General features: G+C 46.7%; 6 protein-coding genes and 3 long non-coding RNA genes across 27 annotated transcripts in view; all 9 read right to left on the reverse strand.

Moving 5' to 3' along the window:
- The window catches only part of gpha2 (glycoprotein hormone subunit alpha 2), a 2,366-nt gene extending 445 nt beyond the window's left edge, over positions 1–1,921 (reverse strand). Inside the window, exons 1-3 of the mRNA XM_060076864.1 lie at positions 1,615–1,921; positions 1,106–1,290; positions 1–468 (exon numbers count right to left, since the gene is read on the reverse strand). The exon at positions 1–468 is cut by the window's left edge and continues 445 nt beyond it. Of these exons, the coding sequence (XP_059932847.1) occupies positions 364–468; positions 1,106–1,290; positions 1,615–1,735 (411 nt within the window). The 5' untranslated portion in view covers positions 1,736–1,921 and the 3' untranslated portion in view covers positions 1–363. The remainder of the gene's footprint in view (positions 469–1,105; positions 1,291–1,614) is intronic.
- Positions 1,922–9,244: 7,323 nt separating this feature from the next.
- LOC132475609 (membrane-anchored junction protein) lies at positions 9,245–19,542 on the reverse strand. Its single transcript, XM_060076838.1, has 10 exons — positions 19,430–19,542; positions 18,102–18,233; positions 16,875–16,923; positions 16,437–16,512; positions 16,090–16,200; positions 13,615–13,637; positions 13,278–13,414; positions 11,354–11,420; positions 9,854–10,006; positions 9,245–9,612 (listed from the first exon to the last, which is right to left on the reverse strand). The coding sequence occupies exons 2-10, from the start codon at positions 18,209–18,211 to the stop codon at positions 9,580–9,582; spliced, it is 759 nt and encodes a 252-aa protein (XP_059932821.1). The 5' UTR covers positions 18,212–18,233; positions 19,430–19,542; the 3' UTR covers positions 9,245–9,579.
- Positions 19,543–27,218: 7,676 nt separating this feature from the next.
- Positions 27,219–29,335, reverse strand: LOC132475641 (uncharacterized). Its single transcript, XR_009529942.1, has 6 exons — positions 29,180–29,335; positions 28,826–29,017; positions 28,637–28,732; positions 28,383–28,521; positions 28,035–28,166; positions 27,219–27,549 (listed from the first exon to the last, which is right to left on the reverse strand). It is a non-coding gene; the product is annotated as an uncharacterized LOC132475641 (long non-coding RNA).
- An 11,383-nt stretch (positions 29,336–40,718) lies between these two features.
- LOC132475646 (uncharacterized) lies at positions 40,719–41,990 on the reverse strand. Its single transcript, XR_009529947.1, has 2 exons — positions 41,771–41,990; positions 40,719–41,336 (listed from the first exon to the last, which is right to left on the reverse strand). It is a non-coding gene; the product is annotated as an uncharacterized LOC132475646 (long non-coding RNA).
- Positions 41,991–50,596: 8,606 nt separating this feature from the next.
- On the reverse strand, positions 50,597–55,853 carry LOC132475645 (uncharacterized). Its single transcript, XR_009529946.1, has 2 exons — positions 55,547–55,853; positions 50,597–51,804 (listed from the first exon to the last, which is right to left on the reverse strand). It is a non-coding gene; the product is annotated as an uncharacterized LOC132475645 (long non-coding RNA).
- An 11,079-nt stretch (positions 55,854–66,932) lies between these two features.
- LOC132445730 (GATA zinc finger domain-containing protein 14-like) lies at positions 66,933–72,047 on the reverse strand. The gene is made up of 7 exons (XM_060035845.1): positions 72,042–72,047; positions 68,697–69,447; positions 68,343–68,534; positions 68,154–68,249; positions 67,904–68,042; positions 67,612–67,743; positions 66,933–67,182 (listed from the first exon to the last, which is right to left on the reverse strand). Exons 1-3 carry the CDS (start codon positions 72,045–72,047, stop codon positions 68,506–68,508), a joined length of 786 nt encoding a protein of 261 aa, XP_059891828.1. The 3' UTR covers positions 66,933–67,182; positions 67,612–67,743; positions 67,904–68,042; positions 68,154–68,249; positions 68,343–68,505.
- On the reverse strand, positions 71,771–87,883 carry si:cabz01007794.1 (ice-structuring glycoprotein). 6 transcript variants are annotated; one of them, XM_060076708.1, is made up of 12 exons: positions 87,704–87,862; positions 87,280–87,344; positions 76,624–78,263; positions 76,256–76,444; positions 76,054–76,149; positions 75,802–75,937; positions 74,064–75,661; positions 73,696–73,884; positions 73,492–73,587; positions 73,240–73,375; positions 72,919–73,098; positions 71,771–72,291 (listed from the first exon to the last, which is right to left on the reverse strand). In XM_060076708.1, the coding sequence occupies exons 3-12, from the start codon at positions 78,259–78,261 to the stop codon at positions 72,248–72,250; spliced, it is 4,302 nt and encodes a 1,433-aa protein (XP_059932691.1). In that variant the 5' UTR covers positions 78,262–78,263; positions 87,280–87,344; positions 87,704–87,862; the 3' UTR covers positions 71,771–72,247. The 6 variants fall into 6 exon arrangements, with proteins under 6 accessions (XP_059932691.1, XP_059932692.1, XP_059932693.1 ...); XM_060076709.1 differs by lacking the exon at positions 87,280–87,344; XM_060076710.1 differs by lacking the exons at positions 75,802–75,937; positions 76,054–76,149; positions 76,256–76,444 and having other exon boundaries at positions 74,064–75,579; positions 76,667–78,263; positions 87,704–87,883.
- A 3,918-nt stretch (positions 87,884–91,801) lies between these two features.
- On the reverse strand, positions 91,802–105,454 carry LOC132475549 (uncharacterized). Of its 13 annotated transcripts, none has more exons than XM_060076740.1 (22): positions 104,364–105,454; positions 103,961–104,033; positions 103,475–103,513; positions 102,849–102,905; positions 102,567–102,638; positions 100,850–100,909; positions 100,662–100,733; positions 100,161–100,220; positions 99,998–100,069; positions 99,709–99,774; positions 99,318–99,386; positions 99,177–99,224; positions 98,982–99,050; positions 98,471–98,569; positions 97,878–97,955; positions 97,547–97,600; positions 97,408–97,449; positions 96,973–97,065; positions 96,753–96,792; positions 96,551–96,596; positions 94,649–95,066; positions 91,802–92,702 (listed from the first exon to the last, which is right to left on the reverse strand). In XM_060076740.1, exons 2-22 carry the CDS (start codon positions 104,030–104,032, stop codon positions 92,208–92,210), a joined length of 2,121 nt encoding a protein of 706 aa, XP_059932723.1. In that variant the 5' UTR covers position 104,033; positions 104,364–105,454; the 3' UTR covers positions 91,802–92,207. The 13 variants fall into 13 exon arrangements, with proteins under 13 accessions (XP_059932723.1, XP_059932720.1, XP_059932719.1 ...); XM_060076737.1 differs by having other exon boundaries at positions 100,832–100,909; XM_060076736.1 differs by having other exon boundaries at positions 97,541–97,600; positions 100,832–100,909; positions 104,481–104,614.
- si:cabz01007807.1 (uncharacterized) lies at positions 104,711–121,332 on the reverse strand. 2 transcript variants are annotated; one of them, XM_060076715.1, is made up of 32 exons: positions 119,923–121,332; positions 119,563–119,631; positions 119,048–119,092; positions 117,733–118,878; positions 117,161–117,250; positions 116,559–117,032; positions 115,331–115,384; positions 115,169–115,228; positions 114,834–114,869; positions 114,654–114,707; positions 114,216–114,266; positions 114,019–114,078; positions 113,864–113,920; positions 113,718–113,780; positions 113,453–113,584; positions 113,016–113,078; positions 112,621–112,680; positions 111,946–112,011; positions 111,796–111,849; positions 111,500–111,559; positions 111,075–111,167; positions 110,909–110,956; positions 110,647–110,742; positions 109,972–110,043; positions 109,751–109,855; positions 109,601–109,648; positions 109,378–109,446; positions 108,622–108,690; positions 108,083–108,122; positions 107,674–107,731; positions 106,980–107,325; positions 104,711–106,090 (listed from the first exon to the last, which is right to left on the reverse strand). In XM_060076715.1, the coding sequence occupies exons 1-32, from the start codon at positions 119,923–119,925 to the stop codon at positions 105,686–105,688; spliced, it is 4,146 nt and encodes a 1,381-aa protein (XP_059932698.1). In that variant the 5' UTR covers positions 119,926–121,332; the 3' UTR covers positions 104,711–105,685. The 2 variants fall into 2 exon arrangements, with proteins under 2 accessions (XP_059932698.1, XP_059932697.1); XM_060076714.1 differs by having other exon boundaries at positions 113,453–113,587; positions 119,923–121,331.
- Between the last annotated feature and the right edge of the window lie 9,555 nt (positions 121,333–130,887).

Below are 130,887 nucleotides of genomic sequence, written 5' to 3' on the forward strand. Positions count from 1 at the left end.
CACGGTGTTGATATGTAACATTTGGGCCCTTAAAGTGGAATCTTTAAAGTTAAATTTATGGGACATCAGAAATGGACGACACACGAACGGAGCGCCTGAGAGCAGGTTGATGTTACAGATAACGAAGCAACGCAGATCTTGTGTTAATCAAGTTTGTTTTAACGGTCTCATGCATTCATACATACATTCATACGTTCACACAGACACACAAAGTACCTGTCTCTCTGTTTCTACCTTCCCCTTCTTTCCATTTAAATAACTTTACAACAGCAACAGACACGTCCCCTGTTATCCAATAGCCTGGTCTCTCTTAGTGAGCGGGCGGGGTTACCACGGGAGGGCTCTGATTGGTCAGCTGGCCCGTCAGTAACGAGACTTGCGGCACATGTCACAGCGACACTCGGTCGCCGTCAGGATTTCGATGTCGTCATGGCGACGACCTCGCGGGCAATCCAGGCGAACTTTGACCTAAAGGGAAGACATATACATCTATAAATACATACATACACTAAAATACCTGCATACCCCCCCCCCCCCCCCCCACACTCGCTCTCTCTCCCCCTCTCCTCTCTCCTTTTCCCTTCCGCCCGTTCTGGCCACCCCTCGCCCTCCCCCCTGACCCCCCTGACCCTCCCCTGTCTCTTTCTCTCCCCCTTCCCTCCCCCCTTCTCTCCTATCACCCCCTCTCCCCCATTCCTTTCCCTCTTCCCCTCTCTCCTGTTCTGCCCACCTCTCTCTCCTCCCCACTCTCCCCTTCCCTTCCTCCTTCACTCCCCTCTCCCCATCCCTCCCCCTCGTTCCACCCACCCCTCTCCTCTCAGACCCCTCTCCTCTAAACACCCCTCTCCCCCATCCCTCTCTCTGCATCCCTCCCCATCCCTCCTTCCCTCTCCCCCATCCCTCCCTCCCTCTTTCCTCACTCCTCTCACCCCCTCTCCGCACCCCTCACCCCTTTTCCCCCTGTCTCTCTCTCTGCATCTCTCCCCCCTCTCCCCCCCCCGTCTCTCTCTCTGCATCCCTCCCTCCCTCTCTCCCCTTGCTCGCCATCTCCTCTCACCCCGCCCTCTCCCCATCTCTCCCTCCCTCTCTCCCCCGCCCCCCTCACCTTGGCCTCCTTGCTGATGGTGCAGCAGCGCGAGGTGGAGGTGATGTTGTGGGTGAAGTTGGACGCCGCCAGCACCGAGTAGCGGGAGGGGAAGGCGCTGGACTCGCAGTAGCCCACGCAGGCGTGCACCAGGTGGGTCCCGCGGCACGTACCGCGCCGGTCGCTGCGGATCGTCACGTTGAAGGCTGCAGGGAGGGGTGGGAGGGGAGGGAGGGAGACCGAGAGAGTGAGGGAGGGAGGGAGTAAGAGTGAGACAGAGAGAGACAGAGTGAGGGAGAGGGGGTTAGAGAGGAAGAGAGTGAGGTAAAGAGATCGTGAGAGAGAGCAAGAGAGAGTGGGGGAGAGAGTGAGAGCGAGAGAAAGTGAAGAGAGAGACCATAGAGCATTCCATACAACCAAACATTCATCCTCTTGTATTGATACGAGATGTGTGTCTGTGTTGTGTGTGTGTGTGTGTGTGTGTGCGTGTGTTTATGTGTGTGTGTTTGTACACGACTTGGTGGACTTACGATAAAGATGGCAGCCGGGGACGGGGCCGTCGTAGCTCCAGCCAATAGGAGAGAGGAAGAGCAGCACTGACATCACTGGCAGCACCAGTAAGCAGAGGTGAGAGGTCACGCAGGGAGACATGGGTGAGGCGGCCTGTCGACACACACACACAGACACACACACACACACACACACAGATCAACAGCTTGATTAATGATGGTAATTTGCTTCAAGAGTCAAACAAGCCAACAGTTAATCCAATACAAAATAAGTATTGCTGTCAAGCGATTAAAATATTTAATCGCGATTAATCCCATTAATGTCATAGTTAACTCACGATTAATCGCACATTTTTATATGCTAAATATCCCTTGATTTCTTTGTCCCATAATTTTTCTCATTTTAATGCTCTTATCAACATGGAGAAGTGAAAAAATTAACGCCGTTAAAATTGGTTTGCGTTAACGCCGTTAATAACACGTTTAACTGACAGCACTAAAAAAATAACAAAAAAATAACTACTGAAAATATATCAATGGGAGGGAGAGAGATAGCGGTTGAGTGAGTTGATTGATTGTAAAAAATCAAGTTTAGAGTTCGGAGCTCAATGAAATGATGAAAACACTCTTATCTATAGGTGCTTCCCCGTTCGTAGCGTGTGTCAGCCAGGTGAGATGGAGCTCTGAGCTACCGTGATTCAGAACAATCAGCTCCTTATTCCAGCTGATCACGTCCGCTGCATCAACCATCCGCTGACATCAGCAGGCGTTCATGCGCGCACGCACGCTCGCACACAAACACACTTTCATATGCCCACTAAGTTACTTACAGATACACACTATCCCATGCCCCCACACACACACACACGCACACACACCATCATATGGCCCATACGCACACACACACAATCACATACCCACACTCTCAATATCACACAACCACACACACACACACACACACACACACACACACACACACACACACACACACACACACACACACACACACACACACACACACACACACACACACACACACACACACACATCAGTGGACACATTTCCAGCGTATTTAAGCCCCATTGTATAACTTAGAGAGGATTTAATCTTCCTTGTGTGTGTCATGCCCTTTACTGAATGTTAGTGTCATAGCTTAGGACAAGTTGAAGCTTTTCAGCTTCACCTACACCACACACACGTGCACAAACAATAAAGTCATGTTTTCCTGGGAATAGTCTGGTGCTGACCTCCTTCCCCCAGCATGCCAGCGCTTTCCAGCTTCCCTGTTTTTGGAATTTTGGGAATCGCCAAAGCGACGGCAGAATGCCTCTGGGACCAAATTATCTGGACGGTTAGAAGTGTGTGTTTGTGTGCGCGTTTGTGTGTGTGTGAGAGTTTTTTTCGTACAGATGCCTTTGTGTGTGCGCGCTTCAAGTGTGTTTGATTGAGCATGTGGGTTCACGTGTGTCCCGTAAATGCAGGTGACTGCATTTACGTGTGTGTGCATGTGCGTTGAATATGTGTACGCATGTTTCATGTGCATGCGTGGACAGTGCGTGTTTTTCCTGTGCACATGTGCAAGCCTATGTGTGTGTGTGTGCGCGCGTGTGCACGTGTATGCATGTATGCGTGCAGACGCACGTGCGCGGTTGTGCGTTTAAGGCCAAATGAACCCGGAGTCAACCTGAAGGGGAAATGCCTTGCTTTTTCCCTCTCTAATGTGCGAGCTTTCCACGCCTGCAGCTCGGCTCCGTCATCGCTGGAGCAAATTGGGGGGCTCCAGCCCACCCCCCACCCCCGGACCCCCCAACCCCCCACCCCCCCACCCCCACGGGGGAGCCCGGAGCCCCCTAGCCTGCGACTTGTGGCTGGTTTGAGCCGCAGGCAGAGCGTGTGGTGGGGTCTCCCTCTGTGGGCTGGGGTGAGCGCTGACTGACTCCAGATTTTGCTTGATCGTTTTTTTTATGAATGAGTCTAAGCATGAATGGATTTTGTGTGATGGCGGAAGTCAAATAAAAGCTGAGGGATGGGAGGCAGCGGGAATCCCCATGACTACCTCAGGGGGTGCGTTCATTAAGACTAAAAAAAGTGTAAATTTGGACTTCCTATGAAGGCAAATGTGTTGAAAAGAATCTAGCAATAATCAAGCGCACAAAAATAACCGCAGATAATATTGCGGTTAACCTTCGTTCCCTTTTATAAATTCTGCACTTTTCAAAATAAATTATCTACTTAACAGAAAAATAAATAATAGAAGAAATAAAAAATACATATAGTCTTTATCTTAACCCTAAGTTAAAAGATAGCGGCCCTGAATGGTGCAAACAGTTAAATACTAGTAGCGCTAATAATCTACTTCATGAGCTAATGCATCTTAGCACGCTGTTACTTTGAAAAACTATTTCAGGCATGATAAATTACCATCCCTCTCCAATAATAATGTCCTCACTATGTGAGGGGGGGTCGGAGGGGTCCATCAGATGAAGGATGCGGTTCCCGCCCAGCTTAATAGTTAAGAATTAAACCACTTTAGGTATGACACCAATGGCAGTCATCTCTCAGCTCTCTGATAACTCCACCTGAACATTTACAAGCTTTTCATTCTCAATTAATCAATGATCATCAATAGAATCTCTATAAAACTAAAAGATTTTGAAGAATTCGTTCACGTACGAATATTATAACCGGCTCCCTTCTATTTTTTTTAATCTTTCTCTATCTTTTCCTCACATGTCTAAGGACAACGTTAGCGAGAGAAGACGCCATTTAACACTAATTTAGAATCAAATCCCTTTCTATCGTAATCAATAGCTGGGCAGTTGTCATGTCATCGCCGGATATTGAGACACATGCAGATGCAAATGTGTCACAAAACAGAACATCTACGCGCCATCACCCAAACCCAAATATCTGAACAAAAACATAAAACATAACATTTTGACAGAAAGAAAAAACCTTAGTATTCTGAATACAACAAGAAAATACATGGACAATTGTTAAAATTGTTTAAACAATTGTTGGCACTGGGAAAAAACAAGCCTTTCTACAGAAAACAAGGGAATGTGCCTTACCTGCAGTGCTGTGATGGAGAGCGGAGGATGGCTGAGTGCGGCCGGCAGCAGGCAGGTGTGCGGGCTTCCTCAGGTGCTGTACCTAAGGTGTGTGTGTGTGAGTGACTCCAAAGAGTGTGTAAGGGCTCTTTCCCCGCACACAGAGATATAAGCGCAGCACAAGCACTTACAGCTCGAGTCACACCCACAATTAGGGTTTAATCTGTGTCTCTCTCTCTCACTCTCTCTCTCCTACAGGTAACACCTTTACAGCCAAGGTCTCTCTCCCTCTCAACAACAACCCCCTCCTCCTATGTGACTCTCTCCTACGAACCCTTCTTGCCAGGGAGCATAAGCACTTGTTTGTAGTTGATAGAAGGTCAGGATGTCCTGTTTTTGTTTAGTTTTCTACCTGTCTTAGATCAATGTTGCTGCAATGTCTCTCTCTCTGTCTCTTTATCGGTCTCTCTCACCGTCGCTCTCTCTCTCTCTGCTCGTCCGATGAATTGTTGAACGCACACAACGTGAGCAAAGCTTTTAAACTCCTCCGCTCACGTTTGAAGGTCCTTTCTCTGTCCTTAAAAAAAAAGGGTTTGTGTGTGTTTAAACTGCTGTCCCTCCACCCCAGCCCTTGTCTCTCTCTCTCTGTGTTTTAAACCTTGGGAGGGTGTGGGGGGGGAGAGGGTGAGTGGGGGGTGGCAGGGTGGGTGACACAAAGGAAAACTAGATAGGTTTTCCATCTCTGGGCCACCGCGACACTGAGAACACACTAAAGAGCAGGCACGGCCTCACCTTGCGCACTTAAACACACACACACACACACACATACACTTGGGTGTGTGCACTCATGGGCACATACACACATATTTAAACACAAATGACACACGTGCACACACTCATGCACACCAAACACACATACACACACATGTACACACATGTACACACATGTACACACACACACTTGTGTGTGTGCACTCATGGGCACATACACACACATAATTAAACACAAATGACACACACGTGCAAACACTCATGCACACCACACACACACAGAGACACATGCATCATGTGCACATAGATGCCATGTATGCATTTGAGAGAAGGGGGACCCAAAGACCCCCCTCACACACACACACACTCACAGATGTTTAAGATTGAATTAAAAATAGCAACGTAATGCCGTCAGATTGCAGAGATTGCAGATTGATGACAAAGTTCACAAAAAATTGAATGTGATTGGTTACGCACTAGGGCAGACTTACTGTCACACACACACACACACACACACACACACACACACACACACACACACACACACACACACACACACACACACACACACACACACACACACACACACACACACACTCAAACTGCTTTACAATTGTCTGGCTTTTGCATTTGCGGTGGTAGAGAGAAGGGCAGGGTTGGGTCATCTGTGGGGTCAAGCAGTGTGTGTGTGCGCGTGCGTGTGTGGGCCAGCGAGTGCATGTGTGTGTGGAGAGAGGGACATCATTGCTCACTGCTCCGGTTTCAGATGGCTAGCGGACATACTTTTAATAGTGTCTATGTCATTCTGGGGACCCTAATTCCTCTAGCATGTCTCTCTGCCATGAATGAACCAATGGGCCGTACCGACGTGCCAACCGACTGTACCAAGTCAGACAGTAAGGGGGCGAAGGCTGACACCGAGGAAGAGGGACGCCCTGGCCTCAGTGTTGATGTGACGGTATAGGGATTCTTACAAACATTTGATGGGAATAAAATCAAATTCATTCATAACTTAATTAATTTCCAGTGTGTTACCACCTCAAGAATAATAAGCAATAACCATAATATCAAAGTTTGTATAAAATGCCGCGAAAAATCGAATTGACAAAAACACACCTTGACGGAAAAAACTAGCCGAATGTGTACACAGGTACCAACCCCCTACGCCCGCTCCAAGGAAACTCTTTTAAGTGCTCCTAAGGATCACAAAAACGAGCGTGCAACAAGACGTTTAGTCACATCTGTCCGGCTACACATCTGGTGCTGGCAGGCGTTTGGTGGCTTTCGGGTAAGGTTGAGCGACCCTCGAAGCAGGTTCCCTTTTGTACATCGCAACGACACCTCGAAACGACCGCCTCTTTTGTGGAATTAAAGCAGTGTTGGAGTGTTAGTTATTGTGTGGTCATTGTTTGGTAATCAATTTGTCATGAGGGGAAAGTGTTGTTTGAAGCTGCCCCTAGGTACGTTGATTTAGGATTGAAAATTCCTACATTTCTCTTCAGTCCACGAAAACATACCATGATGCATTTTGATGTAAAACAAAAATCGTATAAATGTTCTTTGGGTTGTCATGTCTGCTGGGTTATAATAAGTATTGTAACACACCTATTTTAAACTGTGACAAAATAATTAAACTTTGAACAATGTCAAAATGTCTCCCAATGCAATGGTAGCCAATGTTTTGGCTGCCATTGCCATTTGATTTCCCCCAATGAACCAAAAGGGCAATGACACCTTCACTTGAGTTGAATGCTACCTGGCTGCACTTTTAAAATATTTGTATACAACCTTTTACCCCAGAGCATTTCAAAGTATGGATACAAGGAGCAGAATGTGAAGCACTACTTGATTATTTGATATGTCTCATTGTTCGAACATAGTGCACTTTGGCTACCGTTGGCCTATAAAGAACCCACTTCTGTTACACACACCTCGGATGTGTTAGTTGCGTGTATTGGAGCAGTATTTAAGAGGAAGCTGTTGTGGTGCAGTGCCATTACTGACGGAACATGCGCCTTAATCTAATCTCGTGAAAGAAATATCGGAATCGTATCTCTCGTAAAATTATCACGAGTGTATGATTAAACGGTGCGAGCTCTCACACACACACACCCACACACACACACACATACACACAATCACCCAGGCACAGAGCGACACAACACAACACTCACTTTCAAAGAAAAACACAATTATCGTCTTATGGCCCCTCTGCCCCAAACATTCTCCATCCAGTTATGTCAACGGAAAACGGAATGTGTGACATCATACCCCAAACCCCCCCCCCCCCCCCCCCCCCCCCCAACTGCCGCCACCACCGCCGCTAACACACGCACACACAAAGACACACACACTCCAAGTTGTTAGCAAGTTGACTGCAAACTGCATGACCACAGTGTGTGTTTCGTCTGATTCCATGCCAACCACAGAAGGCGGGAGAGAGAGAGCGAGAGAGACAGAGCGAGAGAGAGAGAGAGACAGAAAAAGCGAGTGAGAGAGTGAGCGGGAGAAAGCGAATAAGAGAGAGAGAGACAGAGAGAGAACGAGAGATAGAGAGAGAAAAAGTGAGTGAGAGAGTGAGCGGGAGAAAGCGAATGAGAGAGTGAGCGAGAGAGAGTGAGCAAGAGAGAGAGCGAGACAGAGAGAGAGAGAGAGGGAGAGAGAGTGAGCGAGAGAGAGAGCGAGACAGGGAGAGAGAGAGATGATAGATCTGGATTGCCCTCATCACCTCATCAGAGAGGAATAAAAGAAAAGAGAGGGAAAACGAGACTAAAGCTATACTGCACTGGAAATTGAAGTGGCATGAACACAAAAGCATGCATGGGCACGCACGCACACGCACACACACACACGCACACACCCACGGCGGGTGACTCAGCGGGGGTGACCGATGTTTGTATCGCTCAGTGGCCTAGTCGCTCCAGGTTGCCGCGGCGACCGTGGCGACTTGGACTATAATATCATTAATACGTCCGCTTCCACTTCTGCCCTGTTATTTTAAGAGCTTTGTGTGTGTGTGTGTGTGTGTGTCATTACGTTGGTGACTATAATGTGCGTTCATGTTTCAGTGGGCTTATCCTAGTCGCGCGCGCACATGTGTGTGTGTGTGTGTGTGTGTCAGTATTCCAATGGCGGCATGCAGCAAGTACTATGTAAACACTATGTTATGCACAAGCCCATGTGGTCCAACGAGAGGTGCTAGGCTGCCTTGCCCATGTTGTTGTGTGTTGTGCGAGTGTGTGAGTGTGTGTGTGTGTGTGTGTCATCTCAGGTTTTTGTACATATTCGTGTTGGCTTCAGTGACAAGATGAGTGGGTTAAGCAATGTTTTCCTGCTTGAAAGACTGTCGTTTAGGTCACCCACGATCAGACGCACACGTGTGCGGCCACACACACACACACACACACACACACACACACACACACACACACACACACACACACACACACACACACACACACACACACACACACACACTATCTTGATTTCTTACAGAGAACAATGACTAATTCCACACTGAAAGAGTATTTGTATCAATGTGTGTGAGAGTGTGTGTGGTGAACGCACGCGAGGGCCCGATATGTTTAGGGGCCCCTCGTCTGTATCGGTGTGTGACCCGTTGATTTGAAAGTGTTCACTTGAAAGCGTCAGACGGGAGACAAAGACAGGGTGAACCGTTAGATTATAATTTAGACTGACAGCAGGAAAATTGAGTTTCCACGCGGTACTTAAGACGAGAGCTTAGCCGCCGTTCTCACACACACACACACACACACACACACACACACACAAACAAGTACGCACGCGCAGAGACGTTTTAAATCGTACATAAACACTGACTGTAAAACATTTTTAACCATTGTGTAATTTATGGTGGAAAAAGAGTTAACAATAGATTCACACCAGAAACAATTACTTATTTTGCTTTCCCATTTGAAATCATGAACATGTTAGCAATATCGCCCTTTCATTAGTCTCCAAAAAAACGCGAACAGAACGGAGGAATCAAATATATAAAACACTTGACACCTTTATAACATCCCCTACTCTGACCATCAGTATCTATGATGGAAGACCCTGGAACATTAGGATCACGAAAGAAAGGAAAAAAATGCAAATGCTGTATTTCTGGAGACCTGTCTGGAACAGACGGACGGTTGATCCCTCATTGAAGAACACAGCGAAGGGGGAAATACGGCTGGGGAGAGAGAGCGAGAGAGAGAGAGAGAGAGAGAGAGAGAGCGAGAGAGAGAGAGAGAGAGAGAGAGAGAGAGAGAGAGAGAGAGAGAGAGAGAGAGAGAGAGAGAGAGAGAGAGAGAGAGATTGAGCATTGGATTGAACAGTAGCTAAACCATTGGATGTACAATGTAATAACATTAAACAGTGTTACACTAAACAGTGTAACATGATGTGTGTGTGTTCTTGGTGCCACGACCAACCTTGCCTTTGGGGTCGGCCCCGGTCGAACCCGCGTCGGGTCTAGAGCCTCGCCCGCCGGATTCATCCCCCCTTCCCTCCGCTCCCCCAGAATGCACCTGGCTCGGAGCCGGGGGATCCTGGCTGTCCACACGGGACCCCTCCTGACTAGCCCCCTGTGAGGGAGGGAGGGAGAGAGAGAGAGAGAGAGAGAGAGAGAGAGAGAGAGAGAGAGAGAGAGAGAGAGAGAGAGAGAGAGAGAGAGAGAGAGAGAGAGAGAGAGAGAGAGAGAGAGAGAGAGAGAGAGAGAGAGAGAGAGAGAGAGAGAGAGAGAGAACAGGGAACATTTGGTATTATTCAAGGGGTTTGATCATTTCTTCGTCCCGAAGTATTTTCGCAAACCCTGAATGAAAAACGAAATGATTGAAAAAGTATAAACAATGAGCAGTGTAGAAGATACTGTCCATCTGGATCGTTTATGCTACAGGCCCTAGAAAAACAGCATCCAGCTCATGCTAGTATCTAGCTCATCATCAGCTGTCCTATTAGTAAAGCTTTTGGTTTTTACAATCAATAACATCCATGCATGGGCATTTGTATACACTTTATGTAACTTTTAGGGCCATTTATGAGCACTTTCAGGATGTTGGTGGTGGTGGTCTTTCTGGTGGTCGTGGTGCTGGGTGGTGATAGGAACGGTGTTGGTGGTGCGCTGGTGGTGGGGGTGGGTGAGGGTGGAAGGGGAACTCTCCCCCGTAGCCTGCAGGAGGGAGAGTTCTGCCTGCAGGGAGAGGGGGGCAATGGAGGAGAAAGGAGGAAGTAGCTGGGGGAGGAGGCGGAGAGGTAATTACAGGATTCTGCTGTGAATCAAAAAACCGAGCATAGCCCAGGAACTACGAGCACACACACACACACACACACACACACACACACACACACACACACACACACACACACACACACACACACACACACACACACACACACACACACACACACACACACACACAGATGTACTTCTATTATTAACCTTAATCTCACACTCGTTATCCCACCTGTCTGCGCTAATGTTGGCCCCGGGCGCTAATAAAGTTAGAGACGCCACCAGTGTGTGTGTGTGTGTGTGTGTGTGTGTGTGTGTGCTTTTGTATGTGTGTGTCTGTGTGTGTGTACGTGTGCTTTTGTGTGTGTGCTTTTGTGTGTGTGTGCTTTGGTGTGTGTGCGTGTGCGTGTGCTTCGGTGCGCGTCTGCTTTTTTAGTGTGCGTGCCTGTGTGTGCGTGTGCGCACGTGTGCGCGCGTGGGGAATGAAGACACAAAGAGACACAGGGAGCTGATTATCAGAGGGATGGACGACGGAGTGCAGACGTCGGTGAACTGCAGCATTCGGATGCGTCCTCTCTGGGGAGTGGAAGTGTGACGGGGCAAGAGAAGGGCTGCCGACGCCAGAACAAACACACCGAACAGACGGACGGACGGAAGAGACGGACGGATGGGTGAGCAGGGAGAATAGAGACGGCCTCACCTTGTCGATTGGCTCTCCCGACTCCCGTAGCTCTTCCGGCGGAGGGTTAGTCACCGCTCTGCTGGCACTTTGTTGGACAAATAAATGAAATGAAAACAATGCAGCCGTTAAAACCTTTTCACGGTCGACTGCCCCAGCCCTGACAGCGTTTCCCTTTGGCTCTCTGATCATATTTCGGTTGAAACATTCGCTTGACCGGGACTGGTTGACGCCTGTAGGTTCTCAATAAGCAACGCAAACAGAGGGCTTCATTGAAGAGCCAGCGAACCCGAAACCAAAACCATTTGTCCTATATGATTATCGACGCAGCAATCAAGCGGTAAAATCCGATGATTTCGCAATTTTCCCTAAACCACTCGTTCCCCACATGATCCCCTCTGCTGCGAACGCAGGTTGTGTTTCTGTCCGTGAAGTCTGAGTGCCTTTTCCCAAGGCATCCGTCACTTCGCGCCTGATGAACAATAACGTTTACCCGCACCTTAAAACCCATCAGCCGCGATGCAAATATTCGACGCGAATATTGCTATAATCCTCGCGCTGGTGAAAAGACTCAACCTTTAACCTAGTGAAGACAAGCTTATGCTCCGCCTGTCATCAAAACATCCTATGGATGTGAAAAAAATCACAACGTACAATCGCGTTCAATGTCAAAGAACCGTACAACGCGAATCACGGGCCTGAGCTTGTGTGCACGTGTGCACAGGTAGGGAGGACGGTGAACTCTGCTGTTAAGGTCAGAGGTCGTTCGGGCCATCGCTGGACTACCAAAAGGTGGATGGGGGAAGCGCCCGTGTGTTGCCAGTGTGTGCCTGCGAGGGGGGGAGCAAAGAAAGAGGCCGGTGTGTGAGAGTGCACACTCCTGGGGGGCCTTCACCCACTTCACCCGTGTGACTCTATCATCACTTTCGCCAGAGTGAACCGGCTGTCAACCCCCCTCTTTCATAAGAGGTAGAATCAGTGGAGTGTGTGTGAGGAAAATGGGAGCGGACAGGTTGTGGATCGATACATGGTCTTCATCCGATCCCCCCGGGTTGTAAGGAGTTGAGCATGGCCTCTGAGGATCACTGCCGACAGCCAGGAAACCCCAGTGACTACTGTCTACTGTTCCCTCAGTCAGAGTTAAGAACAGGAGGCGCAGGGGAATAACCTCTTCACTCGAGAGTCCTGGTTCTTATCTTCTGTGGTTCTGAATCCACTCACAAAATCTTTTCTTGATTTTTTCTTAGGTTTGTGTGCTGCAATCGATCGGTGCGACTTTTACGAATGTAAAAAAATACATAATCTTATAGAAACTTGACTCTGCCATCGTTGGCCACACCGCCTTCCCCAGCCCAAGGCGAACTGGAGTGGATCCTGAAATAAGCAAACCTATGTACCGAAGAGAAAAATCTAAATGAATTAGGAATCGATTAAAAATCCAAATGTGACATGAACCTAGATGGAACCGAATCGTGAGATACCGAAGGATTCTCCCTCCTAGTTAGGGCGCTTTTATCCAAAGCAACTCACAGTCAATTCAGACACAGGTCATTTATGAGCAGGTCAGGGCTAGAGGGAGAGGGCTTCTGGCTCATGGGTGCCAGCAGGTCATGCGGTGGACACAGGGGACAGAACAAAGCCCCTTTCAGCTGGGAGTGACTCAAACAGCCTAGCCACTACACTACCACCACCCAGGGCCTCTGGTGTTACAGAACATGGGGAGAACCTGCAGCATCCACACATGACACACTTCCCATGCCGTCCCTCGAGCGTCGATCAAGGAGGACCACTGACACACACCTGGCAAATTATATTTCCATAGTTATCCCACAATCTCCTCAGAACAACTTTAAACGTTCACATACGAATCACGCACTTTGACATCAATACCTAATTCACTCATTTAATTCATTCACAAAAAGACCCATACGCAAACGCTACTCACCTGGTCACATGACACCGGATCACCTGATATGGTACCCTGGCCTCAGCGGCCAGTAATTTCTGTAAAATGCTGTCCTCTAGTGGCGTGTCTGTCTTACTGCGCTTGGGCTTTGGCTCCTGGCAGAGGCGAGCCATGAACCGACAGAAAACACACACACACACACACACACACACACACACACACACACACACACACACACACACACACACGGTTTAGTGCTTCTTTAATGTGTTATAAATCGTCATAATGTATATCATTGATGATACTATATCTTACATTTGCCCGCATATATTTACTACGTTGAAATGTATAAATGAGGAAAAAACAACCAACTCACAGGTGTAAAGTCGGTTTGATACCCTAAAAGAGTAAAGCATAACACTTGGTGAGGATACTTCCTTATATTATATACTATATTACAATATTAAATATATTTGATATACTAAAGGTACGGCCACACCAAACGCGTTACCCGCGTACCACGCGTATAAAATCGGCAATTTTTCCATAGGGAACCATGGGTTTACGCGCGTATGAGGTGCGTACACGCGTATCATGCGTACCAAGCAACATTTTACTCGCGTTAGGGGCGTATGAGGCGCGTATACGCGCATATATATACGCGCGTACATATACGTGCGTATATATACGCGCGTACATATACGTGCGTACCCGAGGAGTTAAAAAAATTGAACTTTTTACGCTCATACGCGTGATACTTAGCCAATCAGCGTGGAGCTTGACCCGACGTCACTGGCAGAGAGTAGTGAGCTTGGACAGAAGCATACGGCCGACATTTCTTTATTCTGTGTGGAAATAGTAACATAGTTACGCCATTAAATGCGTTTATGGAAACATTTTTAGCGAGAAATGTGCATTTTACTTTCATAATGTTCACTCGGTGAATGTGAAGGATGTTTGGTTTGATAGTTATGACGAAGAGTGAACGCTCCGTTCACTTGCATGGACAGAGTCTCTGATTGCTAAGCAACCTCAACGTCTTGGCGGACTATTTCTCTGCTGATCAACACTACGAATGCTGGAAACACACCAGACACACCATGTGAAGTTATTTAACCCGATTATTGTTATTTATATCCGAGATTATTTAATCTAACCCGATCCAAGCTCTATCATGCACCCGGCGGCGTTTGGGTTTCCTTCCTCGGACTCCACAGGCGCGTAGCTGCGTACGTAGGACCATTTTTGACACAAAATGGTCAAGCAACATTTTAGCTGCGTTAGGGGCGTATGAGCTGCGTATGGTACGCGTTTGGTGTGTTCGTACCATAAGTCCATCTTTCGGCGTGTGTGACAAGAGTGAATGTGAATCTACAACGGACAGCGTATGGAGCATGACCCCAACAAAGCCATGCAAACATGCTTACTGTACGTCCACACCAGGAGCGACCAAAGCGTCAAAGACGCTTTGGTTGCTCACAAAGTTTCGCTGCGAATTTTTCTGTTCGCTTTGGTCGCTCAAGTCGCTCATGACGTACAATTCAATTATGCAGACGCATTTAAAGGAGCCGTATGCGTTTAGTAGGCCCTACAGACAGCCATATCAAATAGTGAACTCTCCCATACACCTTGGCCATATTGCCGAGACGGTTTTGCTTGTTCGATAAAGTGCTTCGACAACAAGTAGGACAGGGATTCCCCCCAATATAAAAAAAATCCTAAAATGTAGGCTAATTACAACCGAGAACAAAAAACCCTGCGTGCTGTAGTCGTTGAAATATGTTTCACTGATCTGGATCTGCAAATCATGATCTGCACTCATTCGTCGCATTCAAAACAAATAGACATTCGCGCACATGGCTAATTTGCATACGTGCACAGGACTGGTTGGCTCCGCAAGGCAAATAATGGAACATATCTATATATCTAGGCCTTTCTGTCTATCTATCTATCAACGCGTGTCTAGTTTTAATGTGATGTATTGTGTGTATGTCCAGTCAGACTTGTTCTGTGTGGTCTTGTAGGCTACTGTCCTGTGTGGGCCGAACCACCTAAATGGATTCCCGACGATTTGTGTCGTTTGGTATTAATAAAGACTTGACTAGGCTATCTATCTATCTAGACTATTTAATTAACAATTATTCACCTCAGGCTCCGTGAATAGTGGGGAATAGAGGGATAAAAGACAAGAGATATATCCCTTGTCATTTATCCCTCGTCTTGTCGATTAGTTTGTTTATGTGACGATTTCAATTTTTTTTTGGTTTTGTTTAAAGCATGCTACACGCGATTGGTTGGTTAGATTGGTGGCATGTAGAGCAAATTAAAATGATTCCCGCTTAAATACGAACGTTCTAGATGTAGCCTATAAATACTCCCGCTTATCATCACTTGATATCCAAACCACTATGGCGTTTCGATCTCTGAACTGAAAAAGGGTGGGTTCGTACAACACCGGGTGCCCAGTTACAGCCGCGATTAATACTTCAGCCGACATTTTGTTCAGTGAGTGAATAAAGGTAGGTAGGAACCAAAGTGCCTGCCGATGTTCCCTGGGATCCACGCAAGCGAAGAGCGTCTACATTCCGATTGGCTGTCAGTGTTTGGCCGCTGAAGCGAATAATAGTAATTTGCATAAAGTTAAAAAGTTTTCAACTTCTTTTTGACGCTCTGGTCGCTCAACTTTGGCCGCTGGTAGCGTTGGTCGCTTTGGTCGCTTTGGTCGCTCTTGCCCATAGAAAGTGAATGACTTCCGGCGATTTGGTCGCTCAATTCGCTTCTGGTGTGGACGTACAGTTAGTGTAGGTTTCACAGTGCGTGTAGTAGAGAGTGTGTGTCGCGTTCAGCCCACCACTGTGTGTGTTTGACTCCAGCAGGACGGTGACAACATACGGATAGGCGGGCACAGGGTCCCCGCCGTGGGTGAAGGTCAGCGTGGGAGCCTCCTTCCACTGCTTCTTGTCTGGCGGCCACATCGAGTGTCAAAGCTTCCACCACCGTGAACATGGACCTATGACAGCTTGTGAGAGTCCAACCCCTTTTGTGACTGTTGAAAATCAACTCAATATGAATCCCACGACCTATCGACAACCTGAAAGACTGACTTTCATCAGCTTACTGTTTTGTTTTAATAGGTAATGTTGACTTAACCACACCACTCATTGGTCTGTTTTCTGCAACCATATGGGGGAAGGATACGGGGGAAGACGTCGAAGTGGATGCTGGAGAAGGGAAGGAGGTCCTCCAGGTTCTCCAGGGTGACCTTGATGATGTCCTAGGAGGGATGAGGTCACGGGGTCAGTGTTGCGAGGACGACCGGGGCGATCGCTCGTCAAAAGATTAACAAATGAACGGATTTCAGGTGAAACGTCACTCTCGGCCAACGCTCGTCTTCGGCCCAAAATTCCCGCAACATTTTCAACGGAAACTGAGTTCATGTTGGGATTTTTTTACCAACATGGATTTGAAGCAGCACTAGCTTACAAAGCAAATAGCAAAAGTGTGACGTCTCCCTTTAAAATAATGAACACATCAAAATGCATGAATCAATTGACAATTGAATGAATGGGCTAATGTGTTCACATTAATTTATGATATGGTGAATGAATGAATGAATGAATGACTGAATGACGTTACCTCCAGTTCCTGCTGTATGAGGAGTCCGACTGACATTTCCTCCTCATTACTGAAATGTACGTTGGACATTACAACACAGGCTTACTGTATTTCACAGACAAGTTCATGTCACATCCATCGTAGATAGATAGAGTAGACGATAGTTTGTTTGGCAACTGCTCAAACCATTAGTACTTAATGGATGGCTTATCTTAGATTAGATGGGAAACAGTTTGAACTTCAGGCGCATGATATATATAAATACATTTAAGAGTTCCAGGTCAGAAAGAGCCGAAAAGGTAAAAAACAACAACAAAGAAAAACATGTCAAAGACAACATTTGTTGCAAAAGATAAATGCATTACGCCGATCCTCTCAGGAAGAACAGGTGTAAAGGAAAGAAAATACATTGTAAATGTAATCAATAAATAGCTTAAAGGGGACCTATTATGCTTTTTCGACTTTTATGACCTATAAACGTTGTTATTATGATTGATAGTCATGTTTAACCATACACAAAACGATGTTGATTTTCGGGAAACTCTTCCTCTCATCTGGCCGCTTTCAGCATTCTCTGTCAATGCTCGGTTTCGTCCATCTCCGCCCCCTCGCCCCCCTCCTGCCAACCCAACTCCGTTGTGATTGGCTACCTTCCTTGAAGCGCGCGCGGGCAGATTTGGCATATGGGGGCGCGGCAGGAGTGCCTCTACGTAGATGATTTTCCGGAAATGTGAACAAGTGAATCGCAAACGTTGTCCCGAGTGTTTAGCGCTCTGCACAGCCACCTCAGACTGTCAGCAGGGAATACGTCGAAATGCATGTACGTCATTATTTGACACTTTATAGGTCATAAAAGTCGAAAAAGCATAATAGGTCCCCTTTAAGAAAAATAACTGACAATCTACGAATGTGGAATCGACATCACACTGTGATGTCTAGCTGAGCGATATGACGATATATATATCGCGTGGACCTCGTTACTATCGTTATTTTACTTTACAGCAGTATATTATGTCTTTCTGACCCTGCTTTACATTCACTACACATTTGTGACGAATACAGAAACAAACATTGAGGAGCGTGAAACAGAACGACAACAGTCTGAGGCAATAAAAAGTGTCAAAAGATGCAATCTTTTGAAAGAAAAGGAAATCTCAAAAGAGTTGAACGACTATTTTGTGTGTGGATATGTGAAGCTCTTGACAGCCATTCCTTTAGATGATTGTAACGCGAGGGTCTCGGTTTTGCCTGTATCTGCTGCGTGCTCTGATCCTGAATTTGTAGACGAGTCGGCCAGCTTTGAAGAACCGCGTCTCTGGGCGAGGAAACGAGAAGTCCCGTATCGACATGGTGGACATCAGGTCGTGTGCTCCAAATCACCTGATAAGGGAGAGATGTTAAACAATTGATGAGCCCAATGCAATGCAGTGGTGATGATGGACTGATCTTTGTCTGATCTTTAGTGACCTCACATGGCAATGACCCCCACCATTTTGGGATAGAAGCATTTAATGTTAGTTATTGCGTGGGTGAATAGTAACGTTTTTTGGTCCATTTATTTTACTTATGAATCGTGAAATGACTTGTCATAGTGGGAGTGTTTAAAACTGCCACAGCGTTTATTATACGAGATGTGGCAAAAAAAGATGGAATTTACATTTAGCAAACGCTTTTACCCAAAGCGACTTACAATGAGTGAATTTCTCAAAAGAGAAACAATATATTGCTGTCGGTAAAGTAATGATATTGATGCTAAGCACTATACACTATACCCTTTTTCGTAGGATGGTAGTAGGGGCAAGTACCGCCTTTTACGTCTGTGATACGCCTATGATTGATTTTCGTTAGGGTTAGGGTTAAACCGAACCCTACCCTAAACTCGCCCAAACAGCTATGACTAATCGAAACACGATCTAAAGGAGCGCCCTTCTGACCAATCAGAGGCGAAAAAGGCGGTACTTGCCCCTACCATACTACGAAAAAAATATTCGCTCCCCGTATACAACAAAGTTAGCGAGGATAAGATGCTACACAATGCTAACTACTATTTTTAAGTGCCAGGACGTACAACATACAATAGGTGCGTACACGTGAATTTGCCCACTTTAAGGTATATTTACGTTAATTTAGGATTTAGCTTTACTACTGTACTCTTCAGTCCTCTCCATATGTCGAAGGCCTACTATTTCCCAAAAAATAAACCCCATGACGCATTCGATCCTAGCTAGTCTTTAGTGTAGGACATCATGTTATTTGAAACGACGATGTTCACTTTTTAATACATTTAAAATTCAATGTAAAATTTAAACGGGTTTGATTATAGCCGTGTCCCGAATGGTATCCTAAATGGGAAAGTTGAAACGTCGTTAAGTTATCGTTTGACAGTAACGGTCCGACATTTCTCTCACTTTTGGATTCACTCAGAAAGGGACCTACACAAACTGTGTAAAGACGAACAAAGCCAATAGTTTGAAACCTCAAATTAAAATCAGTTACTTTAACGTCGTAACTCAAGCCATGATGACGTTAGGAAATATCCATAAAACCACTTAAAAACCACTCACACTCTCACCTACCGTTATACACCGAGAATCAAAACTACGAGCAGAAAATAATGGAGTGGATAAATGCAATCAAATGACGTCGCCCCAGCCTAAACAAGGGCTACTACGGTGCAGCTGCGCCATCTACTGTCCAGTGTGGATTATAACATCTGTCAAGCTGGAGTCGAAAAACACTGCGTTGTAACGACAGCATTAATTAATTATTTAATAAATTAGCTTTGATCATATAAATAATAAAACACTTCTTCCAAGTTCATCGAAGCTTTAAGAGCTTGACTATTTTCACTTTTAAGCAATATTGTAATGGAATAATTCGGAGGCCCCCTTGGGTCAGATCGTAGAAAAAAACAACGTGATGTGTAAATCTGTGAGGGGTACAATTTACTAACTTTCCACAGGTTGTGCAGTCAATACATTAGTTTAGTTAATATTACTTGGTGCTATGGTTAAAATGTACACATTAAAAAAATCATGATTAAAGTTACCGACAAACACCAAGTAACACGTTAAGTAAAAGCTGTTATTTTGTGTAAAAGCGTCTTATTAGCAATTTCTTGTAGAATGCTTGCTATGCGTCGCGGCCTTTAATAGGTCCATGGTCGCGGCGCATGCTTTCCCAGCATGCTCCGCGGCGGAGTTTGCGTAATTATAATTGGATAAATAAAGAATAATTTAATAATTTAATCGGTTATGATCATCAAATGATCATACTGCATATTACTCATTTTAGTTTACTGTAAACGAAGTTGTTGTTGAATTTAAATATTATATTTGTTTTGTGAGGATCGCGGTCGCGAAACCGTTTTTATATAGCGCTTAATATGGTACTCTAAGACGCTTTTCATATTGCCTTATCAAAACTATGTAACAGACATATAATAAAACAGACTAGGATTAAAAGAAAAACAGAGGTTAAACATGAAGAATAAGGTGGGAGTTAGGTGGGGAAGGCTAGTGTAAAAGGGTATGTTTTGAGTGCAGATTTGAAAGAAGATAGGGTTGGAGAGACTTTGATGTGGGAGGGGAGTGAATTCCAAAGGGTGGGGGCAGCAACTGAGAAGGCCCGATCACCCCAAGTCCGGCGCTCAGTCCGGGGGACTTGTTGCAGGTTGGCAGAGATGCACCTGAGGAATCGGGAGGGGGCGTGGTGATGGAGGAGGTCGGCAAGGTAGGGGGGGGGGGGCTAGGCTGTTGAGGGCCTTGTAGGTGATGAGTAAGATTTTGAAGTTGATTCTGTGTTTAATTGGAAGCCAATGGAGTTCACGGAGGACAGGTGTGATGTGTTCTCTGGAGCGGGTACCAGTGAGGAGGCGCGCAGCTGAGTTCTGGACATATTGAAGTTTATTGAGGACTTTGGTGGCGGTGCCGTATAGAAGACCATTGCAGTAGTCGAGCCTGGATGAAATGAAAGCGTGGATGAGTGTCGCAGCAGCGGTAGTTGACAGGTTGGGGCGGAGGCGGGCGATGTTTCGGAGGTGGAAAAAGGCAGTTTTGGTAATATGGTTAACATGGGGGAGGAAGGAGAGAGTGGGGTCCAGGATAACTCCAAGGTTACGGATTTTGGTGGAGGGGGTGATGGTGGAGCCGTCAATGTTATATATACCTACCTATATATCACAGCCACAATATCAGCAAGACTTACGGTCTCGCAAAGCCAGTGATCTAACAGTTTGCTTGCGAACCGATTTCACTGTATTATGTCGTTACATTTTGATTGTAAATGCTTTCCGGTAACAGGCATTCCGTGGAATGGACCGGATCGCTTGACCTGTGCCTGGGGCGGGAGCGTGGAAGAAAAGAGCCCCTGGGCCGGGTCCTCCATGGATTACCGGGGTGCATGTATGTGACGGTGCACACGTCACCGTACATTCGTATCCCGTCTTTCAGGTGAGCTGCTAACCCGCGCCAATCTCCCAACCATCCCTCGAAGCGAACCCTTTTTTACGTAGGATTGTAGGGGTAAGTACCGCCTTTTCGCCTCTGATTGGTTAAAAGGGCTCTCCTCCGATTGGTCAGGGTTGCTGTAGGGTTAGGGGTCAGGGTTAGGGATAGCTAAAACAGCCAGGACTAATCAAAACACGATCTAAGGCTGAGCCCCTCTAACCAATCAGAGGTAAAAAAAATAAAAAGGTGGTACTTGCCCTACCATCCTAGGAAAAAATGTTCGCTCCCTGGAAAGCGGAATTCCTATTCTGCGGTCCTCTTCAAGGATTCCTCCCTCAAACTCCCAACAATCCCTGGAAGGAGGGATACCTCTTCTGCGTTCCTTCTCAAGGTTTCGCCCCACTTTGGGGAGTTTTTCCTTGCCCTGAAGAGGACTTTGTATTGGAAGGTTTTGTTTTTGTTTTGTTCCTTTATTTTATCAATAAACTTTTGAAGATTGACTTCTGGTTGATTTTTTATTTATTAAAATAAGAATTAGAACATGCTTATATAAACCCCTAGGCTAGCCTACCATACCTCATCTCAATCTACGTTGAGAAGAGGTCTGGGAGCACACATTCATTTTCTCGTATTTGAGGCGTGGTTTACGATTGTCCGGAGCCGTTTATTGGGCACTACGAATGTCTATCATATGAGTCTGTACGTAGCTCATAGCCAATCATATTAATTATACCAGATGACATATGTAGAGCGACAGGAATTAGATGAGGAAGAAGACGATGGGTGTGTCGCATAGACGTCGTCATCGTCTTGCCGTCCCTCCCCGTTCTGTGATTGGTTCCCTATCTCAGGCCAAAATTGGATCCATGGAATCCAGGCTGCCTAGCAGCGCGAAAGGAAATCGCACGCAATGCAACATGGGTATACCCAGGCTAATAAACCCCCATGGGGTGGCTGGAAAACAAATGGACAATAAATGGATAGTTAGATAATAATAATAATAATAATACATTTAATTTAAAGGGCGCCTTTCAAGACACCCAAGGTCACCTTACAGAGCATAAAGTTATCATAAATCGTTTAAAAACAAGACATTGTGGAAAAATAATAATAATAAATAAATAAATAAATAAAACAAAAACAAGACAAAACAAACAAACAATCAAGACAGTGATCAGTTAGACGTTGTGTGCGAGTTTGAATAGGTGAGTTTTGAGTTGTGACTTGAATGTTGTAATGGTGTCTGACTGTTTTATGTGTGGGGGGAGGGAGTTCCAAAGCCTGGGTGCTGAACAGCTGAATGACCGGGCACCCATTGTAATGAGTCGTGATGTGGGGATACATAGTAGTCCAGCAGAGGTTGAGCGGAGGGAGCGGGAGGGAGTGTATTCTTGGAGGAGGTCGCAGAGGTAACTGGGGGCTAGGTTGTGGAGAGCTTTGTAGGTGAGGAGTAGGGTTTTGTATTGGATACGGTAGTGTACTGGGAGCCAGTGAAGTTGGATGAGGACAGGGGTGATGTGGTCAGATGATTTGGTGCGGGTGATGATCCGGGCGGCTGAGTTCTGAATGATCTGCAGTCTGTTGATGAGTTTGGTGGGGAGTCCGGTGAGGAGGGCGTTGCAGTAGTCTATGCGTGATGTGACAAATGAGTGAACTAGGATTTCAGTGCTGGATTGGGTCAGTGATGGGCGGAGTCTGGCGATGTTGCGGAGGTGGAAGAATGCAGTCCGGGTGATGTTGTGAATATGGGGTGCGAATGAGAGGGTGTTGTCCAGGATGACGCCGAGGCTCTTGACTTTGGAGGAGAAGGGTACTGGGAATCCATCAATGATTATGAGTGGAGCTGGGGTGTGTTGTGATTTGGTGAGGGTGGATTTGGAGCCGATGAGCAGGGCCTCGGTCTTGTTTCCATTGAGTTCCAGGAAGTTCCTGCTCAACCAGCTCCGGATCTCTTCCAGGCACGTGATGAGGGAGGTGGGGGGGTTGGCAGCGGTGGGTTTGGTGGAGATGTAGACCTGTGTGTCGTCAGCGTAGCAGTGAAAATGGACCCCATGGTGACGGAGGAGTGTGCCCAGCGGGAGGAGGTAAGTGGTGAACAGGATTGGACCCAAGACTGACCCCTGGGGGACTCCCAGTGAGACACCTGAACACCCAGACTTGTGGTTGCTTAGTTGAACAAATTGTTGACGGCCGGTGAAGTAGGATGTAAACCAGGAGAGTGCAGCACCAGTGATCCCAATGCCAGCTAGGCGGTCCAGGAGCAGAGGGTGGGAGATGGTGTCGAATGCTGCGCTGAGATCGAGGAGGATGAGAATGGTGAGTAATCCAGAGTCGGCTGCACGGAGGAGGTCGTTGGTGATTTTGACTAGGGCTGTTTCAGTGCTGTGTTTTGGAGGGAAGCCAGATTGGAACGGTTCGTGGAGATTGTTTGTGTCAAGGTGGGACTGTAGTTGTGCGGCAACCACCCTTTCAAGTGTTTTGGAGATGAAAGGGAGATTGGAGATGGGCCGGTAATGGTTAAGGTCAGTTGGGTCAGCACCAGGTTTTTCCAGGATGGGAGTGATGGCAGCCAGCTTGAGAGTGGGGGGTACGGTACCAGTAGTGAGGGAGGAGTTAATTATGTTGGTGATCATGGGGGAGATGGACGGTAGACATGCTTTGACAAGGGAGGTGGGAAGAGGATCGAGCTGACAGGTGGTGGTTTTGGCTTTGCGGATGAGTTCTGAAACGGTCTGTTCTGTTGCTTAGATAGATGGTTGAATAACATCCATCGTATATCCTGATGTTGTCAGTAGCTACGCCAAATAATTATGATTGCGGGAGCTACGGGGGGGCTAGATTGTTTAGAGCAGGGGACGCAACAAATAATACTAAACATCTCAATATGATACGAATCAACCAATAAAATTACCCAAGCAGCAACGGTCATAGACCTCACAGAAGAATAAGTCCCGCCGCCGGTTCCCTCGGTCAAATATCTATGGGAAATAACATGGCATTTTTTAATGATCGTACTGTCATTGGTACTACATGAGAAACTCTGTATGTGGCGAAGAAGTAAAAGCTGTGTCACGTTTTGAACTGCACACTTTATCAATCTAGTTTCCACTGGTGTTTTGGATTGTGCTTTGGCTATTTCCTGTTTTGAGTACAGTACAGCGTTATGACACAATCCTGATGGCTAATAATAATCCTCCAACGGAAAAGATTATTTAGCAAATAGTTTTTCAAAATTAGTGGAAATATTGCCCCCGAACAACTCGTGAAATAATATTTCTTGAATTGAAATTTGAAACAGCTATAGGGGAGAGCCGGGTCGATTGAAACACTTTTCAGTTTAACGTCTTTTTCAAAGATGATGTTACGTATACAAATAATTTCATCATGTGATCAACAATTCACAAGTGTTGGCTGATCGCGCTGTTTTTTACTTTGAACGTAAGTTGACATTTGTTTGAAACACATATGCGGGACGAATGAAACAGTATATTTTAACTATTGACTTTAATCTTGTTTTTATGCAACATACCGGACAACATACTACGTACTCGTACTCGTCATTGCTAGAATTTCACATAATTTCTCATAATATAAATAGGTAAAAAAATATTTCTGTCCTGTGCGTAATTATCAAGATGCACATTTCTTCTTTTATACCAGTTGGACGACTACATTTTCATTTAATTTACTTATTTCCCTGTCCTAAGACATGTTTAGGGATACACAGTTGAACATCCTGTTATTTATTTTAAACAAACTGTTGACGTACGGGACGTTTGAAACAAGTGTTTCAATCGTCCCGACAGCGACTACTGGCACTTAAACCTTTTTTTTTCTCTGCCTCTTAACTTCAGAACTCTGACATTGCACACTTTAGGACAGGTTTAAGTACTAATTCATCTGTTGTATTGTCATATTATTATACCATGAAACAAAAAACACAACTGTTTATTACAAAAAAACGACCTCACAGATTTTACCTGCCACACTCAAAAACAGGTTCGCGAGGATAACATTTGAACGGTATGACGTCATTACACAAAATTTCCCAGGGTTGGTCAGTCTTGAGTGCTGAACTTAGTGACAAAATCTGACGTGAATGACTTGCGTGGTTTTCGAGGAAATCGCTGTGTTTCAATCGTCCCGTGTTTCAATTAACCCGATTCTCCCCTACCAATAAACAGTAGGCCTACGACAGCATCTTTAACGATGGCCGTTTATTAAATGGTATTCATTAAACAGGGACTTGATATCGCCCCTCAAATCCCATCCAGTCATGACATGATTCCCGGTATAAATACATCTCCACTGATATATACGACAATATAATTACCTGAAACAAGGAAAAGCATATTCATTCATTCATTCATACTGGATGAATTTGAGTTAACTCATAAGCTAACGGTTTGAATTGCTGTCCATTTTTTTGAATGGAATTAAATTGTGGAATGATTAGAAATCCCAAATTGCTTGTTTATTATGCATTCAAATCCCAACTGAAGGCGTAATCATTAAAAAATATCGGTTAGTTCAAATTTAGAATTATGAAAGTTGAACTGAACTAGTTCATTAAAAAAATGATTTGACAAAGTAGGCAAGAACAGAATCAAGTGGACAAACAAAACAAACAAATATTAGTCGGTGCAACAAAGTGCATTAACAAACGGATCGTACCACCTGGAGCATTTCTAGGTTTAATAAAAAGGGAAAAGGAAAATGCAAAAATGTTTTATGCTTTAATGTGCAGGCAATTTTTTTCATAATGCTTTACCTAAATAAACAAAACAGGCACAATGGGATCCATTGGACCCTGTTTACACAACTTGATGACCTAGACTTCGCAGATGATGTTGCATTACTGTCCCAAAACCACCAAAAAATGCAAGAGAAATCGAGAGAGGTAGAACAGAAGGCAGCTGAGACAGGTAGTAGAGACATTAGCATATAGAAGACCAAAGTGCTCAAGGCCAATACAAAGACGCTGGCCAGCTTGACGGTTAACCACCAACCACTGGAGGAAGTCAACTCCTTAATTTACCGTGGTTTAGCAAAAATAATAATCCAATGTAAGCCATACCATAATGTAATGACCAGAAATGAGGAAAAGCATGTTTGCATTACAGTTTCCGACCATATTTCTCCAAAGGCTTTATTTTACTATGTAGGCAAGAAGAGAATCAAGTTGACTGGTATAGATATATTTTATTTAACAAACAAAACATATTAGTTGGTGCAACAAAGTGCATTAACAAACGGATCTCACCACCGGGAGCGTTTCTAGGTTTCATAAAAATCCGGCGCTTAGCACAGAGGGAAAAGGAAAATGCTAGAATGTTTGATGCTTTATTATGCATGCAAATATTTTCATAATGCTTTACCTAAACAAACAAAATACGCAGCTTATTATAGCTTTAAATAGCTACCTGACTGCTGTGCTGCTTATCCCCAAAAATCTGAAGTTCCATTCAAGTTAAATAAATACATAAATACAGGCACGTGGGGGGGGGGGGGGGGGGGGGAGGGGGGGCTATGGGTGCCTGAGCCCCTTTGCCTTTGCCTCTGAATGTCAAAAGTGCCCTCTTGAGTCAAAAGTGCCCTCTTATATACATATATATATACATATATATACATATATATACATATATATACATATATATATATATATATATATATATATATATATATATATATATATATATATATATATATATATATATATATATATATATATGGATGTATATGGATATATATGGATCTGACTGGTGATAGGATAAGTTAATTCACTTGAGCTGGTAAACAGTCTGGTTATGTTTTAAACTGTTTATTCTCTTGCCAGAAGGACTATCTAAAAGGACTAGGCTACTTTATTTTGAGATGTCCCTGGAATGTTTCTTTTTAAATAACTAACTACCATTAGTGACTAGAATCATTTCATCACTTCTAGACTGAATTAATGCATTCCATAATTACCAGTAAATATTCCAATAAATATTGGTGTTTAATAAATAATTATATAATAATTATTTTCACCCAAAAATTATATTCAGGGCTAATTAAATATAATCTTTGTTTCTGCCATCCAGCGGCATCATTCAACGAAGAGAGAGGATTGAAAAGTATTTTACAAATTATACATATTTTTTTTATGTAGTTAATTATATGTAATGTAGGTTTTTGCCACTTTTGGACCTTCTGAAAGCTGCTTTATAGCAAGGTCAGGCTCACGGTCCCTAGGATGATGAGCAGAGCTGAAAATAGAGAGAAAGAGATTAAGTTATTTCATAATCCCACTAACGTTGCTTTTACGATACAATATTAAAGTGAGTAAAAAAAAAAAAGAATACAAAAAAAGAATAAAAAAAGGATATGCAGATAAACGCTGAAGCAGATATAGCCTTGCTAGCAGTTAAGCGGGGCGTCAGCTAGTGGATTAGTGGGCAGCCTAGCTATTGGTTAACTGAGTAGTCTAGCTAGAGGTTAACTGGGCAGCCTAGCTAGAGGTAAACTGGGTAGCCTAGCTAGAAGTCTAGCCAGCAGCGTACTGGAGTGGGCAACTTTACTTGAGGTTCAGCTGGTAGCCTGGCTAGCACTAAAGTGGCTAGCCTAGCTAGAGGTTGAGCGGGCAGCCTAGCTAGCACATAAGCGGACGGCCTGGACAGAGATTAAGCGGGCAGCTTGTTCATGGATTAGCATGCAGATACCGGATTAGCGAGAGCTTTGCTAGTCCGCCTACCTTGTGACAGTGCCTGGTAGGTTGGCCTGCCGCCGGCGGAGGTGATGACGTTGGTGCTATTGGAGTTGGGATTGCCCAGCTCCAACATTTCTGTCTGGACTCTGGCCTCGGGAGCTCCCAGAACATCGGTGGCTGGTTAAGAACATGTACAGTTAAGGATAAGCGATTGAAGATCCTGTGATCATATGATCCTGTTTCTTGTGTGTGTGTGTGTGTGTGTGTGTGTGTGTGTGTGTGTGTGTGTGTGTGTGTGTGTGTGTGTGTGTGTGTGTGTGTGTGTGTGTGTGTGTGTGTGTGTGGGGGAGGGTTGGTGTGAAACTTTCTTGGGCTTTTACTCGATTGGCTTACCGGGGTTGAATGCTCCGGTGACAAGAGCTAACGAAAAGGTAGACGGCGTCATTCTGACTGTCGCATCGGGGATAGTGGCTGCGAACGTACACTGGATTCTGTTTCCGTCGATGCGTCCCCTCACCGAGTTTGCATTCAGCTAAGAAGGCAGAGTCGAAGCCAGTCAATGTTTTGATATCAGCACGTCCATTGATAGTTAGTTAAGAGGTTACTGTTAAGTGGAACTTTCAGGTGCCGAATGAACTTAAACTTACAGTTCGTCGAATCAATCGACCGTTTTGCAAGATCGTTCCGATGAATTCGACCCTTCCATTGTTGTTGGCGCAAACGTAAGTAGTATCTCCTCCTCCCTGTGATGAGAACCAGCAAACAGACAGCACATTAGCAATGTTGCAGATATAAGTCGATTTTAATTGACCTGTGCGATTGTCAGGGTTATTTACCAAAGCATTGTCTGCTGACAACGTGCAGCCTATGTAGCCATCGGACTGTCCAGAGAGTCCAAACTCAAAGTTCTGTCCGGCAGTCCGTCTGGCACCCACAAAGAAACAGGATCCAGCCACCGATGGGTCACAGCTCTGTGGCTGTGAGGCACAGAGCTGGGAACTACTGCAGCCTTGGTTGGAGATGGGGCTCTGTGATTGATGACGGCGGGAAAAAGGATTTAATAAGTGCAGGTAATTATTATTATTATTATGTGTCCGATTTTTCTATTTTTCCTAATTTATTGTTATTTAGGCTACATGACATAATACAATTTCTGTCATTGTAGTGTATTATTTAGGTGAAACACTTACCGATAGACTTTCTACGATACTGTTGGGTATCAGTACTGGTGGAATCGTTGTGGCTGCGGCGGCTGTTGTTGTTGCGCCTGCTGTTGTGGTTGCGGCAGCTGTGGTTGCAGCTACTGTTGTGGTTGCGGGGGCTGTGGTTGTTGCTGCTGTTGTGGTTGCGCCTGCTGTTGTGGTTGCGCCTGCTGCTGTGGTTGCGGCTGCCGTGGTTGCGGCGGCCGTTGTGGTTGCGGCGGCTGTGTTTGTTGCGGGGGCTGTTGTGGTTGCGGCGGCTGTTGTGCTTGCGGCGACTGTTGTGGTTGCGGCGGCTGTGGTTGTTGCGGCGGCTGTTGTGGTTGCGGCGGCTGTGGTTGCGGCTGCTGTTGTGGTTGCGGCTGCTGTTGTGGTTGCGGCGGCTGTTGTGGTTGCGGCGGCTGTTGTGGTTGCGGCTGCAGTGGTTGCGGCTGCTGTTGTGGTTGCGGCGGCTGTGGTTGTTGCTGCTGCTGTTGTGGTTGCGGCGGCTGTCGTTGTTGCGGCGGCTGTTGTGGTTGCGGCGGCTGTGGTTGCGGCTGCTGTTGTGGTTGCGGCTGCTGTTGTGGTTGCGGCTGCTGTTGTGGTTGCGGCGGCTGTTGTGGTTGCGGCTGCAGTGGTTGCGGCTGCTGTTGTGGTTGCGGCGGCTGTGGATGCGGCTGCTGTTGTAGTTGCGGCTGCTGTTGTGGTTGCGGCGGCTGCTGTTGTGGTTGCGGCGGCTGTTGTGGTTGTGGCGGCTGTTGTGGTTGCGGCTGCAGTGGTTGCAGCTGCTGTTGTGGTTGCGGCTGCTGTTGTGGTTGCGGCGCCTGTGGTTGTTGCTGCTGCTGTTGTGGTTGCGGCGGCTGTCGTTGTTGCGGCGGCTGTTGTGGTTGCGGCGGCTGTGGTTGCGGCTGCTGTTGTGGTTGCGGCTGCTGTTGTGGTTGCGGCGGCTGTTGTGGTTGCGGCTGCTGTTGTGGTTGCGGCTGCTGTTGTGGTTGCGGCGGCTGTGGTTGTTGCTGCTGCTGTTGTGGTTGCGGCGGCTGTTGTGGTTGCGGCTGCAGTGGTTGCGGCGGCTGTTGTGGTTGCGGCGGCTGTGGTTGTTGCGGCTGCTGTGGTTGTTGCTCCTGCTGTGGTGGTTGCGGCTGCTGTTGTTGTTGCGCCGGCTGTTGTGGTTGCGGCTGCTGTTGTGGTTGCTCCTACTGTTGTGCTTGCGGCCACTGTTGTGGTTGCAGCAGCTGTTGTTGTTGCGCCGGCTGTTGTGGTTGCGGCGGCTGTGGTTGTTGCTGCTGTTGTGGTTGCGGCGGCTGTGGTTGTTGCTGCTGCTGTGGTTGCGGCTGCGGTGGTTGTTGCTGCTTCCGTGGTTGCTGCGGCTGTTGTGGTTGCGGCGGCTGTTGTGGTTGCGGCGGCTGTTGTGGTTGCGGCGGCTGTGGTTGTTGCGGCAGCTGTGGTTGTTGCGGCTGCTGTTGTGGTTGCTCCTGCTGTTGTGGTTGCGGCTGCTGTGGTTGTTGCTGCTGCTGTGGTTGCGCCAGCTGTTGTGGTCGCAGCTGCCGTGGTTGTGGCTGCTGTCATTGTTGCGGCGGCTGTTGTGGTTGAGGCAGTTGTGGTTGCGGCTGCTGTCGTGGTTGCGGCGGCTGTTGTGGTTGCGGCTGCTGTGGTTGCGGCGGCTGTTGTCGTTGCAGCTGCTGTGGTTGTTGCTGCTGCTGTGGTTGCGGCTGCTGTTGTTGTTGCGCCGGCTGTTGTGGTTGCGGCGGCTGTTGTTGTTGCGGCGGCTGTTGTGGTTGCGCCGGCTGTTGATGTTGCGGCTGCTGTTGTGGTTGGGGCGGCTGTTGTGGTTGCGGCGGCTGTGGTGGTTGCGGCGGCTGTCGTCGTAGCGGCGGCTGTCGTGGTTGCGGCCGCTGTCGTGGTTACGGCGGCTGTCGTTGTTGCGGCGGCTGTTGTGGTTGCGGCGGCTGTTGTGGTTGCGGCGGCTGTTGTGGTTGCGGCGGCTGTTGTGGTTGCGGCTGCTGTTGTGGTTGCGGCCGCTGTCGTCGTTGCGGCGGCTGTCGTGGTTGCGGCCGCTGTCGTGGTTGCGGTGGCTGTTGTGGTTGCGGCGGCTGTTGTTGTTGCGGCCGCTGTTGTGGTTGGGGCGGCTGTTGTTGTTGCGGCGGCTGTCGTGGTTGCGGCGGCTGTCGTGGTTGCGGCCGCTGTCGTGGTTGCGGCGGCTGTCGTGGTTGTGGTTGCGGCTGCTGTGGTTGCGGCGGCTGTTGTCGTTGCGGCTGCTGTGGTTGTTGCTGCTGCTGTGGTTGCGGCTGCTGTTGTTGTTGCGCCGGCTGTTGTGGTTGCGGCTGCCGTGGTTGCGGCTGCTGTTGTGGTTGCGGCGGCTGTTGTTGTTGCGGCCGCTGTTGTGGTTGGGGCGGCTGTTGTTGTTGCGGCGGCTGTTGTGGTTGCGGTTGCTGTTGTGGTTGCGGCGGCTGTCGTCGTAGCGGCGGCTGTTGTGGTTGCGGCCACTGTCGTGGTTACGGCGGCTGTCGTTGTTGCGGCGGCTGTTGTGGTTGCGGCGGCTGTTGTGGTTGCGGCGGCTGTTGTGGTTGCGGCTGCTGTTGTGGTTGCGGCCGCTGTCGTGGTTGCGGCCGCTGTCGTTGTTGCGGCCGCTGTTGTGGTTGGGGCGGCTGTTGTGGTTGCGGCGGCTGTTGTGGTTGCGGCGGCTGTCGTCGTAGCGGCGGCTGTCGTGGTTGCGGCCGCTGTCGTGGTTGCGGCGGCTGTTGTGGCGGCTGTCGTCGTTGTGGTTGCGGCTGCTGTGGTTGCGGCGGCTGTTGTCGTTGTGGCTGCTGTGGTTGTTGCTGCTGCTGTGGTTGCGGCTGCTGTTGTTGTTGCGCCGGCTGTTGTGGTTGCGGCTGCCGTGGTTGCGGCTGCTGTTGTGGTTGCGGCGGCTGTTGTTGTTGCGGCCGCTGTTGTGGTTGGGGCGGCTGTTGTTGTTGCGGCGGCTGTTGTGGTTGCGGTTGCTGTTGTGGTTGCGGCGGCTGTCGTCGTAGCGGCGGCTGTTGTGGTTGCGGCCACTGTCGTGGTTACGGCGGCTGTCGTTGTTGCGGCGGCTGTTGTGGTTGCGGCGGCTGTTGTGGTTGCGGCGGCTGTTGTGGTTGCGGCTGCTGTTGTGGTTGCGGCCGCTGTCGTCGTTGCGGCGGCTGTCGTGGTTGCGGCCGCTGTCGTTGTTGCGGCCGCTGTTGTGGTTGGGGCGGCTGTTGTGGTTGCGGCGGCTGTTGTGGTTGCGGCGGCTGTCGTCGTAGCGGCGGCTGTCGTGGTTGTGGCCGCTGTCGTGGTTGCGGCGGCTGTTGTGGTTGCGGCCGCTGTTGTGGTTGGGGCGGCTGTTGTGGTTGCGGCGGCTGTTGTGGTTGCGGCTGCTGTTGTGGTTGCGGCCGCTGTCGTGGTTGCGGCGGCTGTCGTGGTTGCGGCCGCTGTCGTTGTTGCGGCCGCTGTTGTGGTTGGGGCGGCTGTTGTGGTTGCGGCGGCTGTTGTGGTTGCGGCGGCTGTCGTCGTAGCGGCGGCTGTCGTGGTTGCGGCCGCTGTCGTGGTTGCGGCGGCTGTTGTTGTTGCGGCCGCTGTTGTGGTTGGGGCGGCTGTTGTTGTTGCGGCGGCTGTTGTTGTTGCGGCGGCTGTCGTGGTTGCGGCGGCTGTCGTGGTTGCGGCCGCTGTCGTGGTTGCGGCGGCTGTTGTGGTTGCGGCGGCTGTCGTCGTAGCGGCGGCTGTTGTTGTTGCGGCCGCTGTTGTGGTTGGGGCGGCTGTTGTTGTTGCGGCGGCTGTTGTTGTTGCGGCGGCTGTCGTGGTTGCGGCGGCTGTCGTGGTTGCGGCGGCTGTCGTGGTTGCGGCGGCTGTCGTGGTTGCGGCGGCTGTCGTCGTTGCGGCCGCTGTCGTCGTTGCGGCCGCTGTCGTCGTTGCGGCGGCTGTCGTGGTTGCGGCCGCTGTCGTGGTTGCGGCGGCTGTTGTTGTTGCGGCTGCTGTTGTGGTTGGGGCGGCTGTTGTGGTTGTGGCGGCTGTTATGGTTGCGGCCGCTGTCGTGGTTGCTGCGGCTGTCGTGGTTGCGGCGGCTGTCGTGGTTGCGGCGGCTGTCGTGGTTGCGGCGGCTGTCGTGGTTGCGGCGGCTGTCGTGGTTGCGGCCGCTGTCGTTGTTGCGCCTGCTGTCGTTGTTGCGGCCACTGTCGTTGTTGCGACCGCTGTCGTGGTTGCGGCCGCTGTCGTGGTTGCGGCCGCTGTCGTGGTTGCGGCCGCTGTCGTGGTTGCGGCCGCTGTCGTGGTTGCGGCCGCTGTGGTTGTTGCGGGGGCTGCGGTGGTTGCGGGGGCTGCGGTGGTTGCGGGGGCTGTTGTGGTTGCGGCTACTGTTGTGCCCTCGCTAGAGGCTCCAGCCAGAATTGTCAGTGCCAAAAGCAGGGAGAAGAGCATTCTTCGGGCCATGTCTAGCAATGATAAAGATAAAGTTAGTCAAGAGGTCTCTGCATAGCCTGCACTCCGTTTCAGTATATTTTTGAAGTGTGAGACATTGCCCCAGTGCTGCCATTTTTTTGTGTTTTCTTTGCATTTCAAATAATTAGCTTCATATTGTTCTCGTATCGCCTAGAATCGATTGTTCTCAAACTATTTTAATTCAAAGGTTGATAGTTTGGTTGCAACAAAGAATCTCCCCCTCTTGAAAATTTTGAAATTTGAAATTATCAACAGATTGATCCCATATTTATGCATTTAAAATTACATAAATGTTCACATTTGGCCTTGCTCAAAGTATACTTAACTATTAATGATTAATGTGAAGATTATTATTCTATAATAATTTACTATTCTATATTGTAGGCTGTTTTAGTTATACCACATGTAGTATTATAATTGCGTGCAGGTGAATCCAACATGAGCCTACTTTTTTAGGAATAAACAAATTTATATTAAGAGATATCACTGGATTTAGCCCCTCACATTCGTAGGCCTATTGTTTTTACATTTGCATTAAGCAAATAAAACCGCTGGACACATTATCTTTGGTATAGGATTCAGAACACAAGTTGAACACAATAGTTAGTACAACTCACTTAGTAGCCTCAATAAAGTGGGTTTACTTACCAGTTTCCTTTTTCACAAGTACAAATCAATTCAGAGTAAAAGTGGGGTTAAGGTAGTCCGGCTCAGCTGGATAGGTTTCTTTCCTCTTCTAAAGTCTCTCTTGCAGATGTAGAAGTCTGAAGTCTGTGAATTGATGGACAGGGGATCTTTGTTCGGTATATAAAGGAAGAAGGAGGAACTTCATCGTGTTGGTAATACCTGATCTTGCGTGCATAAGACGTGGTGGAAACAATTCAGGGTGTGTCACCTACGTCGAACCTTTTGTCATCCTCCAGACGGTAAACCTCCCAAGACTCTTGCTAATGACAGACACATTTTTGTCTAATGATCCCCGTCATTGGCAAAATATGTGATGACCTGCTTTCAGTTTCAGATTCAGACAATTGTATTCATCCCATTTGATTTGCAGCACTATAAACACAACTTAAAATATAGCTGCATGCAGCAATGTGGGTGTCAAGCATAATGGGACTCGATAAACTAATTCTGCCGGACGGACGTAATCGGCTGGGTGGCTACATGACGACCGTCTCAGTAATCAGTTATGACGACAGCTGGTGGAATGAATTACAGCATTATGCGCGTATGGCACGCGGACGTAATCGGCTAGGTGGCAACATGACGACTGTATCGGCTAGGTGGCTACATGACGACTGTCTCGGTAATCGGTAATAACAACGGCTGGTGGAATGAACTCCAGCGTTATGCAAGTATGCGGCAAGAATTGCAGTTTATATTGTAAGTGGGCGGAATGGTAAATAAAGTCATTGTTGTTTGACGCCCCCCTGAGGTGAAAGGTCACCAAATTGTTTGACTGTCGAACAGGCTTTGTTGCTGAGAACAGGCTTACTTCCTGTTAGGCGGCTTTGCCGTCAAGTTTGATTAGCTGTCACGGCCAAACGGTTTTGAATTAGAAAATGCTGTTTGGCACGTTTGTTCGGCTTGGTCTGAAGATCATATAGGGCATGTTTCCACAGTTTCATGATGATTGGACATAATCTGTGGCCTGTGGATATGTAATGTTGATTTTGATAACTTTCACCATGGCGGCCAATTTCTGATGTTCCAATGGGAAATATTTATGTGCTATATGGGGCGGTTTGATAGTATCACCAGACATAGAGAATTTGTTCGAAATATACTTATGTGACGAGAGAGGAGTTAAAACACGTCTTTGTTAATTATAGCGCCCCCTAGAGGTCTATCACCAAATTCATTGAGTGTCCCCGCGATGACGTCATGGGTCTATGTACCAAGTATGGTTATGATATGTCAAAGTGCTGCTGAGATATTGGCGTATTTCCGGTTTGGTGGCTTCGCGGTCGAATTTGATTGGCTGTTGCGTATGTTTCCGTGAGAAATCATATACTAGCTATAACGGGAGGCAGGGGCGTATGGTGTATAGGGGCGATTTGGGCGACGCACTACCAACTGGGAGAAAGAGGATTTTTTTTCCAACAAATTCTATCACAGCAAAAGTAGTTTTCAGTGTTCTAGACATATTATCTGTCATTGTCCAATCAGAATCGTCAGATTCAAGTCGCGTTTAAAATGGTCCTGCCTCTATGGGCGAATTCATTGACGTGGAAAATCGCCCAAGCATTCTCCCATTGACTTTCATGTTAAAACTTTTTTCGGAAATTGAGCCTTCAATGCATTTTCAATGGGGATTTGGGACTCGCCCTAACGTGCTTGCGTCGTACGTAACTGAGGGAAGAGCGTGAAGGGATATCTTCGATCAAGTCACTTGCTAATTTCAACATGGCTGCTAATGTGTGCAATTCCGTTGAGTCTCTGAAAAAAGTTCCTTTTAGTCGACTATCCACTTCAGACAAAGTTAAGCTTAATTTGATCATGCAGCAAGCTCCCTCCCGCATCAAAAAAGTAAACGTTTTCTTTTCCGATCTGAGCGGTATTGCGTCATTCTTTTCCCGGTCACCGAAACGGTGCAGCGTTCTGGACAAGATTGTTTCACGAAGACTGCCCAGAGCTTCATCTACACAAGGTGGAATTTTAACAGCAGGATTGTCAACACTGTGTACGAGAGCCGAGATGTACCACTGTACCACGTTATCATGATCTACAACCTCCAGGAGACATTCTCTGAAACTGTGAGTTTGTTGAACATTCTCATAACTACTCCTATGACAACAGCTGAAGCTGAGAGATGTTTCTCAACTTTGAAAAGAATAAGACATTCCTGCGTAATTCAATGGGCCAGGAACGTCTGAATGCACTGGCCATGCTCTCCATGGAGAGGGAACTAGTCCTCAACATGCGTGATTTCAATGAAAAAGTCATTGACCGCTTTGCTGCACTGAAAGAGACGAGCAAAGGATCAGTACAAGTAATGTTCTCTCTCTCTCTCTCTCTCTCTCTCTCTCTCTCTCTCTCTCTCTCTCTCTCTCTCTCTCTCTCTCCCCCACCCCCCCTTCTCGTGAGGATGGACACTGGGTTATAGCGGCCCTCACAACCCACCCCCCCCCACCCTTTCCCCTGAGGATGGACACTGGGTTACAGTGGCCCTCACAACCCCACACCACCACCCCACCACTTTCTAGTGTTTATTATAGTTCTCTGCAAACCTATGGTGGCATCATGCCTTCAGTGTGCATATTGTGTGTCTCTGCAAACCTATGGTGGCATCATGCCTTCAGTGTGCATATTGTGTGTCTCTGCAAACCTATGGTGGCATCATGCCTTCAGTGTGTATATTGTATCTAGTTCTCTGCAAACCTATGGTGGCATCATGCCTTCAGTGTGCATATTGTATCTAGTTCTCTGCAAACCTATGGTGGCATCATGACTTCAGTGTGCATATTGTGTGTCTCTGCAAACCTATGGTGGCATCATGCCTTCAGTGTGCATATTGTGTGTCTCTGCAAACCTATGGTGGCATCATGCCTTCAGTGTGCATATTGTGTGTCTCTGCAAACCTATGGTGGCATCATGCCTTCAGTGTGCATATTGTGTGTCTCTGCAAACCTATGGTGGCATCATGCCTTCAGTGTGTATATTGTATCTAGTTCTCTGCAAACCTATGGTGGCATCATGCCTTCAGTGTGTATATTGTATATAGTTCTCTGCAAACCTATGGTGGTGGCATCATGCCTTCAGTGTGTATATTGTATCTAGTTCTCTGCAAACCTATGGTGGCATCATGACTTAAGTGTGCATATTGTGTATAGCTCTCTGCAAACCTATGGCGGCATCATGCCTTCAGTGTGTATATTGTATACAGTTCTCTGCAAACCTATGGTGGTGGCATCATGCCTTCAGTGTGTATATTGTATCTAGTTCTCTGCAAACCTATGGTGGCATCATGCCTTCAGTATGTACAGTATATTGTATATAGTTCTCTGCAAACCTATGGTGCCATCATGCCTTCAATGTGTATATTGTATACAGTTCTCTGCAAACCTATGGTGGCATCATGCCTTCAGTGTGCATATTGTATGTAGTTCTCTGCAAACCTATGGTGGCATCATGCCTTCAGTGTTTGTATATAGTTCTCTGCAAACCTATGGTGGCAGGAGCAGGTAGTGTCTGATATTAACCGGGGTATGGATTAGTTACCTTAACTCTTAACTTTAAGCCTACAGAATATGCATTCTAAAACCACAGACGAGGAGCCATAGGGGTCTCAGTAAGAGGCCATTTACATGGGGCGTCAGGGGTTCATCGAAATGCAAGCATTTGTTTTGAAACAGGAAGGCCAAGTAAAATCAATAGTGTTTAACATTTGGCTCCATTGTGCGTATATTTACATTATATTCTTATATAATTTATACTTAAAGGTAACCTGACTTATAATTATTATCTAAGTGAACTGAGAAATAGACTGGCGTCATTGACTACAGAGGGATGTCTTATCTGAGTCTTATCTGTTTGTCGGTCAACTCCGGACAGTCTGGGGTGTTGAATAACAATAGAACACGGTCTGGAGCCTGCCCCTCTTCCCTCTTTGGTACATTCCTCTCCACTATTATATTCTAACATTTGGCAAATATCCTTTTAAACCTTCATTATTTTCTACCACAGCTGCAAGCCAGGAAATAACATCACATTCTCTGGCGAGAATGTGACAGACATACCGGCGTACCATACGGACGTACCATATCGTACCATACAAATGGATCGCAGCATTATACATAACTTATAGACTTTTATACAATTCAAGGGTCGCTACAATATAATGGAATACGCTTACTATGTCCCTCTAGCCAACCCGAACCCTTCAATCTGTGTACAAAAAACACGATTTGTGCGTAGCCTATGCTAGAGTCCAGTTGTGCATTAGATCAGGGGTCCCCAACCTTTTCAGCACCAAGGACCGCTTTGATTCTCCAAAAAAATTCACGGACCGGTGGGGCGGGCCGGGGGGGGGGGGGGGGGGTTGGGTTATGTTGCGCAGAGGTTGCCAATTTGTTGATATTTTCATATAGTGTTGTGCATGCATTCATTTAAAATAACTAGTTCCAGTTATTTATGAACAGTGAAGGTAACAAACTCTTAAAAAAGAACGTGAACTTGAACAAGTGAAAAATGAACAACTATGAACTATTGAACTAAACTTGAAGTAACATCTATCAAGTGTAAACATGCACAACACTAAATGTCAGTAAGGGAACTTAAAGGACAATTCCGGTATTTTGAACATTGAGCCCCCTTTCTGGTTTGTTTAGGATGAAATAGAGTGTGTGACACCGAAATTTGAACTATTAGTCCTTTCTCGGGTATTTGGCTCATTTTGAATCGCTCCTGCCTGCTTCACAATGGTTGTCTGTGTGCATACACAAACCTGTCAACCCAGCAACCCTAAACGTTCGTTTTCAAAAATGTGCAAGTAACCGAGTGGTTAGTGGCATTCGTGAAGTTTAAAAAAAATATATCGGCGCAATATATGTTTTACACCCGTGTTAGTTGCTAAATTGAACTATTTTTTCAGATACCTCACAACCGCATATAAACTTCCGCACAAGGTCCCACTCCGTGCAGCACCTACTTTCGACTTCCGTCGGCATCTGCCTGCACTTCCCACAGGCACACCACCCGCCCGTGATCCTGGGGGGACCGCTTCAGCCGGAGCTTCAGGCGCCTCCGTAGCCCTAGCCTCCATCTCACGTAGCTCCTCTTGGGTGAATTCTGGTTCAAAACGATATCCTCTGCCGTCGAAATCGAGTGCGTCCTCCAGAAGCCACCTTTCATAATCCATTTTCAGTGATTTTCTATGTGATTTTCCCTAATCCGAAGTGCTCACGGTACAAGACTTCAAACCAACGTAAACAGCCCACCTTTCCGGTTCGGCGGAGTAATATCATCGTGCAGTAATGAGTCTTCCAACTGAAATCAACTGGCGATAAATGTGCAATAAAACACGACAGAAACCATATATTGCGCCGATATATTTTTTTTTAAACTTCACGAATGCCACTAACCACTCGGTTACTTGCAAATTTTTTAAAACGAACGTTTAGGGTTGCTGGGTTGACAGGTTTGTGTATGCACACAGACAACCATTGTGAAGCAGGCAGGAGCGATTCAAAATGAGCCAAATACCCGAGAAAGGACTAATAGTTCAAATTTCGGTGTCACCCACTCTATTTCATCCTAAACAAACCAGAAAGGGGGCTCAATGTTCAAAATACCGGAATTGTCCTTTAACGCACGTTTTTTTTTTTGAGGCCACAGAATAGGCTACAATTCATTTTAATCGGTGGGAGCGCTGTGCTTGTTTCCCTGCAACAAGAAGGTTCCATCTGGGGGTGATGGAAGACAGTGACACCCTTAGCGTGTTTCAAATGTCCAATCGATTGCGCAATTTTGTTTTGGTTGCAGTCATTGCCGAAAACCCGGCATCGCATAGGTACGTGGTGGGAAATGGAAGCATTGTTTTCAGCGCTTTTACGGATATCTCGGGATACTCAGCTTTGGTTTTGATCCAAAAGCCCGCCAGAGAGGTTTGCTGAAACACACTTTTAAGACCACCATCATTAGCTATTTCGATCATTTGATCTTCCTCCTGCACTGACAAGTGATTCGGGAAATTGACAAATGGGTTGCGGATCCACTCATTCATATAGACTTATGGCATGTAAAAGAGTGACAGTATTGCAAAGTAAATTGAGTTTATTAAGTGTGCATGCATTTTGCATGATTTTTTTTAATTTATTTTTTCTATTCTTGTCGTAGCCTACTAACCTACGGCCCGGTTAGAAATGTCCCGCGGCCGGTACGGGCCACAGGTTGGGGACCGCTGCATTAGATGACAGATGATAAGCCCATCTTTCCAATTAGCTTGTGTGGAGCGCAGATGCATACCACCTATCACCTTGAATGGTCATGACCTTGATTGAAGAGATCGGGTTGCTCTAGTCTAGCATGTAAAATAATCCAATATAGGCCATTCCATCATGTAATGACCAGAAATTAGGTAAAGCATGGTTGCGTTACAAAGTAGGCAAGAACAGAATCAAGTTGACTGGTATATTTTATTTAACAAACAAATAAAACATACTAGTTGTTGCAACAAAGTGCATAACAATCGGATCATACCACCACTGTTTGAATGCATGTTTTTTCTGTGAGCAGAATTTACTTAATTTAATACTGCTCTTAATTTTCGTGCTTAGATAATCACAAATCGCAAGTTTATTTAACATACAAGCCAGTATCGTTTCTGCCATCCAGTGGCATCATTCAACGAAGAGAGAGGGGACGAACATTGGTTCAGTGCCTGATAACCTGTCGGTCTGAGACTTACACAATAAATACATGACACATACAATGGAATGCGTGGAAATATACACAAAACTCATAACTCACCCAAAGGCAAACAAAAGGACAAAATTGTTAGAAAAATAAATAGCTCCTTCTTTAAGGCTAATTTCTAGGCATCGTCATGGGCCTTTAATTAACAATATCCTTCCATTAATGAACTGAGGATTGAAAAATACAAAGTATTTTACGAATTGTTCATATATTTTTGATGTAGTTAATATATGTAATGTAGGTTTTTGCCACTTTTGGACCTTCTTAAAGCTGCTTTATAGCAAGGTCAGACCCATGGTCCCTAGGATGATGAGCAGAGCTGAAAATAGAGAGAAAGAGATTAAGTTATTTCATAATTGCATTAAACGTTGCTTTTACGATTAACAGACAACTAGTGGCTACTTTAAAGTGAGGCCTAGACAACTATTTCTGCTGAAGCAGATATTGCCTTGCTAGCAGTTAAGATAGTGGATTAGTGGACAGCCTAGCTATAGGTTAACAGGGTAGCCTAGCTAGAGGTTAACAGGGTAGCCTAGCTAGAGGTTAACTGGGCATCCTAGCTAGAGGTTAAGTGGGCAGCCTAGCTAGAAGTCTAGCCTGCAGCATACTGGAGCGGGCAACTTTACTTGAGGTTTAGCTGGTAGCCTAGCAAGCACTTAAGTGGCAGGCCTAGCTAGAGATTAAGCGGGCAGCCTAGCTCATGGATTAGCATGCAGATACCGGTTTAGCAGGGAGCCTTGCTAGTCCGCCTACCTTGTGACAGTGCCTGGTAGGTTGGCCTGCCGCCGGCGGAGGAGGCGGAGGCTGCTGTTGTTGTTGCGCCTGCTGCTGTTGTTGTTGCGCCTGCTGTGGTTGTTGCGCCTTCTGCTGTTGTGGTGGCGCCTGCTGCTGTTGTTGTTGCGCCTGCTGTTGTTGTGGTTGCGCCTGCTGCTGTTGTGGTTGCGCCTGCTGCTGATGTGGTTGCGCCTGCTGCTGTTGTGGTTGCGCCTGCTGCTGTTGTGGTTGCGCCTGCTGCTGTTGTGGTTGCGCCTGCTGCTGTTGTTGCGCCTGCTGTGGTTGTTGTTGCGCCTGCTGCTGTTGTTGTTGCGCCTACTGCTGTTGTTGCGCCTGCTGCTGTTGTGGTTGCATCTGCTGTGGTTGTTGCGCCTGCTGCTGTTGTGGTTGCGCCTGCAGTTGTTGTTGTTGCGCCTGCAGTTGTTGTGGTTGCGCCTGCTGTGGTTGTTGCGCCTGCTGCTGTGGTTGTTGCGCCTGCTGCTGTTGTGGTTGCGCCTGCTGCTGTTGTGGTTGCGCCTGCTGCTGTTGTGGTTGCGCCTGCTGCTGTTGTGGTTGCGTCTGCTGTGGTTGTTGCGCCTACTGCTGTTGTTGTTGCGCCTGCTGCTGTTGTGGTTGCGTCTGCTGTGGTTGTTGCGCCTGCTGCTGTTGTGGTTGCGCCTGCAGTTCTTGTGGTTGCGCCTGCAGTTGTTGTTGTTGCGCCTGCTGCTGCTGGGGTTGTGGCGGCTGTCGTGGTTGCAGCTGCTGTGGTTGTTGCGCCTGCTGCTGTTGTTGTTGCGCCTTCTGCTGTTGTTATTGCGCCTGCTGTGGTTGTTGCGCCTGCTGCTGTTGTGGTTGCGCCCGCTGCTGTTGTGGTTGCGCCTGCTGCTGTTGTGGTTGCGCCTGCTGCTGTTGTTGTTGCGCCTGCTGCTGTTGTGGTTGCGCCTGCTGCTGTTGTGGTTGCGTCTGCTGTGGTTGTTGCGCCTACTGCTGTTGTTGTTGCGCCTGCTGCTGTTGTGGTTGCGTCTGCTGTGGTTGTTGCGCCTGCTGCTGTTGTGGTTGCGCCTGCAGATGTTGTTGTTGCGCCTGCAGTTGTTGTGGTTGCGCCTGCTGTGGTTGTTGCGCCTGCTGCTGTTGTGGTTGCGTCTGCAGTTGTTGTGGTTGCGCCTGCAGTTGTTGTTGCGCCTGCTGCTGCTGGGGTTGTGGCGGCTGTCGTGGTTGCAGCTGCTGTGGTTGTTGCGCCTGCTGCTGCTGTTGTTGTTGCGCCTACTGTGGTTGTTGTGCCTGCTGCTGTTGTTGCGCCTGCTGCTGTTGTTATTGCGCCTGCTGTGGTTGTTGTGCCTGCTGCTGCTGGGGTTGTGGCGGCTGTCGTGGTTGCAGCTGCTGTGGTTGTTGCGCCTGCTGCTGCTGTTGTTGTTGCGCCTACTGTGGTTGTTGTGCCTGCTGCTGTTGTTGCGCCTGCTGCTGTTGTTATTGCGCCTGCTGTGGTTGTTGTGCCTGCTGCTGTTGTGGTTGCGCCTGCTGCTGTTGTGGTTGCGCCTGCAGTTGTTGTTGCGCCTGCTGCTGCTGGGGTTGTGGCGGCTGTCGTGGTTGCAGCTGCTGTGGTTGTTGTGCCTGCTGCTGTTGTTGCGCCTGCTGCTGTTGTTATTGCGCCTGCTGTGGTTGTTGTGCCTGCTGCTGTTGTGGTTGCGCCTGCTGCTGTTGTGGTTGCGCCTGCAGTTGTTGTTGCGCCTGCTGCTGCTGGGGTTGTGGCGGCTGTCGTGGTTGCAGCTGCTGTGGTTGTTGCGCCTGCTGCTGTTGTTGTTGCGCCTGCTGCTGTTGTTGTTGCGCCTACTGTGGTTGTTGTGCCTGCTGCTGTTGTTGCGCCTGCTGCTGTTGTTATTGCGCCTGCTGTGGTTGTTGTGCCTGCTGCTGTTGTGGTTGCGCCTGCTGCTGTTGTGGTTGCACCTGCTTCTGTTGTGATTGCGCCTGCTGCTGTTGTGGTTGCGCCTGCTGCTGTTGTGGTTGCGCCTGCTGCTGTTGTTGTTGCGCCTGCTGCTGTTGTGGTTGCGCCTGCTGCTGTTGTGGTTGCGCCTGAGGTTGTTGTGGTTGCGCCTGCTGCTGTTGATGTTGCGCCTGCTGCTGTTGTGGTCGCACCTGCTGTGGTTGTTGTTGCGCCTGCTGCTGTTGTGGTTGCGCCTGCAGTTGTTGTGGTTGCGCCTGCTGCTGTTGTGGTTGCGCCTGCTGTGGTTGTTGCGCCTGCTGCTGTTGTTGCGCCTGCTGTTGTTGTTGCGCCTGCTGTTGTGATTGTGGCCGCTGTTGTGGTTGTGCCTGCTGCTGGTGTTGTTGCAGCTGCTGTGGTTGCACCTGCTTTTGTTGTAGTGCCTGCTGTTGTGGTTGCGGCCGCTGTTGTGGCTGCGACCGCTGTATTTGCTGCTGCGGTGGTGGTTGCGGCTGCGGTGGTAGTTGCAGGGGCTGCAGTGGTTGCGGCTGCCGTGGTGGCTGCGGCTGCGGTGGTAGTTGCAGGGGCTGCGGTGGTTGCGGCTGCTGTGGTGGTTGCGGCTGCCGTGGTGGTTGCGTCTGCCGTGTTGGTTGCGGCTGCTGTGGTGGTTGCGGCTGCCGTGGTGGTTGCGGCTGCCGTGGTGGTTGCGGCCGCCGTGGTGGTTGCGGCTGCTTCTGTTGTGATTGCGCCTGCTGCTGTTGTGGTTGCGCCTGCTGCTGTTTTTGTTGCGCCTGCTGCTGTTGTGGTTGCGCCTGCTGCTGTTGCGGTGGTTGCGGCTGCCGTGGTGGTTGCGTCTGCCGTGTTGGTTGCGGCTGCTGTGGTGGTTGCGGCTGCCGTGGTGGTTGCGGCTGCCGTGGTGGTTGCGGCCGCCGTGGTGGTTGCGGCTGCTTCTGTTGTGGTTGCGGCTGCTTCTGTTGTGATTGCGCCTGCTGCTGTTGTGGTTGCGCCTGCTGCTGTTTTTGTTGCGCCTGCTGCTGTTGTTGTTGCGCCTGCTGCTGTTGTGGTTGCGCCTGCTGCTGTTGCGGTGGTTGCGGCTGCCGTGGTGGCTGCGGCTGCGGTGGTAGTTGCAGGGGCTGCGGTGGTTGCGGCTGCTGTGGTGGTTGCGGCTGCCGTGGTGGTTGCGTCTGCCGTGTTGATTGCGGCTGCCGTGGTGGTTGCGGCCGCCGTGGTGGTTGCGGCTGCCGTGGTGGTTGCGGCCGCCGTGGTGGTTGCGGCCGCTTTGGTGGTTTCGGCCGCCGTGGTGGTTGCGGCTGCGGTGGTGGTTGCGGCTGCGGTGGTAGTTGCAGGGGCTGCAGTGGTTGCGGCTGCCGTGGTGGCTGCGGCTGCGGTGGTAGTTGCAGGGGCTGCGGTGGTTGCGGCTGCTGTGGTGGTTGCGGCTGCCGTGGTGGTTGCGTCTGCCGTGTTGGTAGTTGCAGGGGCTGCGGTGGTTGCGGCTGCCGTGGTGGCTGCGGCTGCGGTGGTAGTTGCAGGGGCTGCGGTGGTTGCGGCTGCCGTGGTGGCTGCGGCTGCGGTGGTGGTTGCGGCCGCCGTGGTGGTTGCGGCTGCGGTGGTGGTTGCGGTGGTAGTTGCAGGGGCTGCAGTGGTTGCGGCTGCCGTGGTGGCTGCGGCTGCGGTGGTAGTTGCAGGGGCTGCGGTGGTTGCGGCTGCCGTGGTGGCTGCGGCTGCGGTGGTAGTTGCAGGGGCTGCGGTGGTTGCGGCTGCTGTGGTGGTTGCGGCTGCCGTGGTGGTTGCGTCTGCCGTGTTGGTTGCGGCTGCTGTGGTGGTTGCGGCTGCCGTGGTGGTTGCGGCTGCCGTGGTGGTTGCGGCCGCCGTGGTGGTTGCGGCTGCTTCTGTTGTGGTTGCGGCTGCTTCTGTTGTGATTGCGCCTGCTGCTGTTGTGGTTGCGCCTGCTGCTGTTTTTGTTGCGCCTGCTGCTGTTGTTGTTGCGCCTGCTGCTGTTGTGGTTGCGCCTGCTGCTGTTGCGGTGGTTGCGGCTGCCGTGGTGGCTGCGGCTGCGGTGGTAGTTGCAGGGGCTGCGGTGGTTGCGGCTGCTGTGGTGGTTGCGGCTGCCGTGGTGGTTGCGTCTGCCGTGTTGATTGCGGCTGCCGTGGTGGTTGCGGCCGCCGTGGTGGTTGCGGCCGCCGTGGTGGTTGCGGCCGCTTTGGTGGTTGCGGCCGCCGTGGTGGTTGCGGCTGCGGTGGTGGTTGCGGTGGTAGTTGCAGGGGCTGCAGTGGTTGCGGCTGCCGTGGTGGCTGCGGCTGCGGTGGTAGTTGCAGGGGCTGCGGTGGTTGCGGCTGCCGTGGTGGCTGCGGCTGCGGTGGTAGTTGCAGGGGCTGCGGTGGTTGCGGCTGCTGTGGTGGTTGCGGCTGCCGTGGTGGTTGCGTCTGCCGTGTTGATTGCGGCTGCCGTGGTGGTTGCGGCCGCCGTGGTGGTGGCGGCCGCCGTGGTGGTTGCGGCCGCTTTGGTGGTTGCGGCCGCCGTGGTGGTTGCGGCTGCGGTGGTGGTTGCGGTGGTAGTTGCAGGGGCTGCAGTGGTTGCGGCTGCCGTGGTGGCTGCGGCTGCGGTGGTAGTTGCAGGGGCTGCGGTGGTTGCGGCTGCCGTGGTGGCTGCGGCTGCGGTGGTAGTTGCAGGGGCTGCGGTGGTTGCGGCTGCTGTGGTGGTTGCGGCTGCCGTGGTGGTTGCGTCTGCCGTGTTGGTTGCGGCTGCCGTGGTGGTTGCGGCTGCCGTGGTGGTTGCGGCCGCCGTGGTGGTTGCGGCCGCTTTGGTGGTTTCGGCCGCCGTGGTGGTTGCGGCTGCGGTGGTGGTTGCGGCTGCGGTGGTAGTTGCAGGGGCTGCAGTGGTTGCGGCTGCCGTGGTGGCTGCGGCTGCGGTGGTAGTTGCAGGGGCTGCGGTGGTTGCGGCTGCTGTGGTGGTTGCGGCTGCCGTGGTGGTTGCGTCTGCCGTGTTGGTTGCGGCTGCTGTGGTGGTTGCGGCTGCCGTGGTGGTTGCGGCTGCCGTGGTGGTTGCGGCTGCCGTGGCGGTTGCAGCCGCCGTGGTGGTTGCGGCCGCCGTGGTGGTTGCGGCTGCTTCTGTTGTGGTTGCGCCTGCTGCTGTTGTGGTTGCGCCTGCTGCTGTTGTTGTTGCGCCTGCTGCTGTTGTGGTTGCGCCTGCTGCTGTTGTGGTTGCGCCTGCTGCTGTTGTGGTTGCGCCTGCTGCTGTGGTGGTTGCGGCCGCCGTGGTGGTTGCGGCCGCTTTGGTGGTTGCGGCCGCCGTGGTGGTTGCGGCTGCGGTGGTGGTTGCGGTGGTAGTTGCAGGGGCTGCAGTGGTTGCGGCTGCCGTGGTGGCTGCGGCTGCGGTGGTAGTTGCAGGGGCTGCGGTGGTTGCGGCTGCCGTGGTGGCTGCGGCTGCGGTGGTAGTTGCAGGGGCTGCGGTGGTTGCGGCTGCTGTGGTGGTTGCGGCTGCCGTGGTGGTTGCGTCTGCCGTGTTGGTTGCGGCTGCCGTGGTGGTTGCGGCTGCCGTGGTGGTTGCGGCCGCCGTGGTGGTTGCGGCCGCTTTGGTGGTTTCGGCCGCCGTGGTGGTTGCGGCTGCGGTGGTGGTTGCGGCTGCGGTGGTAGTTGCAGGGGCTGCAGTGGTTGCGGCTGCCGTGGTGGCTGCGGCTGCGGTGGTAGTTGCAGGGGCTGCGGTGGTTGCGGCTGCTGTGGTGGTTGCGGCTGCCGTGGTGGTTGCGTCTGCCGTGTTGGTTGCGGCTGCTGTGGTGGTTGCGGCTGCCGTGGTGGTTGCGGCTGCCGTGGTGGTTGCGGCTGCCGTGGCGGTTGCGGCCGCCGTGGTGGTTGCGGCCGCCGTGGTGGTTGCGGCTGCTTCTGTTGTGGTTGCGCCTGCTGCTGTTGTGGTTGCGCCTGCTGCTGTTGTTGTTGCGCCTGCTGCTGTTGTGGTTGCGCCTGCTGCTGTTGTGGTTGCGCCTGCTGCTGTTGTGGTTGTGCCTGCTGCTGTTGTGGTTGCGCCTGAGGTTGTTGTGGTTGCGCCTGCTGCTGTTGTTGTTGCTCCTGCTGCTGTTGTGGTCGCACCTGCTGTGGTTGTTGTTGCGCCTGCTGCTGTTGTGGTTGCGCCTGCAGTTGTTGTGGTTGCGCCTGCTGCTGTTGTGGTTGCACCTGCTGTGGTTGTTGCGCCTGCTGCTGTTGTTGCGCCTGCTGTTGTGATTGTGGCCGCTGTTGTGGTTGTGCCTGCTGCTGGTGTTGTTGCAGCTGCTGTGGTTGCACCTGCTTTTGTTGTAGTGCCTGCTGTTGTGGTTGCGGCCGCTGTTGTGGTTGCGGCCGCTGTTGTTGCTGCTGCGGTGGTGGTTGCGGCTGCGGTGGTAGTTGCAGGGGCTGCGGTGGTTGCGGCTGCCGTGGTGGCTGCGGCTGCGGTGGTAGTTGCAGGGGCTGCGGTGGTTGCGGCTGCCGTGGTGGTTGCGTCTGCCGTGTTGGTTGCGGCTGCCGTGGTGGTTGCGGCTGCCGTGGTGGTTGCGGCTGCCGTGGTGGTTGCGGCCGCCGTGGTGGTTGCGGCTGCTTCTGTTGTGGTTGCGGCTGCTTCGGTTGTGATTGCGCCTGCTGCTGTTGTGGTTGCCCCTGCTGCTGTTTTTGTTGCGCCTGCTGCTGTTGTTGTTGCGCCTGCTGCTGTTGTGGTTGCGCCTGCTGCTGTTGTGGTTGCGCCTGAGGTTGTTGTGGTTGCGCCTGCTGCTGTTGTTGTTGCTCCTGCTGCTGTTGTGGTCGCACCTGCTGTGGTTGTTGTTGCGCCTGCTGCTGTTGTGGTTGCGCCTGCAGTTGTTGTGGTTGCGCCTGCTGCTGTTGTGGTTGCGCCTGCTGTGGTTGTTGCGCCTGCTGCTGTTGTTGCGCCTGCTGTTGTGATTGTGGCCGCTGTTGTGGTTGTGCCTGCTGCTGGTGTTGTTGCAGCTGCTGTGGTTGCACCTGCTTTTGTTGTAGTGCCTGCTGTTGTGGTTGCGGCCGCTGTTGTGGTTGCGGCCGCTGTTGTTGCTGCTGCGGTGGTGGTTGCGGCTGCGGTGGTAGTTGCAGGGGCTGCGGTGGTTGCGGCTGCCGTGGTGGCTGCGGCTGCGGTGGTAGTTGCAGGGGCTGCGGTGGTTGCGGCTGCCGTGGTGGTTGCGTCTGCCGTGTTGGTTGCGGCTGCCGTGGTGGTTGCGGCTGCCGTGGTGGTTGCGGCTGCCGTGGTGGTTGCGGCCGCCGTGGTGGTTGCGGCTGCTTCTGTTGTGGTTGCGGCTGCTTCGGTTGTGATTGCGCCTGCTGCTGTTGTGGTTGCGCCTGCTGCTGTTTTTGTTGCGCCTGCTGCTGTTGTGGTTGCGCCTGCAGTTGTTGTGGTTGCGCCTGCTGCTGTTGTGGTTGCGCCTGCTGTGGTTGTTGCGCCTGCTGCTGTTGTTGCGCCTGCTGCTGTTGTTGCGCCTGCTGTTGTGATTGTGGCCGCTGTTGTGGTTGTGCCTGCTGCTGGTGTTGTTGCAGCTGCTGTGGTTGCACCTGCTTTTGTTGTAGTGCCTGCTGTTGTGGTTGCGGCCGCTGTTGTGGTTGCGGCCGCTGTTGTTGCTGCTGCGGTGGTGGTTGCGGCTGCGGTGGTAGTTGCAGGGGCTGCGGTGGTTGCGGCTGCGGTGGTAGTTGCAGGGGCTGCGGTGGTTGCGGCTGCTGTGGTGGTTGCGGCTGCCGTGGTGGTTGCGTCTGCCGTGTTGGTTGCGGCTGCCGTGGTGGTTGCGGCTGCCGTGGTGGTTGCGGCCGCTGTGGTGGTTGCGGCCGCTGTGGTGGTTGCGGCCGCCGTGGTGGTTGCGGCCGCTGTGATGGTTGCGGCCGCTGTGGTGGTTGCGGCTGCCGTGGTTGTTGCGGGGGTTGTGGTGGTTGCGGCTGCCGCGGTGGTGGTTGCGGCTGCTGTTGTGGTGGTTGCGGCTACTGTTGTGCCCTGGCTAGAGGCTCCAGCCAGAATGGTCAGTGCCAAAAGCAGGAAGAACAGCATTCCGCCGGCCATGTCTAGCAATGGTAAAGTTAAAGTTGTGAGACATTGCCCCAGTGCTGCCATTTTTAGCGTTTGCTAGCATTTCAAATAATTGTGTTCAAATTGTTTTTGTATCGCCTAGAACAGATTGTTCTCAAACTATTTTAATTCAAAGGTTCATAGTTTGGTTACAACAAAGAATCTCCCCCTCTTAAAAAATAACACAATTTTGAAAATACCAACAAATTGATCCCATATTTAATGCATTTAATATAACCTAAATGTACACATTTGGCCTTGCTTAAAGTATACTATAAATGATTAATATGAAGATTATTATTCTATAATAAATTACTATTCTATATCGTAGGCTGGTTTAGTTATACCACATGTATTATTATAACTGTGTGTAGGCGAACCCAACATGAGCCTACTTTTTAGGAATAAACAAATTTATATTAAGAGATATCACTGGATTTAGCCCCTCGCATACGTAGGCCTATTGTTTTACATTTGCATTAAGCAAATAAAACCACTGGACACATTATCTTTGGTATAGGATTCAGGACACAAGGTGCCTTATACAGGCCCGTCGCTATGGGCGGGCCATAGGGGGCCGGGCCCCCCCCCCCCACCATGCTTGTGCCCCCCCACTTGAGGCACAGATCTCAAAAAAAGAAAAAAATATGCATATATGTTATGTTATTATTTATATTATTAACGCTCCGTTCACTTGCATGGGCCCTTCACAACTTCTGGCGGTGAATTATATTTGATAATTCACCGTTGCCAAGTATAATTGACCGCTGTCAAGGTAAACAAATGCTTTTTTGCCTCTAATGGCGAGACCTTTTTTCTTTTTGGCCTTTTGTGGGTGGGCTCAAGCTCACCAATCTAATATTCTACCTTTTTTTTTTACACAAGCAATGAGAGAATAGATGCTGTACACTAATGAACAGGCACAAATGGGCTAGTGAAATCGAGCGCAACCTTCCTGCAGGAATCTCTAACCTCTGATTGGTGGGTGGGCGTCTCCTGTTTGACAAAACCAAAAAGGCAGCCCGAGCACACTTAAGCTAGTTTCTGCTGTTTTGTCTGTCAAAAAGGCTTGCTAGTCTTTATCAGAAAATCCACGATTACCAGCTGTGTTATAACATGACCAGCTAATAATGATAATAATCATTTTAAAACCTTGACATAATTTGTCAGATGACTATTAAATGACAGTTGACCACAAGGCGATTCTAACTATGCCGCCTCTTGAATTGTTTAATTTTTTAGTCGGCAGGGGCTAGTAATTCTGCGTAACATGATAAGCATGATAAGGTGCAAGGAGCAGAAAAAGTTGACACGGGTGTTAATTTTCAGTTGAAAAAAGACGCTGGCATTATTTTATCAGCAGAGGGCTTATTCATTGCCATAACAACTGAGCTAATCAACAAGTACCACATCTTCTAATACTATGAGGCTCATGAAAACGCCCTCAGCTTATAAAATTGATTTATTTTAATAAGTTACTTATTTTAATTTAAATAAACATAATACCAAGGGTCAGAAGTTTTACAAGAATTTTGATCGTACAAAGTCATGACAGAGGGACTTGGTGTCTTTATTCATGCTTGAAAGAAGAACATATATTATTTTTTTTGAAAGGGAATAAGCTGATGAAGCTGACAAAAAATAAATAAATATTAGCAGGTTCTCAATAGTAGGCTATTTCAATTCAGGGAAGGCGCAAAAAATGATCTCTGTCTCCTAGGGTGGGAATGACAGAAAATAATTGAGAGCCACTGGTCTAGAACATGTTGTACTTGTTGATTAGCTCACATTGTTATGGCAATGAAAACGCCCACAGCTGATAAAATAATGCCAGCGGTTTTGTTTTAACTGAATATTAGCACCCTTTTTTTTTGCATCAGAACAAGATTTTTTTGCATCAGAAGTTTTATAAAAATGTATGGGTCCCTGAAAGCGAGACAACATAGTTTATTGCTCCCGAAATAGTGGTATGTTTCTCATATTATTAATCAGGCTGCTGTTGTGGTGGTTGCGGCTACTGTTGTGCCCTGGCTAGAGGCTCCAGCCAGAATGGTCAGTGCCAAAAGCAGGAAGAACAGCATTCCTCCGGCCATGTCTAGCAATGGTAAAGTTAAAGTTGTGAGACATTGCCCCAGTGCTGCCATTTTTAGCGTTTGCTAGCATTTCAAATAATTGTGTTCAAATTGTTTTTGTATCGCCTAGAACAGATTGTTCTCAAACTATTTTAATTCAAAGGTTCATAGTTTGGTTACAACAAAGAATCTCCCCCTCTTAAAAAATAACACAATTTTGAAAATACCAACAAATTGATCCCATATTTAATGCATTTAAATATAACCTAAATGTACACATTTGGCCTTGCTTAAAGTATACTTTACTATAAATGATTAATATGAAGATTATTATTCTATAATAAATTACTATTCTATATCGTAGGCTGGTTTAGTTATACCACATGTATTATTATAACTGTGTGTAGGCGAACCCAACATGAGCCTACTTTTTAGGAATAAACACATTTATATTAAGAGATATCACTGGATTTAGCCCCTCGCATACGTAGGCCTATTGTTTTACATTTGCATTAAGCAAATAAAACCACTGGACACATTATCTTTGGTATAGGATTCAGGACACAAGGTGCCTTATACAGGCCCGTTGCTATGGGCGGGCCATAGGGGGCCGGGCCCCCCCCCCGCAATGCTTGTGCCCCCCCCACTTGAGGCACAGATCTCAAAAAAAGAAAAAAATATGCATATATGTTATGTTATTATTTATATTATTAACGCTCCGTTCACTTGCATGGGCCCTTCACAACTTCTGGCGGTGAATTATATTTGATAATTCACCGTTGCCAAGTATAATTGACCGCTGTCAAGGTAAACAAAGGCTTTTTTGCCTCTAATGGCGAGACCTTTTTTCTTTTTGGCCTTTTTTGGGTGGGCTCAAGCTCACCCAAAACTTGCCTTAGCCCACCCTATCATTTCGTCCTCAAATCTAATATTCTACCTTTTTTTTTTTACACAAGCAATGAGAGAATAGATGCTGTACACTAATGAACAGGCACAAATGGGCTAGTGAAATCGAGCGCAACCTTCCTGCAGGAATCTCTAACCTCTGATTGGTGGGTGGGCGTCTCCTGTTTGACAAAACCAAAAAGGCAGCCCGAGCACACTTAAGCTAGTTTCTGCTGTTTTGTCTGTCAAAAAGGCTTGCTAGTCTTTATCAGAAAATCCACGATTACCAGCTGTGTTATAACATGACCAGCTAATAATGATAATAATCATTTTAAAACCTTGACATAATTTGTCAGATGACTATTAAATGACAGTTGACCACAAGGCGATTCTAACTATGCCGCCTCTTGAATTGTTTAATTTTTTAGTCGGCAGGGGCTAGTAATTCTGCGTAACATGATAAGCATGATAAGGTGCAAGGAGCAGAAAAAGTTGACACGGGTGTTAATTTTCAGTTGAAAAAAGACGCTGGCATTATTTTATCAGCAGAGGGCTTATTCATTGCCATAACAACTGAGCTAATCAACAAGTACCACATCTTCTAATACTATGAGGCTCATGAAAACGCCCTCAGCTTATAAAATTGATTTATTTTAATAAGTTACTTATTTTAATTTAAATAAACATAATACCAAGGGTCAGAAGTTTTACAAGAATTTTGATCGTACAAAGTCATGACAGAGGGACTTGGTGTCTTTATTCATGCTTGAAAGAAGAACATATATTATTTTTTTTGAAAGGGAATAAGCTGATGAAGCTGACAAAAAATAATTTGAATTAAATGCAAACCACAGTGAATCATATGCTCTTGTTTCTCTGTTTTGAGATTCACACAGACTTAGCAGTCTTGTTTAAATGTTACAAATTGAGTTAATAAACTGAACTTAGAAATTGTTTTAAGTTGTTGCAGAGGCTAATTGTATTAATCTAAATAAATAAATATTAGCAGGTTCTCAATAGTAGGCTATTTCAATTCAGGGAAGGCGCAAAAAATGATCTCTGTCTCCTAGGGTGGGAATGACAGAAAATAATTGAGAGCCACTGGTCTAGAACATGTTGTACTTGTTGATTAGCTCACGTTGTTATGGCAATGAAAACGCCCACAGCTGATAAAATAATGCCAGCGGTTTTGTTTTAACTGAAAATTAGCACCCTTTTTTTTTGCATCAGAACAAGATTTTTTTGCATCAGAAGTTTTATAAAAATGTATGGGTCCCTGAAAGCGAGACAACATAGTTTATTGCTCCCGAAATAGTGGTATGTTTCTCATATTATTAATCTTGTACATGTTATACCAATTTGTTTCAGTAACTGTGTAAATAAAAACAAAAGGGGGAACTATGGTAATTTTTGAGTGAAACTTAAACAAAGGAAATTTAATATACCTCAAATTTGTTATTACAGTTCACATCCATTGATTATTCCTTCATCCAAATAGTCTTTTTTCCTTTCATCACTTTAGTGATTCAGAACTGCATTATTTAGCTGACACTGCCAGCTTTAGGCTTAGACATACAACAGCATAGTAACTAATAAAATAAAGGTTGTGGAATAAAAAAATCTTGGACAGGACTTTATATACTTCATATACACCTGTGGCTTCCTGGGGTTGAGCCCCCCCAAAAGTCAGAACCTAGAATCGCCCCTGCTTACTTTCATTTCTAGTTCATCATCATGGATATTCGTAAGTGGTTGAAAAGCCCACCAACAGTCTAATAATCAGTCAAATAATTTCCTGGACCCATCAAAGGTAATCCCTCTCCTGCTATTATTAGCTGGAACTGAAAATTAATGACCCCCGGATTACCCCCGGAAAATGGACAATAGCAAACATCCTTAGCAAATTCAACTGTGCACTCCAGGCTATGCCGACTGTTCTCACAGCCTACACCCTTGCCCTAACTTTAGGGGCTTCCACAGCAATGTGTGAAAACTCATTTTCCACGTTGAAAAACGTCTCCTCAGAGCATCGGCGAGGTATGCTGCACAGACGCAAGGCCCAGCTGATTCAGCTTGCTTTTGAAAAGGACCTAACTCACAAGTTTACGTCTGAGTAGAAGGATATGTTGACGAGGAGGTTCTAATGTCAATGCATATCTCTCTGATAACTGCTTTTACACCTAATATGTTGTATAGTCCAGTGTTTTATGGATATATATTCATAGCATTGCTTCTATGTAATGTATTGCTTTAAATGATGAGGAATGATGTGATGTTGTAGGCTATAGGCTATAGGGTCATATTGCTGTTGGTTATGTTTAACGTGATGATTATGTGCTGCGCGAATAGAGGAAATTAGGGATCGACCGATATATCGGTCGGCCGATATTATCGGCCGATATTCGTGTTTTTTACGTGTATCGGTATTGGCCGATACGCGGCTGATTTTCGCCGATTCTTTTTTAAATTTTTATTTTTTTTTTTACTTGTTCTACCTCACCTGTTTTTAATATTTGTTAAATATTGTTCATCTACTTGTTCTTACTTGTTCTACTTCACCTGTTTTTACTATTTGTTAAATATTGTTTTTGATATTGAAGTTCAATAAATGTTCCTTTAAAAAAGAATAATAAAAAAATCGGCTCAAGAAAATCGGTATCGGCGTATCGGCTAAGGCTGATGAAAAAATATCGGTATCGTATCGGCCCTTAAAAATCGGTATCGGTCGATCCCTAGAGGAAATATACATACTCTAGGCTAATAATAATTGTGCCCCCCTATGCATTTGATATGCCCCCCTTAAGACTCAGGTCTGGCGACGGGTCTGGCCTTATAGTTAGTACAACTCAGTTAGTAGCCTCATTAAGTGGGTTTACCTACCAGTTTCCTTTTTCACACGTACAAATCAATTCAGAGTAACAGTGGGGTTAAGGTAGTCCGGCTCAGCTGGAAAAGGTTTCTTTCCTCTCCTAAGGTCTCTCTTGCAGGTGTCTGAAGTCTGTGAATGGATGGACAGGGGATCTGTGTTCGGCATTTAAAGTTAGAAGGAGGAACTTGATCTTGTGGATAACAAATGATCTTGCGTGTATGAGACGTGGTGGAGACAATTCCGGATTGTCAACTACGTCGAACATTTGTCATCCTCCTGATGGTAAACCTCCCAAGACTCTTGCTTCCTTTTGCCAATGACGGAAACATTTCCATTAATATATGGCACTGATATTCCGTGGCACACACACGGATTCCCCCTTATTCTATTAAAATTTCAGGGCGGTAGGACCTTCTTATCTCAAAAACCGTTTTTCCACCACATTCTGAACACCAGAGAATGGGCGGGGTTGGGCCGTGGACACACACACACACACACACACACACACACACACACACACACACACACACACACACACACACACACACACACACACACACACACACACACACACACACACACACACACACACACACACACACACACTTTTTGCCCACCAGCCACTGTGGCAGTTAGACTAAAAAATCTACCAGCCACTCATCTTCTTTACCAGGCACTTTTTATACGCTATATATATTTTTTATATATGCGTACATTTTGAACAATATAATAGTAACAATTGTTACGTATTTTAAGAATCTAAGCTACCCACACATAGACCCAATGAAGCAGGACCAAACATATAAGCCGTAAATACCATACATAGCCACAAGGGGAGCAAGACCTTACTGAAGGCTGTAATAAATACTTTAGCCACAGAAGGCAGCATCACAGACCAGGCGAGAAAAGCCGAGGGTTATCTCACATCGGCTCCCCCCACTACTTCCGGACCGCGCTGATCAGACCATAACAGCCTACAGACCCACATTGTCCTCAGAAACTTCTCGGCAGCGATTAGACATAGATGGGTTTATGTTTTTGATCAGCTAGGAGTCGCTCAGCACGTGTTTAGAATACATCTTCAATCTCTCTTTGCTTCAGAGTATCAGTTTACCATACCGAAAATACTTTATACTAAATAAAGTCTCTTTAAAGCTATTCCTTTGGATTCGATTACTTTCCTTGAAGAACTCTGCACAATAGATAAGAAAAGTGTTTTTCATCCGCATCTTTTTTTCCATCAGAAGTGATATTTACTGTAAGTGGGTTCTACCAAGGAACTGAGTTGAAAACGTTGCACTCATACCGCATATGATAAACAATACACAGGTATCTGCCATGTTAAGTCATGTTTACTTTTAAGGTGTTACGATGACAAGTTTGGGGATAATTCATCTATACAAAGTATTTTCAATAAAAAACAAATTGACATATTAACAATAAAACAACATGCATGGCTACACCATCATAAGTCAATTTGTTTTCTTATATTTACATGTGACTGCATACAAATGTGTCCACAGACATGGTAACTAACATATGATAGTAAGCATTATTGGCCCTTAACACTAATATTCAGAAAAAACACTGCCTCAAAAGGCTATTGGCTTAAGGCTTAAGCAATACAAGTAGAGGCATATGCTTGAACTTTTAAACGTTGCAACCGTGCAAAAACATAATTATATATTTATGTGGCATTCAGTCCAATGCTGAAAATATATCTGTTGCATTCAGTAGGCCAATGCTGTGGTAAAGTGTGTAAAGTATGACCAAGTGTTTCTTTCTGTTCAAAATAGAACTTTCTCAATCCCCTGCGGGAGAAATTTGTTAATAAAACAATAATGGTAAAAAAAATAAGGAATCTCCCACTTCCGGCTTCCACGAAAGCTAACCAAACTAATTCACACAATAGCGTTCATGCAAATCTAGCATTAAAGGTTAATTTAGTGAAACTGAAAGTAGTTCGCTAGTAGTAGCGCTTTAATTTGCAGTGTCAGAGAATTCTGACTAAGTTCTCAGAATTCTGACACTGCTAATTATTGCGCTCTACGACTAGTGAACTACTTAAAAAAAACCTCAACACCGCGACCAGGCGACAAATGACTGGTGAGAACCTTCTTAAATGCACCTTTAATGCTGGATTTAATTATCAGAACTCGGATTTTATCCACGTTTTCTGACTTTTTATCAGAATGCTGAATTTTATCTTTACAATTCAGAGTTTATTAGTCTATTCGATATCTGAATTAAAATTCTTGTGAGAATAATCTACATTTGTACAGTCGATGTGCAGCACTTTAATTCCCGTCAACTTTGTTTTCTAACACCAGCACTTCCACAACTATGCCCATGTTCCTGACTGCTATAGCGCAAAAGTGAAAGTGGACATATCCATTTGGTATGAAAATAGGAACGGAATATTTCTTCATGTGGAGAACCGCTCTAGATTCCCCCACCCCCACACAGAATTTTTCCTGTAGAAACCTGTGGTGGAAACCAATACGCCCTCTCAACCACAAAATGTTTGAGTCACTTCTATGGAAGTTAATCTTTGCCATCGGATTTTGAAAATAAAAAGAATTCAATGGCTTTTTATTTTCAAAATCCGATGGCACAGATTTACTTCCATACACTTCTCCTTCGTCATGCTTAACTGATCATACCTCTCTCTCGTTGGTAACACAAATCGATAGTTATGTTATTCTAACTCTAGTTCTATGATTGTAGGCGTAGCCGTCTAGGCCTCGCCTTATGGGCTTGTCCCGTGCGCGCGCTGAAAATTTCAAACTATGCACCAATCAGCGTGGGCATCGCCCACATTTCCCACGGTATCGTGTCTATATAACGCAGTGTATACCGTCGCTCATCCTCCACGCTTTTCTTTCAGCATTTGGAGGGTACAGCAGGTGGGAAACTAGACGGCTACGCCTACAATCATAGAACTAGAGTTATAATAACATAACTATCGTTCTATTTCATGTAGGCTACGCCGTCTAGGCTTCGCCTTATGGGCTAAGGCGAAGCTGCGTGCGGAGCCCGATCAATGTACTCCTGCTGGACCCCAGTCAAAACGACTTAAGTCAACAGAGCACATTACAAAAAGCCAAGGAAGTGTAAAACACAACAGCTTAATAAAAAACGAATTCCTCCTAGATCAAACAAGGGAATGATCAAGAGAGAAAAAAGTGAGTCTGTAAAGACTCCAGCTCTAATCCGTGCTTCATGGGACCCATGAAAAGGAAAAGAAAAACCAGAGCAACAAGGTTTCCATTAGGTCCGCTACCACCGGGGGCGGAGCTACGGATCCGGCTCTCCAATAAGGGGTCTCTCTCGGCCGTTTCTTATTTGAAAGAAACGGCGGGGGTGCCATACTGGCAAACAAAACCACCTGACAATTGGCGGGCCAATAGAAAAAAACCCTAGCCTGTTTTTCGTTTGAAAAACGGTGGGAGAGTAAGACTGGTAGTCAAGTCCAACTCGCCAGCCGGCAAGAGGAAATCCAACCACGCCGCTTTAAAGAACATGTCTATATTCTTAAGCCGTAAAAGGGGTCCCCGGACGACCAGCACAGAGTTGCCGAGTGAGCCCCTGGACATGTCTAACATGTAAAAACGGACAAAGGGGCCGGGGGAAGACCAAGACGCAGCCGCGCAGATGTCTTCCACAGAAACGCCCTTGAGTAGAGCCGTTGAAGCGGCCACGCTCCGTGTGGAGTGAGCTTTAACGCCCAACGGTGGCGCCAAGCCCTGTCGAGAGTAGGCTAAGCAAACACCCTCACATACCCAGCGAGAAAACCGCTGCTTAGAGAGAGCGCAGCCCCTGCTAGCGTCGCTGTAACACACAAACAACTGTTGTGTGGAGCGGAACGCGGCCGAGCGATTCACGTACATAGCCAATGCCCGAACCGGGCACAGGAGATGCAACTCCGCCTCCGCCTCACTAGAATGAGGCGGGGGGTGAAAAGCCTTAAGCACAATATCCCTCGACCGAAAATAACTATTAATGTTCTTCGGGAGGAACGCAGGATTAGGTCTGAGCAACGCGAAGGAGCTGTCCTCGTTTAGGAAAACAAAGAAACTCGGGCTGACAGACAGAGCGGTTAGCTCACCGGCCCGCTTGGCAGAAACCAAGGCCAACAAGAGCGCCGTCTTAAAGGACAGGGCATCCAAAGGGGCCTGAGAAAAAGGCTCGAAAGGATCCCTGGACAATCCACGCAACACGGTGGGGAGATCCCAGCGTGGTGTAAGCACGGGTGAAACAGGCCTAACCCGTCTAGCCCCACGCAAGAATCTCTTGACCAGTGGATGGCTGAAGATCGGTCCACCATCACAGCCTGCATGGCCAGCCGAAACGGCTGCCGCATAGACCTTGATAGTGGAGAAGGCCAAACCTTTCTCCAATAAGTTTTGCAGAAACGAAAGCACGCTTCCCACCTCGCATTGAGATGGGACAGCGTGGTTCCTTTCACACCAATTAGAGAAGGCGCACCACTTCGAGGGAAGTGGTGGAGGGAAGAAGTAGAAGGCGCACGAGCACTCTGAATAGTGTTGATAACCGTCTCAGGCAAACCTTTGCCCTGCAGGATCAACCTCTCAGGAGCCAAACCAACAGCCGTCCCGAGATATCGGGCGGGTGGTGCACCGTCCCGTGGGCCTGTGAAAGGGGGGGGAAAGAGGCAACATGGAGGAACGCACCACAAGCGTAGGACGCAGGTGGCCTAAGGAATATCGCTCTTTAGGTACCATGTACTGCCGTTTGGCCGAACGGTCTTTACTTTTTTCTTTATTGGGGAATGAAAAAGTAGGAGCAAGCTTCCGGAACTTCCCGGTCCGTGGCGCTGCTCTCCCCGTCTGCGGCGGCGGCGGCTGCGGCTGCTGCTGCTGCGGCACCAGGGCTGGAGTCGGAGGCGGCCCCCTGGAACGCTGGGACCGGCCTGGACCCCGCTTCCTCCCGGCCTGCTGGTGGGAGGAGCCCGTGAGAATCGCCCCGAACCGGGAACGATTCTCACGGACAGACTGCTGGTGCGCGAGAACCTCGGAGAACCGGGGACCAAAAAGGCCATCCGGCGCTAATGGACCCTGGACGAGGCTGGCCCGCTCTCGTTCCGGCACCGCAGTGTGGGAGAGCCTTATGACCCTTTGGATCATGGTAGCCCACGTCATATGCCGGCCGGCCGAAACGGCAATCGGCTGGCATAGCTGGAGGCGCTGGAAAAGCAGGAAACCGCCAGCCATCTTGTGGCTTCCTCCGGGCCGTAGGCCTCCCTGTCAACCGACAAGGAGACCATCGCAGAGGAGAGCAGGGCGATGTTGTTGACCGCCGCCGCGGATTGAGAGGCACAAACGAACACCCTGTCTGTTAGGCCGACAATCTGCTTCTGGAGGCGGTCGGGGGGCAGCGGCTTTTCGTTAGGGCGCCATCCGGCGCCCGGTCAGAGAAGCGCTGCCAGGGGAGGCTCCAGGCGAGGGATCCCCCACGCCTGAGTATCGGCCCACCCCTCCACGTTGGTGAAATCCGTGTAGGATTTCACTGGGGCCTTCAGGGTCGAAGGGTCCCCACCGGCAGCAGTGAACAAGTGCTGCACAGGCGGGAACAAGGGGCACTGGGTAACCCGTCGGGAAGAAGATGGGATGCGAAGCACTCGCCCTGCATATCGTCAGATACGGGGGCGAGAGGCGGGGCCGGCATGGGAATCCCCTTGATGGCCGCCGCCTCACCCATGATCTCCCCGAAGAGATCGGCCATCCGGCGCGGTCTCTCGTGTTGCACGGCGGTGGCGGTTGAAACCCGGGAGCGGGAAAAACCGGACGCAGAGTCGCCGAAGACGTCGTCCATGGCGGCGTCGTCGTCGGCGTCGATGATGCCATCGTTGTCGTCAGGGCCGGCCCTGAACAGGTCGATGGCGTCAGACAGGTCCACCGCAGGGGAAAAGAAGAGATGCCTGGAGAGGATCCCCTCTTCACTCTTCGACGACGCCTCCATGGACGACGTCTTCGGCGGGACAAGCCCATAAGGCGAAGCCTAGACGGCGTAGCCTACATGAAATACAACTGAATAATCCAGTTGCTTGTTTTGTTTGCGTGATATTTAGATTAAAAAAACGCAATGAATGCCGGGAAAGGGGCACGTGGTTTAAAAAATATATGCATAAAAGACGTTTCAAACGTTCCATCGAGTCTCACGCATTCTACAATGGCCAGCGTGGGAGCCGGCGAGTCTGCGAGTGGACGATCTGAAACTAAATCGGAAACTAGATTTCTTCTTCGAAGGTTTTGCTCCACACAGAACCTCCTCACCATCATAACGGAGCACTTCGGGGCACCAGATTGCTTATGAGCGGTACTGATCGCGTCAAGTGTCTTTCCAGTGTCAAATAGTTCACGAATAAAATCACAATAAGGTTCAAGTGCGGCCATAACTAAGGCTAAATATAAATAGTCTATTGCTGGTTTAGGTGGTTGGCTCTTTTTTCTTCGCTGCGTTCTGCCTTCTGGTGTAGCCTATAACTATAAATGTATCTATTTTTGTTTTTATGTTTCGGGTTTAAAAAACCAACACACAAAACACACAAACACAAATAAAATGCCGTTGATTTGTTTATTCCTTTTACCCTTTTTCAGTTTAAAAACCAAATCAGAAAAACCAAAAAAACGACTTAATTGTTTTTTCTGATTTCGTTTTAAATCGGAATATTCAAAGAACGAACCATACACGGATTCACAATCATCTGTACAGATGTCATGTTTGCGATTGTCGATGCCGTTAATTTGTGAAACGACAGTCACTGCCCTCTAGAGGATTTATGCGTAACATCCATAACAACGCTGAAACCAGACGGAGGTATGAAGGGTAGTTCCGGGGATAACGTTTGGGTCGCGGACGAATTTCGTCCTGATCTGGAGGTTTGGATCGGCCTTTACAGGCATCGTCATGGGCCTTTAATTAGCAAAATCCTTCCATCAATGAACTGAAGATAGAAAAAAAAGTATTTTACAAACAGTCAAAATGTTTTTTTTACGTAGTTAATTAAATTTAAATGTTTTGTTCATCAAATAAAAAAATGGATGCTAAGGATTGTATTTTCACAAGTACGTTTTTGTCACTTCTTAAAGTTGCTTTAAAGTTGCTTTATAGCAAGGCCAGGCCCGTGGTCCCTAGGATGATGAGTGGAGCTGCAAATGGGGGCAAGAAAGGAAAAGAGATGAGATTATTTCATCATTACTTAAACAATGAATTTAAGATTATCAGACAACTAGTTGCTACTTAAAAGCAAGGCTGAAGCAACTTGTATATTAATTGGTGAATAAAAGGATATGCAGATAACGCGGATATAGCTTTGCTAGCAGTTAGCGGGCCAACAGATAGAGGTTTAATGGTCAGCCTAGCTAGAGGTTTAGTGGGCAGCCTAACTAGAGGTTTAGCCTGGAGCGTAGCTAGAGGTTTAGCGTACAGCATTACTTGAGGTTTAGCTGGTAGTAGGGCTGGGCGATATAACTAAATATCATATCCCGATATAGGTCATTCATATCCCGATAACGATATATATCAGGATATAGCACATTTTCTGTAAATTCAATGAATAAATAGTTTATATAAAATGACCACATTTCTGTGGCCTATTTCGTATTACATTTTGAATTATATACTCTACAAATAAAGATAACTTACTCATGATTATTTTTCTCCTTTTATTTAGAACCATGGTGCAATTTATGCATGGAACAAAATTTAAAATATGAATGTATAAATATAAAAAGGTAAATAGAAAATACTTTTTTGGTTGGTTTTCAAAAATATTAAAACCAACCATACCAATAGTCTTTAACAGTAGAACTTTGTATTGTAGCGGCAAACAAAAATGAATACAGGCCTTACATAAATATTGGTATATAAAATACGAAATGTAAACATGGAACACTTTCAAGTTTAAACTAATGCAGCAATATAAGGCTCACAATATAAATCTATAGAATATAACAAGTACGTTTTGAGCACTCGACGTACTCGAGCACTGTACTTTTGTGGACTTCATCCGTAGACTCTCCATACTGTTTTTTCGTGATTCTTTCGTAGGTGGTAAAATAGGTTTGTGGTGTTTGAGTCTGGTGAGGGGACCGGTTAGCCACTCTTATAGGTACGAGCTCACTTTGTCTTGGCTGGTCGTCTGAGTCCTTCTCCTGTTGAGAATTGTCGAATTCACTCTCCTCCATGTTTGTTTGTGTTGCCTTCATGTGACGTGTGGAAGAATGAAAAGCGTTTAAATATTACCGTAGAGTGTGATTTGCGACAAGATGATATAAACAATAGAGCATAATATGAAACGATAGACATTTTTATATCATCACACGATCTATATCGTCATATCGCCCAGCCCTAGCTGGTAGCCTAGCTAGAGTCAAGTGTGCAACCTAGCAAGAGTTTAGTTTGCAGCCTAGCTAGAGTTTAGTGTGCAGCCTAGCTAGAGGTTAAGCAGGCAGCCTAGCTAGCTGTTTAGTGGGCTACCTAGCTCGTGGGTTAGCATGCTTCCTAGCGCGAGGTTTAGTGGTCAGCCTAGTTAGCACTTTAGTGGGCAGCCTAGCTAGAAGTCAAGTGAACAGCCTAGCTTGTGGGATGGCGAGCAGAAAGAGAAGTGAGGAGAAAACATGAAAAAGTCATTGAATTAAATACTTTCTTTTAATATAATCAGACTAGTGGCTATTTAAAAGAGCCAGTAAGCCCAATGTTTCAGCTGGAATTCGAAAACTACGTGACTAAAGAAAAAGCATTCTGGGCTGAAAGCTTTAGGAAAGAGGGGGGCGTGTTATCCTGTTGGAAACGACCCACGCCGACTTTATGATACTTTATGATACCGGCCTAGCTCGTGGTTTAGTGGGCAGCACAGCTACTGGTTTAGCAGGAAGCCTTGCTAGTCTGCCTACCTTGTGACAGTGCCAGGTGAGTTGGCCGGCCGCTGTTTGAAACGGTACTGGTTGCGACTGTGGTGGTTGTGACTGTGGTGGTTGCGACCGTGGTGAGGATACTGGTGCTGGAGCTGGCATCTGATATGTCCAGCACTTGTGTCTGCACTCTAGCCACGGGATTTCCCAGTACACCTGTGCCTAGTGAAGAACACGTACAGTTGAGGATAAGCGATTGCTGGTCATGTGATCATGTTATCCTATATGTGGTTTTGTTTGTGTGTGTGTTGGATTGTGTGGATGGATGTGAAGCTGTGCGTGGCTTTGCTCAGATTGACTTACTGGAAAGGGTTCCGGTGACAATAGCTAGAGAAAAGGACGTAGACAGTGCTCTGGTTGTGGCATCGGGAATGGTGGCAGTAAACGTACACTGGATTGTGGTTCCGTTGATGAGACCCTTCACCGAGTTTACGGTCACCTAACAAGGCAGAGTGAGATCCAGACAATGTAATGATATTTACATTTGCATTGATTTACAGTTGGGGGGTTAAGGTTAAGTGGAACTTCGAAGATGCCAAAAGTACTTAAACTTACGGTTTGTCTAATCAAAGCACTGTTGTTCAGCGAAGCACCGATGAATTCGAAGGACCCTTCGTTGTTGGCGCAAATGTAGGTGATGTCCCCTCCTCCCTGTTATGAGAACCAACAAACAGACAGAACATTAGCTGTGGCAAAAATATATGTCGACTTTAATTGGGCTGTGCAATTGCAGCTGCCATGGGAGTTTTTCCTTACTAAAGAGCTGTCGCTTGACAACGCGACGGCTATGTAGCCTTCCGACTCTCCAGAGAGGCTGAAGCCATAGTTCAGGCCTGCAGTCTGCTGGGCGGATACAAAGTAGCATGTTGTCACCGATGGGTCGCAGCTCGCCGGCTCTTGGGCACAAAGCAGGGTCTCGGTGCAGCCTTCGCTGGAGATGGCCGTCTGCATTTTGAAGACGGAGGGAAAAACAATTTAAGAAGTGCTTGTTTCCCTTCAACAAGAAGGTTCCATCTGGGGGTGATGGAAGACAGTGACACCCTTAGCGTGTTTGAAATGTCCAATCGATTGCGCAATTTTGTTTTAGTTGCAGCCATTGCCGAAAACCCGGCCTCGCATAGGTACGTGGTGGGAAATGGAAGCATCGTTTTCAGCGCTTTTACGGATATCTCGGGATACTCCGCTTTGGTTTTGATCCAAAAACCCGCCAGAGAGGTTTGCTCAAACACACTTTTAAGACCACCATCATTAGCTATTTCGATCATTTGATCTTCCTCCTGCACTGACAAGTGATTCGGGAAATTGACAAATGGGTTGCGGATCCAATCATTCATTCGCCATGGATCTTTGGAGGATGGGAAGTAACGTTCGAATTCATTTGAAAGCGCAACAAGGTGATCGCGCACCAGCTGCGAGAGAATGGGCCCTGCCTCAGTCTCTCCCAAAGTCCCCACCAATGTTTGGAACATATCGAATACTCCCTTGTCCACTCGTCGCTCCCACAAATCAAGCTTGGCTTTAAATGCAGCAACTTTATCTGCCAGTTTAAAGAAAGTCGTCATTCTCCCCTGGAGTGTCAGGTTGAGCTGAGCTCATAGTGTGAGACTACTGTTGAACTGAACAACTGAAGTGAGCTTAGGCTGTGCGCGCAGCCGCTGAAACCAATACGTGTTGAGGACGGGACAGACAGACAGTTATGCCTAAGAAAAGAAGTTAAGACCTTGCCAAAAATGTTATATGCAATCTAACAACTGCATATAGACTTATGGCATGTAAAAGAGTGACAGTGTTGCGAAGTAAATTGAGTTTACTAAGTGTGCATGCATTTTGCATGAATTTTTTAAATTTAATTTATTTTTTCTATTCATGTCGTAGCCTATTAACCCACGGCCCGGTTAGGAATGTCCCGCGTACCGGGCCGCAGCCCGGTGGTTGGGGACCGCTGCATTAGATGACAGATGATAAGCCCATCCTTCCAATTAGCTTGTGTGGAGCGCAGATGCATACCACCTATCACCTTGAATGGTCATGACCTTGATTGAAGAGATCGGGTTGCTCTAGTCTAGCATGTAAAATAATCCAATATAGGCCATTCCATCATGTAATGACCAGAAATTAGGTAAAGCGTGGTTACAAAGTAGGCAAGAACAGAATCAAGTTGACTGGTATAGGTATATTTTATTTAACAAACAAACAAAGTGCATAACAATCGGATCATACCACCACTGTTTGAATGCATGTTTTTCCTGTGAGCAGAATTAACTTAATTTAATTCTGCTCTTAATTTTCGTGCTTAGATAATCACAAATCGCAAGTTTATTTAACATACAAGCCAGTATCGTTTCTGCCATCCAGTGGCATCATTCAACGAAGAGAGAGGGGACAAACATTGGTTCAGTGCCTGATAACCTGTTTGTCTGAGACTTACGCAATAAATACATGACACATACAATGGAATAGAAGGACAAAATTGTTAGAAAAATAAATAGCTCCTTCTTTAAGTCTAATTTCTAGGCATCGTCATGGGCCTTTAATTAACAATATCCTTCCATTAATGAACTGAGGATTGAAAAATACAAAGTATTTTACGAATTGTTCATATATTTTTGATGTAGTTAATATATGTAATGTAGGTTTTTACTACTTTTGGAACTTCTTAAAGCTGCTTTATAGCAAGGTCAGACCCATGGTCCCTAGGATGATGAGCAGAGCTGAAAATAGAGAGAAAGAGATTAAGTTATTTCATAATTGCATTAAACGTTGCTTTTACGATTAACAGACAACTAGTGGCCACTTTAAAGTGAGGCCTAGGCAACTATATCTGCTGAAGCAGGTATTGCTAGCAGTTAAGATAGTGGATTTGTGGACAGCCTAGCTATAGGTTAACAGGGTAGTCTAGCTAGAGGTTAACAGGGTAGCCTAGCTAGAGGTTAACTGGGCATCCTAGCTAGAGGTTAAGTGGGCAGCCTAGCTAGAAGTCTAGCCTGCAGCATACTGGAGTGGGCAACTTTACTTGAGGTTTAGCTGGTAGCCTAGCTAGCACTTAAGTGGCAGGCCTATCTAGAGATTAAGAGGGCAGCCAAGCTCATGGATTAGCATGCAGATACCGGTTTAGCAGGGAGCGTTGCTAGTCCGCCTACCTTGTGACAGTGCCTGGTAGGTTGGCCTGCCGCCGGCGGAGGTGATGAGGTTGGTGCTATTGGAGTTGGGGTTGCCCAGCTCCACCCTTCCGGTCTGGACTCTGGGCACGGGAGCTCCCAGGACGTTGGTGGCTGGTTAAGAACATGTACAGTTAAGGATAAGCGATTGAAGATCCTGTGATCATATGATCCTGTTTGGTGTGTGTGTGTGTGTGTGTGTGTGTGTGTGTGTATGTCTGTGTGTGTGTGCGTTGGTGTGAAGCTTTCTTGGGCTTTTACTCGATTGGCTTACCGGGGTTGAATGCTCCGGTGACAAGAGCTAACGAAAAGGTAGTCTGCGTCCTGCTGGCTGTCGCATCAGGGATAGTGGCTGCGAACGTACACTGGATTCTGTTCCCGTCGATGCGTCCCTTCACCGAGTTTGCATTCAGCTAAAAAGGCAGAGTCGAAGCCAGTCAATGTTTTGATATCAACACGTCCATTGACAGTTAAGAGGTTAGGGTTAAGTGGAACTTTCAGGTGCCGAATGAACTTAAACTTACAGTTTGTCGAATCAATTGATCGTTTTGAAAGATCGTTCCGATGAATTCGACCCTTCCATTGTTGTTGGCGCAAACGTAAGTAGTATCTCCTCCTCCCTGTGATGAGACCCAGCAAACAGACAGCACATTAGCAATGTTGCAGACATAAGTCGATTTTAATTGATCTGTGCGATTGTCAGGGTTATTTACCAAAGCAATGTCCGGTGACAACGTGCAGCCTATGTAGCCATCGGACTGTCCAGAGAGTCCAAACTCAAAGTTCCGTCCGGCAGTCCGTCTGGCACCCACAAAGAAACAGGGTCCAGCCACCGATGGGTCACAGCTCTGTGGCTGTGAGGCACAGAGCTGGGAACTACTGCAACTTTGGTTGGAGATGGGGCTCTGTGATTGATGACGGCGGGAAAAATGATTTAATAAGTGCGGGTAATTATTATTATTATTATGTGTCCGATTTTTCTATTTTTCCTAATTTATTGTTATTTAGGCTACATGACATAATACAATTTCTGTCATTGTAGTGTATTATTTAGGTGAAACACTTACCAATTGACTTCCTACCGTACTGTTGGATGTCAGTACAGGTGGACTCGTTGTGGTTGCGGCGACTGTCGTGGTTGCGGCTGCTGGGGTTGTGGCGGCTGTCGTGGTTGCAGCTGCTGTTGTGGTTGCGCCTGCTGCTGTTGTGGTTGCGCCTGCTGCTGTTGTGGTTGCAGCGGCCGTTGTGGTTGCGGCCGCTGTTGTTGCTGCTGCGGTGGTGGTTGCGGCTGCGGTGGTGGTTGCGGCTGCGGCGGTGGTTGCGGCTGCGGTGGTGGTTGCGGCTGCCATTGTGGTGGTTGCGGCTGCCGGTGTGGTTGCGGCTGCCGTGGTGGTTGCGGCTGCGGTGGTAGTTGCGGCTGCCGGTGTGGTTGCGGCTGCCGTGGTTTTTGCGGCTGCCGTGGTGGTTGCGGCTGCCATTGTGGTGGTTGCGGCTGCCGTGGTGGTTGCGGCTGCCATTGTGGTGGTTGCGGCTGCCGTGGTGGTTGCGGCTGCTGTTGTGGTGGTTGCGGCTGCGGTGGTAGTTGCGGCTGCCGGTGTGGTTGCGGCTGCCGTGGTTGTTGCGGCTGCCGTGGTGGTTGCGGCTGCCATTGTGGTGGTTGCGGCTGCCGTGGTGGTTGCGGCTGCCATTGTGGTGGTTGCGGCTGCCGTGGTGGTTGCGGCTGCTGTTGTGGTGGTAGCGGCTGCGGTGGTAGTTGCGGCTGCCGTGGTTGTTGCGGGGGCTGTGGTGGTTGCGGCTGCCATGGTGGTTGCGGTCTGGCTAGAGGCTCCAGCCAGAATGGTCAGTGCCAAAAGCAGGGAGAACAGCATTCCTCCGGCCATGTCTAGCAATGGTAAAGTTAAAGTTGTGAGACATTGCCCCAGTGCTGCCATTTTTTGCGTTTGTTAGCATTTCAAATAATTGTCTTCAAATTGTTCTTGTATCGCCTAGAACAGATTGTTCTCAAACTATTTTAATTCAAAGGTTCATAGTTTGGTTACAACAAAGAATCTCCCTCTTAAAAAATTACACAATTTTGAAAATACCAACAGATTGATCCCATATTTAATGCATTTAAAATAACCTAAATGTACACATTTGGCCTTGCTTGAAGTATACTTTACTATAAATGATTAATGTGAAGATTATTATTCTATAATAAAATGCTATTCTATATCGTAGGCTGGTTTAGTTATACCACATGTATTATTACAACATGTGTGTAGGCGAACCCAACATTAGCCTACTTTTTTGGGAATAAACAAATTTATATTAAGAGATATCACTGGATTTAGCCCCTCACATACGTAGGCCTATTATTTTACATTTGCATTAAGCAAATAAAACCACTGGACACATTATCTTTGGTATTGGATTCAGAACACAAGGTGCCTTATAGTTAGTACAACTCAGTTAGTAGCCTCATTAAGTGGGTTTACCTACCAGTTTCCTTTTTCACACGTACAAATCAATTCAGAGTAACAGTGGGGTTAAGGTAGTCCGGCTCAGCTGGAAAAGATTTCTTTCCTCTCCTAAAGTCTCTCTTGCAGGTGTCTGAAGTCTGTGAATGGATGGACAGGGGATCTGTGTTCGGTATTTAAAGGAAGAAGGAGGAACTTGATCTTGTGGATAACACCTGATCTTGCGTGTATGAGGCGTGGTGGAAATAATTCCGGATTATCAACTACGTCAAACCTTTTGTCATCCTCCTGATGGTAAACATCCCAAGACTCTTGCTTCCTTTTGCCAATTTTTTGACATTTTTTAAATCAATAATTCCCGTCATTGGCAAATTATGTCATGACCAGTTTTTCAGATTCAGACAATTATATTCATCCCAAGAAGGGCATTTCATTTGCAGCACTATACACACAACTTTAAAAAAGTAGAATACTCAGACAAAACAAGATAGGGCCTAAAAAAATTTTTTGTTTGGTTCCGGTTTCCGACCGACCCTGTCAATTTATGTGCGACCCAAATTATTTTATGAGCTTTATAAAAAAAATAAATAAAAAAATATATATATATTTTTTGATGCAAACTAAAATCACGTTTTGGTCCAGCACCTCTTCATTCTGTACAAGGATGAGCGAATTTTCTCGTTTTTCAATGAAAACAACCTACCTATCATTCGCTGCCGCTGGAAAAAATAAAATAAAAAAATAAAAAAAATTCCCTACCTACCCATGACCTCAACTGACAACCAACAGGAACCAAACTTTTTTTTTTTTTAGGCCCAGTTATATGTCAGAGGCAACAGATCAGCGTTCATAGGTCAGTACAAGAAAACAACGGGCAGCAGTCAATTAAATAAAACATTCGTCATAGCTCATATTAATAATCAAGGTTAAAGGAATGTAACAGTCATTTAAAATACTGTCTGCATTCAATAGCCTGATACCAGGACAAAGGCAGATGCTGTGGGAAACTGGTTTATTGTAGAATTGGACGGTTTGGTGCATGCAGAGCAGGTATTGAATACTGACAAGGCAGAGTTCCTAATGAGTGTGTTGTTGTTGTTGTTGTTGTGGTTGTGGTTGTTGTAACCTGAAAACAACAACAGAGTTGGAAGAAGTGTCAGTCAGGGAAGGTGCTCCGTATTGGCATGTCAGAGCTACCCATGAGCATGTGTGGTGATGGCTGGTTCAACCTGTGTGCCCTGATTATTGAATGTGTCACAGGTGTGCAGCCCCACCCAGCCCCAGAGCCTGTCAAGAGGATTCGGGTTAGTTGAGGCTGCCTAAACCAGCCATCAACAAAACTCTACATTGGTATCTATGTCTAGATATGGATATATTTCTGTCTGGATATATTTTTCTGTACGGTCAAAACTGAAGAGATCTCCTAAAATCGACAAATACAAAATCAAATGACCAATTGAGCATTGTTGGCGATTACACTTTTGCCTTTAATGAACCCATTCATAGTCTTGACATTAAATAGCCGTATAGCAGGCGTTTGCCTGCTATACGGCTTATAACAAGGCCAGTCTTTGCCTTATAACAAGGCCAGTCCTATGGCTTCTATGATGATGGGCAGAGATAAAAATGCAGACGAGAGAGGGAAAGGGAGGAGAATATTTCATAATCACATTACAAAGCCATTATTTAAAAAAGGTTGCTTTTACAATTTGACAATGAGGCAACTAGAGGCAGTATCGTTTCTGCCATCCAGTGGCATCATTCAACGAAGAGAGAGGACAAACATTGTTTCAGTGCCCGATAACCTGTTTGTCTGAGAGCAACACAATAAATACATGAAACATACAATCAGATGTGTTGAAATATACACTAAAGTCATGTCTCAACCCAAGTTAAAAAAAAGGACATAATTGTTAAGAAAAATAAATAGCTCCCTCTTTAAGGCTAACTGACAGGCATCGTCATGGGCCTTTAATTAACAAAATCCTCCATTAATGAACTGAATATAGAAAAAAAGTGAAGTATTTTACAAACAGTCAAAAGTTTTTTTTTATGTAGTTAATTAATTAAATGTAAATGTTTAGTTCATCAAATAAAAAATTGTGGATGCTAAGGATTGTATTTTCACAATTATGTTTTTGTCACTTCTTAAAGTTGCTTTATAGCAAGGCCAGGCCCATGGTCCCTAGGATGATGAGTAGAGCTGCAAATGGGGGCAAGAGAGGAAAAGAGATGAGATTATTTCATCGTTACTTTAAAACAATGAATTTAAGATTATCAGACAACTAGTTGCTACTTAAAAGCAAAGCCGAAGCAACTTGTATGTTAATTGGTGAATCAAAGGATATGCAGATAACGCGGATATAGCTTTGCTAGCAGTTAGCGGGCCAACAGATAGAGGTTTAATGGTCAGCTTAGCTAGAGGTTTAGTGGGCAGCCTAACTTGAGGTTTAGCTGGTAGCCTAGCTAGAGTTAAGGGTGCATCCTAGCAAGAGTTTAGTTTGCAGCCTAGCTAGAGTTTAGTTTGCAGCCTAGCTAGAGTTTAGTGTGCAGCCTAGCTAGAGTAATTGAATTAAATACTTTCTTTTAATATAATCAGACTAGTGGCTACTTAAAAGAGCCAGTAAGCCCAATGTCTCAGCTGGAATTCGAACACTACGTCTTTAAAAAAAAGCATTCTGGGCTGAAAGCTTTAGGAAAGAGGGGGGCGTGTTATCCTGATGGTAACGACCCACGCCGACTTTATGATACTTTATGATACCGGCCTAGCTCGTGGTTTAGTGGGCAGCACAGCTACGGGTTTAGCAGGAAGCCTTGCTAGTCTGCCTACCTTGTGACAGTGCCAGGTGAGTTGGCCGGCCGCTGTTTGCAACGGTACTGGTTGCGACTGTGGTGGTTGTGACTGTGGTGGTTGCGACCGTGGTGAGGATACTGGTGCTGGAGCTGGCATTTGATAAGTCCAGCACTTGTGTCTGCACTCTGGCCACGGGATTTCCCAGTACACCTGTGCCTAGTGAAGAACACGTACAGTTGAGGATAAGCGATTGCTGGTCACGTGATCATGTTATCCTGTATGTGATTTTGTTTGTGTGTGGTTTGGATTGTGCGGATTGATGTGAAGCTTTGCGTGGCTATGCTTAGATTGACTTACTGGACAGGGTTCCGGTGACAATAGCTAGAGAATAGGACGTAGACAGTGCTCTGGTTGTGGCATCAGGAATGGTGGCATTAAACGTACACTTGATTGTGGTTCCGTTGATGAGACCCTTCACCGAGTTTACGGTCACCTAACAAGGCAGAGTGAGATCCAGACAATGTATTGATATTTACATTTGCATTGATTTACAGTTGGGAGGTTAAGGTTAAGTGGAACTTCGAAGATGCCAAAAGTACTTAAACTTACGGTTTGTCTAATCAAAGCACTGTTGTTCAGCGAAGCACCGATGAATTCGAAGGACCCTTCATTGTTGGCGCAAATATAGGTAATGTCCCCTCCTCCCTGTTATGAGAACCAACAAACAGACAGAACATTAGCAGTGGCACAAATATATGTCGACTTTAATTGGCCTGTGCAATTGACAGAGCTGCCTTTGGAGTTTTTTCTTACTAAAGAGCTGTCGGTTGACAACGTGACGCCTATGTAGCCTTCCGACTCTCCAGAGAGGCTGAAGCCATAGTTCAGGCCTTCAGTCTGCTGGGCGGATACAAAGTAGCATGTTGTCACCGATGGGTCGCAGCTCACCGGCTCTTGGGCACAAAGCAGGGTCTTGGTGCAGCCTTCGCTGGAGATGGCCGTCTGCATTTTTAAGACGGAGGGAAAAACAATTTAAGAAGAGAAGGGAAAAAAAGTGTTTTAATATTATAATCTTTCAACTCTTAATCATTATTATCAAGTCTATTTGATTGAACATAGTTTCAGTCAATTGTATGGAATTGAAGTGGATTGTATTTGTTCTAGATTGGACAAATCCTTACCAGTAGAGCTTCAACTGGGGTTTTAGTAGATGCTGCCGTAGAGGTGGCTACGGCAGGCGTTGCAATGGTGCTAGCCGTGGTTTCAGCAGGCGTTGCCACGGTGCTAACGGTGGCACCGGTGGATGTAGAGCTCATCATTGGGGAACTTGCAGTGGATCCAGCTGCTGTAGAGCTCATCATTGGGGTACTTGCAGTGGATCCAGCTGCTGTAGAGCTCTTCATTGGGGTACTGACTGTGGATCCAGCTGCTGTAGAGCTGATCATTGGGGTACTAGGGGTTGATCCGGTTGCTATAGAGCTGATCATTGGGGTACTAGGGGCTGATCCGGTTGCTATAGAGCTGATCATTGGGGTACTAGGGGCTGATCCGGTTGCTATAGAGCTGATCATTGGGGTACTAGGGGCTGATCCGGTTGCTATAGAGCTGATCATCGGGGTACTGACTGTGGATCCGGTTGCTATAGAGCTGATCATTTGGGTACTAAGGGTTGATCCAGCTGCTATAGAGCTCATCATCGGGGTGCTAGGGGTTGATCCTGTTGCTATAGAGCTCATCATCGGGGTACTTGCGGTGGATCCGGTTGCTATAGAGCTCATCATCGGGGTACTTACGGTAGATCCAGCTGCTGTAGAGCTCATCATTGGGGTACTGACTGTGGATCCGGTTGCTATAGAGCTCATCATTGGGGTACTTGGGGTTGATCCTGATGCTGTAGAGCTCATCATCGGGGTACTAGGGGTTGATCCGGTTGCTATAGCGCTCATCATTGGGGTACTAGGGGTTGATCCTGATGCTGTAGAGCTCATCATCGGGGTACTAGGGGTTGATCCGGTTGCTATAGCGCTCATCATTGGGGTACTTGCGGTGGATCCGGTTGCTATTGAGCTCATCATCGGGGTACTAGGGTTTGATCCTGATGCTATAGAGCTCATCATTGGGGTACTTGCAGTGGATCCAGCTGCTGTAGAGCTCATCATTGGGGTACTTGCAGTGGATCCAGCTGCTGTAGAGCTCATCATTAGGGTACTAGGGGCTGATCCTGTTGCTATAGCGCTCATCATCGGGGTACTTGCGGTGGATCCGGTTGCTATAGAGCTCATCATCGGGGTGCTAGGGGTTGATCCTGTTGCTATTGAGCTCATCATTGGGGTACTTGCAGTGGATCCAGCTGCTGTAGGGCTCATCATTGGGGTACTGACTGTGGATCCAGCTGCTGTAGAGCTCATCATTTGGGTACTTGCTGTGGATCCGGTTGCTATAGAGCTCATCATTGGGGTACTTGCTGTGGATCCGGTTGCTATAGAGCTCATCATCAGGGTACTAGGGGTTGATCCAGTTGCTATAGAGCTCATCATCGGGGTACTAGGGGTTGATCCAGCTGCTATAGAGCTCATCATCGGGGTACTAGGGGTTGATCCTGATGCTGTAGAGCTCATCATTGGGGTACTAGCCGTGGATCCGGCAGGCGTTGCCAGATTACTAGAGGTGCTCACGGTAGTTGAGACTGTGGTTTGGGTGCTGGGGCTGTAACTGGCGTCTGATATGTCCAGAACTGGGGTCTGGACTCTGGCCACGGGGACTCCAAGTGTACCTGAGCCTAGTGAGGAACATGTACAGTTGAGGATATGCGGTTTCTGGTCACGTGATCATTTGATCCTGTATGTTGTTTTGTTCGTGTGTGTGTTGGATGTGCGGATGGATGTGAAGCTTTGTGTGGCTTTGACCAGATTGACTTACTGGAAAGGGTTCCGGTGACAATGGCTAGAGAATAAGACGTAGACAGTGCTCTGGTTGTGGCATCAGGAACGGTGGCTGTAAACGTACACTGGATTGTGGTTCCGTTGATGAGACCCTTCACCGAGTTCACGGTCACCTAAGAAGGCAGAGTCAGATCCAGACAAATGTATTGATATTTACATTTGTATTGATAGTCAGTTGGGGGGTTTGGTTTAAGTGGAACTTCCAGGTGCCGAAAGTACTTCAACTTACAGTTTGTCTACTCAAAGCACCATTGTCAAGCGAAGCACCGATGAATTCGAAGGACCCTTCATTGTTTGCGCAAATATAGGTGATGTCCCCTCCTCCCTGTTATGAGAACCAACAAACAGACAGAACATTAGCTGTGGCAAAAATATATGTCGACTTTCATTGGCCTGTGCAATTTTCAGCTGCCTTTGGAGTTTTTTCTTACTAAAGAGCTGTCGGTTGACAACGCGACGGCTATGTAGCCTTCCGACTCTCCAGAGAGGCTGAACCCATAGTTCAGGCCTTCAGTCTGCTCGGCGGATACAAAGTAACATGTTGTCACCGATGGGTCGCAGCTCGCCGGCTCTTGGGCACAAAGCAGGGTCTTGGTGCAGCCTTCGCTGGAGATGGCCGTCTGGATTTTGAAGACGGAGGGAAAAACAATTTAAGAAGAGAAGGGAAAAAAAGTGTTATGATATTATAATCTTTCAACTCTTAATCATTATTATCAAGGCTATTTGATTGAATATAGTTTCAGTCAATTGTATGGAATTGAAGTGGATTGTATTTGTTCTAGATTAGACAAAGCCTTACCAGTAGAGCTTCAACTGGGGTTTTAGTAGATGCTGCCATAGAGGTGGCTACGGCAGACGTTGCAATGGTGCTAGCCGTGGTGCCAGCAGGCGTTGCCGCGGTGCTAACGGTGGCACCGGCGGATGTAGAGCTCATCATTGGGGTACTTGCAGTGGATCCAGCGGCTGTAGAGCTCATCATTAGGGTACTAGGGGTTGATCCTGTTGCTGTAGCACTCATCATTGGGGTACTTGCAGTGGATCCAGCGGCTGTAGAGCTCATCATTAGGGTACTAGGGGTTGATCCTGTTGCTGTAGCACTCATCATTGGGGTACTTGCGGTGGATCCGGTTGCTGTAGAGCTCATCATCGGGGTGCTAGGGGTTGATCCGGTTGCTATAGAGCTCATCATCGGGGTACTTGTGGTGGATCCGGTTTCTATAGAGCTCTTCATTGGGGTACTTGCAGTGGATCCAGCTGCTGTAGGGCTCATCATTTGGGTACTTGCGGTGGATCCGGTTGCTATAGAGCTCATCATCGGGGTACTAGGGGTTGATCCAGCTGCTGTAGAGCTTATCATTGGGTTAGGAGGGGTTGATCCTGATGCTGTAGAGCTCATCCTTGGGGGACTGACTGTGGATCCAGCTGCTGTAGAGCTCATCATCGGGGTACTTGCGGTGGATCCAGCGGCTGTAGAGCTCATCATTGGGGTACTAGGGGTTGATCCGGTTGCTATAGAGCTCATCATTGGGTTACTTGCGGTGGATCCAGCTGCTGTAGAGCTCATCATCGGGATACTAGGGGTTGATCCAGCTGTTGTAGAGCTCATCATCGGGGTACTAGGGGTTGATCCGGTTGCTGTAGAGCTCATCATTGGGGTACTAGGGGTTGATCCAGCTGTTGTAGAGCTCATCATTGGGGTACTTGCGGTGGATTCAGCTGCTGTAGAGCTCATCATCGGGGTACTAGGGGTTGATCCAGCTGCTGTAGAGCTCATCATCGGGGTACTTGCGGTGGATCCAGCGGCTGTAGAGCTCATCATTGGGGTACTAGGGGTTGATCCGGTTGCTATAGAGCTCATCATTGGGTTACTTGCGGTGGATCCAGCTGCTGTAGAGCTCATCATCGGGGTACTAGGGGTTGATCCAGCTGTTGTAGAGCTCATCATCGGGGTACTAGGGGTTGATCCGGTTGCTGTAGAGCTCATCATTGGGGTACTAGGGGTTGATCCGGTTGCTGTAGAGCTCATCATTGGGTTACTTGCGGTGGATCCAGCTGTTGTAGAGCTCATCATTGGGGTACTTGCGGTGGATTCAGCTGCTGTAGAGCTCATCATCGGGGTACTAGGGGTTGATCCAGCTGTTGTAGAGCTCATCATTGGGGTACTTGCTGTGGATCCAGCTGTTGTAGAGCTCATCATTGGGGTACTTGCGGTGGATCCGGTTGCTATAGAGCTCACCATTGTGGTACTGACTGTGGATCCGATTGCTATAGAGCTCATCATTGGGGTGCTAGGGGTTGATCCAGCTGCTGTAGTGCTGATCATTGTGGTACTAGCGGTGGATCCAGCTGTTGTAGAGCTTATTGCCGTTGTCTGGGTAGAGGCTACTGGCACAATTGTCAGTGCCAATAGCAGGGAGAAGAGGAGACTCCAGCCCATGGCTAGAAATGGTAAAGTTAAAGTTAGTCGAGAGGCAGGGTTTATAGCCTGTGCTTTTGCTTTTGTAAGTTTTTACCATGAACTAGCCTCCTTTTAACTCTGAAACACTGTTGGCATTTCAAATTGTTTTTTCCATATTGTTTCTATATTGCCTAACATGGTATTATTCTCAAATTTAACTCAAAGGGAGTTGGTGGTTACAGTTCAGATTCTCAACCAAATGTAAAAAAAAAAACAGCAGGTTCAATGCATTTGAATGACCAAAATGGACACATTTGACCACGCTGAAAATATACTTTACCCTTAATGTTTAATGACTTTACCCTTAATGTTTATAAGCCTAATGTGTATTAATTCTAACAGATGTTGTATTATCAAAACTCTGTAGGCGAACCCAATATAAGACATTGTAGTAATAAACCAATTCATATAAATCAATAATCGCTAAATTAATATCATATTAGTAGGCCTATCGTTTAATATTTATGTTTAGCAATTAAAAACAATAAAAAATATAACCTTAAGCGGTAATTAACAGGGTCCGAGGAAAATGAAAAGTCAAGAACACATAATGGAAGATATATAAATATGACATGTAATTATGAAGGAAAGATGTTGATGTTCCCCTTAATGCCATACTGTGCCTCGGCTTTCAGGTGACTGGGCTGCAGAGCAATGGCCGAATGTCATGTTCAGCTTGTTCATAATTGTCTAATCGGGATTCAAACTCTCAAAGGATCACCAGTACAAGGCATTATCCCATTGAGCCACTGACAAACCTGAAATGTAGCCTCCTTCACATGGTCAAAATGTATATTGATAAGCACACAACATCCAGAAAACTCCAAGCAAACATTTCTCAAATGAATTAAGGGCTTTCAAGCAAATACCTGAAAAATCTTTGAAATTCTGGGTAAATTAAACATTTGATGTCAAGAACGCTAACGGAAGAAATATTAATATGTCAGAGTTCATTATGAAGGAAAAATGGTTAACGAAGAAGTTCCCCCTAATGCCATACTGTGTCTTGGCAGTCCGATTCTTGGAAACTAATGAGCCGGAATGTTGATTGCCTGATGAATTTCAGGTGGTGTTCAATGTTGTGTTTCTTAAATGATTGGCAATGACAGGATGTCATGTTCAGCTTGTTCATAATGCTCTAATCAGGATTCGAACACTCAACCTAAGTATCACTAGCCTGACGATGTCATACTCATAATTCTAGTCAGAATATGAGTGAGACCGAACCATTGGGCTGTGATTATAGGGCGGAACCAGGAAGGAAAATGCCTCTTCGCTCAATTGGATAGACCTAAAACCAATCAGAGCAACGTAGTATGTGACGTATGTTGTGCGACGCACAGCTATTCTCAAACTAACTCAACTGAGCGCACGTTCGAAGAAGTAGAAAAAGAAGCACGGCAAAAACATCTTTTCCATCTACAAACGCCTTGATTGCGTTTCTCTGTTCCTCTTTCAGAATTAAGGCGCTGTCGAGGTCTTCTAAAACAGACTCAATGGCAGAATCTACCCTTCTTAGCTCTCCAGCGGCAGCCATGTTTGTTGAACACGAATTCGAACTGAGCGCTCTTTGGTGACGTGGTTGATTACGTTAATGTGTATCATCTGTCCATCAACGTATAAAGCCCGCCCTTACAATTTGATTGGTCAGATCACTTTTTCGAGGCCTTGAATACCTCCCAACTAGCTCAATTCCAGACTGAATCTCCCAGACCAAAAATTTTGTGGGCGGAGTTCAGGCTGGTATCCAGGCTAAAGTATCACCAGTACACGGCATTATCTCGTTGAGCCACTGACATTCCTGAACTGCTTGAAGCCTCATTCACATCGCAAAAATGTCTATTGATAAGCACACAACATCAGGAAAACAGTGCAAAAAAACATCCAGAGAATGTTTCACTGTTAACGGTATCCAGCTAATAATAGCCCTATGTTATTGTATAGCTGTAGCTATACAATAACAAAATGTTCATGTAGGCAAAACCGGCTGAGACTGTGGACGTTTGGCTTTTCTATGAAATTGTGGGAAAATCTAACGATTTTAGAGCAAAAGACCAGGGTTTTATAGATGCATCTGATTCTAGAGATTAATAATATGAAAGAACTTTGAGTCCAGGTCAATCTGGTGAGGAGAAATATGATGATGAAATATCATGATTTTTTACAATAGCGCCACCTTTGGGGGCAGTCCCACCAATTTGGGTTTATGGGTAGTGGGGGTTATTGGTAACCATACCTGAAGATTTCAAGTGTTTTCGAACATACGGTATAGGCTGCAGAATGACTTACAGAATTTGAGGGGAAAAAAAACGTTAAAGAAACAATAGCGGAGCAAGCAGCGGACCCCTAATGAAACTGGAGTATATAAAGTTAAGTAATGAAAACGCATGCTTTGTATTTTTCACTTTGGCTAGTGTCTAACAGTTGGGCCAACATCTCAGAGATAGTAGTAAGGTTTGTTAACCTACCTGTATTTTTTCTTTTCTTTTTAAATCACACGTCTGAATCGATTCGAAGTAAAAGACACTGGTGCTCAAGGTACTGCGGCTCAGTGTTGGACGGTTATAGTTATTTTCCTCGGTCAGATCCCTCTCTCAGGTGAACAGTGTGAAGTGATGGACAGGGGAACCGGGCCCGCTATTTAAAGGGATGAGGAGGGACTTGAAATCGCGCTCTGCAAGACCTGGCCTCTCATGCATAATGCATATTGGAAACACTTCAGGGTCTGCAGAATGTGTCGGGCTTCTTGTCAACCTCCCAAGAAAAAACCTACCCTCTCAGTAATTGCTGTCTTGAGCAAAATACGGTCCAACCTGTTTGACTAATGGACAAGAAACCGACTCAAATGGAGGCGTCAAAAACATAGTCCTAGGCCTAGCTGAAATTTAATTAAAATACATAAAGTTGGTAGCAACCATGACGGGGTCCTAATGTTTGACGAGTATGTTGGCCCAATGAAAGCCTGATAGTATACATTATTATTGGATGTAATGACACGTTTCACAGAATCGTTGTTTGCGATTGGTCTTGAAACAACAACCCCATGGTCATGTGGCCGACACAATACTACTACACTACATGGACATATAGAATATGTATGGTAGATAATAGTATATTTTGAGAAATAGAGGTTTTTCGTACGTGGCGGTATGGTGAGCTTGGTTGGTATGGTAATATGGCATTGGTATGCCCTAAAAACTGGTTTACCGGAGTCAAACATATCAAAACAATCACCAGCCATGTTTCTTAGGCATACTGTGTCAAAATCCAAACTGACCTTTGCGACACTACATTTGTACCACTTTTAGGCCGAGCCTGCTTTGGAGAGAGGCCGTGGTTCAGAAAGGCCACTTCGAACAAATGCATCTAATTTTTATTTTTTCAGATATAGACTTGAAATTTGGCATGGCTATACTATTAGTAGCCATATTCGGATAACGAATACAATAGGGTTCCTGCGTGTTTTGTAGGAACCCCAATGATTATTATTATATGAAAGATATTTGTGTTTTCGGCACGTCTGACAGAACCCAAAATTGCCAGTATCCAAGGAGATGAAGCAGTGGAAGGAATGGACCAATGCAAGGAACAACCCTCAATGTTACTGCTGCTAGATGCAATAACGTGTGGTTAAATTTCACCTCCTGTGTGTCTAACGTTAATTGTTAGGCACAGTGAACCACCAGATCCTCCTCTCAACCCTCAGAGAACTGGGAATCTCAGGCTCTGCATTCTCCCTGTTCACATCCTGCCTCAAGGATCGCACTGACAGGGTCACCTGGAAAGAATCTGTGTTTGAACCTTGTCGTCTCACTACTGGGGTCCCACATGGTTCTCTTCTGGGTCCCATCTGTTATTATTTACTCACTTGGTCTCCCTACGACAGCTATGCAGAGGAAACACAACTTATTCTGTCTTTTCCACTGTCTAAAACCACACAGCAAGAATCTCTGCATGTCTGGTAGACATCTCTCAGTGGTTGTGGACACACTACCTTAAATTTAATCTGGATGTGACTGAGCTGCTCTTCCTGCCAAGGTAGGCATCTCCCATTCACAACCTCTCCATCAATATTGACAACCAGCTCCTGCAGATTAATTCTCAACAACATCAGGAGGACACATCAGATGTGTCCTCCTCACTTTTTTGGCCATCTGGATGAGGAACAGATTCTGTTCCTCATCCAGAGGGCCAAACAAGTGTTGGTCTAGACCAGGGGTGCCCAACCTTTTTTGACCCAAGATCTACTTTTCAAGTAGCCAACCTCCCGAGATCTACCAGCAAACCTACCTTCGAGCGGCGGGGGGGGGGGGACGACTTCAGTGGGGGTTTCATTCCGTCTGCGCACGGCACTTTCTCAACGATAATCAATAATCTTCCTCCCACTCAGGGTGAAAATGGTAGGTCTTAGCTCGTTTCCCCTCAGCCATGCCAACGTTTAGGAGTGTGTAACTACTGTTGACGGCTTTCAACTGCTGTTGACAGCGCATGCGCTACCGCGCGTATATGTCCCGCGCAAATTTTATTTTATTAAAAAAAAAATATATATATTTTATTTTTTTTCTTCACCCCTCGCGGTCGACTTGGGATCTGTCGGCGGTCTACTGGTAGACCGCGATCGACTGGTTGGGCACCCCTGGTCTAGACTCTACGTTCTTGTCATCTTGCAACTAGACTAATGCAACTCACTTCTGGTTGGTCTGCCAGCATGTGCAATTCATCCTCTGCAACTCATCTAGAATGGTGCAGCCAACCCGTTATCCCACACTGCATCTCTCCTCCGCACCCTGCCCTTGTGGTTTGTCCAATCTGATGAAAGTCACTGGTATTTGAATTCTGTGCTGCAAACTACTCCACCCCATCCTCCATTCAGGACATGGTTAAACCACACCCCCAAGCCAGACGACTAGGCTGAATGACTGTCTTCCGGCTTGCTGCTCCATCACGCTTTACAAAATCTTAACTGTTAGCGTTTCTGGCTCCACAATGGTGGAACAAACTACTCACTGACATCAGGAAAGCTGAAACCCTACATTTCTGCTGTTGCAGACAGACATTATTTTTTGAGTGCATGTTGGCCCATGATTACATTGTGTGTAATGTAGCACTTGAAATTGTCTCATGTGCTTTCGATAAAAGTTAGCATGTAGCTTTGAATAAAAGCTAAGTAAATGTAACGTAAAGACTTTCAAAGGAATATCCAAAGTTGGCAAACAACTTGCAAATATGAAAAATCATATGAAAAAACTCAGAGTTTTTAGACGGTATTTATATATTATCTTTTGGATTAAGAGCTGATACATTAAAGAAACGTTTCTACCAAGGCAAACAAGGCTTTTAGAGCAGGACAATGTCAACTTTTAATCAATAACATAATGCAATATTGACCGTGGCCTACTTTGTCTCTCTAGCCTGTAAGAAAATCCAACATAGGCCCAATCATCATGTATGACCAGAAATAAGGTAAAGCAAGTTTGCATTACTTTTCCCGCACATATTTTCCTAAAAAGGTTTATTGTACAAAGTAGGCAAGAACAGAATCTAGTTGACTGGTCTAGGCTATTTTATTTAACATTCAAACAAAGCAAAACATATTAGAAGTCGCAACACAGTGCATTAACTGACACAAGCAGTGTTTGAATGCCTGTTCATTCTGTGAGCAAGATTAAAATATGCAGTGATAACTTTAATCACTTTCCTCCTGTGCTGAGATAATAACCAATCACTATTTCATTCAGCATTCAAGCCAGTATCGTTTCTGCCATCCAGTGGCATCATTCAACGAAGAGAGAGTGGACAAACATTGATTCAGTGCCTGATAATCTGTTTGTCTGAGAAGAACACAATACATAGAGTACACATATAGATGTGTCGAAACATACACAAAACTCATCTCTCACCCAAAGGCAAAAAAAAGGGCATAATTGTAAGAAAAATAAATAGCTCTTTCTTTAAGGCTAACATTCAGGCTTCGTCATGGGGCTGTATTTATCATGATCCTTTGATTAAATAAACGATTTGAGGCATTTTACTAATTGTAAAAAAATAAAGAAGTATCTAATGAAATGAACGTCTTTGTTCATCAAATAAAAATAATTGGATTCTATGGATTGTATTTCCACATGTATTTTATCAATTTATACCGTTTCAAAGCTGCTTTATATCAAGGCCAGTCCCATGGTCGCTATGATGATGAGCAGAGCTGAAAAGGAGGCAAGAGAGGGAAAGAGATGAGATTATTTCATAAATAGATTAAAACGTTGCTTTTGCTCGGCCAAGGCAACTTGTATATTAACTGGTAAAAAAAAAAAGGACATGCAGATAAACACTGTAGCGATATAGCCTTGCTAGCAGTTTAGCGGGCAGCCTACCTAGAGGTAAAGTGAGCATCCTAGCTAGAAGTCTAGCCTGGAGTGTAGCAAGAGATTTAGCAGACATCGTAATTTGAGGTTTAACTGGTAGCCTTGTTCAGAGTTTAATGGGCAGCCTAGCTAGAAGTTTAGCTGCCACACTTTTCCCCTAAAGATCCGCATTTTGATGTGTTTTCATGTTCAAATCAATTCAACTCATTATTTATTTCTTGCATTCTCTTTGTTTCTCTCATTCCCTCGGTTGTGAGGGACCGGTCTGTTGCCGTGCGTGTGCGTGTAATGATGTTTGACACACAACAGATTATTCCTGTGACGCGACACGTCACGGGATGCACAAGGTCAAAAACGAAATGGGTCCATCCTCATGAAATTGTCTGTGGTTGAAAATGCTTAGCTAGAGGTTTAGCAGGCAGCCTAGTTAGTGCTTAAGCGGGCAGCCTAGCAAAAGATTAAGTGGGTATTCTAGCTAGTTTTTTAGCGATCAGCCTAGCTAATGGATTAGCATGCAGCCTAGCTAGAGGTTTAGCAGGCATCCTAGCTTATGGTTTAGCGGGCGGCCTAGCTTGTAGTTTAGCAGGCAGTTTAGCTAGTGATTCGGCAGGAAGCCGAGCTAGTGTGCCTACCTTCTGACAGTGCCTGGTGGATTGGCCGGCCGCTGTTTACGCCAGGTGTGACCACGTTGAGGATGCTTAAGGTGCTGGAGTTGGTGTCTGCTATGTCCAGCACTTTTGTCTGGACTTTGACCTCAGGAGCTCCAAGTTCATCTGTGTCTGGTTAAGAACATGTACACGGTTGAGTATAAGCGTTGGCAGGTCATGTGATCGTGTGACACTGTATGTTGTTTTGTATGTGTGTTTGTTAAAAGTCTGTTGGTGTGAAGCTTTGTGTGGCCTTGACTTGAACGGCTTACCAGGCGAGAAGGTTCCACTGACAACAGCTAACGCAAAGGACGTTGCCGACCCTCTGGCTGTGGCGTCGGGAACGGTGGCTTTAAACGTACACTGGATTGTGGTTCCGTTGATGTGACCCTTCACCGAGTTTGCGTTCACCTAACGAGGCAGAGTGAGATCCAGACAATGTATTGATATTTACATTTGTATTGATAATCAGTTGGGGGGTTAGGATTAAGTGGAACTTCCAGGTGCCAAAAGTACTTCAACTTACAGATTGTCTACTCAAAGCACCATTGTCAAGCGAAGCACCGATGAATTTGAGGTTCCCTTTGTTGTTGGCGCAAATGAAGGTAATATCCCCTCCTCCCTGTTATGAGAACAAACAAACAGACAGAACGTTAGCAATGGCACAAATATGTAGACTTTAATTGGCCTGTTTAATTAACAGCTGCCTTTGGAGTTTTTTTCTTACCAACGAGCTGTCGGTTGACAACGTGCAGCCTATGTAGCCTTCGGACTCTCCAGAGAGGCTGAACTCAAAGTTCTGTCCGGCAGTCCGTTTGGTACCCACAAAGAAACAGGATCCAGCCATCGATGGGTTACAACTCTCCGGCTCTCCGGCACAAAGCAGGGAACTGCCGCAGCCTGCGTTGGAGATGGGGCTCTGTATTTTCATGACAGCGGGACAAAGGACTTGATTAGAGCGCAAACCGTTTGATAAGAGCGGGGTTATTATCAGTCTTATTTTTGATGTTCTCTTTGTGCTCCTACTCATCATTACGTAGGCTATTTGATTGATTATAAGTTCAGTCAATTGTATGTTATTGAAGTAAATTGTGTTGCGAATACTTACGGGTAGACGTTCTACCGTGCCGTCGAAGACCAGGACAGGGGGATTGGTTGGTCCCGTCGCGTTGGTAGAGGCTGCTGTAGATCTCGTAGTGGTAGTAGCAGTGGCTCTAGCTGGGGTAGTTCCAATCATAGTGGTAGCAGCAGGGTCTATAGCTGCGATAGTAGAGGGGGTTGCAGCTGTTGTAGAGCTCACCATTGTGGTACTGGCGGTGGATCCAGCTGCTGCAGAGCTCACCATTGTGGTACTGGCGGTGGATCCAGCTGCTACAGAGCTCATAATTGGGGTACTAGCGGTGGATCCAGCTGTTGTAGAGCTCTCCATTGTGGTACTGGCGGTTGATCCAGCTGCTGTAGAGCTCATCATTGCGGTACTAGCGGTGGATCCAGCTGTTGTCAAGCTCATTATTGTGGTACTGGCGGTTGATCCAGCTGCTACAGAGCTCATAATTGGGGTACTAGCGGTGGATCCAGCTGTTGTAGAGCTCTCCATTGTGGTACTGGCGGTTGATCCAGCTGCTGTAGAGCTCATCATTGCGGTACTAGCGGTGGATCCAGCTGTTGTCAAGCTCATTATTGTGGTACTGGCGGTTGATCCAGCTGCTGTTGAGCTCATCATTGGGGTACTAGCAGTCGATCCAGCTGTTGTAGAGCTCATTGTCGTATTCTGGATAGAGGCTTTTGGCACAATTGTAAGTGCCAATAGCAGGGAGAAGAGGAGACTCTGGCCCATGGCTAAAAAGGGTAAAGTTAAAGTTAGTCAAGAGGCAGGGTTTATAGTCTGTGCTTCAGTTAAAGTTTTTAACAATAAGATAGCCTACTTAAAATATGAAACATTGTTTGCAGCATTTCAAATAGTTTTCTTCATATTGTGCATGTATCACATAGAATAGTATTATTCTTTATTTTAATTCAAAGGTGGATGGTGGTTACAGCCCAGAATCTCAATCTGTTCAAAAAATTGACATATTTGACCACTCTGAAAATATACTTTAAGATTATCATTCTATAATTATTAGCCTATCGTAGGCTGTATTAATTATACCAGATATAATGTTATCATAACTGTGTGTTGGTAAACACAATAAAAGACTACATTGTAGTAATACACAAATTATTATAAACTGATATCACTGGATTAATATCATACGAGTTGGTCGAATTACATTTAGCAATTAAAACAAAGTAAAACATTTTAGGTTCAGGTATCATAACTTGAGGTTTGTATTTTTTCATACTAGTGCCTCACAGTTAATCTCACAGGCTATCTCTCAGAGTTAGGCCTAGTAGTAAGGTTCCATTACCTACCTGTCTTTTATTTGATTTTTAATAATCAGACGAATAGATTGGGAGTACAAGTTGTGTTAAAGATACTGCGGCTCAGTGGTGGATGGTAATAGGCCTAGTTATTTTCCTCTTCTCAGATCCCTCTCGCAGGTGAACAGTGTGGGAAGTGATAGACACTGGTAACGTCCCCGCTATTTAAAGTGATGAGGCGTGACTTGAACTCGCGCTGTACAATACCTGATGTCTGTGCGTGTGGTCTCGTCGGAAACACTTCGTGGTCTAACGTGCTTCTCATCATCAAAACGTCATTTTGTCTCTGATCTACGCCATTTTTCTCTCCCTAATTGTCGTCTTGAGCAAAACAAATATAACGGTATGAACGAGTGAGAAACAAACGGTCTCAAATCTGAACGGCAAAGAAAAAATAGTCCGATGCCTACCTGAAAAATCTAATTATATAATTATTAAAACGATTATACAATATAAATAATAATAATGATTATAAGGAATTTTATTAAAGACATTTGGGTTGTTGCCATGTCTGTCAGACACACGAGTGCAAGTATCCAAGAGGATGAAGAAATGGACAAGGAACCCACATTGTTAAAAAATAACATCTATCCACCTCTAGCAATTATCGTGTCTACCGTTAATTGCTAGAATAAAATGACGACGAACACATTCATTGTCGGACATTATCTGATTTATACATCTAGCTTGAGATATACATTTAGCTTGAGATATATATATACCTCATACAAAATATATATAAATGTTTTGTATGAGGCCTACGTTGAAGATATTTCTTTTTTTTCATTCGCATTTTATGTGTTTCAATGTTCAAATCAAAACTCTTGAATCAACTTTCTTTTTTCTTTCTAGCATTCTCTTTCTTTGTTTCTCTCATTCTCTCGGTTGTGAAGGCCAATGTTCGTTGCCGTGCGTGTCCGTTTGATGATGTTTGACACACAACGGATTATTCCTGTAACGCGACACGTCACGGGACGAGGACAAAAAAAACAAAACGGGTCCGTCCTCATGAAAACGTCTGGGGTTGAAAATGCGCATTGTGCTCTGCGGAAATACTCTGCAGCTTAGTTGACCCGGCAAGCCCAGGCGGCCGGGAGGTGTTGGTTACCATGGACACAAGTGACAACTGACACTCAATCCAATTGATACAAATGACAATTCAGTGCACACTGATTTCCCGCATACAAATTCTACATTCAAATCCCGAGGAACCCCAGGACCCTTCTCACTGAGACTGTGTTTCTGCTACGTTACTTTAAAAGCCAGTGAAGTCTAAATCGGTAGGATTCACAAGGAGATAAAAAACAACATGAAAAAAAGAAAATATGAATGGGAAAATAATCTAAAACACAGATAGGGTTGAATTCAAGTAAATGACAGAAAAAAAGGATTCCAAAAACAGGTTGCATGTTTATATAAGAATGTTCAACTCAGCTTTTTCAGAACAACAGAGTATTCAGTGAAGTGATCAAGGAAGGGGAAATTCTCCTGTCTAACCTGTTCCCCCCCCCCCCCCCCCCACACACACACACACACACCCTGATTCTATGTAAAAAGCAGAAGTGGCGAATCGGTTATATCTAAACTATAGCTTATAGCAAATGAAAGGGGAAGAATAGTGACCCGGGCGGGCCTTCCACTCAGGACAAGGAAGTGGACCAGTGAGAGGAAGAGTCTGAGAAAGTGTAATGGATGAGGATCATAGCCGGTTTTCCTTATGTACCTTCACACAACACGTACAGGCTACAATAATATCAGAGGGATTAATTTATCAGTCATTCGCAACGTTCAATGCATCACACACCGATTGGTTCCTGCTCTCTCTCTCTCCCCCAATCTTACGATCTTTACCTGTTCCGCCCCTGGTCTGTGGTATCTATGTTCAGACTGTGAAAACAACTATCCTCATTTGTTCTGAAACCACAGCTGTGTGGGTCACAATCTTAACCATAAACCAGATGTGTCAAACCAAAATAATATCCAACTATTACAGCTCTTAAACGGACCGAAGGAACGCTTAAAGAGTGAACCATTAACACGAAAGGAGGGAGACCCATTACAAATTAATACAAGCTCTATGGATTTGTAGATTGCACCCTCAGCATGAAAAGTACAATTTGGAATTTGTAGGCAGCACAGAAGACTACCGGGACTTGAAGTGGCGTTTTAATTGACAGCGGTTTAAAATCCTGAAGCATCTAGGTCTTGGGGAGGCTGACACATGTAAATGCTGTGAGCTATACCGATGTAAATCAGGAAAGCAGGGGGATTGTGACTCACCCCTTGGGGAAACACCTTATAGGTACTACTAAATAGATCTGGCTCTTTATATTATAGACTGGTAAATTTTATCTTCAAAAGATTAGCGTTATGAAACTCGGTATGCTACGATGCATGACCTTGGATGCCTCTAGGAAAGGTTCATAACGTCACCTTTATTAAACAATTAATTTTAATACTATCGAATGATGCTCAGACACACATACAGGGGTTGACGGGAAAGTTATTCTCGCCTATCCCTAACCATTGCTTTTTTACGTCTCAATTTATTTTGTACAAAATCTTTTTGGCAATTTTATTCAAATATAAGGGTTGAAGGGTTATAAGATAAAAGGTAAGATATAGATATTTGTTGGGGCGGGGGAGGGGGCAGTGTGTGGGGCAGGCAGGGGCAGTAAGACTTGGAACTGAAAACCAACCTCTTTAATCTTGCAGATGAAGAACTTAATCCGAAATTCACGATCCTTAATTCCTAGATTGCATCGGAGGGCTTGTTCCAATCACATGTGAAGTCAGGGTCACACCCATAACTCGTGGGACAAGAGCAAGTAGACATTTTTTTTTGTGCGCCATTTTCTAAACGTGAAAACTTTAAAGCCATCTCCACAATGGCCGGTTGGCGTCTCAACCTCGACGCCCCAGATACGTCAGAGTAACCCCGCTGATCGCCCTAGGTGGAGTGTAGCGAGGCCAACTAGCCCATTGGATCAAACATCTGTCTCCCGTGAAGGCAGAGCCATCTATTCAAAGCATGAAAAACATTTTAAAACTTGAAAAAGGGGTTGGCAACAGGCACACAGTAATAGATACAAATTTATTTAATTATTTTGTTGATCGTTGATGTGCGGACCAAGTTTTCCCCAGGATTCACTTTCAGTTTAAGCACCGGCCTGTGTGATCTTCTACCTTCCAGTTAAAGATTTCTTGGTCTGTTTTTGTACTCTTCAGTGTTCTATTGTTGATTAATTCTAAGAAAAGCAACAGGAACTATATTTAGTTTCCTTACCTGGATTTGGAATCTTGACATTGTTTAAATTACAGAATGGTATTTGTGGCACACATCTTGGCACATGGTGCGTTTAGTGCGTAGCATTCAAGAGGCCAGAGGCAAAATGTCTCGGATGTCTGCCGTTTGCCTTGCACTAAACTAAACATGATGCACTTAAACTTCTCAATAATCAAAACCTCCAACACGTCCTACAAAATCCATCCCCAGTGAAAATCAGTGGCGGTTCCAGAGCACTTCTCTGGGGGCCCGACGGGGGTCCGTAATGTAAAAAGGTGCTGTATAAATAAAGTTCATTACGACCATGCTATTGACATCAGGTTTGTATTGTGGAACGGCGCAATCCGTCACTGGGAAATAATATGACGTCCCATGGCCTCAAAGTACCGTGATTCAGTGTGACTTACGCGCAGTCATACGTCATCGACCCAGCCTTGCTACACGCGGTCTGGTGTAAATATAGATTCAATGGCATCTTAATTGTCAATTGTATGCGTTTCCCAAAACCGTTTCACTCAAGCATTAAAACAAACCGGCCCGACCGGATTCAACCCGCCTCCAATGTTCGCGCTTCTAGGTTTTACAGATGAGTGACGCCACAATGACATGGGTTATGATAACCATAGCCAGTGGTCATGCTGCAGAAAAAAACAAGGATTAAAATGCAGTTGACCTGATAACAAGGTAGAACTGACATGGGGTCTGTTTGTAATGCTCTTCTCCCTACTCCTGTATATTAGGGCATGAAAAGTACCATCCGTTCAAGTGGTTGAACTGGCAACAAGACACAAAAGGCAATTCAATAACTTCAAACCATTTATTTAATTGCAATTCAGAAAACATGTGCATAAAATGTCAAATGAAACATACTTCTATGATGGCAGCTAAAATACAGTTAAAATATATTGCTAAAAATATATGCCAGCTACAACATCTGTTCCAAATGACAATCTTCACAGTGTAGGCAGCTAACGATCAATACCCTGTAACAGTCCGATTTACAACCGAGGAATAATGCAATATAACTAGTAAAACCCTTCCATTGATAAAGTCTCCTTCAGCGTCATGGAACAGTGGTTTGAGCCGGAACGCATAGCCGGCATTCCAGCGAATAGTCAGTTTTGGACATTCTTGCGCCGTCCTGTACCTTCGGCCTCCTTCAACCAAGCCAACCGCCTACCCTCCCCCACAACCCAAACGTCACCTCTCCTACTCCTCGAGCTCGATCAGCTTCTTCACGCTGGACCTCAGCTCCTCCTCCTCCCCCTCATCATCGCCGCCCTCCCCCTCCGCCTCCACCTCGATGCCGTCCATGGTCTTCTGCAGCTGCTCCTTGATGCGGTTCAGCTCCAGCAGGCCTCCCTGCAGCTCCTGGCACACCTCGCGGATCTTGACGGCAAACTCCGTCTTGGCGCCCTTCTTGAGCTCCATCGAGTCCTTGGCTAGGAAGAAGACGTCCAGCGCCAGGAAGAGGCCCGACATGACGCCCGTGGTCACGCTCATCACCTGCGCCGCCTTGGCCGCCACGCCCGACACGCTGAGCACCTGGATGGTGCTCACCAGGCTCTCCGTGTTGATGAGCAGCGCCTTGCCCGCCCGCCCGCCCTCCTTCACCACGTGCTTCACGTTCTGGTTCAGGTGGCTCCGGGTGATCACCTCGGCGTACGTCTCAAAGTCCCACGCCTCCAGGGCCTCCATGCCGTCCTGGAGCGCGGGGAGGGGGGGGGTGTAATCAAGAATATGTTCTTTATGAGAACCATGCCCCTATACCTTTGTGAAGATGCATTGCTTCTCTTAGAGATAACATGTTCTTTATGAATGTCACACCCCTGTACCTTCATGAAGATGCATTGCTTCTCTTAGAGATAACATGTTCTTTATGAATATCACACCCCTGTACCTTCATGAAGATGCATTGCTTCTTTTAGAGATAACATGTTCTTTATGAATGTCACACCCCTATACCTTCATGAAGATGCATTGCTTCTTTTAGAGATAACATGTTCTTTATGAATGTCACACCCCTGTACCTTCATGAAGATGCATTGCTTCTTTTAGAGATAACATGTTCTTTATGAATGTCACACCCCTGTACCTTCATGAAGATGCATTGCTTCTCTTAGAGATAACATGTTCTTTATGAAAATGACACCCCTTGAATTCAATTCATATATGTGTAAGCTCTCTTGAAGATAAGCTGTACCCTCTGAATCAGAAAGTACAGGACAGTAATAAGAATTGATTACAAAATAAAAAGTATAAACCATGACTCTTAAGCTTTAGAACAACGTGGGTAAAATGACTCCATAACAGGAAAGGTCTTTGCGTACCAAGTCCGATCTTTTCTCGACCAAGTCGGATATGGATTTAACACTGCACTATACACACGTGCAGAAACGTATTATTGCAGTCCGTCATATTTGTCTAAAGTTTGCAAGAGGCCGTAGCTACATTTCTAAATTTTTTTACTAAATTTTTACCAAAAAATCTGTTTTTGACATTGGGATGCAAGTCCCTAAATGCAAATCCAAAAGGATATTGATTGTAATTTCAGGCATCTTGCGAATACCATAATCGTCTATTTTTCGAAAAGGAAATAATATGGACTTATATAGTTTAATTTTCAATTTAAATACTGGATAACAGGATCTTCCATACTGTTAAACCCTGATAACAGTTTTATGGTGACAGGATTGGAGGTTCATTGCCAAAAGCCTTCACTATGTAAGAATAAATGTGTTCGAAAAATCACGCAATATCTAGCAGTGCTTTGGTACTTCATGAATTCAGTGTCCAGGTGTTTGGGAAGGAGAAACAGATTTAGCTAATTTGCTTTTCATTCAAACCCTTTCATCGTCTACGAAATATTCAAAATACTTCATAGACATTAATTTGCGGTGGATCTCTTTCATGTAAATTACTTAGACACTATAAGTGGTATCTTTAGCTGCACCCAAAAGTAAGACGCAGCTTTTCCACAAGCAGATCTTTTTCCACAACAACACCAAGCGGACGGGGAGGGACAAGTCCCACAGCAAGCCCGCCCCGATCCCCCCCACACCACACCCACCCGCAATACCCCCCATCCAGCCCCCATACATCCCCCATGCATCCATCAACCTCCCACACCCCCACCCCTCATCCACCCACATTAACCTCACACCCCCACCCCTCATCCACCCACATTAACCTCACACACCCACCCCTCATCCACCCACATTAACCTCACACCCCCACCCCTCATCCACCCACATTAACCTCACACCCCCACCCCTCATCCACCCACATTAACCTCACACCCCCACCCCTCATCCACCCACATTAACCTCACACCCCCACACAGCCTCATCCACCCACATTAACCTCACACCCCCACACAGCCTCATCCACCCACATTAACCTCACACACCCACCCCTCATCCACCCACATTAACCTCACACCCCCACCCCTCATCCACCCACATTAACCTCACACCCCCACACAGCCTCATCCACCCACATTAACCTCACACCCCCACCCCTCATCCACCCACATTAACCTCACACACCCACCCCTCATCCACCCACAGCACCATCCTCATCACCCCCCCACACCCATCAACCTTGAACACCCATACCCACCCTTCACACCCCTATCCCCCCCCCCTCACCTGCACGAACTGCAGGCAGTCGCTGATGTCCCGCATGCTGTCCTGGTAGTCCTGGATCATCTTCTCCACCTTCTTGCGGTCCGTCTTGGAGTGCACCGTGTCCGTGATGTTGGCCGACGCCGACACCAGGCCGCCCGCCGTGGCCACGCCGATGCCCACCGCCGTGACGATCAGCGACGTGCCCATGGTGAACGGCGCCAGGATGAGGCCCGTGATGGTGGTGACGGAGCCCGCCACGCTGGCCACGCCCCCGCCCACGCTGGCCTTCACCGTGCGCTTGTGGAAGCTGTCGGCGTCGTCGGCGAGCGCCAGCAGCTCCAGGATGTGCGTCTGCAGCGTGCCGCCGCGGCGGTTGAAGAGCCGCACGAAGAGCCGCGCCGCCATGAACACCCGGTCGGCCGCCTCCTCCACCATCTCCCTGGGAGGGGGAGAGAAGGGGGAGAGGGAGAGGGGGAGAGGGTGAGGGGGAGGGGGAGTCGGTGGCTCATTGCTTTGGATGGTATTTACTGTTTGTTTTGTGTGTTCAAATGGAGAGGGAATTTTTGTTTTTCCCCGTCATTATTTGTTTTTCTTTTGTGTATAGAAATGTCCATCTTGTCACTGTGGTATTACCCGCAGGGATTTGTGAATACATATGTTGAAAATCAATAAGAAGATTTAAATATAAAATGGAGAGGGAGGAAAGTGTGTGATGAGCATAATGTATTACATTGATTTCTTGACTATTGATCATTTTGTGTTCGTATTACTTTTTGAGACAATGTAAATTGCGAGGGGAACTGTGTGTGCATTAGATGGATGGGACTGGGAACCTTTGTGTTGTTATTTTTTATTTCATTTAGAACTTTGAAAGTTTAGTTTGAGAGAGCGCTGGATGCGTTTCATCAGCAAGAGACCGAGATAGAAAGAGTCAGAGAACACGCGACAGATAGAAAGAGTCAGAGAACACGCGACAGATAGAAAGAGTCAGAGAACACGCGACAGATAGAAAGAGTCCGAGAACACGCGACAGATAGAAAGAGTCCGAGAACACGCGACAGATAGAAAGAGTCCGAGAACACGCGACAGATAGAACGAGGGAGAGCAAGGAGCGGATGGTGAGAGCGAGAGACAGATCGAAAGATGGAGAGAGCGGGAGAGAAATACCAGAAGGGTGATGAAACGATAAGATCAACTTCAGTATCATCATTTGATCATTATTGTTTCTGTAACGTTTTATTTTTTCCTCATTCTGTAAAAGTCATGCTGCAGCCTATACCGTGAGTCGAAAACTCTTGAAATTTTCAGGTATGGTTACCAATAAGCCCCTCTACCCCCTACCTAAATGTGTGGTACTGCACCCAAAGGTGGCGCTATTGTAAAAAAAAACATGAATTAGACTTATTTCTCCTCACCAGTTTGACCTGGACTCAAAATTATTTCAGAATATTAATCTCTAGAATCAGACGCATTTATAAAACCCTGGTCTTCTGCTCTAAAATGTTTACTTTTCCCACAATTTCATAGAAAAGCCAAACGTCCACAGTCTCAACCCATTTTGCCTATATGACCATTTTGTTATAGTATAACTACCATACGGCTATCATTACCATTGGATACCATTGAAAGTGCACATTTTCAGATCTATACTCTTAATTTAATTCACTTGTGAAATGTGTGTGTTCCAGCGAATACACACATTTGTGTGTTATTTGTCATATTTATACATCTTCCATTAGTGTGTTCTTGACTTTTAATTTTGCTCGGACCCCGTTAATCACCGCTTGCGGTTATATTTATCAATATGACTAGGTAAAGAATAGGGTTAAAGTTCACCGAAAGAGCAGGGTACATACTTTGAGACTAGACTTGCAAGACTAGCAGGGTAGGGGAAGAATGTCAGTTATCTCCACTTCTACTTACTCCTCCGCCGGCGTGTCCTCGGTGGACTGGTTCCACTCATCCCATCCTGTCAGAGCACATGGGTTCAATCACTAACTCCATTTTACCAGCCATGGTCAATGAATGTCAGAAATGGTCATCTCAGCTTTAGGCATAAACAAAAATACAAAACGGCGCAGCAGAGGGCTGAGGGATAAAACGAGGAGGAGATGAGGGCATCTACCCTCGACGGTTCTCCACCAAGACATCAGGCCCTCCTCATCCTGCAAACAGGGCACACGATGTAAAGTGAACACAAAGGCATTTGCTTCGTAGAGACAAAATGGCGGCCAATATGGAGGACGTGGGGTAAGCTAACGTGATGGGATGCTACAAAATGGACGACAGAAAAATCCATCGAAAGATGGGACTTTTTCAAACTGGTCCGACTTAATAAACCGTACGTCGAGGGGACCCAAGGACTCGTCGTCGCCGGGCTCTGGGGCTTCGGCCAACTGCAGGGTCTGCACCTCCACCACCTCCGTCACCTCCTCCGCCTACGGACATTCACAACACAACCACGCACATGTTGCAGCCCTACCAAATACACGGAGGCCCACATTATCCATGCATCGCCCCGAGGGAGAGTTCAGAATGTGGTGTGTTACATTTACATTTCTCCCCGTTCTTGTTCCAAAATGTGTGATATTACCTTTGATTGGGCACAGGTATAGTATTGTCACACATACAGACCTTATCTTCACAAATATTGTTATCGACACAAATATTCATGCACTATCTACACATGCACACACCACATTGTTTACAGAATGTTTGAGGTATCATCCCGCAGACAGTCTGATCATTCAGTCGGTTGTGGAATGCTACTCATTTCAAACCTGAGCCAAGAGTGGTCCGTCATCTAATCCGGCGGACGAGGTCTGTGTGGGGAGAGGTGCACATTGTTAAGAGGTATAAAAGAAAGTTGCTATGTTTTCCCACGGCCACCCACACACCCACACCCACACACACCTCTACCTTTGTCCCTGAACTGAACAAGGCGGCCGGAAGTATTCTTTTTATCCTGAAAGTCTAGAAATTGGAGAGGAAAAAAACCAAAAAGGTCAATCCTTCATACTGCAATTCAAAAAAATACAATGGCCGTTAAGAAAGGGAGTGCAGAACATGATATCTATTTATTGTGGAAGCGTAACAGAGTGGAGAAATAGGACTTGGAACAGGTTCTTCGCAAACAGAAAATAGCTTTATTTGTGCGTGGTGTTATTTCTTTGCAGGATGCCTGCGCAACACTCCGCACACAGAGAATTCTGCGAATATCGAAAGACCAGTTTGGGCTGGTAGAACGTACCATCGTCTTCCTGGGTGGCCCTTCCTTTGGTGCACTCCTGAAGGCGACACTCCCGCTCTCCTCCGCATACCAGACCGACTGGAAGAGTAGGAAGAGTTTCACCGGCAAGTTTCGGCTCATGTGATCCCGCGTATGCTGGGATATCATTAATACCGTACTCTGAAATAAGACGAGCTTGGGACGACAACTAAGGAAAGCAATGTGTGTGTGCATTTATGTAGCGCTTTTGACCAAAGCGCCTTAAAATATGGCCTGACATTCACCCATTCATTCACCCATTCAAAACACGGAGGGCAGGGTGAACCATGCAAGGTGACAGCCAGCTCGTCAGGAGCAGTTAGGGTACGGTGCTCTGCTCAGGGACACCCCGACACGCCGTCATGATAAACCGCAGCAGGACACGTGCCGAGGGTGTGTGACGACCCCGAGCCAAAGGGCTGTGGTGAGACATTGTCCTAGGACTGTTTGTAGTCGCCCCCGGGGGCAAGAGGCCCCCCCTGCTTCATTGCTGACATGCCTCGAACACGACCCCCCCCCCCCCCCCGAGAAAGCCACGGGCTAAAAAGGCCCCCGGACCCCTTAACCGGCCGTACGTGTCTCTCAATGGAGCCGTCGTCCAGGCTGCCGGAGTCGGAGCTGGAGGAGGAGTCGCTGCGGAGCGACGGTCCCTGGCGCCCCACAAAGGCAGCAGGCTGCCAGGGGAGAGAGCGAGAGACAGAGGAGAGAGACAGGGAGAGGCAGATTGGATGCATAGTTTTCAAAACGCCAGGAGCCAAGTGACTCGACGTGGGCCCCACGCCCTCGCCCGAGGACGTTTGTTTACACGCCCTCTCCACGCCCTCTCCCGTTTCAACCACGTCTCCCGTGGTTGAAACGCCGTGCTGTTCCAACCACACCTTTGTATCGCTCAGACAACATCAGAATTGTTATTGTATCGTGTCACCGTTGCTGACTTAAGAGATCCATCACCTTGACCAAATAGTGTACAGAGGATAACAAGGCAAACAATTGGGATCCAAATTCAACGAATATTCAACTTCAAAGGTGCGATTCCAATAGTAATCGCATCGGTCATTCTGCCGATACACACGAGAGCGTCTTTACTTCTCCCTCTGCAGCCGATGCCTTAAAGGGGTTGACTTTCTGCATCATTCCTTGAAACGTCCCAGGGTTCTAAAATGATTGAAAAAGGAGACACAAGGCCCATGACATTTAAATCTGATGTATCTCATTCAAAGTCTATGTAAATGCATTCCTCGCACGGAAATAATGGCTGAAAGGATAAGTCATCGCTGGTACCCGTTTTGGCAGTTGCTGATCTACAGTGTCGGTTGAAACTTCAGACGTCTGGGATAGGGAAAAACATACGCGTTTTGATGACGTGCGTTTGAATTCGGATTGAATTAAAATCTAAAAATGACCTGAAGCTTAAACGTGTACCTGTTTTTTAGTGGTGTTGTTGTTGTCGGTTAGACTTCCTGTGCTGGACGAGAGATTGTCGTTGGAGGACTGAGTGCGAGGGGATAAATAGACCAGAGAAGAAGATTTTACTATTAGTAAGGCCACGGTTTGATTTGAAGAGGTCATTTCAATGGTTGCCCCTAAATCAAGGAGGTTAATTTACGGGGCAGGGTGACCCGTATATTAACCCTCTGCGAGCTTAATTAGACGCGTGTGCCTTGAACATATAGGTGGATGATGTTGTGCGTTTCGAGATTCAAAAGAGTTGCATTTTAAGAGCCGATGGCCCGACTACACTTTTGAAATGTCGTGCCGAAAGCAGAGTGATAACTGCATTTAGGTACACGTCTTGCATGGGGACGGGCGGTACCTGGGTCTTCACCGTGGATTTGAAAGGGTTCACCTTCTGCATCATCCCCACAAACACTCCGGGATTCTGGATAAGAATAATAAAAATGAATTCTAATTGAATGAACCCCACAGAGGAGCTACACTGAAATAGATCAAATTAGAAGAAACCTGGGTTTGAATGGCTAAGTTTGATTTGGAGAGTAAGAGCTCGCCATGTGCATTAAAGCACAGTGCGTCACAGCACTGCCGAGCCTAACTGCAAACGCACCCATCTTCATCCTCCTCCTCCTCCTCCTCATGTTACACACCTGGGACGGTTCTGAGCTCCCTCCTGGCTCCAGTGACTCAGAGGACGGCGCTTTGGGGACCGCTGAAGACGCCTGGGTTCAAAACAAGACTTTGGTGAACCTTTCCATTGGGGGGGGACGGACGGACGGACGGACGGACAGAGTGTCTGGAGGGGGGGGTTACCTGAGAGGCAGAGCGGAATGGGTTCATCTTCTGCACGGCCGACTGCAACCGGCCAGGGTTCTGAAGACAACACAAGACAATATGTCCGTCATTAATACCGGATGGGAAGTTCAGTCAAATGCACAGCAGCTGGTTGACCTGTTCACAAAAGGCCATTGTGGGACCGTAGGGGGGAACACAGGTGTGTCTCATGATGTCAACGAGGGGCACGCCTACTGACCCATAAGCCACGCCCACTATCAAACCTCTGCGATTAAAAAGCCTTTTCGTAGTACGATTAAAAAAACGTACAAACTTTTAGACCAGGCAGACCAGAAGGCAAACGGGCGGTTTTTCAAACAGGACAATACTTTCGGTAAACACACAGCACTTCCTGTTGTCACTTCCCTCTAGTCTACGGAGTGAAATACCCAATGACGAAACGCCAGCTGCCTCCCCATCTCATGTGGTGCAGGTTGCATTCTCTAGGCTGGACGCATTCCACGCATTCCACACACACACCTGGGGAGAGTCCGGACAGCCTCCCTGGTCCAGGGACCCTGACGAAGACGCTCGCGTGACCTTGGCTGAGGCCTGCGATCGAGAGCAAGAAAATCATTCACAGAAAACCTAAACTTAATTTGCCAAGCGTCGTTTATGGAACGAGCAGGGGGGCTGGTTTGGTAGTTCACCTGTTCAGGTAGACGCACCTGTGGTGTGGACTTAAAGGGGTTGACCTTTTGGATGACCCCCATCAGTTTGCCAGAGCTCTGAGGAAGGAAAGAACGATAAATTTGGTTTCCTTCGACCTAGAGGACCTTTGTTTGGCTTGAGAACAAAGGAACATATAATTATATCGAGGCAACGGAATGCACATTAAAGTGCAAGAGGAGAACGAACCACAACATAGCAATAACAACTACCAAGCCCTTTGAAAACAATGTGACCAGTGGGGTATTCCACAAACAGAGGTTTAACAAACCGAGTTAACACTGAACTCTAGGTCGATTGACCCTGTGTCAAAAAAACCAGAGCCGTCGGTTCCACGGTACGGGTTATGCATTAGTTCAATCAACAGGGTTGTGCGCGTCCACGCCAAACCTATAAAGACGTGATGTATGGATCATGGAAACCCGGATCGAAATGGCGAAACGGGCCGCTTATTTCAATGAAATGGAACTCCAGGTTCTCCTGGAGAGCTATGACGAGGAGAAGGCCTCACAAGAAAGGGGAACGCTAAAGCCTCTGCAACCCGGAGAACCAAAGCCTGGCAGCGGATCGCTGAGCGCGTAAATGCGTTAGTTAAATGTCAAAAGCTTGATCCTTAATATTTGAGCCATGAATCTATTAATATCCCTGTTAAGCATTCTTAACGTTCCTGCCACAATACCCTTTTCTTCTAAAAAAATATGTACTCCGATGTCTCCCAAGCGGTCAGTGGATCAAGTAAAAATGAAGTGTAAAAACATACAAACTGGTAAGCTTTTCCCGCCATCGTATTGGTACATTTTGTCAGTCCAGCATTTAAATTGTCATACCATATTTGTCACTCCTGCATTTAAATAATCCCTTATTTTTTTAAGCCAATCGTAAAGAGGCCGACAGTCGGCAGACTGGAGCTGGCAATATTCAGGGCGCCCTGGCATGGAGGGGGTACCTGGAGGTACCTCCTCAGAGAGTCAGGGTCCATGTGAGGGTACCCCACTGGTTGAATGTAGGTTTTTCTGTTTTTCTTGTTTTTTAGATTCTGTTTGTCTTCGAAGTAACACATGCACACCGTGTGCATGCCACAGCGCAAATGTTCCAAATGCTTTTTTTTTGGTAACTGGGTAGAAAACCTAAAAGTGACAATTCATCAACTTCCCAGATCAAGATGGATTAGTGCTTGTAATAGAGCCACCGGCTACGATCGAACATTCTCCAGTGGATGTAAGTCCGTTAGGACTATTTTATACTTTCTATTGTAAGCGCCTCTCGGCATAGTACTCAGCCAATATTGCTCTTTGTATGATAGGAGGCCCATGAAAATCTTGGTCCGGATGTGGACGGGACAGAAAAGACTGAGATGTGTTCAGTATCTCCAATATTATAGATAAAACAACCATTTTAGGGTTACCGCAAACCCTGGGTTAACTTACCCGGTTATGTGATAAAACCGGCTTTGTGGAATACCCCACAGAACATCTTTATGGCTGAGTTGCAGTTACGTAAACTAAACGCCCTGCGCAGCTATGCACAGAGCATGAAGCCTGGGGGAAGAGCGGTGGCTACAGGCTCAACTGTGACACTGAGAGTGTGAAACGCTTGCGGAACTGGTTTCTCGTGTACCGCGACACTCGTACTCAACCCCGGGGACGTTTTGGGAACACTGAATTAAACACCCGTTTACTGCAGTGTGCACCTGCTCCCATGGCACCCAGCACCCACCTGTGTGGCCCCCGCCGTGGCGTCCAGCTGGGGAGGCTCCTGTGAGGCGGCGGCTTTGACGGTAGAAGAAGCCTGGGGCCCAATCACACATTAGCACTCAGGTTAAAGGTTAAATGGTGGCATATCTTTAGCAGTGAAGCGGAAATGTCCTTGAGTAAACTACACGCACACGTGCACAAAAACGCACACTCTACTTGCCAACAATGCAAAGCGGTTACGTGGGAGATAAGAAGGGTAGGATGTGATCAACTTGTTTTGTTTTTTTAACTGGCCGTGAGTTACCTGAAAGGTAGATTTGAATGGATTGACCTTCTGAATCGCCCCCATCATTCCAGACCTCTGAAATCAAAGTAATCGCACGGAAATGCATGCACTAATTTCATCGATGATTTATCATTCCCAGTAATCAATTCAGACAATTGATTGAACCGTGTCCTCTAAATACTTTGTTGAGATGGAATTGAAAGAATATACATCAAATCTGAAAATGGCTGAATAATAATCCCCTTTTTGTGTAACTGTGAACGGTAGGCTATAGGATTCATATATGAGGGCTAGGCTAAATGTGTAGTCTATCATACGTTATAGTCCGAGTTATTTTAACGTTTCAAATGGTAGTGGACCAACGGCACTAGGAGAGCTTGAGTATCCGTATATTATTATATCAGTATATTAAGTATTAATGTTTTTGGTACACTATTTTTGACATTTTGAAAGATCATTTTCACTGCCCCTAAAAAGGCCCACTAGTGTTCAATAATTGTTTCAGCTGATTATAGAAATCAATACATTTGATAAATTAATAAATAAATGAAAGGTTATAGACAATCAAGTTCTTTGTGTGACGTTGCATAAGACGTATGAACACGGGTTCATTCCTTCATTCTGACACACACACACACACATACCCTATTGTTCGTAACAACATCGTCCGTGACGTCATTGTTCTGAAAAAGAAAAAAATGAACAATTCCAACTTAATAAGATAGACTTTATTGTCATTGTACAGTCACCTATACAACGAAATTGGGAGTGCCAACTGAAGGTGCATTGCACATACAAAATAAATAAATAAACAAACAAATAAACGAGCAATTTAAGTTAAATAAGTTGAACAAGACAAGGACAGGTGATGTCAGAATAAATAAGCACCAACATGAGAATACCCCCCCACCACCCCCTACTGTTTGTACTGTTTACTGTTTGCACTGTGCAGTATGGACAAACAATACCTTCTGGCCCCACTCTCCCTCCCCCTTCCCCATATGCTGTGTCTGGCTGCCCATGTTTATGATACTGCAGGTTGGCGCCAGTAAACGACACCCAATTATAATGCAATAATAATACCACCATCTGGGGACGAAAGCCTACTGTTCTAAAGCAGGTTCACGCACCCTCTCGCTGGGCCTGGGCGGTAGCTGTGGCGTAGAGGATGACGATTCGCTGCCTTGATCTCTCCGTAACATACTGGTGGTCAATGAAAACAGACGATGAGTATGTTGGTGATGCAATGCCGGGTGTCTTTGACACTCATCACATGGTTTGACTAAATAGTCGCCAGTAAATCAAGTTGAACACGTCATTGCCAAGTTCCATTCTTTCCAACACAAAAATAGAGATTATACGTCTTTTTCACGCATGTTCGCTTTCAGTCGCGACTGCAGGAATGTTTGACGCACCCGCACCGTGACGCTACTTATTAAAAGTATTGAACTCAAGTTCAAAGTTATGGTCTCGTTACATTGTGTGACTTCGGACGGACTTAAAATGGAAGTGGATGTGAAAAACAACGCTGACCTTGCTTTACTTCTCTTGTCTCTTCCAACTTGCTTCAACGTCAACTGATGAAGAGAAAAGGCAGCAAGGCAAAAGGGGGACGGGCTCTGATTTCAGAACGAAACAAAGTTCATTTACCTTCACAACTGGAACAATGCGCTATATTGGACCCCCAATGCCAACAAATACCGGCTTGATTTTGTAAACGGAGGACTTTGAGGCAGTATTTCGCTTCCCTAAATAATGCTCATTCGCTGCACCTGTGTGGGCGTGGCTTAGCATTCCTATGAAGTCCATAGCCTTTGTTTAGCCGAAAGGAGTGTCACTCAGGAATTGATACGTTACCTTATATATTCATAATACACAACTTTACATTTTGTAAAACGTCACTTTATTACATAATAAATTGTTTTTACAAATAGAGTTGCAGGGTATAAAGAAAGACGTTGATTTAGATTATAAAACCACACATCGCCCATAGAGAATAGACAGCATCACCCGTGTTAAAGAATACTATTTTATAATTATAAAGTGAAAGCGTCGTGTGCAAAACAACTGTAAATGATAAAACTCCAACCCCAAAAATAGAACTTTGACATAAATAAACAAGCTATAAGTGGCACCGTAAAACAATAAGCGGAACTGAACCCAGTGTACTATAAATAAATCATATTCCTTCCAGACAATGGGTGATTACATGTTCTTTTAGTAACTTTCTAAAAAGGTTATAATCATGGTTTGCAAGGAACTAATATAAACTAAATGGGGCCAGTTTCAGAACCAGCCAAGCCAGATAAGGGTTTGGCCCCGTAGATATTCCCCAACGCCCGATTTGAGTCACACTCCGGCACTCCTCTGATCAACTATACTCAATTACACCCCATATACGTAAACCTCCGACAATAATTAGATCCCTACAGGAACAACAGGTACTGCGCCCAGTGCGTCTCTGCATATACTTACGAGTAGGACGGGGTGGTGTCATACCTCAGCTTAGCCAGTAGAGGGCGCTGCCGGTCTAACTATTACCAGACAGCAGCCTGCACATGAACCGGGGGGAGGAGGAGGAGGAGGGTGGCGGTGGAAGGGGTATGGGGTTAGGGGTTAGGGGTGGTTGTGATGGTGGTGGTGGTGGGGGTATAGGGCTAGTAGTGATTGAGGGTGTGGCACTAGGGGTGGTAGTGGTTGTGGGGGTGATGGTGGTAGCGGTATGGTGACGGTGGTGGTGTGATCGGGGGTTGATGGTGGTGGTGGTGGTGGTGGTGGTGGTGGTGGTGGTGGTGGGGGTAGGGTGGTAGGGAAGGGGGGGGGGGGGGGGGGGGGGGGGGGGGGAACACCACCCATCACACCCCGCCGGTGGCGTCCTGCAGCTCCTGCCTGATGGCGCTGAGCTCCACCAGGCCGTCGTTGAGCTGCCCCACCACCCCGCGCACCTCCGTCACCAGCTCCGCCTTGGCGCCGCGCTTCAGCTCCCGCGAGTCCTTCACAAAGTACTTGTCCATGCCCTGGAAGAGCCCCCGCAGGACCACCACCGAGTCCTCGGCCAGCGCCTGGGCGCGCGCCACGGGCTCGTCCACCTGGCCGATGGTCTGCACCGCCCGCCGCACCTCCCAGGCGGCGGCGTAGTGCTGGTTCCCCGCCCGCAGCAGCGGGTGGCCCCGCAGACGGTACAGCCCCTGGCCCACGAAGCGCAGCACCCGCCCCAGGTCCAGCAGGAGGGTCTCGTAGGCCTTCAGGAGCACCTCCAGCTGGGGGGGAGAGAGAGACACAGAGAGAGAGAGGGAGAGAGAGAGACACAGAGAGAGAGAGACACAGAGAGAGAGAGACACAGAGAGAGAGAGACACAGAGAGACACAGAGAGAGAGAGACACAGAGGGAGAGACACACACACACACACACACACACACACACACACACACACACACACACACACACACACACACACACACACACACACACACACACACACACACACACACACACACACACACACACACACACACACACACACAGACAGACAGAGAGAGACACAGAGAGAGGGAGACAGAGAGAGAGGGAGACAGAGACAGAGACAGAGAGAGACAGAGAGAGGGAGACAGAGACAGAGAGACACAGAGAGAGGGAGACAGAGACAGAGAGACACAGAGCGAGACACACACAGAGACAGGGAGACAGACACAGAGACAGAGACAAAGAGAGAGACAGAGACAGAGAGACACAGAGTCAGAGAGATGAAGAGAGACAGACACAAAGACAGAGAGACACAGAGAGAGAGAGAGACAGAGACAAAGAGACAGAGACAGAGAGACACACAGACACAGAGAGAGACCCACAGACAGATGGAGAGACAGAGAGAGAGAGAGACACACACACAGAGAGACAGAGACCCACAGAGAGACAGACAGACAATCAATAAAGTGGTTAACCAAGGAAATGACCCACCACACCAACCCATTTCCCATCAGGTGATCAGACATATTGTTTGGTATTTGTTGTTCAAGGGGGCGGCTTGTCTAACACGTCGTTCTTTGAACCGCTAAGACAGGATTTGAATCGGTGCTAATTAATTCTAACAAAATCAAGACCAAGACCGCTACAGACGAGTGCGTCTGTAGCGGTACTCGCGAGCGCGCCCACCTTCTTGCGGTCGTGCATGTTGTTGACGTTGTCCGAGATGGAGGCGGAGGCCGAGGTGATGCCGCCGGCCGCCACCACTCCCACGCCCACGGCCGTGAGCAGCAGCGAGGCGCCGAAGGTCACGGGGATCAGCGCCAGGCCGGCGATGGCGGCCACGCCGCCCACGGCCGTGGTGGTGCCGCCCGTGATGCCGGCGATCTTGGCCTTGCGGTGGAAGCTGCTGATGTCGTCCATGACGGCGTGCAGCGCGACGATGTACTGCCAGAGCAGCTCGGCGCGCTCCGTGAACACCTTGTCGAACACGCTGAGGCCGCGGTGCACCTTGTGCGCCAGGGCGGTGAACGACCTGGGGGGGGGGGGGGGGGGTTAGGATAGGACCGTAGCTGTAGAGGCACAATGCATGTTTTTTCTTTTTTATACTGTCAATAATGTTAACGTTTAGTTTGGGTGTACATTTCTACTGTGTGTGTGTGTGTGTGTGTGTGTGTGTGTGTGTGTGTGTGTGTGTGTGTGTGTGTGTGTGTGTGTGTGTGTGTGTGTGTGTGTGTGTGTGTGTGTGTGTGTGTGTGTGTGTGTGTTCTAAATTGTGAACTATGTTCACAATTTGTATATTTATTCATTATCTTAAACCACAGCGACAGACGAACGCTAGATGGAAAGGGGATTGGCAAATCATTTTTGGATTTGGTCCTACTTGGTCTCGTCTTCCTTCATGTCGAGGTCCTCATCGTCTGAAGGCACCTCGTCCCATTCTAAACACACAAACAGGTTGTAGACGCATTCAGTAGACGCATACAATTATGAACATACCACACACACAATAGGGTACAAACTAAGAATACAAACACACCACACCTCATAGGGTACAAACATACCACACCTCATAGGGTACAAACATACCACAAGCATTAGGGTACAAACATACCACAAGCATTAGGGTACAAACATACCACAAGCATTAGGGTACAAACTAAGAATACAAACACACCACACCTCATAAGGTACAAACATACCACAAGCATTAGGGTACAAACATACCACGCACGTACAAACATCGAATAAAAACAGGGACGTGCGTGTTCGCACGGGTGTGTATCACTCACGCTCCACTGTGTTCCACCACTCCATCAGACTGTCGGTGTCCTGTAACACAAACCAAAACCAGTACAACGACCAGTCACCTGCAGCTCTTCCTCGTGATACCATGACGACAGAGCTATTCACACGCTGGTCATGTGCTCACGCTCTCTAACACACACACACACACACACACACACACACACACACACACACACACACACACACACACACACACACACACACACACACACACACACACACACACACACACACACACACACACACACACACACACACACACACACTGTTTCAACCGATCATGTTGCTGGGGGCTACGATCTTTAACGCAACACAAAACTAACACTAACTCTGCCAGCAGTAGGGAACTCTAAAGTAGTGCCTGTAAGGGTTTCAGATCAACATCGTGCAGACGGGTAACTGCAGAAATACACTTATTAAACTATGTTGGACCGCTGGTTCAGAGGTTCTGCTGTAACACAGTAGGACCACTGGATCCCAGACTAACCAGCAGCATCGACAGGGGGCTGGGAGCAACACTCACCCCATCCCCCTCCCCCTTCTCCAGCCCAGCCATAACACGCTCGTCCCTCTGGGCGGACAACCACTCCGCCTGGAGAGAGAGTGAGAGAGTGAGATAGAGAGAGTGTGAGAGAGGGACTTTTATTTCAAAATAATCATTGAGATGATCCAATTCAAAATGAGAGAGGAACACACAATGACACCAAGAGGCCATGTTGTCTCGTTAAACAACCAAAATTTGAAAACCCGATCACGTCAAAGGCCTTCAGAATAAAAGCAACTTTACTCAAATGAATGGCAACAAAAGATGACTCATAAGAAACCCTTATGGTATAACCCGCCTGTCACATGAGGACTAAGTATGTATCTCGGGGCGTGATAAAGCATACCTGAATGATCTTAATGATGCGGCAAACAAAGACAACTGGCACACTATCAACTGAGGCAGGAATGCCTTCTCTGTCGCATATTAAAAGGTCTTCTGTGTTCACACAACACTTTTTTTTTATTCTGCAGTACCGGGATTTTCCAGCTCCACCTTCTACCTGCATGTGACTGATGTCCTCATGTGATTTCAGATTTGACATGCATTTCATAAAAATGTTTAACAGTCAACAGAAGGGAAGTTGAATATTAAAGATTGGCTCTCCGGAGTTTAAGGTTTTAGAAGTTAGAAGTTTTTAGATTTGATTTTGAACGCTTTGAAGTCACGCAGATTATCGGGGTGCTAAACCCTGACTGGTAGAAGCTTCTAAAAAATGCATGTGGTGGTCCGTACCGCGGCAGCCTCGGACTGGAAGTAGTCACTAGAGGTGGCTCCTGGGGGGTCCACATCCAGGGTCCCACTCTGGATGGACACCCGAGGACAAATAGAAAGGTGAGAAGAGAATTAAAAACCAAGTGACACATTGGAAATACTCAAAGAACTACCCGTGGCAACTGTCAAGCGCTTTGCCTGCACTTTACTTGAATTACCTCTGACTTTAGACCCTTTGACTTACCTTTGCTTTGTGCTTCTTAATCCCTTTTAGTTTGGGCAACCTCTTATGCTAAAGAAAGTGAAAAAAAAAAAAACGTAAAAAAAACGTAACAGCAATATAAACCAAAACGGAAATATTTGTTATATTTGGCTTTACGAAGAAATTCAGTACGGGTTTTGAGTGGTCCATCCCGTTCTCCTCCTCCTCGTACGGCCCCCAAGGGCTGGGGGGACCCCCTTCACCCTGTTGGTAGTCTTCGTCCTCCAGGAAGGAGCCCTACCAAGGAACACAACACCCAAACGTCTCACATCCACCTGAATGATCCGTCCTAATATACAGAAATATCATCTACTTCAAGCTTTAATCCAAGCTGTGGGACTGGACTCAGGTACCATGGGGGATGCGTTGAGGAACACCTTCTTCTGGGATGGCTTCTGTTTATGACTTTTGTGTTTGGGATATTTCTGTAGAAAGAAAACAAAACTGGTTTTATAAAAGTCATAATTTGACTGAGACAACATACGTTTTCTCCCCTGCAGGATCGATAAAATAATATATTGATTTTATATTCCAATGACAAGACTAGGACAATAACACAGATAAAGCGTTGTTCTAGCTTGTCTAGTCCTGATAAGAACTTGTGGTTCAGTCAGTCACTACAAACAAGCCTCTGTGTTCTCCCTAAACCACATCACCAGCACGATGTATGCCGTTGATGAGTAACACTGCTTCAATCTATCTAAGATGCAAGAACGAGCAACCATGGCTGAAGGCCACATATTCGACCACCAGGTGTGAGTGTGATTAGCCGTTAGAAGCCGTTTTGAAATTCTGCCTCTTCTGACATCAAAGCGGGCTGATCTACCCAGCACACATCTTGGTGTGCACGTCCGCTTGTGACATCAGAAGAAGCCGATTTTCAAAACGGCTTGTAACGGCCGATCATACTCACACCTGGTGGTATAATATGTCACCTTTAAACCGAGAGCTCTGGTTTTAAACACACAAAGCGGTGAATCTGCAGCCTGTTCCTTGTCGTCCAGGCAAGGGTTGACCGACAAGTGTACCTGTTTGGCGTAATCCATTTCCTTCTCCTCTCCATCCTCCCACTTCTCAGAGAACCCTTCTGAGCGATAGGGGCTGCACTCCTCCAGCAGGTCCTCCTAAAAGCAACAAACGAAAATACATGAAATTAATGTTTATGATGCGTCAGAGAGGCGCCGATGCGATGCCCACTTTCATAAGCTACTGCGGGAGCGTGCGGGTATTGCCAAATTAGGTCATGATGTAGATGAGCGATGACATCATCAACACGGGACGTCTCGTTACCTTGGAGCTTCGGCGCTTCACAAGGGGATATTTAGACACTTGGGTTTTCTGTCGATAATGGGATGGAAACAAAATAAAAAACACACAATGAGTCAAATAAACATAACAACGTAGGTAACGTAAAACGCGTTCTGCAGAACAAAATGGACAAGTGTCCGGTTCTTACCGGTCTGCAGTCCTTCATTTCGTGGTGGAAGTCGTCTCCGTTGAGTCCCGCCGAAACGTTGGAACCGTAGTAATCCTCTTCCAGGAACGCTGCCTAGTGCACAAGAGTACAAGTACCATCAAGTACCGGCATTACCAGGCGGTATCTGGAGTAGCATCTGATGATACGATACATCTCATCAATCCTCTAAGTGTTGGGCATCGCACTAGTGCTTGGTTGTGGACACTGGGCATCGAACCCGGCACCTTTAGACTGGGAGTCAAACACCAACGTATCCTTGGTCATTTACAATTACAGTTGAGCATACAGTTGCCAAATAACAATATCAGTAAAGAAAGAAATATTTTGGGAAAGAAATATACACATTTTATTTTATCCAGGGGAGTAATTAAATTGAAAACAAATGGAATATGAAGTAAAAATACTTTGCCAGTAGACTGAGGAGTGTAGATATTTGCAGTGTTCAGGTCCTCGAACACATAGCCCTAAGAGAAGTATTCAAATGATTTAGGCAATGTGCATGAACCTAGAGAAACCTGTAGTTTGAATGCAGTGGTCGAGAGAAACGATGACATCTGAATGCAAGGTCACACACACACACACACACACACACACACACACACACACACACACACACACACACACACACACACACACACACACACACACACACACACACACACACACACACACACACACACACACACACACACACACACACCTTAGAGCCTCTTTTGGGCGAGTAGCCGGAAGCCCCTTTCGATTCCTCCTCTTTCTACAGGAAACGCATTGATTAAAAACTGATCGTTAACATCACAAAGCACAATGAAGGACGGATGAATTCAATTCAGATTTAGACCGAGTCCTTTACCGCCACTCTGCTGATGGCGAAACCCCTCCGAGGAACAAACTTGATTTCCAATTTGTTTTTCTTCTTCTGCGAGACAAGAGGAATTTTACAATTGTGCAAGTATGTCAAACATTTTAGCATTCATCGGAGTTCAAAACTACCTCAAATGGTTGGCATCAAGATGACTTAAAGAATTCAGCTAAGATGAGCGCTATTCAAGCCATTTGATTGGCTGGAATTAATCACACAAAAGAGAACTCAATACGGCGATTCCCTGGCACTAGTGGAGGGCGCCCTTAGAGAGCCGGTGCACCCACTGTTTCAGCTGGAACTCCAACACTGAGATTTGAGTTCACCGTCTCTTAGGTTTGTTTTTCGTGATTTAGGCTTTCGAAACATTTTTGAAACACCTTTTTTGTTTATTTCGGAGCAACCTTTATGGCCACACTAGTGCAGAGACGGGAACCCGGGAGGAAAAACCACGACAAAGAACCAAGGGCTGGATTTGAACCTACGACTACTAGACCTTTCGTCGACATGCCAAGTGCACTAGCGGACCGCGCCTCCATTCCTCACCTAAGCTTGCTAGCTAATTATAACACCAAGCCCTTCATGCCTAATCCCTGTGTATTGTAAAGTCTAATCATCCAATTAAACAAGCTATACAATTAACCAGATATAGATGAAACAACATACAATGTCACCGTCGCTCGTCCCCTTCTTCATACCCTCGTCTTCATCATCCAGGAGCATACCCTAAAATTGACCGAACACACACACACACACACACACACACACACACACACACACACACACACACACACACACACACACACACACACACACACACACACACACACACACACACACACACACACACACACACACACACACACACACACACACACACACACACACACGACATAATCTATCTACTACAGTGAAAGTTTTTCATTTAATTGTTGTGACAGTGTAGGCCAGGGGACAGTGGTATATATATATATATATAGACATATAACATGTAAATCAATATCTATGACTGTAGTGGAGCACAGTATACAACATGTGTATCAGTACTTCCATCAGCTCACCTCAGACCATCGCCGCGCTACGGAGTCACTCTTCTGAACCTTCAGCCTTTGCACGTCCTCATCCTACCAAGGAAGAAGAAAGCAATGAGTTTCATTATAGGATCGTATTGATATGACCCTGATATCATACCCCCATATTGAGGATGTAGATATACTTGTGTAAATAACTTGTGAACACAATGACCGACCTACTGTGAACTGATTTTAAATGTGTAAAAAAAGGTTTAAAATATGTTAAGTACATTCAACAGAACTGAACTTCCACACGACCTGCAAATTTATATCGACTACCAATCGCAAATCATCAGACGATCATAAAAAAATATTTTCCGTTAAAGAAGAACGCAATCGCCGAGAGACATCACATTTTAATTGTGAACGTTGGCCATTTGAACTCTGACTCACTGGCTTAAACACCTTGCGTTAGCTTAGCTTACCTGCGTTTCCTGACACCATCGGCTGTCGTCCCATTGGCTGGCATTCACCTGGTCGCCCTCTGCCTTGCTGTGGAGGACAGACGCCTCGGAACCCTTGCGGACAAAGGTGCCAAGCCGAAGCTTGGCCTTACTCTTCTGGAGAGAGAGAGAGACAGAGGGGGAGAGATAGAGAGACAAAAGGAGATAAACACAGAGATACATTATTGATGATCAAACTTCAAACAAACATTTTGTTATAGTTGAGAATTTTTTTTTAAACGCTAACCGGCTTGTGGTCCATTTCCTCTTCCATCTCATCTTCGTAAAGGCTAGTTTCTGGAAAAGCCTCCTGGAAATCAACATGGAGGAAAATTAATACTGGAAAAAGATCATTATGGTGGCCAAGCAGCACTGTAATTAAACAGCACTCACCATTGAACTCTTGGAGAAGGAATAGTCGCTGATGTCATCTTTGTCTTCTTTGTCACGCTGAAAGATGAAAACATTAAATAAAAGAAATATGTTTTTTATAAAAAATAATAAATCTAGAGATAGTTGTGCATTTGTGTTGTTTTTTCATATTTCACCTTTGACGCCCTGAGAAGCGTTTCACCTTTGCCTTCGTTTGACACATTCCGATATTTATCCTGGTAACAAAACATTGTCATTAACGGGGACACACACACACACACACACACACACACACACACACACACACACACACACACACACACACACACACACACACACACACACACACACACACACACACACACACACACACCTTGAGCGAGCCTTTGAGGAAAGTTGACGTTCTGAATTTTCTTCCTCTTTTCTGTTAAAAAGAAAGGAGACCATCGTTAAAGCTTTGTTCTCGAGCTCCGTTCCCATTCCTTCCCCCCTGTTGCTATTGACATCTGGGGTATGTTTTTCCCTTGACCTCTGGAGGGGGGAGGGTTAGCGGGTACGGCCTACTGTGATGAAGTGCAATACGAATAAAGTTGACATGAATTGAACAAGAAAAAAAACGACGCGTTTGTGATCTCTTCTGGGCCTACGTCAGTGTGATGAGGTGTTACGCGAATAAAGTTTCGGAAAACATGCAGGGACAGTGGATGGAAGCTAAACGAGTGAGTGAGTGAGTGAGTGAGTGAGTGAGTGAGTGAGTGAGTGAGTGAGTGAGTGAGTGAGTGAGTGAGTGAGTGAGCGAGCGAGCGAGCACCTTCTCAGGATTGTCCAGAGGGCTGTAGCCATCTCCATCAGAGAGACCGTTCACCTGTTGGATTAACCACCTCAGTGTTATTGTCCTGCCATTCATGAACATCTTTTTTTTTTATTATTATGCGGTTCGTCGCTTATTAACATCCAATCGAACTCTGCCCTTGAGCAGCAGAGGGCTCACCCTCATTGATTCTCTGCGCAGCCGGAAGGTTCCAGACTAGAGGGAGATGGCGACATGGGGATCAAATTACACACATAGGATGATCTAGCTATATCTACTGGGGACCCGCTCAAACATCAATTCAATTATTTTAAACACTATTTAAATATCATAATACACTTCGTTTGTAAAGCACCTTTACAAATTGAAGCAACAAACAATAAAAAGAATAACAGCAGGGTAACGTTAACAAGCGAAAGTCTTACTGGGTGGGAGGGGATCATTCTAATACGGAGGATCTAAAAAAAAAAAAAAAGACTACAATCACACAATGAACGTAGTAAGTGGAGTCTGACCGGTTTGAATTCGGGGTCCAGCTGAGGACTGTCCTCGGGCCAGTCTTCAACACATCTCTCCTAGGGGGTGGCGATACGGGAAGGATTAATGAGGGTCAGTAAACGATCAGCAATGTACACCAACAAGAGAAAACATTTTAAATCAAAGCAGCAGCAACCGACCTGGCCGTTGAGCACAATGTCCAGATAGACCACGTCCTCTTCAGGGGGATCCTTCTGGAAAACAAAGCAAACACACCAGTCTATCCACTGTCCACCGTACAGGCTTATCAATGAGATCACTGTACCCCACCAGAGACCTCCACTGTACCCCACCAGAGACCTCCACTGTACCCCACCAGAGACCCTCACTGTACCCCACCAGAGACCCTCACTGTACCCCACCAGAGACCTCCACTGTACCCCACCAGAGACCTCCACTGTACCCCACCAGAGACCCTCACTGTACCCCACCAGAGACCTCCACTGTACCCCACCAGAGACCTCCACTGTACCCCACCAGAGACCCTCACTGTACCCCACCAGAGACCTCCACTGTACCCCACCAGAGACCTCCACTGTACCCCACCAGAGACCTCCACTGTACCCCACCAGAGACCTTCACTGTACCCCACCAGAGACCTTCACTGTACCCCACCAGAGACCTTCACTGTACCCCACCAGAGACCTTCACTGTACACCAGAGACCTCCACTGTACCCCACCAGAGACCTTCACTGTACCCCACCAGAGACCCTCACTGTACCCCACCAGAGACCCTCACTGTACCCCACCAGAGACCTCCACTGTACCCCACCAGAGACCTCCACTGTACCCCACCAGAGACCTTCACTGTACCCCACCAGAGACCCTCACTGTACCCCACCAGAGACCCTCACTGTACCCCACCAGAGACCCTCACTGTACCCCACCAGAGACCCTCACTGTACCCCACCAGAGACCTCCACTGTACCCCACCAGAGACCCTCACTGTACCCCACCAGAGACCCTCACTGTACCCCACCAGAGACCTCCACTGTACCCCACCAGAGACCTCCACTGTACCCCACCAGAGACCTCCACTGTACCCCACCAGAGACCCTCACTGTACCCCACCAGAGACCTCCACTGTACCCCACCAGAGACCTTCACTGTACCCCACCAGAGACCCTCACTGTACCCCACCAGAGACCTCCACTGTACCCCACCAGGGACCGTCACTGTACCCCACCAGAGATATTCACTGCAACCCATCGGAGCTATTCCAGACACCAAGATCATGATGTCCAACATAGTCATTAAAACCCAGACGATACATAATTAAACACACCTTTATCAAATGATATGCTTATACATGTAATGAACCACATTAAATATAATCACATTTAATTTAATTGCCCTGTGATCTTTACCTCTGCAGCTTGTTTGAGGCGAGGAACCGGCTTGGGGGTCGGTGTTGGAGCCGTGACGCGGGTCAGTGGGGCGGAGGTGGTGGTGGTGTTCAGTCGTGGGGTGGCGGAGGGCAAGGGGTGTGGCTCTGAGAGTTGAGTGTTTGGGGTGGACGTGGAGGTCGGGGTGGGGGTGAGGGTGGGTTTCTGGACCATCCAGGGTTCTGGGTTAGAGGCTGTGATGGGGGTGAGGGTGGGGGTCGGTCCTTGGGTGGCGAAGGGGTTTGAGGGGCCGATGGGGCTGAGTGCGAGGGCGGGGGCTCGTGCTGGCTTGAGTGTTAAGGGTTCTTGAATTAAGGGTTCTGAAGTTAAGGGTTCTGGAGTTAAGGGCGAGCTAGGGGAGAACCTGAGGGTGGCTGGTAGGGTCGGTCTGGGTGGAGCTTTGGGTGGTGTCTTCGGTGGAGTCTTGCCGGGCACTGGGGAAGCATTTTGCCCAGCCTGAAATAAACAACAACAACAACAACAACAACAACACAAACCAACACCGTTAGCGGCGGTGGACTTCAAAAGGAGCGCCATCAGCGACTCATGCTAAAGAACGGCGTTAATATTTGAGTCGACCGTACCGGACTCGCTGTTGGCCGGAGTACCAGGCCCGCGGGCCGCTGGGGTCTGACACGCGGCACAGGCTTCGGAGGTCGGCTGAAGGCACTGCCCTGCAGGGCGGAGAGGAGATTGGGGTGAGAAAGAAGCCCCCCCCTCCTCCTTCAGGAACCCTGATCAACCCCACCATCCCGGGAACAACGACGAGACCCAAACTCAAACTATCGAGTACGGTCGCGTTCTACAACTGAACACTGCTGTGGAAATACTGTCCATCCGGATAAAGCGTCAATAATAATTCTTGGTAACAAAAAAAAAAAAAAAAGAAAAGAAAAAATGTCAGCCATGTGCCTAAAGCTTTTTAAATGAAAATATTTGGTAGCATTTCTGTTTCAGTTAATTCTAACAAATTCTTGTCAGTTGAAATGACAAAGCAAAAGTGTTAAACAACCCGGAGCGCTGCTCACTTCAGTATCATGGGCCTTTGCCATTATTTACATCTACAAGTCAGTACACCGACAACAAATCGAATAATAATTGACCACGGTTGCGTCCCTGTCCTCTACCACCGGCAGACGGACAGACGGACACTCACCGACGGCGTCGGGGACGGTTGCGCCGTTGCCATGGAAGCCAGGGCCAGAGCGAAGGGCGTCGGCTGGAGTATACCACGATTCGATCCCGTGGGGGTGGTCAGCGTCACCGCCGGCGGTATGTCGGGGCAGGCCGGCGTTGGAGGGCGGGACGTCGGAGCCACGCCCGTCCCGGGATCGACGGCGGGAGAGAAAATGGCCGCCGCGTCGGAAAGGTTGGGGGAAAGCGCGGCGTGGGGGGCCGCGACGGTGTCGTCGGCGGGGGCGGAGCTGGAAGCGCTGCTGGTGTTGACGAAAACCGACCAATTAGGACTGTCGGAAGGTCGGTGTGCGGACTGCGACAAGGGGGCGGGGAGTACGACAGACCCCCGCGCTTCCATAGGCCCTCGCTGGAAGAAGGGGTCCCCGTCGGGGGAACGCTGGATCCCGTTGGACGAGAGCGACAGCGCCCCACTCGGCGGGTGATCTGAGAAACTGAACAGGTCGTTGTCCGCGGAGAAGGGGTCTCTGTGGACGAGGGCTCCGTTCGGGAGCGGGGTCTGGAACAAACCGGTCTCCTTCTCCGGGAGAGGGGTCTGGAATAGTTTGTCTCCTTCCTTGGGCCGGGATTGGAAGATGTTCTCCTGCTGCTCCGGAGAGAAGAGGGAGGGGCCCGCGCGCTCAGGAGCCCGGACCTCTCGGCTGCCCGGCGGGGTTCTGAACGGATCGAGGGTGTTCTCGTCAAAGGGGAACCACGGGAACATGTCCGCCTTTTTGACAACGGACCCGACGCCTTCCGCCACAGAGCGGCTGAGCCCGCCTCCCGCCGCGGGGGCGGGGGACGCGTCGTACCCGCCGGACGGCTCTGTGAGCTGGGGCGACCACGTCGGGGCAGAGAACGCCTGGTTCATCGACGACACGCTCCCAACCGCCGCCGCCGCCGCCTTCTGTGACGACAGGGGCCGGGCGGATGATTGATCCAGGCTGGAGAGATCGGACGGGCTCTGGAATCGCCCCAGGTCAGAGGTCGAGCTCAGGGGAGGCTGGGTCAGGGAGGCGTCGGGAGGCGTAGCGGAGGCCTCCCCAGGGGATGCCTGGAGCGCCGTTGGAGGAAGAGAGGAAGAGGCCGCCTGAAGACCCGCCGTGGGGGGCTTTTGGCCACTGGGCCCCTGAAGACACGACACGGAGGGAGTAGGGGTCATCACACGATAAACGTTGCTCGGACCATCACTTATGCACCGTTAGGTCTCCAGAGAAAGAGGTGGTAGAGGAGGGAGGAAGGGGTTCAGCTCTGCCAGCAGCATGCAACGCTCGGAGAAGGAACGGTAGGTAACTCACCTTCACGGAGGCCCGTGATAGCATCCCATGTAGCCTGATGCTACCCTGTACACACACACACACACACACACACACACGCAGGGACACACACACACACACACACACACACACACACACACACACTTGAGTAAAACAGTACAAAACAGAATCCAACTTAGACTAAGAAATTTCATTATAAATAATATGACAGCTTTGTGTTTATCAGCTTACATATCCATATTTGGATAAGTTACCCGCATTGTGCCTAGTCATCTACATGGTTAGTCATCTATTTGGGACAGGTGTGTCACATGGAATCTATTGGCATGGCCTGCACAATATGTTTTGACAATCAAAACACAGCGCTAAATTTCAATGAGAGAGTTACGACACAATGTTTTGGGCTGTCCAATTTAAGGCCAACCCAGCAATATATATATAGATTTTTAATTAACAATTTCGTGTGTGTGTGTGTGTGTGTGTGTGTGTGTGTGTGTGTGTGTGTGTGTGTGTGTGTGTGTGTGCATAATTCTCACCGTTCGCCTAACTGCATGAGATATTTTGGTCCGATCCGTGAACCGTGTGAGGGTGACTGCTTCCTTGTTCTCCAGATATAATTAGGGGGGGGGGGGGGGGGGGGAAGACAATTAATATAAAGCAATCAACACATCGAACTGCCTCCAGCACAAAAAAACGACACAAGCAAACCATCGCTCACGTCTCTATCCATCCAAAACGTTTCTAGCAGTAGGCCTACACACTCTGATTGCAGGCCTACACACTCACACAGCAGGTCTACAAACACACACACACATACTAAGCTTACACACACGCACACACACGTGTCCACGTTCAGTTCCAGACGAACATCCAGAATACCCTCAAAGCGTACTGACCATGATTGCGTCTCCCGTCCAATACTCGTCTTCATTCAGAGCGATCTAAAGCCAGACTTCCCCGCGTCTCAGATGCAAAGCAGTGATCGACAGTGATTGGTGATTGGCAAGGGTTCACTTCGTGGGACTGTTTATCTTGTTCAGCCCTCCCTCAGATCTTTCAAGGCTTCACCATGCAGCCCAACCGGTCGCGCCTGCTCCCTCCGATCGGCTGGTATGCGGCCCCGTGATGACGTTTGATGGGAGACCTTTGGCTTACCAACACGGCCTTTCAACGCATATTCATATTATTTTATTATTTTTAAATTAAAAATGGACCACGACTGTATTTATGAGCTGACATGATCACAACATTGCAGTGTGAACACAGTTAAGACGACTTGACTTCCTGAAGGGGTCCTTCAAAGTAAAGTCTCACCTAACCAAAGCAGAGTCCAGTCTGATAAAATTGATCAGTAATATTACTACATAGTATGAGTGGTAGTATTATTATATGGGAAAGCACATTGTTTTCATTGCCACAGGAAGGAATACAGAAATTGAGCATTGATAGTTGCACGGCCATGCTCATTTTAAGTATTTATTCACATAGAATATAATACAGTTATGATTGCACGGTTGTTTGTATGAAATGATAAATAAGTGTCTGCAATTGCCCATTTAAATACAACTTTTAAATACGACAACTTTTATTTTGAAGAAGAATGTGACCTTTTATAGTCGAAAACACCAAATGAACCTCATACTCCAAAATAAAGTAATTTCTTTGTAACCCTGCCAACACTGAAAAGGGTGCAGTCAATCTGGAATGAGGACTACACTGAACTTAACTGAAGCACATGATTTGGTCCGTCAGTCCGTCAGGGATTTAATCATTCAGTCACTCTAATCGATGTATTCTCCCCAGGAGAGCAACTTGTCAGCAAAACATCCACAGCTCAAAACAGACCACACGTTCACCATCCAATCATGCATCCTATGCATCTCAAACCACACAAAGCAGACAGAATCCCAACAGAAAGACCTGAAACTCTCCCATCTCCGCGACCACATTCGGCAGCAATACTCACAACCACCTGGGCGGTCTGCACTGGTGGGGGTCCGTCGCTGTCCTGGAACCAGAACGTTCTCTGTGGTCCACCAGAAGGGGGGGGGTGAAACCGGGGCCGGGCAGCGGGGGATGTGGACGGGGAGCCGGACGTCACTATAAGAAGGCTGTGTCTGTGTCCGTGGGTTTTATCACTTGTTCCTGCTGCAAAAAAAAAATCCTGATAAATATCTCTGGAATCCATGTCATAGGGGAAGAGGAACCTGCGAGCTGCCCAGGTGTGGCCCTGCGTTGTCTCTGTTTCCTCCTGCCCATTCCTGCCCTTTTCTCAGTAAATGGACGACATTTATGCAGCGCTATTCGAACCAGCGGCCACTCACAGCGCTTTTACAATATTGCCCAACATGCGCCCATTCATGACCACGAGGGGTACACCATGCAAGGCGACTGCCAGCTCGTCGGGGGCAGTTAGGGCGAGGTGTCTCGCTCAGGGACACTTTGACACTCACGCAAGAAGGAGCCGGGGTTTCGAACTAGCGACCTTCCGGATACCAGCCCACCCGCTCGACCTCCTGAGCCACATGCGACCCCTCCCAGTGCGCTCATTGTCCAGTTTATTCATTTCAAACAAAGGATAAAGATTATAGGACGTCAAAGAGTAAGGCCCAATCCCATTTCTACCCCTTCCCCTTACCCCTCCCCCTTGTTTTGAAGGGGTAAGGGGTAGAAATGGGATTGGGCCTTTGTCAACCACAGCCCACCACAACTACCAAACCTGGTCCAGGAAATGTGAAACAGAGGATGACATGGCCAATCTGTGTCATGACCAAGAGCTCTCCCTGCTGTGCCACAGGACGACGCTGGAGGTAACACAGGCCCACATCCTGGATCCACCAAGGCCAACTCCGCCAGCGGGAGAAGGTTTCTCTGGCAAGGTTGAAACCTAAATCAAAGCCGTGATGCAGAGCAATGCAGGACATTGTGCTATTTTTGCCACAAAGGGTGTTTTCCGGTTGTTGTATAATCTTAGTGTCATGCCTATTTCATTGTATATATTAATTTCATTTGTTTGTATGTCATTGTGTTGTTTTTTATTCATGTGGCTGTTAGGTCTGTCTATCAAAAGAGGTAAATAAACGCATTGAGACTGTCTGAATCAATTAATGTTACAAAAAATACAATACACTACAATAAGTAATAAGCCTATGTGTTATTATTCACTGTCTATTCAATGTCTAATCCCTACCCGCTCATTGATTACATGTTTCCGTATTCACTCTCTAACTCCTGCCTACTTATTAATTACATGTACCTGTATTGAGTCACTGTTAATAGCTTGTTATCGTGGGTGTGGGCGGGTGTGTGTTGTGTTGCATGCTGATGAACCAGAATTTGACTACGCCAACATGGAGTGCGAAGATTTCAAGTGTGTACAACACACACACACACACACACACACACACACACACACACACACACACACACACACACACACACACACACACACACACACCATCAGAGGCGTTGCTTGGACTTACAGAGCATAGTGGGAATGTCCACTTCTCAGAGGGATAGGGTGGATCAGGCTGATGGATCACATTCCCTGCGGTGTCCCTCGGAATACCAGATAACTGACTTCTCATCATACAAATATAAACCAGTTACGCATTGTCGTAGTCCTGATAAATCTAAAATATAAAGTTTTAGTTGATACTGACCGCTGATCAGCATCTTGTTGGATTGGTGTTTTCGCTGTTTGTGGCTGGAAACAAATGCTAGTACCCAACCTGTGTTACCCTAAGGGTTTATATCAGCCCACGCCCGGTCGCTGCAGCAGTAAATCAGCTTAGGCTGTCACTAGCCCATCGACACACTGAGACAGCCCACATTATGTAAACGCTACTCTTGTTAAGACCCTCTGGCCAGCTCAACCATAAACCAAAAACCAAAATCCATAAACAGTGGGACCCCCACCGATATGCTGCAAATGACACAGCTGAAACACACCCCTCATTCTAGGACAACACGCTCAGAGGGGAGCCCCCAGCAGAGCTAATGAGTGTCGCAGACTGGACGGAGCCGCTCCATTAAGACATAACTACACGACCACCCACTATACACACACACACACACACACACACACACACACACACACACACACACACACACACACACACACACACACACACACACACACACACACACACACACACACACACACACAATAAGTAATAAAATCCCTCATAAAACATACTAAAAACATAACATTTTATATTTAATTATTCTACAAACATAAACAAATATATATATTAAGAAACTATTATTATGAAGCCTTTTTTTGTTTAAACAATGCACACAATTTTTTACAGTAATGTTCTGTTGGAAAACTACAAGGCATTCACAAAGGAAGCGAAAGCGAAAGCGAACTATCAATCTCAGATGGCCAGAAGAAAACACTATGAACATCAGAATAAATAAACTGGCTGCATTTACAAGAAATGGCAACAGAATCGCAGACCCCACCCCTTCCAGCTGGAGCTCATATAGAGTGAACAGGTCTGTTTCACTTTAATTTTATCCACGTCTCGCACCATGTAAGTACACCGCACGCAACCAAATTTTTCAAATAGGAATCAGGGGCTTACCCCAGAGAAAAAAATACAAGTGAGACAGACCTTACATATTTATATATATATATATATATATATATATATGGATCTGACTGGGGAAAGAATAGGTTAATTCACTTGAGCTGGTAAACAGTCTGATTATGTTTTTAAACTGTTGCCAGAAGGACTATCTAGAAGGACTAGGCTACTTTATTTTGAGATGTCCCTGGAATCCCCATGTTTCTTTCTGAACAACTAACTACCATTAGTGACTATAATCATTTCATCACTTCTAGACTGGATTTAATTAATGCATTCCATAGTTACCAGTAAATATTACAATAAATATAGAAAAATATATTATTATTATTACTTATTTATTTATTTTAAATTATAATCTGGGCTAATTAAATAATATCCGGGGCTTTAGCCCCGGATAAAACAGCCTAGTGACGCGACTGGTTGGAATAGATGCTATATGTAATCTGAATGTTATTCCTAACTCCGATATTCATAGCTGCATGCAATTATGACTCCACCACGTTGATCACTAATTTGTAAACACCACAATGTTTTATCTTAGGGTTGGGTTTAAATTATTAGTTTATTATTGTCTTATGGGTCTTTCATTGTCCCAAATTCGTAGTAAACACTTAAATATAAAGTAAAATGATGGAGACACACATTTGATTAAATATGGAAAGACTAACCTCTGAATGAATGAGCTATTGAATCCTTTTCATGTTTCTGTATTTAAAAAAAACCTGACTATTACATTTATTACATAGAGATCATATCAACAGGAATTATAATTTGGGAATGTTTAAATATGGAGCGGCACAGCTTTAGGTGCATTGTGGTGTTTTTTGACCTTTCTTATCTCTCTGTAGCGAGTAAGATGGCTGCCAACATCAAAAGAGATCGCCGGCTCCAAAAGGCGTTGGCCTCGAATCAACTGGACAATGACGAGAGGCTTCTTACCGAAAGACTCCAAAGTCTGGGCACAAATTGCAACTGGTGCCGTGCAAAACTCGATGATTTGTTGTGCGCTCTTCAAGTGCGGTTTGAATCGTCGCCGACCAATTTATCACGGATGATAAAAGTCTTGCATTCTTTAGAAATCCATTACATCTCTCCGACTTTGATATTTCCAGATGGACAGACGGCTACACAGTTAGTGAAGGATCTGACTAAACCTGAAGAAACCCTCCTGGACATCATAAGCAGGGACAAAGACAAAGAACTCACAGAGATTCTAGAAGAAATCCGACAGCAACAGTTAAATCACATGGATGAAGACCTTCTATCTAAGGTGAAAGATACCATCGTGTCTGTCTGTGACAGCCTTAAATCCACCGATGGAGAGTCTGAACTTCAAGGCTTGAAAAGGACATTGTACCAGCTCTGTCTTGGAGTGAAAAAAGCCAAAAGATACATACCCAGATTGACTCAAATGGTGAGCTGGGTGCTGATGGCCCTCTCTGAAACCGGTTGGTTGATTCAGGTTGGCACCGGCGAGGGAAAGTCCTGCATCGTGGCAATGTTTGCTGCGTTTCGTGGGCGAGACTGTGGACATCATGTCCAGCTCCCGGGTTCTGGCAGAGAGAGACTATATTAATTGGAAGACATTTTATGGAAACATGGGAATCAGTGTCGATTGCAACACAAGTACATCCAGAGGTGATGCGGCTTTAAAGAAGTGTTACCAGTGCCAGGTGATTTATGGATCGACTGACCAGTTTGCGGGGGACGTGCTGAGACAGCAATTCCAGCGCATGCATATACGCGGGGAAAGGCGATTCCAATGCGCAATCATTGACGAAGCAGACTCTTTAATGCTGGATAGGGCTTGCCACACGGTTTACTTGAGTAGCGAAATGCCTGCTTTGCAGCATATCAAATGCCTCCTGGCATTAATATGGCACACCGTGAACCGATACGATAGGATTAACTCCCAAACCACAGTGGGTCCTGAATGCCTTTTCCAAGACATTGTGCTTGAAAACCTCAACCGGAGGGAGGGTGTCGACAAGTTTACTGTCCTTCAAATGGCAGAAGATGCAGGGATCCTTTTACAAGGTACCGTACATGACATTGAAATCTCTCCCAGTCTTCTTGGAACGAAAATTAAGGAAAATTGTCATGTTTTTTCATTCAGTGGAGATGAAATACTCAACCCATCGGTTTGCCCTGCATGTACAAAATGATGCCAAAATGAACGCTTGAGGAGCTGAACCCTAGATCACCAGTTGACAACAGTGAAAGATTCCAGGTGCCATTGCTGTATATCAAAGGCGCCATCTGTCGTTACATATATAACGATGGAGAGTCACTGATAAGAGCAGTAGAAGAAACAGTGAAAGGTTTCATGCAGTTCGAAAAATGTGCAGTGACTGGTGGCGCCACCGTTTGCCAACTTCCTAGATTCCTTGCCCAGCTGGTGAAGTCATGGATAAATCATGCATTAATAGCCCAAACACTGTCAATTGACGAAGATTATATTGTTGAGCAAGGGAGGGTAGTGCCTGTTGACTATAGGTACACAGGTGTGGTTGAGAGCTATATGGAATTGTCAGATGGGCTTCAGCAGTTCCTCGAAATGGACAATTGGACCAAAATAAGCAACATGACAGTCATCACAAACTTCATGTCAAACTATTGTTTATTTCAAAAGTACAGTACTCAGATATATGGAGTCACCGGAACGCTCGGTAACCAATCAGAAAGAGCGGTGTTTCGGAGACTCTACAACGGGGTAAAGACTTGTGACATACCTTCGTTCAAACGGAGGAAACTGTTTGAGGTTCAAGGTTTGGTAGTCAAGGATGACAACGAGTGGCTCAAGGAGGTCTGCAAAGTTGTTACAGTGCAAATCAGTCCTACTCCTTTTCGAGCCGAAAGAGCTGTGTTAGTAATCTGTGAGACAATCAACAAAGCAAAGGCAGTTTACAATGCTCTCAGTGATGACATTTCCCAAAAAAAGCTATACATTAACAACAACTGCGACAATTCAGCAATCTTTCAAAAGAAGCTTGAAGCTGGAGATGTCATTATAGCCACTAACCTTGCAGGTCGTGGGACTGACCTTACAATATCTGAGCAGGTCAACAAGGCTGGCGGTTTGTTTGCAGTACAGACCTTTCTGACCCCAAATGGGCATGTCGAACAACAGGCATTCGGACGCACTGCTAGACAAGGTTCTCCTGGGTGTGCCCAGCTGGTTGTTTGTCTCGATCTTCCCTCAACAAGCGCACCATGTTGTTCCATCTCTCAGGGGTTTCCGCAGGTTTCACCTGAAACCCATGCCTCAAGATTGACTGCTGCTAAAAAGCCAGAGATGTGTCTGCGGACAGTCTCTCCCGTTATGTGGAGCATGACATTGAGGAGCTGAATAAAAAAGATAATCTGTTCGGAAGGTATCTGGTCATCTTGGATGAGTTCTACAAAAGCTATTCAAACAAACCGCCAAAGTCGGCGGTTGACTCCCTGAACGAAACCTGGGGTCTGTGGTTACTCATGCACTTCGACAAGGACAACTCTATTCAAGACTTGACCAGCAGGATGGAAGCAGACATGAAAGCGGCGTGGGCAAAGGTTGCATCGAGACATTCACCCTCTTCAAACCTTCACCATTACACAGGGTTTGGCAATGACCTGCGGGAGGCTGGCAAGCCTGAGGAAAGCATTGTCATGTACACCAGGGCCATAGAAGAAGATAGTGCCTGGGCTGCCATTGCACTGTACAACCGTGCAATGGTGCTTTTATCCCAAAGAAACCGAACGCAGGACGAAAGCTGCATGAATCAAGCACTGGCTGATTTGGATGATGCTCACAGGTCCATTCAGTTCTACCAGAAACAGATAGAAGCCACGCTGACCTTCTCAAACCTAGCCACCAGAACCCCCAAACCCAGTGCCACCAGATTTGAAAAGCACATGAGGAAAAAACTCTCGATATTGGAGCTGTTCAAGAAAAATGCAATCAAGGCCTTAGGTACTCTTATGGTAGTCAGAGACGATTACAAGGTGGTAGAGGTCAAGCAGTTGCCAGTCTTGTCCATGATTATTGAAGACTTGATAGCTTCAATTTGGGATCAGCTTAGTGATGTTCAACTAGGGCAAAGGCCGAACACTACCCAATGTCTGGACTCTCTGATAGAACTCCAGATTCTTGAGTCAATGGGCTTGACACATATCTTTACCTTGGTGCCTCAATTCTCCTTTCTGCAGTACATCAAACGTTATGTAAACCGCTAACCACCAAATGGTTTGAAGAGTATCACTAGATGACTGACTAATGATGATGACTAATGCCATAGTAATCAATGCAAGATATGTTTTATTGTATGTTTATGTTATGTGTATAATATTTTCAACCTTTTTCTTGCATTGGGTTATTGTATTATTTTAAGAAATGTATTAACTATGGGACATGAAAAGAAAACAGCTGGCACAAAGAAAATGCCCTTATTTTATTTTGATTTCATTCTTATTTTGGAAATTTAGCTTTTCACTGTCAGATGCTTTGTTTGAACCGAAGAGCACAAATTAAAAAGAATGATTTTATTGTTTTATTTATATTATCAAATGGTTATTCCAGAGAATAGGCCACTGCACGAAAAGATAGCCATAAAATAAAATACACACTATATGGAATGATTTAGTTGTTATTCAATTATATGCTATTACGGGCCAACACTGTATATATGTATTTATATAAATGATATGAATGGGTGGTTCCCCATTCATATCAGTTATGAACTCCCCATTCATATCATCAGTTATGATATGAATGGGGAGTTCTTTCGGGAGTTCCCCAAAGTCCTTCGGGAGTTCCTCAAAGTCTTTCGGGAGTTCCCCAAACGCCCCAACCATTGAAAATCCAAATGCAGAGACAGAAAAAATCTTCAGCTTTTTATTAATATTTAATGTTTTTCTTTATCATAGTACACAGAGAAATTAGCCACACAAGTTTGATTGTATTCTCTTAAACATTTTTTTTATTGTTATTTATTTATATTATGCTATTATCCCTTATTAAGCTAATGCCTAAAAAGGTTACACACAATCTATCACACATTTCAACTAACTTGAGAGTACACTAGGACAGTAAACTAACACTTCACAGAGATAAAACCTAATTATTTCCCTAAAAAGAGACATGGGTAAAAAAAAAGAAACATGGTTAAAGCAAAACAAAATAAAAAGGACGAGCATTACATTCGCACAGCCCAGCTCAACAAAATTTCTCATTTCCCACCAAAAAAGATTTCACTTTCTCTTTCTCTCTTTATTTCGGACAGTTGTATGCCCCACCTCTTATTCCTTATTTGGTAAAGGGACCAATGCCTGATTGGAGGACTCATGTTTCAAACTGGGACGCCTAATCCTCTCATGGCTGTTATTTCCATGATGAATGCCAGCCAGGAGAGGTTTACTCCAGCCAGGATCTTTACCACACCACAACCTGACCTCAACCCAACACCTGAGCATAAACATTTCAAACTTCACACCAAGAAGTCTACCGTTCGTTAGCCATTACGGAAACGTGATCGATTAAAAGATATCACGGAGAACGCACCAGAAAAGGTCCTGTTTGAGACACAACGTGAAGGGGTAATCCGAGCGCGTCATTGGTTAAACCAGGGTGGTCCTATAAACGTATTCATGTTTACAAGGGCAGTGTTGAGCTTAGAAGGAGGGAGACTCCTCTTCCCTAACTAATAATAAAGCAGGGGATTCCCAGAACAGCATTTCTAATGTAAATTCTGTGCTTTAGTGAGATATAAAAGTAAAAATATTGTCCAGCTGCGCTAAAGGCTTATTGTTATGGCCAGTGGGCAAGCTAACTGGTTCACATACTGGTCAGCTTTGGAGCACTCTCGGAAAAATACAGAAACCTGGCACTTTAGAATGACAACGTTCTGTCGTACCCATATTTGGAGGTGAACATTTATAATTTGTCATATTATTGACATTAATTATAATGTTTGACGATATTATTATTTGATAATAATATTTGAGCATTTAAATCGTAATAAAAATGAACTAAAAAGTTCAACTGTTAAAACTGAGCACAGTGGATCTTAATCATAACCTAATTAATATAATTAAATGAATGTGTGGACCTTTAAGGAACTCTGAACTCTCAATAACAAAAACAATTGGCACAAGTCATTCAGAAAACGCTTTTTTTGTTTTGTTTTTCTTAGGTGTTCCCAGATACTTTGGTACTTCTTCCAAGTGCACGCTTTTATTTTGAAGAGTGAGTGAACGGGGCTGGTGCAGAGTTCTGTCGGGGTCATTGAAAGAGTTTAGTTGGCCTCTCAAAATCATAACCATGCACTACATTTTTCAGAAGGCGCGTTAGAAAAGTAGACCTCCGGTGTCACTCCGCAACGATGGATGAATAATAAAAATGTTCACTTTGGCAGCGTATTGCTGTTTGACTAGGAAAGGTGCTGTCTGACCGGAGGTAAGAGTTTGGTTTAGAAATGGCGCTATTCCATTTCAGCCCACTAGGGCGGCAGTATAAACCCAGAGTGCAGTAAATCAACATGGCCGCCAGAGCCAATTAACGTTAAGAGTAACACCTGTGTCAAAATGGTTCATATTGTGCTTATGGGTGGTAACATTTTCTAAATATACCATTCGTACTAGCAGAACACACAAACACACATACATAGAAACACATACACCCAAGCACAAAAAATGAAAAATATAAAAAGGAGAGAAATACTGAAAACAGATGTGCAGATACCAGGTAGCCATTTTCCAAATGCAAGACAAGCCCCGCTATAACTCCATTCCCAATGCATCACTTACAAAGACAGGATTATGGAAGACGTAAAACAGCCCGGCAACAGCAAGGTGGAGGAAGTCACAACATGGGATTGGCTGTTCCCGAGATTATTTCAACCAATCGGTAGTCCCTACCCCAATGCCGGAGCAGTTTACATAGAGCAAGAATAAACAAGTTTCACAAAGAGAAAAAAACTCACAAAAACTAGCCTTAAGTTATTCCGTTAAGTTTTTCTGCTAAATATATTTTTTTCATCTATGTCATTTTAAACTTGTTTAATAAAAGTTATTTGCTAGTACGTTATTGTCATTACTAATATCAATGTCATTATCACCTTCATCTACCACAAGCATTACCAGCATTATAACTATCGGTATCAGGGGGAGTGGTCTATACAGGCCCCACCCCCTCACAAAGGTGAAAGGGCTGACGAAGAGTCCAATTAGATGGAGGGAGAGAGGACTGGCCGCCGCCCTTCTCCTTAACTCCTCCTCTCATCCCAATTC

This window comes from Gadus macrocephalus, chromosome 17 (assembly GCF_031168955.1).
Source record: "Gadus macrocephalus chromosome 17, ASM3116895v1".
NCBI lineage: Eukaryota > Metazoa > Chordata > Actinopteri > Gadiformes > Gadidae > Gadus > Gadus macrocephalus.

What these genes read in the sequence shown, in the direction of transcription:
- LOC132475549 (XM_060076736.1), bottom strand. Translation starts at nt 104,032, where the DNA reads ATGTTACGGAGAGATCAAGGCAGCGAATCGTCATCCTCTACGCCACAG. An exon ending in ATGTTGTTACGAACAATAGG is followed by an intron (nt 102,906 to 103,474) that starts GTATGTGTGTGT and finishes CTTTGATTTCAG; the next exon opens with AGGTCTGGAATGATGGGGGC. An exon ending in GGCCACCCAGGAAGACGATG is followed by an intron (nt 97,601 to 97,877) that starts GTACGTTCTACC and finishes TCCAATTTCTAG; the next exon opens with ACTTTCAGGATAAAAAGAAT.
- LOC132475609 (XM_060076838.1), bottom strand. Translation starts at nt 18,211, where the DNA reads ATGTCCACCATGTCGATACGGGACTTCTCGTTTCCTCGCCCAGAGACG. An exon ending in CGGGAGAGCCAATCGACAAG is followed by an intron (nt 10,007 to 11,353) that starts GTGAGGCCGTCT and finishes CCTCCCTCACAG; the next exon opens with GGGGCTAGTCAGGAGGGGTC. An exon ending in GGGCCGACCCCAAAGGCAAG is followed by an intron (nt 9,613 to 9,853) that starts GTTGGTCGTGGC and finishes CTCTCTCCCCAG; the next exon opens with CCGTATTTCCCCCTTCGCTG.
- si:cabz01007794.1 (XM_060076709.1), bottom strand. Translation starts at nt 78,261, where the DNA reads ATGGGCTGGAGTCTCCTCTTCTCCCTGCTATTGGCACTGACAATTGTG. An exon ending in TGTCAACCGACAGCTCTTTA is followed by an intron (nt 76,150 to 76,255) that starts GTAAGAAAAAAC and finishes TTCTCATAACAG; the next exon opens with GGAGGAGGGGACATCACCTA. An exon ending in GTGCTTTGAGTAGACAAACT is followed by an intron (nt 75,938 to 76,053) that starts GTAAGTTGAAGT and finishes CTGCCTTCTTAG; the next exon opens with GTGACCGTGAACTCGGTGAA.
- LOC132445730 (XM_060035845.1), bottom strand. An exon ending in GTACGGTAGGAAGTCAATTG is followed by an intron (nt 68,535 to 68,696) that starts GTAAGTGTTTCA and finishes CATCAATCACAG; the next exon opens with AGCCCCATCTCCAACCAAAG.
- si:cabz01007807.1 (XM_060076714.1), bottom strand. An exon ending in GGACGAGCGACGGTGACATT is followed by an intron (nt 112,012 to 112,620) that starts GTATGTTGTTTC and finishes CTTGTCTCGCAG; the next exon opens with AAGAAGAAAAACAAATTGGA. An exon ending in ACATGCACGACCGCAAGAAG is followed by an intron (nt 106,091 to 106,979) that starts GTGGGCGCGCTC and finishes TCTCCCCCCCAG; the next exon opens with CTGGAGGTGCTCCTGAAGGC.